The sequence below is a fragment of the Acomys minous genome, assembly GCF_964271855.1.
Source record: "Acomys minous genome assembly, chromosome: 4".
NCBI lineage: Eukaryota > Metazoa > Chordata > Mammalia > Rodentia > Muridae > Acomys > Acomys minous.
Genome location: NC_140486.1, coordinates 76062919 through 76207097, shown reverse-complemented (window position 1 = coordinate 76207097; position 144179 = coordinate 76062919). Strand labels below are relative to the sequence as shown.

The 144179-nt window shown below is 44.3% G+C and overlaps 2 protein-coding genes and 1 pseudogene across 5 annotated transcripts; 2 read left to right on the top strand and 1 right to left on the bottom strand.

The window, feature by feature from the left end:
- Positions 1–30984: 30984 nt before the first annotated feature.
- NEMP2 (nuclear envelope integral membrane protein 2) lies at positions 30985–49343 on the top strand. Its single transcript, XM_084778877.1, has 9 exons — positions 30985–31113; positions 36541–36656; positions 39759–39990; positions 40116–40188; positions 41223–41316; positions 42044–42158; positions 44017–44242; positions 47559–47735; positions 48229–49343. Exons 1-9 carry the CDS (start codon positions 31020–31022, stop codon positions 48365–48367), a joined length of 1266 nt encoding a protein of 421 aa, XP_084635003.1. The 5' UTR covers positions 30985–31019; the 3' UTR covers positions 48368–49343.
- A 3564-nt stretch (positions 49344–52907) lies between these two features.
- MFSD6 (major facilitator superfamily domain containing 6) lies at positions 52908–130609 on the bottom strand. Of its 3 annotated transcripts, XM_084780092.1 has the most exons (8): positions 130104–130609; positions 104136–105728; positions 67913–68010; positions 59750–59911; positions 58904–59002; positions 57436–57716; positions 55249–55273; positions 54962–55105 (listed from the first exon to the last, which is right to left on the bottom strand). In XM_084780092.1, exons 2-8 carry the CDS (start codon positions 105674–105676, stop codon positions 55095–55097), a joined length of 2217 nt encoding a protein of 738 aa, XP_084636218.1. In that variant the 5' UTR covers positions 105677–105728; positions 130104–130609; the 3' UTR covers positions 54962–55094. The 3 variants fall into 3 exon arrangements, with proteins under 3 accessions (XP_084636216.1, XP_084636217.1, XP_084636218.1); XM_084780090.1 differs by lacking the exon at positions 55249–55273 and having other exon boundaries at positions 52908–55105; positions 130104–130605; XM_084780091.1 differs by lacking the exons at positions 55249–55273; positions 130104–130609 and adding an exon at positions 129793–129946 and having other exon boundaries at positions 52908–55105.
- A 2424-nt stretch (positions 130610–133033) lies between these two features.
- LOC311596152 (large ribosomal subunit protein eL33-like) lies at positions 133034–133408 on the top strand (annotated as a pseudogene). The gene has a single exon. The product of its transcript is annotated as a large ribosomal subunit protein eL33-like (transcript).
- Positions 133409–144179: the final 10771 nt, after the last annotated feature.

Here is a 144179-nt window from a genome sequence, read left to right as displayed (position 1 = left end):
AATAGACATGAGTGAATCAGAGGACAGTTTGTGGGAACGCATTCTCTCACCTCTTTTCATGTGGGTCCTGGGTATTAAGCCTGGGTTCCCTGGAAGAGCAGCCAGTGCTCTTAAACCACTGAACCATCTCGTTGGCTCCAGAAATTTGATCACTTTGAGACCAAACACCATATTTCTGTTTTCTATAGCTTCCCTTAGCAGTTAGTGTTGTGTTTGACATATGAGCCTTCTCTTTAGACGTGTGCTTTAAAAACGTGCTGCTGTCCATTCGCATTTATGAATAAGGGCTAACAGTTCATGAGGGGCTCTGTGTGGGCAGATGAATATATTTATAGGGTACTGCTTGTTACTTTGGGGTGGAGAAAACATCTGTCTCTTCCTGGGATCTGTTTAGTTTTTTGTTTTTTGTTTTTTTATTCACTTTACATCCTGGACGTAGCCCCCGCCCCCTCTCCTCCCTGTCCCACCCTCCTTCCCTCATCCCCCTTCCCCTATTCCTTGGAAAAGGAGAGTCCCTCACCCACGCACCCCAGCTCATCAAGTCACATCAGGACTGAGTTCCTCTTCTTCCCCTGTAGCCGGGCAAAGCAGTCTCGTCACAGGGAAGTGATCAAAAAACAGGCAACAGCGTCCTTGTCAGAGACAGCCCACATTCCCCCTTACTAGTGGACCCACAGGAAGCCTGAGTTGCCCATCAGTTACATCTATGTAGACGACCTAGGTCCACTTCTTGTATGGCCCTTGTTTGGTGCTTCAGACTCCATAAGCCCCTCTGGGCCCTGTTTGGCTCTGTCAATCTTCTTGTGGAGCTCTTGCTGCCTCTAAGTCCTTTTCTCCTTCCCTCTACTTTTCCACTAGACTCCCTATTATTGCTTCACCCAATAGTTTCCTGTGAGTCTCAGCATCTGTTTCAAACCAGTGCTGGGTGGAGCCTCTTAGAGGACAACTCTGCTAGGCTCCTGTCTGCAAGCCTAGCAGAGTATTATTAATAGTGTCGGGGTTGGCTCTTTTGCATGGGGTGGGTCTGGTAACCCAGATCCTTCAGAAAGACACACATGGCATGTACTTGCTTATAAGCGGATCTTAGCCATGTAGTACAGAATAAACAAACTACAACGCGCAGACCCGAAGAAGATACATAACAAGGAGGACGCAAGGGAGAATGTTTAAATAGACAGAGGTAGTGGTTGTAGAGAGGGAGCAAGGTAGCAGAGGGAGCACAGAGAGAATTAAGGGTGGAGATCAGCCGTGGGGAGGGCAGGTGGGGGGAGGGGGAGGACAGAAGGACAGAAGGCCTGCAGAGAAAAAAGAGCTGTGGATGGGGCATCTTTGTGACAAGCTGGAGACTTAAGTCAGCATAGGGAGGGACTCTAGCTGAGACTCCTAGTAGCAGAGGCCATGGAGACTAAACAGGACACCCTCTAACTAGACAAGACTAGGAAGTCGAGGGAGGAGAACACCACAAAAAACTTTGATCCAAAACCTACCCTGCCTACAAGATGTGCAGGGATAAAGACAGAGAAGATAGAGCAGAGATTGAGGGAATGTCCAACCAATGACTGGACCAACCCAAGATCTAGTTAGTTTTTATAGGAAAGAAAAAATCCTCAATATTTTTTTAACCTGGAGAAGTAACTCTAGAACATTTGTTACAGTGTAATATATTTCTAAATATTAGAGCACGCGCGCGCGCACACACACATACACTCACACACACAAAAGACACTACTCACTTTTCCTGTGTACTGTGTATCTGGTGCTCTCTGAGCCATCTGTGGAGCTGTATTTGTTCACCGTGAGGACCCTGCTCTCCCAAGGTACCAGGTTCAATGTCACACATTTCCCAGGGTCATCTCAGCACCCACCCCCTTACCCACTCCTCTGCGGCTTCACCCATCAAGGAAGTATTACTTTTCAAGGGCTTAACCAATATAATTTTATTTTCTCAGGGTTCTGTGGCTGGGTGTAAGATTAAGTTGTCAGCAGTTTGCATTCCTCCACCCTTCCCTGGCTGGCAGTCGCCGGCCTTCCCCCTGTGTCCTCTCATGACCTTTACTGTGTACTGCTTTACAGTGGTGTAAATGTCTCTCTCTGCAGGGCCACCACCTCTAGGGACTGGGGTCATATCCTAAGAATATTTTAACTTTATCTCCTACTTAAAGACTTGGACATTGTTCTGAGGTACTAGGACTTCAGCACAGGGACTTAGGGAACACAGCTTAGTCCACAACAAAGGATAAAGCTCTGCTTTTCTTGGCCTCAACTGGGACAAAACCCAAAGAGTTGTCACTGGGCTTTGCGTCACAGCTCTGCAACTCTATTACCCCACTTCTCTCTCTCTCTCTCTCTCTCTCTCTCTCTCTCTCTCTCTCTCTCTCTCTCTCTCTCTCTCTCTCTCCTCTCTCTCTCTCTCTCCTCAGATGTTGTTCCTAAGGGTACCCCCTGAACAAACATTCAGCTCCCCACACTATCTCAACCTCTGCTTCCTGGGGGGAATTCAGCCCATAAGCATGCTGATTACAATTCACTAAACTGATTTCATAATCCATTAATCATAACCGATTTCATAATCCACAGCTAGAAAACACTGGCCTAAGGGTCTGCTGTCTGAGGAACAGAACTTTCATTGTGTGTCAAGAGAGAATGCAAAGATCATACATAGGGCCATCCCCAGCACAGCGTCCTGCCTGGCTCCCTGCTACACCCCCATACTTTACCCTTCTGTCAGCAGGTGCATCGGTTTGCCTATGGTTTCCTATGAATAGCCTCTGCATCCTGGGGCAGGGGGAGCACTGCGCCTCCTGGTTTTCTGTGTTTGGGGCATAAAGAGAGTTGTTTGATGAATACTTGTGCTTTCAACTTATCTCAGACTTTAAGTCCATACCTCACTCCTCTCTGTTTCAAGGGAGATAACTAAATCCCGACCTCTGTTTCTTTACAGTGAAGTGCCTTATGCACACCTAGGCTTCAGTACTCATTCATAGTAGGTTAACCCCCTCCGTTCCCTTCCAACCAATACGCTAGTCCCTTTTGTGGTTGCTGTTGCGTAATAAAACACCTGAGCAACACACAAAGAGAAGATGTTCATTTATCTTCAAACAAGGACCCAATCACCTTCCCCTGGTCCCCACCAGCAGGCTCTGCGGCTCCCTCTCGTCGCGATGCTGGTGGCTGAGCTAGCTGCACTTGAACTCTCAGGAGACACACAGGGATCACAGAGCGTCCGCTGAGCTATCTCACTTGCTCATACTGTTCTGCCGGCCTAGAGAGAAGACAGGCGGGTTCCTGTTCCTACTGCCACATTTTGCTGGAAGTTAGCGTCTTGAAACGTGGTGGCAGTCACATCCTCGCCACAGTGGCTCTGAAGGGTGACAGGAGACACTTGTCTTTTGCTTCTTCATCTTCTTACATGGGGGCATTTTGTGTGAGGAGCTTGGCTTTTTATAACGATTACAAAGTTAAACATACAGCGATGTGCTTGAAAAGTCACAGGGAGCCAAGAAGACTTTGCCATTTAAAGATGATAAAAGAGAGAAAGTGCTAAAATGCATGAGAGCAGATCAAATTGGTGGAAATTCAAAGCAAAGAGTACTAGACAGGCAGAAAGTGATTAAAACTGGCCCTATGTCTGAGGGCTGCCAGGACGGCCAGGACAGAAAATCACTTCTCAGTTCCCCATCCAGGGTATCACACGTCAAGCCTGCCTGATGCTTAGAGATAAAAGAGGAGAAACGGCCTCTGCTCCTCCCTGAAGAATTCACATCAATTATGAATGATAGAGCAAAAACAGCAAGCACAGATCAGTCCGACATTCCTTAAAATCCACTGTTTTGCTTGTATCTCCTTTAAAGGAAGAGGTGAGTTAAAGAGTAGAATTGTTCCAGCTCACATCGTGTGGCGGATAGTATCAACCCCAGAAGATAAAGAGTTGTCGTGGGAGCTGAGGAGATGTCTCAGAGGCTTTCAATGCTCTGGCCACGCAAGTGTGAAGACCCAAGTTCAGACCTCTAGCCCTTCACAAAGCTGACGCAGCCTCTCACAGCCTTAAGTCACAAAGCACCTTTTGGGAGATGGAAGGCTGTCATCACAGGGAACTCTCAGAAGCTCCAGGCCACTACCTGTCCCAAGCAGCTGTGAATAGGAGACCCTACCTAAAACAAGGCGGAAGAGAAGGACACCACGTACCCGAAGTTGTCCTCTGACCTCCCCGCACATGCACTCTGGCATGGGTGTTCCCATCACCAGTCACACAGATATCATACATATGCAGAAAACAGAAAAAAAAATCATTGTCAGGAATGGGGGCGGCCCTTGAGAACACAAAGGCCCCGGAGACCGGCCTCCCTGCCTTCCCCCAGCCCACGCTCAGCAGATCTCGAGGTGTTGGCACGGCTTGCTGAGTGGGCTGGGCCTCCTTTCTGGTGTTGGCTCTGGATTGCACTGGTCTAATTCACTGCCAATTAATCTTGTCAGGCAGCCTGCTGATGCCAGCCTTAGCTCAAACACCCTCATGGCGAATACCCACCCTGTGAGCCTTTGTCTCGTAGGTGCAGTCGGCTGCAAAATGTGAGTAAAATATTTTAGTTTGGACAAACCCTAGGGCATCTGTTCTTCCTGAAAAAAGGTCCAACACTCCTTGTATACATTTTGGTGGAGTTTTCAAAAATAGAAAAAAAATCCAGTTTTGAACATGAGGGAGTTTTTGAAAAACCCAATTTAAGAATAAATAACTTCATCAGCCTCTCGTTGTGTTGTGTAAAGCTTGTGAATTAAAAGAAACACAATAGTCATTAGGAGAAAACTCTCCCCTACCTTAGTAGCGTGCTTTGTCTGCTGAGCAGTGGGAGTGTGAATATTTGTACCTGTGTGAAGGAGAGGAGCGCGTGGTCTTGTGGTAAGTGGGTGCGGGTCACCAAGTCAGCTGGCGTGGGAGGAGGCTGGGCGCTGAGTCAGCGCAAGGAGGAGGGCAGGTATGCGTGGGCGGGCGGGCGGAGAAAGCCGCTCAGCAGCTTTGCATGCGAATGTCTTAAGGAAATAGCCCAGGCATTTTTTTAAAAAAGCCTTAGAAAACTGGGAGTCAAACCTGAAGCTGAGTCTCGCTGACCAGGCCGCCTAAAGTTTTAAAATGATTACTTAAGTTATTTCTGACCCGTGGGTGTTTCAGTTTTTTGTGTTTTTTTATTTGTTTGTTTTTCAGCCTGATAATTGGCGGTGGATAAGCAGGACGCAGGCAGAGCAGGGAATGAATGGAAGATGATCTTAGACTTTCCGTTCAAAATGATCCTTAATGGCCCAGGAAGAGAGTGTCACTGCTCTAACTGTAAATGGGATTAAAAGCCTGAACACACCAGGCAGACAAGGAGCTAGAGGTCAGGTTGGTGAACTCCTCAGTGCTGTCTATTGATTTAGACATGGAGACCTTAGAAGGACTCGGCCATGGAGTGGGAGTTTCTACAATTTGACGGATCAAGTAAATAATCAGAAGCAAGCATGGATGGGACACAGCTGTAATTTCAGCATCCATCGGGAAAGCCGAGACCAGAGGAACAGGAGGTTAAAGCCAGTCTCAGCTCACAGAGAGTTTAGCCGGGGGCGGAGAAGAACCCTTCTTACCACAACCAACAACAGCCAAGTCCTGACACGGATAAACAAACGCGAGGGTGTTGGTCTTTACCCACAGCACCCTGCTGAGGTAGGAAGGGAGTGGGAACCCTGGGGGCAGAGGTGAAGTAACCAAGTCAATGGAGAAGTAAGGTGCTCAGGCTGTGGTGAGGCTGGACACAGAACAGGAAGCCTCACTCTGGCACCGCTGTTCTTGTCTGTGGACAAGTGGGAGGGTGCGGGGGGGGGGGGGGGCGTTGACGACACACTAAAGTCCCCGTGGAACCACTGTGAGTTTCCTGGTTGGCAGTGAGCCTCACTAGGGCGGAGCCTAGCTGAGGAAGCCCTCTGCCATTTCTGCTAACCTGATCACTGTCCCTTTGAGCTACTTCAGATGAGCTTGCTGGCTGCCAAGTGTCCAAGGGGAGAAAAGAAATTTCGGATTGTCTTTTTTTTTTTTTTGTCAGCCAATCCTAAATCTCAGATTTGTCTTCTTTAACTTTAAAAATCTAACTTTTTTTGAGACAGAGTTTCTCTGTGTAGCCTTGGCTGTCCTGGACTCACTTTGTAGACCAGGCTGGCCTCGAACTCCCAGCGATCCGCTAGCCTCTGTCTCCTGAGTGCTGGGAATTAAAGGCGTGCGCCACCACGCCTGGCAAAAATCTAACTTTATGTTTTCTATGTATTGAGGGCATTAAATGAATGACAAAGTGGAACAGTAGGGCAACACACAGTAAAATTAAAGAAATGGTCTTTTTATTTAAAACAAAACTAAGTGGGCTGGGGAGATGGCTCAGTTTGTAAAGGACCCTAAGTTTAGACTTCTGGAATCTATGTAAAACCCAGGGCAACGCTTGTAACCCCAGTGTTGAAGAGGCAGAGTCTGGAGACCCTAGAAGCTCCCTGACCAGTCAGCCTGTTTGAGCAGTAAACAGCCTGTTCCCTGAGAAAATATTTTCCCCACAAAAGCAAAGTGGGGCAGGATTCAGGAACTAGATCTGAGGTTGACTTTGGGCCTCCACCAGCATGGGAACACGTGTTCATATAAATGTGCACACGTCGTCAACCTCAGTAAGTACATACACGACACACACATCGCAGTAAACACAACAAGAGATTTTTGTTAGAACTAAAATAAAACCTAGAAAAAGGAATCCTTGTTAGCCTCCAAGATGCTTCAGGAGGGAGTCACTGAAATTCAAAACCTGCCTGCCCATAGGTGATTAAGGAGCTGAGAAGACCGCACTATTAACCGCAATGCGTGTTTTGGTGGTTTGAGTAGGAATGGCCCCATAGGCTCGTAGATTTGAATGCTTGGTCACTAAGGAGTGGTGCTGCTTGACAGGGACTAAGAGAGGCGGCCTTGTTGGAGGAATTATGTCACTAGGGGATAGGCTTTGGGGTTCCAAATGCTCAATCCAGGCCCAGTGTCTCCCTCTTTCTGGTATCTGCACGTCCAGATGTAGCCCTTTCAGCTTCGTCTCCAGCCCCATGTCTGCCTGCACGTTGCCATGCGTTGTGCCGTGATGACAGTGGACTGACCCTCTGAACTGTAAGCCAGGCCCAGTGAAATGTTTTCCTTTATGAGAGTTGCTGTGATCATGGTGTCCCTTCACAGCTATAGAACACTGACTAAGACACTTGCATTTTGTCATTGACTTTGTAGATGATATCACTATATTTGACTTTAAAGATATAGACCTGTTTGGCATCAAGCTGACTGTGATCTCATCTCCGTATTCGCATGTTGAAATCCTAATCTCCAGCATCCCTGGATATGGCCATAAACAGAGGTGAGAGGCCTTTTCAGAGGGGAAAGAAGTGAGGCGAATAGGAGGCCGCACCCAGTGTGACAAGTCTCTGGAGGATGAGGTTAGGGCACAGACTTGCACAGAAGAGGATGTCCTGTGTCCTGTAACAAAGAGAGCTGAGCAAGCCATGGAGAGGAAGCTAGCAAGCAGCACCCCACGGCCTGTTTCAGTTCCTGCCTTCAGGTCTGCACTGAGTTCCTGCCTTGGCTTCTCTGTAACCTACAAGATGAAATAAACACTTTTCTCTACAAATTGTTTACTGTTGTTGTTGCTGCTGCTGCTGCTGTTGTTGTTGTTATGGTGTTTTATCATAACAATAAAAACTATAACTAAGACAATATGTTATCCAGATGTTAGGTTTTAAGAAGAAGGCAGCATCAGTGGTCAGAGAAAATATCATATTTTCTTCCATTTTGAATTAGTATACCATAAGAATATATTTTTAAAGAAATAAAATCACTATCAAGTAAAAACAAGACTTGTGGGGGGTTTGAATGACACCACAGTAGGTTTGTATGTTTGATACCTTAAGAGGTGTGGTCTTGGAGGCCACGTGTCACTAGGGACAAGTGTTGGAGTTTCAAAAGACTCATGCCATGCCTCACCTGCTCTCTGCCTCCTGCCTGAGGTGTGAGCTCTCAGCTGTTGCTCCAGCTGTCCATGGCCATGGCTCATTCCAGGGTCACGGACTATAGCCCTCTGAAACTGCAAGCTCCGCCTGATGCCCTTCTTTCATAAGTTGGCTTGGCCATGGTGCTTTATCACAGTGTAGCAACGATAAGGATGCATTAAAAAGGCAATCGACACGATGAAAACAGGCTGATGATGGTAAGAAGTTCGGAGCGCTTCTGGGAGAACTTTGAGAAGCAGAGCAGCTTAATAAAGGAACCGAGAATATGGCTGCAGACAACCTTGCTGCTGCGCGGCCTCTGCCTGCTGTTCCCAGCTCCCCATGGTATTCTGGCCCACGAGCAGAAACTCTCTTAAGTAGTCAGCAGTTACGTGATCTGCCTCCTCATTTTGCCCTGTGCGTGTGTATCCGTAACAACAGGTGGCTTTCTGCTTTGTGTCCCAAGTCACCACCCTCCTTTGCAGGACCACAGACACGTGCTGGATCCCAGAGCAAAGTTCCGAGTCTGGTAGAACACTGCAGCTTTCCCCGCGTGCCAGCTCCCTCCGTGGAAAAGGCCGAGCTTGTCTTCTTGGCCCTGCCGTCGGGTGGGTGTTAAGGTCCCCTTTTCACCCACCTGGGACACATCTGAAGTTTTATGTCGCCTTTCTGCACAGTTGCTCTCTAAACTCCACTACTTCCTTTTGTACCTAAGCCCCAGTTTGTCGGAACCTTCCGCTCCCGGAAGCCTCTCTTACCAGGCCCTTCCTTCTTCCGCACTGGACACTGTTCCTTCCTTGGGGAGTTTGCCCCGTGGCTTCTGTGGCACTCTCTACTCTCCCGCATGGCTTCTCAGTTTCTGTTTCCTGCCTCCTCTCAGAGGCAGACCTTTGTTCAGCTTTCTTTCCTGGGCCCCTAACTTCTCTCTTTACACTCTACCCCTATGCTCTCGGCTTCACTCAGCGCTCAGGCGCTTACCAGTCGCGCATCTTCTCTCCTGTACCTTCTGAAGCCTCCCTGCCCGCCCCGCCCCCCCGCCCCCCCCGCCCCCCCGCCCCCCCCGCCCCCCCCGCCCCCCCCCCGCCCCCCCCCCCGCCCCGCTCTCCTGTCCAGTTACTTACTGGTTTCTTAATCCTCCGCAAAGTCACTTCCGAATAGAATCCGTTTCCCAACTTACCCTTTGTCTCCTCCTCCTATCAGTGAGTAGGATAGCCACTAACTCAAGTCAGAAACCCCTTTCATGGGAAATTTGTGGGCAATTTTAAGTGGCTTTTAGTGGCACCCACTGCCACTGCCTTGCTTTGAATGCTAGCTGGAGTGGCCGGTCTGCACTTTAAATGTTTTACTGCCCCCTTTCTGCCGTCTTCCCTCCGTGTTGCCTCCAAGCACACTGATGCACATCCCAGCAGGGGGTGTGCAAGCAGTTTAATGGACGCCACTGACTTTTCCAGATAAAGTAAATTACAATGGAAAATATAATGTATGTCGGATAGTTTTATGTCAATTTGACAAAAACTAGAGTTGGAGGGAAAGTTAGTTGGAAAGAGGGAACCTCATTTGAGAATTTGCCACAGATTGTCTGTGGGCAAGCGCGAAGGACATTGTGTTGATTGATGATTGATGGAAAAGGGCCAGGCTCATTGTGGCGGGGCTACTCCTGAGCAGGTGTTTCTGGGTGTGATAAGTAACCAGGTTGAGCAAGCCATTTTCCATTTCCTAATAACAACAAATTTAACTGTTTTGTAGCCTGAAATCATTTCTTTGTTTTAAAATTGCAGAAATTTATTTTTTAAAAGATTTCAAATTTTCTATACTTTTCTGTTTGTTTGTTTGGTTTGTTTGTTTGTTTGTCTTTTTTAAAGACAGGGTTTCTCTCTGTAGCCTTGGCCATTCTGGACTCACTTTGTAGACCAGGATGGCCTCAAACTTGCAGCAATCTGCTTGCCTCTGCCTCCCTGAATGCTGGGATTAAAGATATGCACATCTTATAGGAGTAGGTGTGCCACTGAGGGTCAGCTTTGAGGTTTCAAAAGCCCATCCCATGCCAGTTGGCTCTCTGCTTTGTGGTTGTTGTCTCAATAAATAGTAAGGTCTTGGTTGCTGTCCAGTGCCATGCCTACCTGCCTGCTGCCATATTCCCCACTGTGGTGGTCATGGCCCTCTGAAACTGCAAGCACACTTGCAATAAACTCTTTCTTCTATAAGTTGCTTGCTCATGTTTCTTGACAGCAATAGAAAAGGCATGGTGCATGTGTGGAGGCCAGAGGTTGACAGCACAGCATTCATTTTATGTGTGCATATATTAAATGGGCATGTGTACAGATGTGTTCAGTAATGCACACACCTGCACAAGTGGGAAAATAAGGAGGCCAGAGGTTGACAGCACAGCATTCATTTTATGTGTGCATATATTAAATGGGCATGTGTACAGATGTGTTCAGTAATGCACACACCTGCACAAGTGGGAAAATATGGAGGCCAGAGGTTGACATTGGTATGTCTTGCCTCTACAAATTCTCCACCCTATGCTTTGAGACAGACTCTCTTACTGAGCCTGAGGCTTGCCATTTTAGCTAGACGGAGTAGCCAACAAACTCTCAGGATTTGTCTGTCTCCACAATCACCTTAACTCTGATGTTACAGGTATGCACCACACACCTGGCCTTACATGGGTGCTGGTGATCCAAGATTAACTCTTCATGCTTGTATGTCAAACACTTTAAAAGCCAAGTCAGTTTCCTGTCCCAGTTTGTGTGAATTTTAAAGCCAAACAAGTAGAATGCAGTGGAAGTTTCTGTGGAGATAAAGGTCAGGGTCTGCATGTCTGTATCTCAGGGGCTTTCAGGGGTACACTGCAAGAAACACAAACAAACTCACTGGGAAAGCCCTAGCACTGTTTTCCGCACACACAAACGAAAGGATCCACTTCCTTCAACGTGCTGTTCCAGTGGTGCACCCCGAGAGCTGCACAGGCCCCACAAAGGTCTCTGATGAAGTGATCAAAAGAAACACCCCAGAGGATATAGGGTCAACAACACGTGTTCAAATGCTACCATCACGTACAAAGTTTAAGGTGCTAGGAAAGCTCATGAGTCTGAGAGAGCAAGCCCCTCTGTAGGACTCTAGGGAATGTGTGACTGATGGGGAAGCATAGGCAATTGTCTGCTTCTCTAGTACCTCACATTGATGCCACCAGGGCTGAGGGGGCAGGAGAGAGAGGGGGTAACAGCAAAATCTCTTCCTGAACAATCATAATACCTTTAGGTCTCCACGCTCAATTTCTTTTTCCAGATTACAATACTCTAACCATACGCTCCTAAGAGGATTAGTTTAAGAAGTAAATAATCTACTGTGTGGGCAAACACAGTGTAAGCAAGCCCTTTCTTATACTGCAGGAAGATTATTTTTATAAGATTTGTCTTACAAACTGTTTTACACCAATATCTAAGCAGAACATTGGCTGAACACTTAGTCTTTGTTGTTTGAGATGGTTCTGGGACACCGAATTTCCTCCCTTTAATCTCCTAGAACAACAGTGGAGGAGACACACAGTTGATCCTGCTGTGTTTCCTGTTTTCTGGTGGCGCTGTCAGTAAGTCAAGGGTCTCACATGCTAAGCGCTCTGCTGCTGAGCTATATCTACCACCGTCACCACCTTTAACATTTTTTTTAAATCTTGATATCTGATCTTACTAAGTTCCCCAGGCAGGACTCGAACTCATTCTGTATCTCAGGCAGGCCCTGAACTGGCTTCCTTACACTCTAGTCTCCTGGTAGCTGGGATCACAGGCCCCTTGCCAGGTCTGATTCTGTTACATGTGTTAAGAGGCTTTCATAACATTGAGAATATATTCTCCAAATCCTGCTGTCCTGACACAAGCTCTGTTAACTTTGTAGCAAGCACCAGGGGGTTAGCTTTTGTGAACTGTCACCCATACTGGGTTAGGTTTTGAGTGGTATGGCTGCCTTTGGGTTGTCCCTGCTCCTTTAAGTAATCTCTCTCCCATACTCTCGCCAGGACCCAAACTCAGTGGGTCACCAAACTGGACTTCAGTGGTATTGTTACTTTCGTCTGTTGTTGGCTCTCTATCTGGGGCGAATAGTTCATGTCCCTTCAGGAACAGTGTTTAACACAATGGCCACCATTTATGATGGCTTGCTTACAAGCCACCCCTACAAGCCTTAACATACATGTGAGTGAGTAAAAGCCACTGTGCAGTCATAACTTGAGTTATGTCTTGAGGCCTATCAGACCCTGAACACACAAGCAAGATAGAGTGACAGCCTTTGGTATAAAAGAAGCCCCAAACAGCAATCTTTTTTAAACCAAAGCAAGTGGGACTTACTTACACAGTCTGGACACTATGGACCACCTTGGAAACCCATGCACTGGAGTTCCCCTCTAGAAGAATGTGCCATGAAGAGTGTAGGCAGTGACACTGCAAGTGGACCACAGAAAGATAAGAGAGCACCACTAAATGAAACTCAGATTGACATAAGAGAGGTAGCTGGAAATACAGCCCAGGGGCTGAACAGAACCAACCCAGACTGACATAAGAGAGGTAGCTGGAAATACAGCTCAGGGGCAGAACAGAACCAGCAGGCAGAACAGAAGCAGGTAACAGAAGAGAGAGCCGGTGATGTCAGCAGAGTTAACCAGAGCACTTTTCCAAGTAGAAAATCCAAAGAAGCGTTTTCACAGAGAAACAAGAAACAAAGTAAGAACTGAGCTGGGCATGGTGGTGCACAGCTTTCACCCTAGCACTTGGGCAGGCAGAGGCAGGCAAATCTCTGTGAGTTTGAGGCCAGCCTGGTCTACAAAGTGAGTCCAGAATAGCCAAGGCTGCAGAGAGACACCCTGTCTCAAAAAGCCAGCCAACCAACCAAACAACTAAATACACAGTTAGAATTGAGAGCAAGTCTCTCATGAAGGGCTTTGCTGTGGGGATGGATGGTGGCAGTCTGTTGTTTTTCTGTGTTGCCGATGGAAACAGGGTCTCCGTGCAGGAGGAGCCCATTAAAGGAGACGAGGCAAGTGCAGACCTGGCTGCAGGCCAGCTCCAGGCAACTTCTTTACTTCAGAATTCAGTGTTCTGACTTCCGGGAGCACTCCAGAGCACGATGGGCAAGGATTCTTGTTTAGAAGCTCAGTGTGCCAGGCTAGCTAGCTGCCAGGTTGCACCAGCATTTTCTGCTATGCATGGGAAAAGGCCATGTTCACTGTATGAACACAGAGATCATAACAGCATGTACAAGGCCAGCACAAACTTAAGCCAGAGAAAAATCCCAGCATGAAGGAGGGCAAGTGGGCACCGAGTCCTGTTCCTAGCCAAAAAGCCATTTGCAATTGATACTTACTGGGAAGGACGGGCCTCAAGCTCAGGAGTAGATGGCAGTGCAAATCAGACTCCATGGCTTTGGTGGCCTTTTTTTTTTCCTTTTTGTTTTTCTTTTCTTTTTTTTTTTAAGGGAGAAAGAGACAAAACATAACTTTGGGTGGGCTGGGGAGAGTATCTGGGAAGAGTTGGGAGATGGGAGAGATATATATGAAATTATCAAAGAACAAAATTATTTAAGAAAAAAGGAAAAAAGCTATGTGTTCACATAATACCGATATAATACAACTATATTAACTAGAATGTGAGTGAAGACTAAGAAACCGAGTCTTCACTCAGCAAAAAAAAACCCGAAAAACTATTTTCACATAATATAGATAAAATACAACTATATCGAGTGGAATCTGAGTGAAGACTGAGAGAAACTAAGGTGTCCTGTGCAGTTACACTGGTGTGATAATTTGTGTATTGTTATTTTGACCCTTTTGTATGAACAATGTGGCATGAAGTCAAAGAATCGTTATGTGATAATCCATCACTATGATCTGAGTGTTTGTGCTTCTAATCTTGTATGTTGACATAGTAAACTCTGCCAACAAAATGTCAGCAAGCAGCACCTTTGGGAAGGTGACTATAGGTTGAGGGCAGAAGGCATCAAGACTAGGACTGGTGCCCTCCAGAGAAGCCTAAGGGGCCTTGTTCATCCCTTGTCCCACAGGAGAACAGAGACAGACCATCAGTGAAAAACAAATTGGACCCTTGTCATATGCTGACACGCCCTTCTTGGACTTATCTCCAGATAAGTTGAGCACCGCCATTCCCCTCTCTCTGCTTCCTGACCGTGAGTTGAGCACTGCCATTCCCCTCTCTCTGCTTTCTGACTGTGAGTTGAGCACCACCATTCCCCTCTCTCTGCTTTCTGATTGTGGATGCCACATTGTTGGGAATGAGCAAAAGAAACTTACTCAAGTATTACTATTTCACTTTCAGATTCCATTTAATCATAGAGAGAAAGTTTAAGGTCCCAGGCCCTAGAGGAACTGGGGACTTTCCAACAGCTGAACAGCTGTTGTTGTAAGGAGACAGTTGTCTGAGTCCAGACATCTCAGGGACAACTCCATCTTGCTGGCAAAGTCAAACAAGTTCATGTTCCCCAGCCCAGGAACCAATTCCTATCCTGATTGGTGAAAACTCCCTTGCTCAACCCCTTACGTCAAAATATGATTGGACAATGCTATAGCCCACCCGGCTCCCCCTAGCTCTGTGGTTGTATCCTTTAAATATGCTGTGCAATGTCTCCTAAGTGTCTTAGTTCACCTCCTGAGTTTGTTATGCAGCCCTGATCTATCGGTAGCAGCTTCATTGCACTAAATTTTTGTCATCTGCATTGACCTGGTGTTTGAGTTATGTTGGATTTAAATGGACCAGAGAGCAACATGGTGCCACACCTCCCTGCCATATTAGACTGCATCCTGCAAACTGTGAGGCAAAATAATCTTTTCCCCCTTTTAAGTTGCCTTTGTTGGATGTTCTATCAGAGCGTCCGTAATACTTAACGTGTAGGTTTCAAAGAGGTAAGCCCTTAGTGTGATGTGAATCCCATCTCCAGTTAGCAGGAAGACAACTGAACATGTAGCCTGCCTCAGGAAGATGGGCTCAACTATTTGGAAACTATACAATCTGGTAGCTGCAGATCTTCAAAGTATAGAAGGAAAACGGGACTGTAGAATGTGGGATGCTTGTGAGTCGTACGAACGTTTAATGTACAAAACACAGTGCTTATGGACAAACTGGGGTCAACCAACCCTGAAGAAATGCACAGAGGTGATGTCCAGTCTCACCAGGCTCCTGCCGTGCATGCTAGTGGAGTAAGGACAGGCTTGCCACACACCTCAGGGCATTCCTGGGGCTTCTGGAGGAGCTGGAAAACCTTGGCTCTGGATTCTATTGTTCATTGCAAGAATGTCTGCCACACAGTAGCTCTTTGAAGTATACACTTGTTCTGGATGGCTTTCGAAACCTATTTATTTCACAGTAGATAGGGAGATTAAAAGGAATAAAAATTGATTTAGCATAAATGATAGCTGTCGCAACCGCGGGAGAAAGATTAACAGGATCCTCTCCTATGTATTACTCAAGATAGAGAGCAGTGAGGGCTGGGGGCTCAGTGCCAGCGTGCTTGCCTAACATCCTGTGCGAAGCCCTAAAGTCAATCCCCATTTCTGAAAATTATATTTAAAAATGCACCTATGTTATTTCCGATAATTACTGTGTCTAGCGAAAGGTAGAAAGAGAGAAAACTTTTAAAAAAGCAATGAGGAACCACAGGAAGCAATGACATGGGAAGCAGATAGTACAACCTCTAAATCAGAAAGCAATTCTAGTAAAAATGATCTCTTTGCTTTCACGTGGCCTTAACTTTCACACAGAGGAATAAACTTTTCAAAGATTCCATGGCTCTCGAAGTCTAGTTCTTTTGAAGCTCAGATTGTAGCTCAGCTGCAGAGCACTGACCTCCCTTTTGCAAAGCCCGTGGATCCATCAACGGAGCCACTCACAAACGCACAAGATGTAACCAACTACCCAACAGACAGTCAATCCAACAGACAGACAAACATGAGTACTTGGGAAGGCTCACACAGAAGGGCCTTGAGTTTCTGGCTAGCCTGGGTAAAAGCCAGACCCTGCCTCAAAACAAAACAAAAAACAATTCTCTGACTTCTTATAAGCTTGCTGTAATTATTGCTGAGAAAAAATTAAGAGTCTTAAATATTAAGATAGCTTGTTAGGAAAAATCATCTATGAGTGGGGAAAAAAGGAGTGCCTCCAGAATCCTACTGTCAAAGCTGTGTGAGCATGTGTTTCCAGGACACGCCTGCCCTGTGGTTAGGACGGACAGATTCTAACATGCAGAATGCATTGTTTCCTTGCTCCTTCCTCTGTCTTTCTCTGGTGTCTCAAGGGCTTATTGTCAATACCATCTCAAGTGGCAAGTGACCTGGTTAGCTGAATTCACTCACATTAGACAATCCACATCAGTCACTCACCCTTGTACCACGCTTCTCCCGCCCCCCCCCCGTCCTTTCTTTCTTTCCTTTCTTCTTTCTTTCTTTTTTATCCCCACAATTTATACTTTTCCCTTAATTTCTTTTTTAATAAGAAGTGAAACAAAATAAAGCCAGGCATGGTGGCGCACGCCTTTATCCCAGCACTTAGGAGGCAGGGGCAGGTGGATCGCTATGAGTTCAAGGCCAGCCTGGTCTACAAAGTGAGCCTAGGGCAGCCAACCCTAGGATACACAGAGAAACCCTGTCTCAAAAAGAAAACAATAAACAAAGGAATTATAAAAGTTTTAAAATATAAAATACCTGCTACCTGCAAAGTAGAAGTAGAGACTCACGAGGAAACTGTTCCACCAACATAGTAAAGCAGATCAACTGAGGGAAACAATTGATGCAGAGGCAACTCTAATTTTGACTCAATTTGTAAATTAGAAAATAGAAAATGCAGGCTTTAAATCCAGCACTCAAGGAGGCAGAGGCGGATGGATCTCTGAATTCAAGGCCAGCCTGGTCTACAAAGCGAGTACAGGACAGCCAAGACCACACAGAGAAACCCTGTCTTAAGAAACAAACAGACAAACAAAAAAAGAAAATCAAGTAGAAAATGCATTTGGTAGTGGCTAATATCATAAGTACAACATAACTGGGAGGTCACCAGACAATTGCAAATTGCTGTTTTTCCACACATTTATGCATGCTTATAAAAATTCAGCATAGTGACTTCTCCCTGTCTCTTGTTTTTCCAGCTTTTGTCTTCTAGAAAATTATTTTCTGTCATGTGCCTAGTAACTATCTCCATATTTTATTATTTGGCAAGAATAAGGGCTGGTAACTTGCCAATCGGGGTAGCAGCAAAAGGAGCCTCCCTAGATCAAAATGAAAGTTTATCACTTGAGAGATAGGCCAGGAGATAGCTTAGTGCTCCCACATCTGGCCACAGCTGTATGACAACCTGTACCGTCCCCTATGAAAGCCTTTGCAACTATGAAGAGAAAAATCTTAAGGAAAAAGTCCAGCAAAGGCCGAGTGGCGGGAGACAAAGCTGGAAACAGCCTGTCCTCAAGACTGTACTTAAAGTTACAAAGTCAAGTTGCCTGGGGACTGAACTCAAGTGGCAGAGAAATTGCCATTGTTGCAAATTCTGTGACTAGTAGCTAGAAATATTCCTGCTGATATATACCCTCAACATTCAGGCTGATAGGTCAGAACCTGGAAGTCACCCCAGGGGACTGCAAGCAATTGCAATGTATTAAATATCACAGGCTTTACTTAATGTTAACAAAAATGTGTTCAATTTCAGATAGGTAAGCATTATGGGGAAATGTGATTAATAACTTTAGAAACATGTTAGGAAAACTATAGTTTCTACTTTCTATGACTTCTTTTGAAAAATGATTAATCTAGAAATTATTATGTTGTTATTAAAACACCTAGAATAAGTGGACTCTCTGTTTTCAGTTTTACATGCAGAAGAGTAGAAATATCTTGGTTATAAATTATTTCCAAGTAGCTACTAATGTTTTCTTTGACATTCCACCTCCTCTGATGTAAACAGAGCAACAGGAGAGAGTAAATTTGCAACAGCTCCAGGAACCAGCTCCAGGCAACATTAAAAAAAAGCGGCAGCAATATTGGAAATGGAGGCTGTTGAGGTCAGAGCTTAAGAAGAGAAAGGAAAAAAAAAAGGAAAAAAAAAAAGGAAAAGAGAAATACTTTGGGTCAAAGCAACACAATCTGAGTTTGGTACATCGGTCGCTTCTCCCAGACTCCACCTACCCCTCTTTAAAAATAGTTATTTCCAAACGCACATGAAAGAAAACAGAACTGTCTGGACAGATTGTGACTGCCAGGGATTTTCTAAAGCGAAGATTCAGTTACTGAAAGCTAGGACAGAAAATTCTGGTGTTTCAAATAATTTGAAATGTTCTTGAATCACACACAAATATTTTTAATTGCGATGAACGTCTAATAAAGGCAGTTAAGAAGGGAGCTTAAAGAATAACTTGTCTCTAGCTATTTCTGAAGTAAAACACTTTTGAAATATGATTCATCTTCTGTATATAAATCATTTGAGTAGAAGTTACCCAGTGGGAATGCACTAGGCTGTAGAGAATGACTGATTTTTAAAAATGTCTCCTAAGGTGATGTTGGTGTCTAGGAAAACTGGCAAAGTCTCCTTAGGAATTAGGCAAAGCGGAAGAGGATTGTGTGGTGCCCAGGAAAAATACATGTAGGTCCCCCAGTCCCAAGAAAATATATTTTGTGTAGTGCAATTTTTAACTCAGTGCCATTATCCACTTCTTAGCCCAGTAAATGGCTGATGAAAATCTTTCTGTGTCCTAGTTCCTTAACTGGACTCACAAAATTGTAAATACTCAATCTTTCTATTTATTGCAGATTAACAGTTTATATTTTCCCCATAGATACCAGTTTCTAGCCATCAACTACTAAATACCAATCACTTCTGAAGACGGGTTGCCTCAGAGTCCTAAATGTAGACTGCTAGGCAAAGCAGCCGAGCAGGAGTGAGCACGCCCCTAACCCCAACTGAGAGACAATGCTTTGAGCAACCCTCTCCTGGGCCTACACACTTGCCCATGGCCCCATCTCTCTTGGATGTACAAACATGTAACACACACACACACACACACACACACACACACACACACACACACAGCTCAGTAATAAAGCATTTGCTTTGAATGCACAGGGTAAGTCTGCATTTGTCTATATACAGGAATTTTGAATAGTAACTTTTTTTTACAAAGGGCTTTAGAAAGTTAGTGTAGAAGATGTATTATTTATATCTTTTTAAAAAAGATTTTATTTATTATTATGCATACAGTGTTTTGCCTGCATGTACACCTGCACTCCAGAAGAGGGCACCAAATCACATTATAGATGGTTGTGAGCCACCATCTTTTAGCTTTTAAAAAACGATGTATTTGTTCTTATTTTATGTACATTGGTTTTGTGTGAAGGTGTCAGATCCTCTGGAACTGGAATTACAGACAGTTGTGAGCTGCCATGAGGGTGCTGGGAGTTGAACACGGGTCACTCTGGAAGAGCAGCCAGCGCTCTTAACCACCAGGCTGCCTCTTCAGATCCCAACTACCTTCTAGTTTTTATATAACTTGGTTGTTACTGAAACTACCAAAAACTCGATTTCAAAATATTTTCTAAGTGAACTATGCTAAGAAAAGCATCCAATGTTCTATAGAAGCCACATGCAGGCTTCTAAACACTTTTTGACGTGAGTTGAAATTTTCATCTGATTCATACTGACTGCTTATAACCCTAAGACATTAATTAGTCATAAATTAGTTAGTTACAAAGAGCGAGAACTCTAGCAATAAAAAAATGTAGAGGCTAAAAATTGAATTATCCTCTTTCTTTTTTTTTTAATACCCATGAGAATAGCCTGATAGAATTACAGAGCTCAGGTCACTAACACTATCTCAGGTCTTTATTATGTGTTGCCATTGTCAGTACTTATGTGCCATATTAAAGCAACATGCATACCATAACAGGTAATGATTTACTTGTGGTTGCTAATTTTTTCAAAATGCTCCTAATGTGGTTTGGAGATGAAATATTCCCTGATGAGTTATGTGTTGAAAGTTGACTCCTGCTGCCCCAGTGCCCAGAGGTAGCACTTTGGTGAAGTGGTTAGGTCATGAGGTTTTTAACTTCATTCATTGGATGAATTCATAACTGGCTGTACTACAGGACAATGGATACTGTGGAGGGCAGAGCCTAGCTGGAGTTAAGTGGAACGGGAGACAAGAGTCCATCCTGTCTCCCGTCCTTTCCTGTAGGTGTCTTTGGACTTCAGGGATCCATGGTCACTGTCCTCTGCTATCTTCCCACCTCTGTGGTGTTCTGCCTCATCTGTAGAGCGAAGCCGTTAAGCTAGGTAACCGCAGATCTTTGAAGCCATGGCCCAAAATAAACCCAATCTCCTTTTCAATTGTTCCTCTCAGGTACTAGTCACAGTGACAAAATGTTTAATGTAGATGCCTATTGCCATGCATGATGCTTGCATGGCATAAAGATTAGTTTATGACTTTGAATTACTTGGTGATTTATGGGGAGCTGCTGGAGTTTATTCATACACACACACACACACACACACATGCACACACACACACATATGCATACTCACACACATGCGCACATGCATATACACATACATATGTATGCACACGCGTGCACACACACATGCACGCATGCACACAGGCACACATGCACGCACACACACACATGCACGTGCATGCACACAGGCACACATGCACGCACACATGCACGTGCATGCTCACACACATGCACACATGCATATACACATACATACTTATGCACATGCGCGCACACACATGCATGTGCATGCACACACACACACACACACCCTAGCATTATTATTATTATCAGTAGCATTCTGAGAAAGAGGAAAACTTCCTCGATGAGATTGAGAGCCTCCCACATGCCCAGTCTTTCATCCTGGCTTACAGAAGGGCAGCAGGTTTAAGAGGAAGACAACCTCTCCTTTAAGATAAATGTCTTTTGTGTAGAAATTCACAGGCTGGTGGTAACATCTAGTTGCAATACAATGTGTTCTGGACAGGTTTTACGATGACTATACCTCCAGATTTCTCGCCTTCTCTGAGGGCAAACCTTTTCTGCTTCCTAATGCAAGCCCAAAGGGCAAGCCTAGTCAACACCCATCAACACCAAGCAGACGATGCTGCAGGTGTCAGGTTTTCATTTTACTTTTTGCTTGTTTTGTTTAAACAATATAGCTCAACTCCTAGAAAGATGTTTTAACTCTAAGCAATAGACAGAAATTATTAGTTTGTTCATCCTATTTAGTTCTTTTGAGAAGAAAACAATTACACATGATGGTGCCAGGGGACCTCAGTGTCTCCCCAAATCTAATGACACTAGAGATCCAATTTTCTTGTATTTCCCCTTCCCTCTTTTTTTAGTTCACTGCCATGATCAGTGCCACGAAAGATTTTTATGGAAACAACATTAACATTAATAAGAGAAGACTAGCCAACACAGGCAGAGCTAATTAAGTTAGCTTTGCATTAGTTTCTTAATATTATATAACAAATAACTCTACAGCTTGGCATGTAGGAAAAGTAAGTGGTTATTGCCTCTCAGGAAGAACTTGCCTGTTTTGAGCTTAGGATCTCTCAGAAGCGCAGTCAAGGTTTCAGCCAGGGACGTGCTTACCTCAGGCCTCTGGTGGGAGCTCCCACTTACCCATCTGAGTCTCTCCCTTGGAAGCCTCATGGTGGGGTAGCCGGTTCCTCCAGCACTTGTGTTTTATAATTAAATACTAGAAGGAAGATCTCATCCATATTTCTGGCCTACGCTAAATGGGAGGGAATGGCTCAAAGCCATGAGCACCAGGAATTGGAGGAGATCAGCCAGTGTGTGTGTGTGTGTGTGTTATTGTCATTGGCCAAAGTGATGTGGGATATTCACCAGAGAGCTTAGACATGGGTTTAAGCCAACACAAAGCCTTTATAGCTGACCAATGACTGGATATTCATGATCCCAGCGCTGTAGCACTGAGCCCTTCTCAGGGTGAGCTCTTAAGCACAGAAACCACGTTGTGGGTTGACACACTCCAGCTAAGAAGGACATTTGGCCAGAATCAGAACTACACAATGCAAAAGGCAAGGTTAATGCACTGATAGACTTTCCCAGAACTATGGACTTAGATGGATTAGGCTTGGCAGGTGTTACTCTCTATATGCAGAGTTTTACAGGCTGAGTGACGCTTGAATCATGGAGTCAATTGTGCTAAGGCCTGGGGCCTGTTATAAAAGCACTGCTATGATGCACAAGCACTAAATGCATGACTGTATTCACTATGAAACTCACTATTGTGAACATCTGGGAAGAATGATATAAATACGGTACCCACTGAGCCATCTTCCCCAGCCTTATGTAAATTTCTTTATACAACTTTAACTCTCCTTTTACTTATAATTTTTAATTAATTCTTTTGATTAGCATACAGAAATGAGTTTCATGTGTGTGTGTATGTGTGTGTGTGTGTGTGTGTGTGTGTGTGTGTGTATTTGTTTGTTCGTTTTTGTTTCCCCTCGAGCTCCTTCACTTCCCCTGTCCGTCCTCTCTCACTGTCTTTCCTCATCACCTCTCTCTTGTGCTTTCATCGCACAGACATTCTGTCTCCTGATCTTTCCACCCTTCGTTCTTTAGATCTCCTTTCGTTTCTCATAGCCCAACTTTCTACTTCATGTAGAAAATTATAAATCTAGATTCTGCTCATAAGGAAAAAAAAAGTATTGTCTTCCTGAGACTGACTTATTTCACTTAACATAATAATCCCGTTTCATCCATTTTCTCGTGAATACATAATTTCATTCTTCTTTCTTGCTGAAGTTTCCATTGTTCATATGTGCCATAGTCCTTCAGCCATTTATCTGCTGATCGACATTTAGACTGGTCTTGCTTTTTGAGTATTGCAAATAGTGCAGCAATAAAGAGGGATGTGGCTTGCTTAGACTCAGTAAGGAAGACACACTGGAGTGGTATAGTTGGATGATATGGTAATTCCATTTCTTCTGAGGAAGCTCCATGCTGAATCCCATGGTAGCTGCATCTGTTTACACTCCCATCAGCAGTGAATAAAGGTTCTTCTTCATCTGCATCTTCAAACATTTGTTTTCTCCTTCCTCCTCCTCTTCTTCTTCTTCTTCTTCTTCTTCTTCTTCTTCTTCTTCTTCTTCTTCTTCTTCTTCTTCTTTATTTTGGTTTTTCAAGACAGGGTTTCTCTGTGTAATCACCCTGGTTGTCCTGGACTCCCTTGTAGACCAGGCTGGCCTTGAACTCACATCCATCCGACTGCCTCTGCCTCCCAAGTACTGGGATTAAAGGCGTTTGCCACCACCACCCAACATTTGTTTTCTTTAAGACAGCCATTCTTTTTTTTTATTTTTTTCAGAATATATGAGGTATATTAAAAGAGTATGGGGGAGAAAGAAAGAGGGAGGGGTACCCCAGAGAGAGAGGGGGACACAGAGACAGAGTAGGAGAGAAGGGGAAGAGAGAGAGAGAGAGAGAGAGAGAGAGAGAGAGAAGAGGATAAGGGAGAGAGAGAGAGAGAAAGGGAGTAAGGGGGTAAGAGAGGGAGAGAGGAAGACAGCCATTCTTGATAGAATGAGATGAAATATCAAAGCGGCTTTTATTTGTAATTCTCTAATGGCTAATAGTTAGAGTTCTCTAGAGGAATCAGACAGAAAGACAGAACATGTGTGTGTGTGTGTGTGTGTGTGTGTGTGTGTAAACACGCACATATACATATATACATATCTATGTATATGAGAGAGAGAGAGAGAGAGAGAGAGAGAGAGAGAGAGGAGATTTATTAGAATGGCTTACAGACTGTGGTCTAGCTAGTTCATCAGTGTCTGTATACCAATAGGCGGTCCAAGAAGGTAGTTATTGTTCATTCCGTGAGGCTGAATGTCTCAGCTGGTCTTCAGTAGACACTGGAATCCTGAAGAAGTCAGGGTTTAATGCCAGTGAAGGAATGGACTTGCCTGTGAGAGCAAGCAGGCAACGAGAGCAAAACTTCCTTCTTTCATGTCTTTTATATAGGCTTCCATCAGAAGGTTCGGCCCAGATAAAAGGTGAATTTTCCCATTACAAAATATCTGGATTAATGGTTTATAGTCTCACCCCAAACAATCTGGATGAGAAGTGGGTCTTCCCTCAAATAATTAATTAAGAAAAATCTTTCACAGGGGTACCTAGGCACGTGGGCTTCAGTTAATTTCAAATGTACTCAAGTTGACAATGAAGAGTAGCCATCACAAGTCCACCCCTTGTCAACTGACACACAATCATATTTCCTTATTCATGCTGAACTTCCAAATAAACACAACAATCAGGTCACAATTGCATCCAACATAACTATCCCACATACAATTGCACATGATTTATTGTTGCTGTTAGTTTAATGATACGGCCTAATAAGTGTTTGTTCTTAGGCTTATAATTATTATGGCAGTATTACTTAACCAGCTTTCATATTCAATAAATACACAGACACCTGATATATTTTAGAATAGCCTTATCACTTGGGGTAAGGCAGATATTAACTCCTAAACCACCTTCCGTTATCTCCCAGACCTCCATCCCATGCCATCTGCTGCTAATAATTTCTATTTGGACTGCCTCCCATCCATAATGCCCAAACATTTGCTAATGTTGGTCATCTGTCTCAGTGCTCTGCATGTGGAACTTCACTGTGCCTCCTCTGTTGTCCACGTGGCTCTCTCCTATCTCATGGTGAGCATCCTCCTCCTCCTCCTCCTCTTCATCCTCCTCCATCCATCTGCCTCTCCTTCCCAAGAGCCTTCTCTCCCAAAGCCCTTGGACTTAGGCCACACCTACTGCATTCTGCCCAGGTTTAGGCCTTTTAATCAGCCAATCAGGAATAATTTCCTCGGCAAGGTTAGACAGCAGTATTTGGGGTACATGAGAGTTTGCTCATAAGAAGTAAGAATTTGGGGGGCAAGCAATTAATAAATATAAAGCACTAGATTATACTCCAACAATTCTACTTTTTGTCTAAATAAAAAGGCCATTTATATATAATTACATATACTAAGTATAATTATGAAATATTTATTAAAAACCAATAGGTAAGATATACATACATAACGTCTAATTAAAAGGCATTTGGCAACCTTGAAGAAAATGTTATCTATGGTGAGTCTAAAGTTTTGTACCCAACTTAATTTCTATCAATCATATCTTGTATATAACAGTCTAAAAACATTTATCTAGACCTTAATACAGCTTCTTAAGTTCCTAAGAAAATAAGCTTAATTGTAAAACTATAGTTATTTGGTCTTTAACCCCATCAAAGACTTCAGAAGGAATAAAATTAATTATTTTAGTAAACACAAAGTTCAGGTTAGCAGCTTCCTAAATAATTTTTTAAAAAATGACAGAGACAGTTTGTTGCCTGGACAACCACCCAAAACTCTCTATAATGTTGGAGCATCATCTTCTGCCTTCTGGCCCAGTATATCTGACAGACGTATTTGTTAAGCAGGAACTATTAAGGACTGGCTTACACAGCCTTGCCAGAGTACGGCAGTCTACTCAGCCTACATCTAAGTTTGCCCATTTTAGGCAGCATTCTGTCTGTGGTAGAAATAAGGACATTTTCTTTGTCTGGTGGTTTTGCCACATTTGATGCTCTCTCCACAAGGAAGTTCTTCTACCCACACCATCTTCTTTGAGGTAAGCTGGGTGCTGCCTGTCTTGTTGTCAAAGAATACTAAAATAATAAAAAAAAAACACCTTGAAATACCATATTCTGTAGGTCTCTATTTTTGAAGACCATATCTATCTATTTTTATATAATCTATCTATCTATAGTATCATATCTACCCATTAAACCTAAGGTAGAAGTAAAAAACAATTATAATGTGGGAAATCTGAATGGGAGGAAACTTGGAGGTTTAGGGTAGAGTAATTATTGCACAGCATTGTGCTCTAGTCTAATTAAATATCTCTTAGTCTCTGTGTAATGATTATTTGGGTATATAGCTGGTTAAGGAGTAACTGCTGATTTACTAAAATAATAAATCAATATTAAATATTAATAATCTTTCAGCACATTATATACTTAACCAGGTCATAATTGCACCTAACATGATATAAACACCCCTTGTGCAACAGCCAACACATTATAAATTTAGGGTAGATGGCAATGTGAGGATACCAGGGATGGGATAACAACTGAGATGTAATATGAATAAATTAATGTTTAGAAGTACTTCTTATTATGTTTTACACAGAAGAATTCTTCCTGTGAATTAACTTTTAGGAAGCAAACTTTTATTCTTGGTGAATATAGTAATTCAGTTGAAGAGTTTTTATTTTTGAGAAGGAGAGTGACCTATGAGGACTAGCTGTCTACTCAGTTTTTATGGAGGCCTCTCTTTTATGCTTGCCGGTGAAGAAGAAGATGTCCTTGATATAGCCTCGATGGGCTAGTGGAAACTTACCTCAATGCATGACACAAACCATACATCCATGTTGCTATATGGAGTGAGAAGATGCCACGTCCAATAAGAAGGTAGTCAAGGTGATATCAAGATCCTGGTAGAGGGGAAGGCTTAGGTATTAAAGAATCCCGTGGAAGAGCTGATGGAGGCACAGGGCTGATGCAGAGTGACAGGACAGCGTCTGTTCTCAGGGGTGAGGACCATGGAAGTTGAGGCATGGCACAGGACTGATAGAGACTGAACTGAGTCACTACCAGGGGACACTTGAACAATCTCTGGTGGTGCCATTCCTTTGAAACACACACTGGGTGATCAGTGGGGCCACTGCCATGGCAACATTAGATTTTCTTCTGTTTACGTGGTCAAATATTTGGACCATTTTGAGTTTGTTTCTGTGTTCAGGGTAAAATGAATCTCTAATTTTGTTTTCTGCATGTGGATAGATGGCTTTCCAAATACGATTTGTTGGAAATGATGTCATTTCATCTTATTCCAGCTATACTCAGATTTCATATTTCTTCGTAGCTTCACCATGGCAGATAATACATTAAAATTTCTATTTTTCCTTTTAAAAATATGAATACCACATTCTCATAATTTATGCTGCATCCCATGTTAAAGAAATAGAGAAAAGAAAAAAAATATCTGCACAAACACATTTTAACAAAACAGGACAGAACCACTCATTTCTGCATGGGCCTTGTGGCCTTGGCTGGTGTTGATTAGCTACTTCCTCTACCACCTGTTTCCTCCAGGGAAGTGATGCTGCTTTTCATTCAGTATTTTCCCTGGCAGAGGCGACTCTGAAGGCTTCCATTGCGTTTTCCCAACCAGAATAACCCTCACTCTACAGGTCAGCAAACCAACGTGAGAATTCTGCCAACTTCTAAGTTTATCTATCCCAAATATGCATTCTGGGACTGGGAAAATAACCACAGAATGAGTTTGGGAACCCAATGAACCTACTGTGAGTCAGACTTCAGCCAAAACTCCATTAATCACCTGACCTCCGTAAGCCCTGATTTAACTTGGGGGCCACAGTGTTTCTTGGAGTCTCCTAGAATCAGCACCGATTAAGAACCAGCATCCGATAGACCCTGGAAAGTCTGATTGGTTCTTTTTCCTCAGTGTACAGTTTCCCTTGGAAAACACCTTAGGTCCCTCTAGGAAAGGACTGGAACGGGCTAACAGTAAAACTCTCCAACTCTCCACCTTTTTTCAGTAGGATGTCTCTTGGCACTTGTTCCAGCCAACCGTTCAAGCAAACACTGACAGGTTTTTTTTTTTAACTGTGCAAGATTCTATCCACTCGGAGGGTCTGTATCAACAAGCTCCCCCTGACTCAGTTTTATGGTCCTTCCACCGTTATTCCACAGTCCTAAAAGCCACTCACACACATACTCCCCCAGACATCTGCTTGAATGAATTAGCATGCCTCCTCATGGACTACCCTTTCTACCTCCGCTCTAGGAGCCTGCTTTGCCTTAAGTCTGGTTGTAGGTCTAGAGGTAACTGTTGATGGGTCCCCAGGGACATCAGTACTGTCTTGGCAGGCATTTTCTTCAGGGAAATTCGATGCTGGCTTAGCAGACAATGAGAAATTATTTTTCTCAGTCAAAGATGGAAAAGGCAGGGGTGGAGGTGGGAGTACATCATCTGTTGTGGGTGGGGAGACTTCTCCCTCAGCTGAGATAAACTCCTGAGACTCTTAGGCTTCGGAATCCTCCCACACATCTCTTATTCTTTACCAATTAATGGCCTACTTTAATGATGAAACCCTCTGAGGCTGAGGCTTGAGTTGTTGCTGCAATTTAGTCAATTTACAGTAAGGGCTTTGTACTTGAGCTCTGTGGCTTTGAGAGAAGACTCTCTTCCAGGCCACACGTAGAAACCTTCAGGCTGCTTATACACATCTGAAGCTGGCCTTTTTTCTCCGTGAGTTGACTGTTGGTGTATGTCATACTCTGATAGAACCAGGTAGAAGCTGGTTCATTATGGAGCGCATTGTTTCCCTTGTCAATTTGCCCAGAGATGGTAGGAGCAACCGACCACCATCATCTCTCTTCTGTTGCCACAAATTGCCCAACATTTTATATACAGGCAAATCATTTGCCTCTCATCACTGAAGAATCAGGATAATTCAATGTGTTTGTTTCCTCATGTTTTTAAAAACAGTTCACACTGTGGGCCTTCAGTGCTCTCTATGCTGCTAGGAGAGGCTTCTAGCTAGAGAGGCTGAGGTAACTTTAGGCGGTAGCACATTTGAAAGCTTATTCCAGACACTTTAAAAAAATCACCCTTATACTTACTTCTGTTGCCCTAGAACTATTTCTGGTATCAAAATCTGTCTTAGTCAGGGTTCTCTAGAGGAACAGAACTGATAAAAAATATGTGTATAGGGTTTATTAGAATGGCTTAGTAAGGTACAGCTAATTCAACAATGGCTGTTTGCTAATGGAAGATCTAAGGACCCAGCAGCTTCTCAGGCCATGAGGCTGGGTGTCTCTGCTGGTCTGGAAGTAGGCCCTAAAACCATGGAGGAATGGGCTCAGCACGAGGAAGCACACAAAATGAGCAGGCTCTCCTCTTCCCTGTCCATGTCATAGGCGGCCATCAGAAAGTGTGGCTCAGACTAAAAGTGGATCTTCTCACCGAGAAAGATCTATACCCAACTGCAACGTGTTATCAAAATAAGGACACATATTACTGTTCTTCTGTTTTAAAAGAAGTTCTTCCACAGAAGAAATATAACACAGAGATATTTAAGCACATAGAAATAAATGGCCCCTAAATAAGAAAAATGACCATAAATCAAACTGAAATTGTTTTAATCACTATGAAAAATTAATGTCCTTTTAAGAAGAAGTTATCATGTGTGTAGAGTTTTTATCGTTGTTATAATTAAAATATATGATAATAAAATAATAAAGGATGAGAGGAGGGAAATGAAAGTATGCTGCAAAAGTGCTACATTAAATGATGTATGATGTGAATTTTATTGTAATATGTTAAAGGTAATGCCTGATAGGGTTGATATCCAAAATCTATAAAGTACTATAACATTACTCTCCTCCTCCTCCTCCTCCTCCTCCTCCTCCTCCTCCTCCTCCTCCTCTTCCTCCTCCTCCTCTTTGGCCTTGAACTCCCACCCCCGTATCAGGCCTCAGAAAAGTTCCTTTGACACTGAGCAAAGATCCAGAACACATGCGCAGCACTGTTCACAGCACCTCTCTGCTGCTCTCTATCTACTGGAGACACCTGCAGGAAAGTGCCTTAGTCAGCTGGAGATGTGCTTTCCTTAGTACTCTCCCAAATTAACCAATTCCAGAATGAATGGAATTACAGCAAAAAGCTGTCTTGCAAGAGGCATACCAAAGGAATTTGAGAAAACATTTGTTCAAGAACAGATGTGCCAGAATTCAAGTATTGATGGATTATTTTAAAAGTCACCTCCCCAGTCAGTTCATGAAAAGAAAATTCTGAACTTTTAAAGGCACATATGATATACACACATATAGGGTATATGGCTAAAAACCTTTATATAACTCAAAGACAACCTATCCTATTTAGACCTTTAAGAAAAATGATGCTGAGCTATTTAAAGATTTACATTACATTGAGCTTAGGGCTGTCAGTGGAAGAGTGGACTTAGAGAAAAGAACACAATTTCTTCCTACAGGTGTGTGTGTGTGTGTGTGTGTGTGTGTGTGTGTGTGTGTGTGTGTGTGTGTCGGGACAGTGGTGGGAGTTGGGAAGAGATTGAAAAAAGGTCTCCAGTAGCCAGGCTATCTTTGTGTTCCCTATGTCACCGAGGTTTACTTACCTGATTTACTCTCTCAAGTGGTGGGATTACGGTCCTCTCCCACCGCACCCTTCTGCCCTGTTGGAAGTGTGTGAAAGTCTGTGTACCGAATGCCTGCAGAAGCCAGAAGAGGGCACCGGATGCCCTGCAACGGCAGCTACTTATGGTTGTGGGCTGCAGCCATGTGGGTGCTGGCAACTGAACGAGGGTCCTCTGGGAGAGCAGTAAGTGCCCTTATGCAATGAACCATCTCTCCAGCCTCCAAATCTCTTTTGAAAGCGATACTATATTAATAGTGAACTTTTATAACCCTTGTGTTTTTTGAAAGGTGCTTAGACATGGCAGTTATTTAAGCATCGGAATTTCCAGTGTGTGTTGTTGTTTTCAGAAAAGGAAGAGAGAGGAAAGAGGAATGAAAAGAAACTGGCTTTTACTTAAGTGGGGCTTGCTGATCTGATTTCTGAGAGGCCCTTCCAGGGTGGCCAGCACCAGTGCTCTGGGAAATGAGCCTGCCCGGGCCAGGCGTGGTTCCGATGCTGCCCACCCACCCTGCGTGCTTCGGTCCCTCCACGCGGGCGAGGGAGCCGGAAGCGGGAAGGCGGGCGAGCGCCCCCTGGAGGCCACGGGGAGAGCAGAGCGGCGGGCCGCGGAGGGGCAGGGCCGCGGCAGGCTCCGCCCCCTGCGTCCCGCTTTCCCGCCCAAGGCGGGCTGCGCCATTTCCGCTGCTCTGGCCGCGATGCCGCCCCGGCTGTGGTGGTTGGTGCTCTGGATGGCGCCTCTGGTCACGCTGCCCGCGGGCGCGGGGCAGGAGGAGGAGGCAGCGATGTCAGGTAACCCCGGCTCCGGGCAAGGGGGCCTCCCTCACGGGCGGCAGGGTCACGCGTGGGCGCGGCCAGGCCCCGCCCCCGACTGTGGGCATCCGGGTGCCTCCCGTTTTGATTTGTTCAGGATCACACCCCGGCACAGCTGGCCCCATGTCACCAGTTTACGTCTGAAACCTTACTTTATCCGTCTCCAGAAATCTCATGAAACTGAAGACTAGAGAAGGATAAAAGCTTTAGTACGAACCGGGAATTCTGTTTCTGATTGGCTGCTGTTGCTATGCAAAACACTGTTGATGCCCGAACCTGGTTGCCTAGGAAGCAGCTCGGAGCTGCTCAGTCTGGGTGCTTAAGATCCTGGCTTAGAAAGTCCTAGCTGCAAAACTCAGTCTTCATTTTATTGCTGGGCAATAAAAGCTCAGCAATTGCTTGTTTGCATTCTCCATTACATTGGTCACCCATTGACTCAAGGGAGTCCATCAAGATGTAGTCTTTTAATTGGATAATCTCCCCACACCAACAAAGTCAGTAGGGTGTCTGAGACTCAGAGAGAGAATGGATGTTGAGTAAGCAGTTATTAGCTTCTGATTACACGTGTTTGTTGAGTGATTACTTTGTACTGTGCAAAAATGAATTGCTTTCATCCCCTTGTCGTCTTATACATATATGCCCATCTTACAGGCTAGGGAGCAAAGAGTAGTAAATACAAGACGCTTGGGAAAATACAAAACACAGTTTGAGGAGGAAGGCTCCTGGCCTGGCAGCAGCCAATTAGAAGAAGTTACAGAGCAGGACACTCAGAGGCCTGAGCCGGAGTGGAATTGTTGGACTCAGCCTGTAGTTGACTCCCCCAGGACCAGTCAGGCACTCTTTACAGACCAGAGTTTTCTCATCAGTAAAACGAGATTGTTTCCATATTTTCCTCTCCTTTTACTTGCTTCAAGGAGCCCAGTTTTTACAGGTTTTGTTGTTGTTGAGGTATACGGTCACCGTACAGCCCTAGCTGACCTGGAGCTTTTTATGTAGACCAGGCTGACCATGAATGTACAGCAGTCCCGCCTCCACCTCCCAGGTCGAGGATGTTGCTTAACTGTCCTCCCATGCGTTAAAGACTCATGGAAGTGGCCACCAGGACTTCCCTGCCTGAGAAGTGTAAGAAATGGACGAGTTGATACAACTTTAGTCCAGAGCTGAGAGAAATGGCCACTCCTGTCTTGCCATTCCGGATAGTCTTTAAATGCACGCAGGAGGTGACAACTGTCCTGCTATGTTCAGTGACACTGTGGGGACCCCCTGATTAGCTGCTGCTACTGGAAAAGCTTAAGCATTAAGGAAGCTAATAAACAAGAAAGCATTAAAGGACTCATTCATTTTTGACTGCTTAACAAAGCAGGTAATGAGCCGGGCGTGGTGGCGCATGCCTTTAATCCCAGCACTTGGGAGGCAGAGGCAGGTGGATTGCTGTGAGTTCGAGGCCAGCCTGGTCTACAAAGCGAGTCCTGGACCGCCAAGGCTACACGGAGAAACCCTGTCTCGAAAAACAAAACAGAACAAACAAAGCAAATGATGTGAGGCCTTTTTTTTTTTTTTTAAATGTGTACAGTCATGCTCCCTTGCCACAGGGGACATATTCTGAGACCTGTGTCGATGAGTGAAAGTACAGAGTGTGGAGCCCCATGTATGTCATTTTCCCTCTCTGGAGCCCTGTATCAATTAGGACAGCTAAGGAGTCACAATGACTAACAATGCAGCAACACTAACAGTATACTCAGCAGTAACTTGAAGCTTATGAATTGTTTATTTCTAGAAATTTCTATTTAATAATTTTGGCTCACATGTTGACCTAAGGTAACTGACGGTAGAAAGTAAACTCACGGAAGGGGAGCCGGTGGCACTGTGGTTCCTGCACTACGTTAGCTGAATGCTATTTAAAGTTCACTGAGGGCTCTGCCTCACTGGTTTGCATAAACCTGACTCGAGGCCTTTGGCAATGTACGTGACTAATTCCATCTGTATGTCTCTTAATCTGTTGAAGACTGAGGGGTAATCCAGAACAAGTTCTAACCAGGAAGTGCCTTATGTACACACTGATGTCAAAACCCAGATTCTGACCACCTCTTGGCCTCCTGTATCTGGGGAGGAGCAAGAAGAATGGTCCTTAGCCAGAGGCTGTAAAGTGTGGCCAGTTACTCTCTAGTTAAGGGCACCCTGGTGACAGAGTGGAAAGGGGCGAAGCTGTGACTTCACACTTGGCTCCCTTCCACGTGGGGCAGGCTGAACATGGGGTGACACTGCTCCCGGGCGTTAAGGGGAGTGCCCAGTGCCCCTCCTCTTGTGTTAACGGTTCTTCGGAGAAATTGGTTCTGCTTTCTCTGGCTGGACTACACTTGCCCAGGTAATCCCCTAATCTTCTCAGAATGCGACACACATTCCTAGGACAAGCACTTGAATGCTGCAGGATACAGAAAGACAGTAAGATAAGAAGCACATGTGGAAGATGAGGACTGTGTAGTCGGCAGGAAGTAGGTGAGTGTAGTTGGGTGTACGTGTTCAGGCATGGCTCAAAGACGGCCTTCCAGAGAAGGTGACAGCAGGGCAAACAGGGTGGCTCTTGACGGTGTAAGCCCTGCCAGCATGGGGGCGAAGATAGTTGCGTTCAAGGAGACCTGAGGCGGAAGTAAGCTGGTACTTTGAGAAGGGTTGGTGCGTTGATATGGCTGGAGCCATCAAGCAAGAGAGGGAGAGGAAGTCAGAAAGGCACTCGAGCCTTTCTAAAGGAGAGTGGATTTTTGTCATGGTGGTATTGGAAGTCATTAGAGCAATGTAATGGCCCCTGAGTGATGCTTTTAGAAGATCTGTGTGCTTGACTAAAGAACGGTTGTAGAGGGCATCACGGGGGTGGTTTTGGAAGTAGATAGAACTTCCTTGAGGCCGTTAGAGTGATCTTAAGTGCACACTGAACATGACTTGCGTAACAGAAGCGTTTGACCCACAGCCGTGCTATAGCCCTGTACTTGCATACACTATCTCGCTTTTAAGAGCTACAAGTATCCCAGTGATGTAGAAGACAGGCTTGGGAGCCCGTGGGAAGCCTTTGTTTGATGGTAGCCTTTGTTTACAAATTCAGTCCTCACAAGAAGATGCTTCCTGTGGACCACAGACACAAAGATTTAAGGTTTCTGTGGGAGTTAGTTCAGCCCTTAAATAATGGGGCTCACCAGGGGAGGAGTTGGCATAACGCTTGGCATCTCTAAGGAAAGTGCCTTTAGCATGAAGCATACCTGGTGACGAAATGCCAAACTGCCAGTGAACATTTGTACCGAGTTCTGGCACACTGGGGCTGTAAACCTGTGACCCCATGTCCTCCTTTCCTCCTGGGGCATGCTCTTTCCCAGTGGTAAATGGATCCCTTATCACGGGGTCACTGTCCAGAGTTTTCAGGTGTAGCTGCCCAATTTAGCTCTGGTTCAGCGACCTTCCGCGAGGTAAAGAGTATGTGATGTGGGAAGGCCAGGTCCGAGACTTTCCATCCCTTGTCCTGTGGCTGAACAGGTAGGACTTCCCAGGTGTGTCACTGTATTCAAGCATCTGCTCAAGCACTTCCGGCTTTTACGTCACATTCGGTGCCCTCCTTCTTTTCTCTGGCTAACTGCCAGTATTAGATGTCCCAAGACTGCTGCTCTGGGCATGTTGCCCTTGGCCTTGAGCTTCGTGCATCTCAGTTGTACCCAAGAGTGGCTCCACCTTGGCTGTCTTATGTGTTCATAGCATCTGTCCTGCTACCTTCTTTGGGTTCAAGCCTACCACGGAGGAATGCATTTTTAATTTTTGCTGCCCTGTGTTTAACAAAGATTCTCCCAAGTGCTTTGAAACCCGGCTCTTGATCTAGACTCTTGTATTTTCAGCTCAGGCTCTGTTGATAAATTTAAAAGCATATGTGTTTGATCACTATGATAAGAGGGGGGGAAAAATGAAAGGATTCATGTGTCACAATAGAGCATCCTAGGCCATTATATAACCGAGCTGTCACTTCGGTTCAGCTGTTTCAGGAGATGGAACTGTGCCTGTCCTTTCTTCAGCCTGTCACAACAGATATTTCAGGCCAGGGCAGATACCAGTTGAACTTAGTCAGCGTTACTCTCCACACGGGTGTAATGATCAACTAGTAGCTACTGGTTACTTAGTCCATTGTAACAGCGTGTTCTGACTTTATTTCAGGGTTGTCTGCAGACGCCCTCCCTGCACTGTGAATGGGCAGAGGGCTTGTTTCTCTACACACCCATGCTCCTTATTCCTATTTTTCAGGGGTGTTTCCTCTTTGACGCACTGTCTGGATCCCAAAGAACTTACTTAGTACAAATTCAAACACAGCAGCAGCCTCAGAAGAAAAATGGCCCACAGTCTTAACTCTTCTGTAGCATTTATCACATTACTACATGAATGCTGCTTGTGCGCACGATAGTACTCACATGTCCATATCCAGCTCCAGCCAAATGTCTTCTTGTCTCTAGAACTAACTGTCCATCATCTTTAGAACCATCAGTGAAACCCGTGTGTGCTTATCTGTCCAGAACTGAGCTCATCTCCTATTCTTCTCACAAATTGACATTTACATTAGCACTTCTGAGCTGGGTAGGTGCCTCGCCATCTCTTTGTTCACCAGAAACCTTCCCAGCTCCATCTCTTTCATCTGCCGAAGCTCCGGAGTGTGCTGGTTTGCCTTCCTAAGAGCTCTGGAATCTGTTCTTCTTCCCGCCTTGGTTCATAGCCTAAGTAATCAAGTCCTTCCTCTCTTCGCCTTGGGACTTGGAGGTGATAAAAGCTTCATCCTGTTGTGGGTGCCTCGGTCTGGGACCTGGTGCCTAGCCTGCCCACAGTTTACGAGGCAGCTGAGTGGAGCCCTTTTTAATGTCATCTGTTTCCTACTGAGCCCTTGCTGCTTACCTGAAGTCCTTCTGTGCTCTGCTTTCAGGGTGAAGCCTGTGTTTGCCTCCAGCTGCAGCCTTACATCTGTTTGCTCCATCCTTGCTTCCTCACCGGTGCTACCGACGTCCCTGAGCTGAGCCGCCATGGCTTTGCTCATCTTCATAATGCTCCCAGTTGTCACCTCTCAGTTCTGATACTGTCTTATTCTTGTACTTTATTCTGGAGTCTCTTTCTAGGAAGCTTCCCTTAACTCTTGCTGTGTACTTTAGGACCAGCTGTTCTCCGTGCATGTATTACGTCATCAGGTGACATAAGAGTACTGGCTCTGGATGTGATATTTTCAGACAGACACCTGCTACATTGGGAAGGACTATAATCACTGTGTATAAGAATTTTTGGTTATGATACTCAAAGCTATGAAAATCTTCTTATGAACACATTAAAAAAAGATTCTGGATAATTAAATACTTAGGAAACCCATTTATTTTATTTTATTTTTTTATCTTTCAGTTCCAAGATGTAAATCTATGAAGGAAACAGACTTAATTAAAACATCCGTGTCAGACTGTTACTGCTACAATCAAAACTTACAGATAGAGTGGATGCATGTGTGGTCAACTGTGCAGGTCAGGACCTGTTCTTTTAATCATGTCTTAAGAGTGTGAAATTAAAGTGCACCACTTTGAGATTTAAAAATACATTTTATATGGCATATAGCTGATCTATCAGGATGATAGACACAGTGGCCTGAGGAGGAGTTATGTGGGAGAGGACATTAACTCCTCTTTATATCTACCCATGTCCTGCCCTGACCGTGCCTAATAAATATACTATCTAAGTCAGTGGTTCTCAACCTGTGGATTCCAACCCCTTTAGGAGTCACCAAAACCCATCAGAAAACACAGACATTTACATTATTATTTATAATAATAGCAAAATTAAGTTATGAGGTAGCAACAAAAACAATTTTATGATTGGGGATCACTGCAACATGAGGTATCAGCATTAGGAAGTATCTTAGTTGTGGTTGCTATTACTGTGATGAAAAACCATGACCAAAAAGCAAGCTGGGGAGAAAAGGGTTTATGCAGCTTACAGGTCCATGCTGTTCTTCGTTATTGAAAGAAGTCAGGACAGGAACGCAAACATGGAGGAACCTGGAGGCAGGGCCTGATGCAGAGGCCATGGAGGGGTGCTGCTTACTGGTTTGCTCCCCCATGGCTTGCTCAGCCTGCTTTCTTATAGCACCCAGGACTACCAGCCAGGGATGGCACCACCCACCATGGGCTGGGCCCTTCCCCCACTGATCACTGATTAAGAAAATGCCTTAGAACTGGATCTCAAAGAGACATTTTTTCAAGTCAGGCGCCTTCCTCTCTGATGACTCTAGTTTGTGTCACGTTGATACACAAAACCAGCCAGGACAGGAAGATTGGGGACCACTGGTCTAAAGTGAACACAGAGCCAGTAATAAAAAGTGATGTGAATAGTTCTCCCTGAGAATGTGACGTCTCAGAAAAACTTTGGTAAAGTGAGTTGCCCAAAAGGTTGACTGCAGAAGGAATACTATAGGCTGACCTCATCCCAGGACATGATGTCGACTTGTACCCTAAACTAGAGAGTATGCTGTTTGAGGCTTATGTGGTTTCTTGTGCCACCGTGCCCAGCATCTTGGACATTTTTGCCATGGAGCTTTTGGGACATGAAAGCTGCAGTAATTCACACCCCACATTCCTATTTATTTATTCTACTCTTTAACAAATGACTCCATAGCTCCCAGCAGCTCTTCCCTCTCTTCATTTCTGGCTGATGATCTTCCCACTTCATTGAAAATTGGAGGTGGGTGGGGCAGAAATCCTCCAAGGAAGAGGAGGCAGAAAGATCATAAGAGCCATTGGGGATGAAACACACCAAGAAAACGAGGCCTTCTAACACAGGAGGGCCAATGGGCAAATGAACTCACAGAGACTGTAGCTGCCTGCCCATGGCCTGTACAGTCCGAGCCACGTGGGGCCCCAACACAGAAGGGAGGGGGATGCAAGCCAAGAATCTTCTTCTCCAATTGACAACTGTTCGTAAAGGAAAATTTAGCTTTCTCCAGCAAAGGCTTACTGGGTATACAAACCACACTTAAGGTCAGGCAGTAGATGAGCAACACCAAATGAACTCCATGATAGTTCTGCAGTTATTTTTTTTTTTTACAGGTCTTTTTGGTTTTGTGTTTTTATGGGATATTTGTATGTGAATGTGTATTTCTGTGTCTATACCTGTTTCTTGTGCTTTTTCTTTGGGTACTTTTTTTCTGTTTGTTTTTATTATTTCCTTACTCATTTTAGATGCCTGTCTTCTTATGAGAGAATAAAGTGCATGAGGATTTGGGGGGGGGGGGAGGATCTGGGAGAACTTGGGATAGGGGCAACCATGGTCAGATTGTATTGAGTGAGAAAAAATCATTTTCAATATAAAGAAATGTAAAAAGTAGAATAGACACTGGAAGTGGTTGAAGAGAAGGAGAGGTCCTCTGAAAGACTCCACCCAGTCAAAGCAGATGCTGAGACTCACAGCCAAACTTTGGGGTAGAACACGGGGAGTCTTATGGAAGAGTTGGGGACTAGGAGGACCTGGAAGGGACAGGAGCGCCACAAGGAGCCAACAAAGCTGGGCTGGGGGTGGGGCTGCTGCAGAGACTGATGCACCAACCGAGGACCGTGACCCTCTGCTCAGATGTAGTCAGTAGGCAGCACAGTCTCCTCGTGGGTCCCGTAATATGGGGGGTAGGGGCTGCCTCTGTCATGGACCCTGATGCGCACTTGTTGATCACTTCCCCTTGGTGAGGCGGCCTTGCCAGGCCACAGAGGAAGAGGATGCAGGCAGTCCTGATGAGGGTTGATAGGCTGGGTCAGATGATAGTGGAGGAGGGCTCCCCCTTTCTGAGGACTGGAGGGGGGAGGGGGAAGACAGAGGGAAGGAAGGTAGGACTGGGAGGACATGAGGGAGGGGACTACAATTGGGATGTAAAGTGAACAAATTAAAAATAAAATTAATTTAAAAAGGGGAAAAAGAAATGTAAAAAGTAGAGATTGAAGTCATGTAGAAAAGGACAAAGAAAAACATCAGAAATGATTGTGGACTAGCTCTTCTCTCAGCGCCTGCAGGCACATGCTCTGCTCCCTGCGTGGAGGACGTTTGTGTGTCTGAGTCCTTGACCGCCCTGAATCACACCCACCCTTGCCTGCTCAAGTCTGCCCCACTAGCATGACCCTGTCCACGACATGATCCCTACAAACAAATACCAGGAACACTTTCCCATTTGTAAAGTGTCAGAATTGTAGGGACTCCATTTTCCCTCTAGCTCTTCTGCTTCTCACAACAGTAAAATTCCTTCTAAAAGTTGATGTCTGCAGCCTGCAGTTCTCCCAGCCTCTGTGAACACCTCCTTGAGTCGGGCGTTTACACAGAAGGCTACCAAGACTAAGTTCTCCAGCACGTCCATGTTGCTAGCGGCTTGACCTGTAAGCTGTGATCATTGTGTCACTCAAGTGTTGGGACTACAGCCATGTGCACTGCCACACTTGGCAAAACATCCACTCCGCAGAGTATCTGTGAACTAAATGCGTACGTGTTCCTGTGTGTTGGGGTGTCCTGGCTTCTTACTCCTCTGCTTGTTTCTTGAAGATCCAAGGGGAAGGTTCTGACTCTGCCTGGATTGGTCTGTTCTTGTTTCTTAGGTAACAGTTTCCAGTTCAGGCCTGCTCAGCATAGTATATACCACAGGAAGTCATAAGTGCCAGCACCCAGAAACCGTCCTATCGTTTATCAGATGTGTGATTCATAACTTTTGGGCACCAGAGGAGTCTAATGAAACGACCATAGTCTTCAGTCCATATGGGGAAACTGTATGCTTCTCTGTAAAGCCTGTTGGGAGGATATTTACCTACGTAGTAAGCGTGAATAGAAAAGGTAAGTCTGTTTTCACTATAATTGACTGGCTTTCCAATGACTTGCCTTGCCTGATCTTTCTGCAACTTTATATACTGACACAAAAGAAAACATCTGTTGTGTATATATGTGTGTTTTTTTTCCAGCTGTGGATTTCAAACTCTTCCTTGTGTTTGTGATGGGCATTTTCCTTTTCATTTATGCCAAGACCTTGAGCCAGTAAGTGCCAGATCTTTATATTTGTAGTGTTCTGTTTTAAAAGTGTAGAGGTTGGTTGTGACTCTGAGCTAAATATTTACACACCACCATGCGTCTGTGGTTCTCGTAGGACTTACAGATAAGCGATAGGTCTGAAGTCAGCGTTTGAATCAACTTGAGAGACAGCAGTGACCAATAACAGAGCTGCACATGGCGCAGGGTGCCTTTGCTTACGTTAGTTCACATCTGTGCATATGTGAACTGGGCACTGGTGTTCTTCGTTGATTGTAGAACCCACACCCATCCTCCCTCAACCTGTTCTCATGAGTGCTGAGGTTTGTGTTCATGTTCTCTGACACCACGTGCTTGCCGCTGTTGCCTTAGCCTTGCCTCCTAGGCCGGCGGGCCTGGTGCAGGGTACTGGGCATGACAGACACTGGCTGTCACCCTGATGCTGTGTTTCCTGTGTCCACCCTCTTCCCAATGCTCACTTGGTGCCCACGTTCCAGCATCGTTCTTCTCACCACTGTTCACTTCGTGGGAACTTCTCCTGTGGTGTGGTCAGGTGTGCGTAGTGTGCCTGCCAGCTTTCCTGACTGGAAGCTGCACGTGTCGAGACAGAGGAGAGCCTAGAACCCTGGTCCTGCGTGCTGATGCGCTGGGCTGCTGCCCTGAATCCTCCAGCAGCCGGCTTGCTTGGAATAGTCGGTTTTCTTCTTCATATCTCAGTTTTCCCCTCTGTGAGGCTTACCCGTGGGCCCCTGGGAATTCATGGAAAGCTCTCAGGAGAGTGCTTGCCGTGTGACAGGAACACAGGACTTGTTGGAAGACATTCTGAATACAGAAGTTACTGTGGACATGCCACAGCAGTCTACTTACTGAAATTTTCGAGTGCCCATTTCAATTTTATGTATATGGGCTGTGAGCAAGGTTTTTCTCTTGAGCTTTTCTTCCCTATTGGCTGCTGTTGCCACATTGAACATTCTGAATTTATTTTCTGTTTTTATTGCTGAAGTGCAGCTTGGTGCTTATGTGGCCTTTTTCTGTCTTGACAGAAGCTCTGTTTTCTATTACTCTTCGGGCACCGTGTTAGGCGTTGTAATGACACCGGTCTTTGTCCTTCTGATGACTAAGAGACACGTTCCGAAGGTAGGTATTCTGTGTGCAAATAAGTGCGGGATGGGATCTAAGAGTTTACAGACATGAAAAATTAATCAAAATTAATCCATATGATACTTGCTAAGCCCATCTATGCTCTCCTGCTATATAAATCGACCTTCAAATATATCTATTCATTAGCAATATATAGGATTATATTAAGTTTGGTGACATTTTTGTGACCTTTTTATGAAGTGTATCTTGGCAGAATGACCCCGAGACTTGGGAGGTTCATATAACAGTTGCGCTGCATCCAGCTTTTTTTTTTTTTGTCCTTGTTGGCTCTACTCTACACCTTCAATGAATTGATGTCCTAAAGGATAAATAATATCAATTCATGATGATAACTTTATGGTTGCTCTGAGTAAAGCTCTAAATACTGACATTATTTTGAGATAAATTTTTAGTAGTAGCGCTCTCCAAGTCTGATGTACATGCTAGACACCCACGGGGCTTGTTAAAATGTCAGTTCTGGTCTGGCAGTGGGACCTGACCCTACGTGCCTGCCATTAAACTTCTATGCCAAAATGTCTCTCCCCCTCTGAAAGACCATGGCTTGAACAGTGAGACGCAGGGAGTATCAGATAAGTACGTGACGGAGACTTGACCTAGACATTTCTAGCACAAAGAATTTGTTTGTTTGTTTGCTTCTATTTTTATGAGATCAGATGAACCAATATATGTCTATATTGTGTCATTTATTTTCTTCCGCACACAGTATAGCACGTTTGGGGCGCTAATGGTTGGTTGTTGGTTTGCTTCAGTTTATGTTTTGTGCCAGCTGATGGAAGACCTGAAGTGGCTGTGGTGTGAAAACAGAATGTATGTATTAGGTAGGTAAATACACAGAGACCCTGCTGTCACCGGTTAGACTGAAAAGTGCGAGCAGAGGGCTTCTGGCTGATGTCTCTCTCCACACACATTTCATTTGATGTAATAAGGCGAGGTGCTTTAAAAATAACATTTCCTTTCCATGGTGGGTGCTGTACTTCATTTAGACCCATTTTAAACCTTTTTCCTCTATAACCTTCCTTAGTTTCCTGTACAGATCATCAAGAGAGTAAATGCTTGAGAACTGCAGCTGGGCTTTAACCGCATGTCAGCCGTGGTAGAAAAGCCTGCCTAAAGGGTGGCTCGCCCAGCCCGCAGTTTTCTTCATGTACTCTGTATGTGAAGAAATTATGTGGAAATTGCAACTAATGAAAACTTGACTTTTCAGAAAGAGAGGATTAAAAACTCCATTAATTCTCTTGTTCTACATTATAAAAATTCTTTCATTGTGTTGGGTAATAGTGAGATATGGAGACCTATTAACATGAGATTTCACATATAAGGGCAATGTTACTAAAAAAAAAAGCAATTCATTCTTGAAGACTTTATTTTTAGCCCATTTTCCTATTATATTAAAGTATAATTTACTCATAACATGGAATATTCCTATAACTTTACTCTTTGTCTCCAAAACCAAGAGCATTTTTCTGTATAACTATTTATTACAGTTGCAGGCGCTAGGGGTTGGGCGGCCCTGGGGCCTCGCGCGTGCTCAGCATCTGCTGTTCTGCTGAGCTACACCCAACCTCACCAGTAGATGTTAAAGACTAACAATTGCATAGCGTCACCTATCGCCCAGGTCATACTGAGATTTCGAGTTACCCGTGTTGGCTGTCTGTATAGCCTGCATGTTGTGCTGAAGCAGCCAGCTGGCCAGGAGGCCAGGCAACTCTGGTGCCTCACAAAGGTGTGCTGGAGAAGCCCGATACAGTGTCCTGTGAGAGTCCCCTCTCTGCATCCCTGTCGTGCCGTTTTGTGGCATCAGTTAGCTTGTGTATTTCTCCTCTCTATCTACTGTAAATAAGAAATTGAACCTCAAAGTTTGCTTAGAAACAAATTTAGCTCTTATGATGGGAATCATTAGAAGCGATGTACACTTACCATCTGCTAGCACTGGGAACAAAGTATCAGGTGGTCACATCATTGGTAATGATGGACTGGGTGGCCAACTGATTGGTCCTCTATAAAACTACATTCTCCTTGAGTGACTGGAAGGTAAAAATGAAAAACAGTGTTTATAGCAAAGTGTGGCTTACCAAAGCAATCATGAAACCATTTGTCCACCATGGACCCTGGGCATAAAAATAGATTATCATACATACTTTTGAGTGTGTATCTTACATTATAACAAAAGTCAGCCTGTCAGGCTGGAGAGATAGCTCAGTGGTTTAGAGTAATTGCTGCTTTTCCAGAGGCCTCAAGTTTGGTTTTCAGCCCTTAGACTGGTTAGCTTATCACTGCCTGTCATCCATTTCCAAGGTATCTGATATCTTCTTCTGTCCCTTGTACGTGGACATGGACGCACATGGATGACGACAACTGCTGCTGCTGCTACTACTACTACTACTACTACTAATAATAATAATAATGTAATAATACTAATAAAATAATAATAGTAAATAATAGTAATATGACTTTAAAGGCCAGCCACAGCCCTTGTACAGTAAGCGCTCAAGCACTAGGACTAATGAGCTGCAGATGCTTTTTCAAACTTCACTGGGAAAAGGAAACGTTTTTTTGTTAGTTTTCTTACTTTTTTAGTTTAAAGTAGATGTTCTTTTTCAGTCACGGCTCTGCCAGGTTTTCCACGTCAGTTTTCAAGTTGAAGCTTAAATTGTGGCCCTTCTTCTGTGTCTCCAGGCTACGTCTTGGTTGTCGGACTCTTCAGCTTTGCCGCCTGTTACAGTCACGGGCCTCTCACTGATGACGGGAGCAGAGGCCTTCTGATGTGGACGCTGCGGTTGCTCTCCCTGGCTCTGGTCTACAGTGGTGTGGCCGTGCCTCAGTTTGCCTGTGCTGCTGCGACCCTCCTCCTCCTTTCCAGGGGTCTGCACTATCCACTCAGAGCACTCGGCTGTCTGAGGCGGTGGGTATCTTTTCTGTGGCTACCACAGCTAACATTTTGAGTTCTGGTTTTATTGCTTGTTTGAGAGATGGTTACATCTTACAAGTAATTATGTTTGTTGTTGTTTGTGTGTTTGTTTTGGGTGTTTCAAGACAGGATTTTTTGTGTAGCCTTGGCTGTCCTGGAACTCAGTCTGTAAACCAGACTGGCCTGTAATTCAAGAGATCCGCCTGCCTCTGCCTCCTGAGTGCTGGGATTAAAGGTGTGCACCGTCACCGCCCGGCCCGTACTTAAGTTTAATCTGGAGGCCTCACTCTGAAAGAACAGGAGGAAAGACATCGCTAAGCATTTGCTCCGGTTTTCGTTGCGTTGTAACACCAATTACTCCGTAGTTAGAGCTCCCTAAAATCAGTGCCAAATTGCTTGGGCTCTGGGTTGCACAAACCCTTACTTTTATCAGACATTTCTTTTCACTAGAGCCAGTATTGCTATAGTGATATTATTAATAGTGCTCATGAGATAAGAACTGGGGGAAGACGAAGTATAAATGATTGGAAGCAGTTATTCAATTCATTCTTATTATGGGCTGGCTTTGTTTTAGGTTTTGAATTAAAGCTTAAGCCTCTACTAAAGAAAGAAAAGGTCACTTCTGCTGACCCAATATTGTATTTCCTTAGCATGGGCAATTGTGTCAGACACACAGATGGATAGGGTCCTGCCCTTGAGGTGCATTGTGGAACATGGGCATGCATTTATATATCTGCTGCCTTTAAAAAAAAAAAAAAGATGTGGGGTATATGTGTGTGTGTGTGTGTGTGTGTGTGTGTGTGTGTGTGTATGCACATGCACACCTGCCTTATATTTATGGGTATCCAGAATGTCCAGAAGAGGGCGTTAGATCCTGTGGAGCTGGAATTACGGGCATTTGGGCGCCCATACTGCAGCCTCTGCAGGAGCAGTTGGCATTCTCAGCCGCTAAGCCGTCTTTCCTGCCCCCACACTTCTGTATCCTTTAACTATGAGAACAAAGCTTGCCCAGGGGCTAACGTGGTGTTAGTCCAGGAATAACATTCCTGGGTTGAATGTTAACTAATGGCCCAGAGTAGCCCTTGAACCAACGTGCATTCCTGTCAGAGAAAAGGCCCCATGTAGTGTGTCGCCAGGCAATGGTGCTCTCAGTGCAGTGACTGAGCTGTGCTCTGGTGGGACTGCATGGGGTGGGTTAGTGCCACAGGCTGCACTGAGGAGTATAGCCTGGTTCTGCATGTGGGAGCTGGTGGGGGTCTAACCAGTTTGCATTTCCATTAGTTCTCTCTGATGCCTCCCTAGACAGAATGTGTAAATCCAAAAGTTTGGGCTCAGGCACGAGTGAGGCAGTGGGCAGCCAATAGGACTATGGGAAAGTCTGTACTGCGTCCAGCAGTTAAAACCTGTAGGAGCTGCGTGCCAGCTCCTGCTTTCAGATCTGATATTCCAGAAGAACTGCAAATGTAGACTGGAATTCAAATGTAATCCCTGCAGTGTAAATGTTGGCAGTTAATCTAATGAAAAATAAAAAATAGACCTGACAGACAAAAATCAAGCTAGAGGCTGGTAATCGTTGGCTGATGGGGTAGACGTCTCTGCTTTCTAGCAACAGGGTTGTTAACAGGGAAATGGCTCCTGTAGCAAGGGACATTCTTAGGCACCCTTGGGGTCTAGGCAGGCACATGAGGAAAGTGAAGAGAGTGAGATTAAGGCTGGTAAGGGAGTTAATAGACGTTTGGTAAATGGCTGTGAGGAAGGACACTCCATGGTGACTGGTAGTTTATGGATCTGTTGGCTGCATGTATGGCCACATCACTGGAGTAAAGGGGTCAGTGACAGTGAAGGTAGTGACAGGCTGAAAGGTAGCAGTGGGAGGCATTGAGGCCAAGCAGCTTCTCTCTTTGCCATCATCTGGAATTACCAGAGGCCCCTCCACCAGGAGGAGGCTGCCTGCTGCACGCCCTCCAGGCCACCGTCTTTACCAGGCTCCTTCCCTTAGCTACCCATCTGCCTTGCCAGTAGCAAGTGTGTCTCCTCATTTGCCCTATGGCTCCATCATGTATCTGTGGGGCAGTGTGTAATCATCCATATCTATTGCTATGCTGTCTCCTTTAAATTTTGCTAAGTAATAATTATATGAAACCATAGGACTAAAGTAGGAATCTATAAGCTAAATAATAAATCAGACACTGTTTTGACTTATGTATCACACTTTCTAGTTTTCAAAGTGCCGTCTACATATATGTTAAAATATATCATAACTATTTTTTTATACTGCTGAGCAATTTGTATAAATATCCCACTTCTTCTATAAGTGACATATAAGGCAATGGCACTGCTGTCCTTTTCATGTGACACAGTGATGCAGAACCGGAAAGGCATTGACCAAGGTCAGGCAGTGAGTGAGTCCTCAACCCCGTTGAGCTCCAGTTGTTTGGGTCAGAACCTGGGTTTTCCTTGTAGGGAACCTGGCTAGGTGTCCAGAAAAGGAGACAGAAGCAATGGCACTGGTTCTTCAACCCAGTTCATCAACCATTAGACCAGCCCTAAAAAGTAAAAGATCTCAGCCCTCAGGTGTGTGTGTGTGTGTGTGTGTGTGTGTGTGTGTGTGTGTGTGTGTGTTTAAACCCTGGAAGAGCTCTACTAAAGTTATATTTGAAATTACTTGCAAACATTTTTTAAGATTCACTGATGAATGTAGCACAAGTGTTACTTAAAACCTTATCAGGAATATGTCTTTATTGGCATCTTTAATTCCTAAAGTACAGATTGCTATATTACTATCATACGTATCCCTATTCTGACTGGGAGAGAAAATCTAGTTTCTGGCTTCTTAGTGTATATGTAGCCAAAGAAGAGATAATGCAAGTTCTCTGCCATAACAGACCTTTGTGCAGGGTTTCTTTTGTGTGCCAGGTTAATCAGGAGTCCAGCCACTAGGTGGGAGTGATACCGCACAAAGCCAACAAGTGATGGATGTCCCTGTTGGTCTCCATAAAAGGGCACAATGAAAGCTTGCTTCTGTTGGTGTCAAAGATAATTGACTGGCAAAGCAAGATGCCAGGTGTTTTGTCTAATTGATTGATTAGAAAACATTGAAAAATATAATCAACATCTCAGTCAGAAATTGACTCTAAAAGGCCTTAGGACACCGCCAGGCTGGCAGAGAAGTCGGGAAGCACAGTAGGCCCACAATCCCATTCTTTCGTCCTTAGTCAGAGAAGAACTGCAGAAAGTCAAGACGTCTAGTTTTGTGTATCACAAGGACTGAGCTGGCCAGGAATCAGGCAGCCGATGTCGTGTGTTTTAGGAAGATGAGGCCGTGGTTCACCACAGAGCCGCTGGTGCTGAGGTACCTCAGTGATGACGAGTACAGGGAACAAACTGAGGCCGAAACAGCCCGCGCCCTCGAGGAGCTGCGCCGCGCCTGCTGCAGGCCCGACTTCCCTTCCTGGCTGGCTGTCTCCAGACTCCAGGCTCCTCAAAAGTAAGTCCTGCCCTGGCCACAGCTCGTGTTCTGAGTGATCTGAAAGTCACACAGTATTTGGGGGCCATGCATTTCTGATGAGAAGCAGCCATTGCTTTTGGTCAGATCTTACAGCAGAATTTTGGCCATTCTGCTTCCTGGGTGCTCTGGCTCGGCCAGGGCGCTGCTGAGGTCTGAGGTGTCACGCAGATCTGAGCGAGGGAGGCATCGGCAGAGAAGGCTGAACAATACACTGCACTCAAGGACCGGGGAAGAGATGAGTGAATGACGGGGTACACACCTGCCTGGTGCATAAACCTGCCCACACTCCCACCTTCCCCTGCAGAGCTGTCTGCAGAGGAATCACCCGCCCTTCCCTGTACACGGTGTCAATGCCACCATCCTCAGCTGACACGAGTCAAATTCAGGTAAAGGGAATAAGTAGAGAGGCACACATCATCTTTCAGATAAGCCTCTGTGACAGAATTAACTGTTGAAAACACACTTTTCTCAGGTTTGCAGCCTTTGTTCTCGGAGCCAGCCACTTGTCACCAGAGGAAGTCAGCGCACATGAGAAGCAGTATGGCCTTGGGGGTGCCTTCTTAGAAGAGCAGCTCTTTAGCCTGCAGACTGACGGTCTACCTGCAAGTTGACTTCGTTCTGAACAGCAAAGTGGGCAAAAGGCAAAGACCCTATCACAGCTGGGCGGAACCCGCCTGGTGGGGAGAGAGCATGCGCTGCAGAGAAAACTAAGCCACGCAAAGGAGGAGAACCACGTTCGCTGAGGAGAGCATCCTCTTGGCAGCTCACTCACTGTGCTGTAGGTGTCAGGAAGACTCTAAGAATCAGTGCCATTTGCCTTGACCAAAGACCTTCATTGGAGCTTTGGAAACCGTTGCTTAGGACTGGTGAGCAGGGTGTGATGCCTTCCCATCACCAGGCACGACCTGCTCTCCCGGTGCCCTGAAGCTCGGTCGGAAGGCTGCATTAATCTTCCTCCGTCTCATCACCGTCAGTGCTTCCTAAAGCGCTCTCCATGTGAGACTAGAAGGTGCTGTTGAAGGAATTCTGAGCCGGCACGTGCAGGCTTCTCAGCCTTTAGTGGTGCGAACGTAGTGTGGGTCTCCTAAAAGGCAGACCTCATATACAAGGGATTCCGGCTTACTGACCGGAAACCATTTCTCATGAGATTAATAATCTTTAGGACTCATGTTTGGAAACGCTATTGCTGGTGGAATTTAGGTTTGAGCATCAGGACAGAAGTCTCCTCAGCAGCCTTGGCAGCACTCCAGCCCTGGTGCATGCTGGGACTCAGGAATAAGACACTTACTCACATGCTGGCCCAGGGCTCTGTCCCTGCAACCTTGCTCTCATGGTGTTGGTGCCAAGTCTTTTTTTTTTTTAATATTAGTCAATTAGCTACTTAATAACTGTGACTAAAAAGAAACTTTTTTAGAGTGATATTTAATGTTTTGACAAGATTTTATATGCAAACAGATTAAAAATTATAATTTTGTACTTTTTATATATTGAAATTGAAAGCATTTGTGACCTTTTGAGATTTATTTTTAAATACTGATTATATACATTTGCAATGATTTCTCACAAAATAGATTTATGATTTTTTTTAACGGAGCATGAATGTTCGTTTATTGATCCATGTTAAACCCCAGCATGAACTGAGCCACTGACTGTGCTTTGACTCCAAGGAAAGGAGTGGAAACTCTGGGTTGAAGGCCTGAGCATGGTGAACACTAAAGACAGCCCTCCCTGATCCTCTGCGAATCAAATGCAGAGTTGGCTTTTTTATAATGTGATGATTAAAAAAATATCATGAGAAATCCTCTTTTTTTAAAAAGGGCACAGTGAGGCGGGGACACACAGAGTTTGCCTTTGTCATTTCCTGAGACTTTTTGGAACTTTCTAGATTTACTCTTAAATAATACTCCCTTTGAAGCGTTTTCTGTGTCAGTGTTTCTGGCTCTGCGTTTTGACAGACATATCTAATATCAGGAGTCTTTTCCCTTTCCTTAGAAACTTCACTCAGTTCCATCTGTGCCTCTACATGGACGTGGAGTTTTTTAAAAAGTCAAAGAATGGAATCTGGAGAGATGGCTCAGCCATTAGGAGCCTTGCAGAGCACCTGAGTTCAGCCCCCAGCATCCATGCGGCCTGGCAGCTCACAGCCACACGTAACCCCAGTGCCAGGGGGTCTGATATCCTCTTCTAAGTACGCAGGCACCTGGCATGCATGTGTTGCAGTATGTGCACACAGGCAGAACACTCACGTGTAAGGGGGTGTGCTTCCATGCCTTTGGTGACGATGTTGCAGGTATAGATAGGAGTTCTGCGTCAGTCCGTTAGAGCTTAGTGAGGTTGTTGTTTTCTGTAACTCAATGGTGGTATGTTGTTGCAAGCTAGGTGTGTTAGGCCTTGTGCATAGCCATGTTATCTCACTAAGCAGTTGGTCCAGTGTAGAATGTATTTGTGTGGGGGTGACACACCTGCTGAGCCAGTAGCGACCACACTGCGAAGCAGCAGCTCCTGACAGCTCCAAGCCGGGATACCACAATGAAAACAGGCAGTATTTCAGGATGCTGTTTTTCCTGCTTATTTCTGGAAGGCATCTTAGACCTATCAGATTGTTTTGTGACAGCTGTGGGAAGCTAAACAAAGTGTTTCTGGTAAATGTTTGGGGGGGGGCTTGTATCCTCTTTTTCCGTGTTTGTTATAAATCCCAGTCACAGCCCTGCTCCCCACTGAGCTTTGCACAGTCTTCCCTCTTGACCTTGCTCCGCCCCTCAGTCCCTTTTCCTTCCTCCACTTTCTGGAGGTCTTTAAACATAATGACCATTCAGCTAGGGACTGCCCCTCGGTGGCAGCTAGTGTTGTGTTTCACACCTTCCTGGTGTGAGCACACACACGCACACTGGAACCCTGTGCCCTGCCCTTGCTTAAAGCAGCTGCCTCCCGAAGGCTTCCTGTTAGGAGCAAGTTGGACTGCTTGACGCCAGATGTGTGGGTGAGAAGCAGTGGGCGGCCATGCTTAAATGGCTCGAAAATCGTTATCATTTAAATGTTATTTTTAAAGGGTTTTAAAACACATTTTACAAGCACAAAAAATGCTTTTGTGAATTAGTTATATAGTTTGCCAAGAATACTTAGTGCTGAGTTATAGGGGATTGGCCGTGTTACAGGAAAATATTTAAATGTATGACTTTTTCGACTCTCTGGAAATTTAAGAGATTAAATATTTTGGCGTAGCTGGTGGGTTGCATCAGTATTTCTGAACATGTACGTAGCTTAAGACCCACAGCTGATGTTGATAAATAACCCAAGTAGGACTCACATTATCTTTTATTTGATGATTCTCCAGAATTAGATGTGTAATTTTCTGGATTAGCTTTTCTGTCTAACTGACAGTGGGATCCTATGCATAGATAAACATGGGATGTAGGGTTTGGTGGAGCCTGCAGTAAGGCAGGCATCTTCCGATGTGATGTGAACAAGCTGTCATCCCGGACTCCCCACTGGGTGGCACTGCATGGACAGACGAGGTACCATTTCAGGCCCTCACTCATAGCTGACTCTCTCTAGAAGACCTGCCTCCCATTAACCAGTCTATAGTCTGTTCAGTGTTTCACACTTTGTACGTGGCAAAGACGCCGAGACTCACATGACCAGCAGATTCTGTCTCAAAAGACAGATGGGTCTGTACCATTTAGTCTCTCATTGAAACCTCAGATTTATACAGGAGGCCCCGAGGCCCATATAAATTATCACTGACACTTCAGTCCAGACAGATGTCTGGCCACAGTGCCCACAGTTTTACCCCTAGCACCATGAGGTCTCTGAGTTGCTGTATTAAAACTGATCTGGAGCCGCAGTGGGTGAAGTGTGTGAGCAGCCGCAAGCAGGTAGGAGTCTGGCTTACATTTTGCCAGGTAGCAGCGAGGAACTCCTTTTTGTAAGCCACGGCTGTCGTGCGTAAACTATGTAATTTCTGACCCTTTTATCCTGTTCTTGTACAAGCATCCCTTTCCCAGCTGCCCGCTGGTTTAGACGTTTTACATCAGGCATTCTTTTTAAGGCTTTGAAGAAACAGTCCATGAGTAGTTTAGAGTTTCCGATGTAGCCCATGTCTTGTCTCAGGCACCGAAGGCTGATGGACGTCTGGATGGGACGTCACTATTTTCCTTTCCTGTAATAGTCTCTCGTAGTCATACCCTCAGCCTCTGAGAGTAACTTCCCCTCGGGTCCAAGTGCTCTTGCAGAGGGTGGGGAGTGAAGGGCCTGCGACTTCCCACAGGGGATGTCTTCCCACAAACTGTGCTGTCTAGTATGGCAGTTTACCCCGCCGGAAGTGGTTTAATATCAGAGACCCAATTTTTCAGAGACACACTAGCCACATTCCAAGTGTAAGAGTCACAGGCAGCTCATGACACTCACACTGGGACAGCAAAAGTAAAGAAGCCCCGGTCTTTTCAGGAAGGTGTACTAGGGTAAGGCTAGTGCTTGGGAATGTCTGGAAATCACGATAAATAAACACACGTGGGTTTCCGGCACACCCCGCTCAGGGCAGGGCTGTCTGTGGCTTCTACTTGCATGGGGAGGTGGTAAGCAGAGCGAGGGCTCTGGTGTTAGCAAAATTTTCACTCTGAATCCCGGCTCTGCGACCATAAACTTAGGCCCTGTTACCTGAGAATCCTCGGTTGTAGGGAGGATGGTGCTGTATACCAGGTAGGGCTTTAAAGAAACAAAGACAAACGAAAATCTCAGCACACAGAGCGGATGAGCTTCTCCCTCTGCCATGCTCCACTTAACTAATGTGCTGGGGGCATGTTGCTTAGGCAGTGGTCCCGGGGGCAAGCTGCAAATCCCAGAACTTAAGCCACCTGCCTGTTTCCCACAGCCACAGCACGAGGGTTTTGAAGTAACGCTGTGCTGCGGATGGCTTTTTGGGTCTACTGCCGTTTGTGATGTGCTGTTACTCTGCTCTGCTCAAGGCTTTAAGACTAGTCTAGTAATTAGCAGTCAACCAGTGCGGGTTCACGGGGAACTCTGGGTAACTTACTGCTGCTCCAGGCATAGGGGAGCAGGCAGGTCACTACGGAAGTGATTGTCAGCCTGGGTTTTGACACCCCTGAGAACCTCCAGGGGTCTCCAGAGGGGCTATAAAATTCTCAAATCAAGTTTCATTGGAATCCACTTTAATAGTTGTTAAGTGACATATGGCACTTTAAGGACAGGAAGAAAAAGTCACAAAGTCCACAAACTCATGAGTGTCAGCTCAAAAGGCTGGAAATTACTGCATTGTTGGATCGATGCTCACAGTAAACACTTCGTAACAAAGGCATGTTGAATTTGGTGTCATTCTTCACAGAGCAGAGGAGTTTTTTTCACTTGTTTGGTCACGTTTTTTTAAGAAATATTTAAAAATGGTATTTGCTTTTTAATTTCAACACGTCCACTGTGCATCTCCCAAAACAGCAGGCTTTTCAAAGAAATTAACCAGAACTGTAAACACAAGATACAAAGTTCTGACTCCCTAAGGTCAGTTTCACAAATCCACATACTGTACATTCATAGGTGGGGCTCAGCCTGTCCCCCACTTCATTTCTGTAATTACACAAGCAGAATAAATACATCAGATTTTAAAGGTCACTTAAAAATGAGTCATGGTGACTGACAGTACAGTACCGCGCAAGTGCAAAAATCACCATTTGCTGGATTGTTTCCCCCCGTTTTCAGCTGTGTTTTGTGGTGAATCTGGACATCCACGCACGCGCAGAATGTCTCCTCCCAGAGTCAGGGGCGGGCGGCCTGACGCGTGGGAGCCTCCACATTACAGACAATCTGTCTGCAAGGGCCGGAGGGTAATGAGAGCCTCCCACTTCTAACTCTTCCCTCGCGCTCGTTCTCAATGCCCGTCCACAGTACGACTGCCCTTCCTTCGGCCCCGGCAGCATCCCCCCTCCACAGGCTCCACAGGCTTCGCACCGCAGGACCAGGCACTGTGTGTGTGTGACACCCAGACCTGGCCTGTCCGGTGGTAACAGCTATACCCAAAGCTAAAGGTTCCAGTGTGTGACTGAGTGGGGGAGAGGAACGTGCCAAGATTCCCTTTTAAGTCATCAGAAAGTCCTTCTTACGCCCAGAATGCTCGGTCCTGGCTTCCGGTGTACTACCTCGCAAACAACACAGACCTATGTATGTTTTAAACATTGTGTCCTTCCCCAGGCACTTAAATCTTATCCTGCTCTTGGTAAATAGAACTTTTTAACTTAATGCTTGGGAACCCAGCAAGTTGCTTTTCATTCCATTAGCTCGTTAGGCCCCAGTCACTGTAAGATACAGCAACAGAGGCTGTTACAGTAGGATGTGCTTAGTAAAGCCTGTCTGTCAAGTCTTAGGATACTGAGTTGGTGGGATTTGGTGAAATGTTTGCTCACGTCTGCTCATCCTCACAGCCCATTGCAACAAAGGCATCTTAAAGCTCAGCTCAGCGTGCAGTAGTCAGTAACGGCTTGGCTACTCAAGGAGCTACTTTCACTATATACTGTGTGCATATAAAAATATATTTGCTAGAGATGTGCAAAGTTCAGTGAAACTTTGAACTTCTTTGAACAACAAAAAAAAAATGTGTGTTCTACTAACTTCCATCTGGTTCCCTTTGAAATAAGCCTTATAATTTTTAAAATGCTTTTCTTCAAGTCAAATAGAACTATAGATAGACTCTTCTTACTTTTCACTAAGAACCCAATATTTAGAATAAATAACCAGGAAAGGGAGATGAAATCCCTGTTGAGCTTGAGACCCTTTCTGTTGCCCAACTTGGTATGAATTCTGCTTCCCACCCTTATACCCTGGCAGAGAAGTTAGGTCAGACCTAACCAACCAAGAGCAGGGCGTCCTCACTCAGCATTGCTCATCTGTGTCTCTACAGGACTGTGGAGGTTTCCTTCTTCCTGCCAGCACGTACTGTAGTGTGAGTGTGTGTGTGTGCGCGCGCACACGTGTGTGTGTGTGTGTGTGTGTGTGTGTGTGTGTTCCACAGTAATGAATGAGTAGATATTTAGAAGCGTATGCAGTGTGGTGCTCCCTTGGGGAGGCATGTTCAGGGGTGGGGGGCCTCGCCCTCTATCCTGGCTGAGGTGCCATGCAGGGTGTGAGATGATCAGGAGCCCTCAGTGTTCTCCTGCAGCGGCCTGGGCCTGCTGCTCCCCACTCTCCTCTACGTGTGGGGCAGAACTGGGGCAAGCGGGGCTGGGCTGCGTTGGAGATGCTGCTGTGTCTAGGAATGGCTGGTTTCTAGGCGGGTCAGAGTGAGTCTCACATGGGACGCGTTGGGCTCCACCAGCTGGAGAAACTTCCCGATTCTCATTGGTCCCCTGGAAGGAAAAAAAAAGTTCCATGATGTTTGAGAAAGAATATATCTAACCCACTGTAAATGTTTTCAAGAACACAGCAAACGTGGCGATCTCGAAGAGCCCACAAGGCGCCAGTGCATAAAAGAATAGGATGGACATCTTACCTTTCATCTCCTTTCCTATGTGCAACTGCCAGAGCCGCATGAAAAACACAAACACCATAAGCAGACATACCTTATGGCTAAAGGAACATTTTTTTTCAATACTTTATGGCTATAGGAACATTTTTATTAATGTTCTTGTCACTATTAATCAAACAACGTACATTTGCACGTATTTACTGAGTGCCCCAGCTTTGTGGCCTGTCAGCAGGACAGGGGATACCTGAATGCTAGCCATTAGGAAAACCCAGGTAAACAAGGGCCCTCAGCCACAGCACAGCCAGGCAAGGAAGGCCTGTGCCACGGAGTCCTCATGTACGTGTAGTATTTAAAAATGAGCACTAGTAGTTCAGTCAGACAGAGCAGGGGGTGTAAACAAGCTTTGTGGAGCCAATGGGGAGTGAACTGAGGACACACTCAAGCACACTGCTGTAAACTGCCACACTGACTGTCCATGCCAGGGAACATGGTGCTTAGAGATAGTTTTTTTCTTCTGAATTAATGGTCCCCACATCTGTTACCTAGAGTTGAGTTAAATTTTTTTCTTCCATCCTGCGATTGTGAAATGTAATGACTTCATAACAATCCTATAAGGTACCAATTAGTTCTTACTACTTTTTAACTCGTCCCAGAGGGGGTGAAAAGTGGACTTTAATGCCGCATTGGCTACTTAGCATCTGTGGAAATGAGGAGGGATTCACAAAGCATTGCCTCCCTGGGTAGCAGGGAGCCCTTCCCCTGCTTCTCCTTCCCGCTTTAAGTTATAGAAGCTTCCAGGTGCTCCTCTGTCTCTCACGTCAAGTCCTGACTTGATAGATGAGTCAGGAGGGTTGTGCCGAGAACGGCACGCCTATGGCATCAGTGTCAGTTTGGTAAAACTGTGCAAAGACTTTATGGTGAGTTTCTAAAGCCAAGGCTAATTAAAGTAGTTTCACAAATTTGCTTTTTCTTCTATGAAGATTTGTGCTTTTATGAATTATGTGTATGCATGTGTGTTGGTGTGTGGGCACCTTCACATGATACAGGTGCATGTGTGTTGGTATGTGGGCACCTGTACATGATGAAAGTACACGTGTGTTGGTGTGTGGGCACCTGTACATGATGAAAGTACACGTGTGTTGGTGTATGGGCACCTGTACATGATGAAAGTACACGTGTGTTGGTGTGTGGGCACCTTCACATGATGTAGGTACATGTGTGTTGATGTGTGGGCACCTTCACATAATGCAGGTGCACATGTGTTGGTGTGTGGGTACCTTCACATGATGCAGGTGCACGTGTGTTGGTGTGTGGGCACCTTCACATAATGCAGGTACATGTGTGTTGATGTGTGGGCACCTTCACATGATGCAGGTGTCCCGAAGGCCCTTAGACCTTTGCAGCTCGAGTTACATGCAGCTGTGATCATGGATGCTGCAAACTAAAAGCAGCAGATGCAACTGCTGGGCCATCTCTGTGATCACCAGCAGTTTGTTAAACTGTTTAAAAAATAAATTACTGGTTATTTTCCCTCATATTTTTCTTCTGAGCCCCTTTTTAAAATCATGTGTTCGTTTGTGTTCTTGTGTGTATAAGTGTGCCATGGAGAGGGAATGCTAGTCCGAGGACAGCCTGTGGGAGCTGCTTCTCTCCTCACACTCAGACCATCAGGCTTGGTGACAGGTGCATTTACCAACTGAGCCATCTTGCCTGCCCTCCTCTGGGCCCTTTAAAGTGACTGTAAATATAGAGCTAACATTATTTTTCAGGAAAATGGAAAGATTAATGACTGCTCTGACGAAATTCTTTGCAGAAGCCACACTTCTTTCTCAAAGTCAGGATGCAACTTTAGTTATATAATTGCTGATTTTATCAATACCATTTGACCTTTCTCAGGAAGCAGTACTCTTTAGGAACACCTTAAAGACCATGCCTTTACCTCCCAAGTGAGGCCTCTCAGAGCCACATTTTACTGAGTAGAGCATCAGACAGAGCCATACACGGCGTACACGGTGAAGCTTTTCTGAGCTCCATAAAGCACATTCTTTTCTATGCTACCTGGTGGTGTATGCTACTCCTGCGACAGAGCAACCCCAGACCACTGCAATCCTTTGCCTGCATGTCCGTCTCTCCTATCAGGCTTTCCATATGTTTTGATGAACAAGGAGGGAGTAACAGTGAAGGTGCCCTGCCAGCCCAGCAGAGGGTTACCTGTAAAGGCTGTATCTCAGAAGCGCGGCTCTCTCTCGTCAGTTGCATCATCTCTTTAACTTGGTAAAGAGCGTAGACAAAGGTCACCCAGGGAGAAGAGCTGACCCCCCAGGCTGGTTTGTTCACATCCTCCTGTTCTTCCTGGTGTTTGGTTTTCTTGGGTGGAAGTCTAGGCTCAAGGCGAGGCATGACATCTTCTGTCTGTTGCTGTACCAGGTCAATGGTTGCTATGGGAACAGGACTAGAGGGAACAGGAATCCTTTCTGCCAACATTGTCTTGTCTAGAGAGAAAAATAATGGCAAAATTATTTCCGAGTTTTCTACATATTTAAAACAAAGGTGAAAAAGAAGATGACCCTGGCATGGTGCTCTCGGCCTGACAGGGCGGTGCACACCTAGAACCCCTTGCTCGAGACCAGAGACTGAGAAGACCTACCATTCATTGGCTTCCTCCTGAGAAGCTCAGTGGGGTTGAACCATTCCTCTCAGGTTCTATAACAAGCAGTGTTTTCTCTTACTAGAAGCACCTTGGGCCCCTGAGGTCACAGCTGCTAAAAGGATGGAGACTTGAAGATGGCCATCTCTGTGCTGGGCCTCAGAATGATGTGCATCCTATGGGCTGGCCCTTTTCACCAAAAGCCTCATGTTTCTTCTTCACATCATCAATGCATTACACTTGATACAAACTCCAGCCTTTACTTTTTTTTTTTTTTTTTAAATCAGGACTGGAGAGATGGCTCAGATGTTACAGGCTAAGTGTCAAAACTAACTAAAATGTCAAAACAATTGTATTATACTTTTGTTTACTTATCTTGTGTGTGGTGTTTGTGGCAGTGCCACAGAACACATATGAAAGCTCGTGAGGACAACCTGAAGGAGTTGGTTCTGTCCTTGCTCTATGTGGGCCCCTGTGATTGAAATCGGGTTTTCAGGCTTGGCAGCAGGTGCCTCTGCCTGCTGAGCCATCTCACTGGCCGTTTCTTTCCTTTTGTATGACAATTTTAAATAAAAGCATTTTCAGGAGAAGCATCAGTAGGCACATTTTTAACGAAGGTAAAGGCAGAGAGTTTAATAAGAGCACCCCTGGTCCTGGTAGTCAATTACCACACAGCCTTATAGGTATTTGCCTTAAATCTGAAATCTCTTAAGACTTGTAGGGAGGGGTAAAACTAATGCTTCTGCAGCACTTGGCACCCCAATCAGCTCACCATCCAGTCCTCTTATCATCACCACAGGAGGTGTCATCTCTATGGTGCGTTAGCTGGGACAGCCCTGAGAATATGTCGCCTGCAGGCCAGTTGCTCACAGGACAGCAGGGCTCTCAGAGAACCAGCAAGAAAGAAACAGGGTAACAGACACCAGGGCAGCCTGGGTTCCACACCAAAGCCCAGTCTCAAACCCTTACACCCTGCTCCCGCCACCCACCCTCCCTGCCTGCCCACAAGGCGAAAGGGAAGGAAATACCCACCGTCTTCCTCGTCCGGCACCGCCAGCCACTGGATCAGGGCAAAGAGCAGAAGGATCACCAGGCAGGCCATGCCAATTCCTCGGAAGGTTGCCGCAGCCCCTTGAAAACAAGCAGAGCAGGCCAGATGGTCATTCTCAGAAATAAAGCAACCCTCCACGTAAGCAGACTAACATCCGTGGCAAAGGAAGCACAGCATCGCTGGGCCCGAGTCAGTGCCCTTCAGTTAGCTCCCTATAATAACAGGAGACCCCAGTGCTGGTTCTCTGACTAACCTCCACCCCGACATAATTCTCAGTTAACAAGTTGCTAGCAAACAGCACTGTTTGTCTACACTTGGAGAGCAGGGCTCTAACAGTGCTATGAGTTCACACAACCCTGTGCACCTTACACAGAGTGACCAGGCAAAAATGCCAGAATAATCTGATTTCTCTTGGCCCTCATATTCCCAACAAGAGATCTAGTGAAGCCGACCAACTGTGACGGGAAGCTGTAGTGACTTTGCCAGTGAATAGTTAAGACTTTTTGAGTAACAGTGATGGAATCTGTGTTTCTTTCTTATCATTAGTGAGGTGCGGGGTACCCCACTCAGCTACAGGCATGTGTGTATTATTCATTGTTTGGCTCCTCTGAGGTTTCTGTAGCGTTTCATTAAGCTGCTTGACGGAAGACTGGGTTATGAGCTGGCTCTAAGCATCTTCACAATGTAAGCACGTGCTTTACAATTGTGATCGCCATGCAACATAAAAAGAGGATAGGAACACTGAAGTTGAAATCTGGTATGGTTGGAAAAAAAAAAAAAACACTACCTTATTTTCCCCAAAGGAAGAAAAGAAAAATTATTCTTACCAAAATAATTGACTAACACGCCTCCAATCATGGCGCCACATCCTCTCCCCAATCCCAGATGAAGGCCTTGCAGGATGCCCTGTGCAGAGGTCCTCAGCTCTGGGGGAACAGCTGCACTGAGGTAAGAGATGCATGCTGCCCAGATGGCCGCATGTGTGACTCCTGTGGAGGAAGCGTGAGTGGGGTGAGTGTGTGCTCAGCACCCCTTCCCTTATTTAACCAGGGACCTATTCTACTATGTAGACACACTATGCATATATGTAAACATATATATGCATTTTATAATAAGACACACATAGCAAATTTATCAATTAAGACATTTCAATATAATATTTTTGTGCTTTAGGAATTTTATACAAGCATATAATGCATTTGATTGTCATTTTTAACTATTTTCAAACACAGTTCAGTAGCATTAGGCGGTTGTTGTACATCCATCACAATTATCCATTAATTTTTTATCATCCTAAACAAACACTTTGCAGCCTCAGGCCACTCTTTAACAAGGGCCATCCCTGTGGATGGAACTATTCAGGGTCTCATGTAGGAGAGTCATAACAGTATTTCCTTTTTGTGTCTGGTTTGTTTCACTTAGTCTAATGTCTTTAAGGTTTGTCCACATTATAGCATGTGCTCAGCATCTCCTTCCTTCCCTGCACACCTTGGATGCATGAATAGAGAAATCAAACTGGGATGGAGCCGGAAACCTCCTCCCTGCCTCCTCATGTCTCAGGAGGTGCTATGTAAGTTGGTAGGAAAGAAAATGACAATGGTTGTATCCAGTTGTGACCTCTACAGTCTACAAGTCCAACTGTTCAAATAAGACGTGCCCAGTAGTGCACAGTGGTACTGCTGTTATGAGGGTAACTGGCTGTATTTGGTTTGGACTTGAGACCTGCTCTGCAAGGAGAACCTGGTGTTACAAACCTGGTCAAAAAGACCAACAAAAGCCAAAATGTGACTGGAAAGATCCCAGATCTTTGTGGGAAACTAAACACTATTATTTAGCTGAACTGCTACAGCGTCAAGCTTCTCTAAATACTCATGTTTAAATACCTAGATAAGTGGGTATCATCCATTGCTGTCCTTAACCGGAGAAACCTCTTTCCAATGAATGGTAGTGAATGCAGACTATGGCTGTACAAGTGCTGAGAATTAAATGATAGATAATAAGCCCGAAACGAGCCATTTATAGCACCCTTGCTAAGGCTTAGGGAACCCTGCAGAGGAGGGCACAGAAAGAATGTAGAGCCAGACGACAGGGAGCAGGGCTGCAGAGTGCTATCTTCCGGACAAGGCCATGGTGATGTGAGCTCACAGTTGCTATGAATACAATGGTTCTGCACAAGAATGAGCCCCTCAGCAGTCAGGAGTGGAAGGAGAGGGGCTCAGAGCCCTGCCCCTGGCTCCTGGGTGCTCGCCAGTGGGAAGATCACAGAGCCCTGCCCCTGGCTCCCGACTGCAGCTATGCACCCACTGAGAACACAGGCTCAGATGTGCAGTTCCAATCCAGGGGCCACACAGATGACCCTGGGTAAATTCAAACCCAACCAAACCTGGGCGAAAACCAAACCAAAAGTCATGAACCTGGGAAAATAGAGATGAGGTTTGCGGGGGTGGGGGTGGGGTGGGGTGGGGGTGGGGGTGGGGGGTGGGGGTGGGGTAGGGGGGCAGTTGGCAGAGATAGGAGGGAGATGAAAGCCAGAGGGTGGACAGTGTAATCAGAATACATTATATACATGTATGGAACTGTCAAAACCAGAAATTATTAGTATAAAAATGAATTTCTGTCCTTTTAAAGGCTGGATAATAGTCCATTGCGCACGCACGCGCGCATACACACACACACACACACACACAAATCATTTTGTTTCTTAGTTGATGGCATGAGTTGTTTCCACCTTTTGATTATTATGACTAATGTTGATTAAATATTGATATTTAAGTATCTTCAAGTAAATGCTTACTTACTGGTGTTTACGCAGCTAGAAATAGAACGCAGCTAGTTCAGGTGGTTATTTATTATATTTTTAAGAATAGCAGTTTCCCACAGTAGCTGCACCAATTGACTTTCCCCCTGTAAATCCACAAGTTAACTAGCTTCTCCATCTCATAGCCAGAACTTTTAGAAACTGTTTCTTCTAATAGTAGCAATCCTAACCAGTGTGCAATAGTGTCCCCCTGTGCATTGGCTTGCAGCCCTGACCAGCAGTGGACAAACACTGAGTCCTCTGCTGCGCCCTATTGGAAAACACGCCATTAGAAGAACAAACAGCACAGGGTTTCCTGCGGTCTTATGCAGTATGCATCCCTCGGCTAAGCATGATCTGGCTGCACATAAGCAACCTGAAAAGTAAAGCCCAGAAGGACTATACTGTTTCCAAGAAACTTAGCTAGAAACAAATACGTATTTACAGGAAAACAAATACGTCCAATACCGGGAAAGGTGAGTCTTAACTCACAGTATGTGGCTCACAACCCAAGAGTCACCTGAACTAACCGTGCTAAAGGAGGCCCATAAAGGAGTAAACTATCTTTACTGTGTATATTAGATTAGATGCCTCATCATTAACTAGAAAGATTAAAATAATTTTCCTCTTTCTTATATATTGTTCAGTCATCATTTCAAGGAAGTAGGTTTTGTGGGGTTTCGTTTTGCCTTGTTTTTCTGGTGGGTCTGGGATTAAATCCTGCCTAATTATATACTAGAAAAGCATTACCCCTGAACCCAACTAGGTTTTTTTTAAACTAGAAATATGGACCAAATAGTTATTGATAGCATGCACACTTAATTAATTTTCACAAATGTCAAATAAATTATTTGCTTTGTCTGGTTAAGCAAATACAACACTGTAGATATTGTCAGTCTTTTCAGAATTAAATACTGCCTACACAGACTCTTAGTTATGAATGCTGACATAGTATATAGTAGAAATATTTTCATTTATGTTATTACAGATGATGTTGACCTTTTCAGATACCTATATTTTTTATAAGTAATGCTAGAATAAAATTCCAAAATATACTGAGAAACAAATTAATTAGACTCCAAAGTAGAGTTCAAATTAATTCATCTTTAAGAAGTTATTCCCAGTGACCCAAAACCATGAAAGAATTTTAGAAAAAGCTAAATGTGGCACACTGTCAGAGGAGGGTCCTCAGATCAAAAGGCATTTCATGTGACTACAAATAGACAAGAGAGGAAACTACTTAGAAGGAAACATTTTAAAACAACTTTTACTAACTGTAAAATATCTACTTGCCTTTCATATGCCAGTTCCTGGCTTATTTGTCTATGGTAGTTATTCGCATAGCAGACTACGTGCACTCCAAGGGTTAAGCCAGGCAGCACTTCTCCAATATGGATGACAACAGATGGTCTAGGATTTCTTCCTTCAGATAAGGCCTGGCTGCTGATCATCTTATACGGCTTCTCTGTGTACTTCCAGAACACACTGAGAAGGAAACGGCTCTTACTCACCAGACTAACAAGCTGCAGGAGACACTGAAACCCTAAAGCTCAGCTGGCCCCCGTGACTAGCGACAGGAAAGCCACCTTCCATCAGTCTGGAGGAGCTGGACAACTCTGGTTCTTCAGTGATGGAAAGATTTTCTCAAGTAGCTCAAAGGGGCTCTAGGAAGTTAAGAACTCTAGTACCTGTGATTGGCACCCAACACCTACTGGGTGGCTGATAAACACCTGTAAACCCAGTTCCAGGGGAACTAACCCTAACTCTAACCCTAACCCTGATGCCCTCTTCTAGCCTCTGTGGGCACCTGCATACCCAGGATACGCATAAACTCACATAGACACATAGACATAAGTAAATAAAAACAAGTCTTCAAAAGGCACTCCAGCCATGGCAGCCCTGTCGGACCTCACTCTCCTCAAATACTGTTTCCTTTGTTTATGTGTTTTTGCCTAGATGTATATCAGTGCACCGTGTATATGCCTGGTACCCGTGAAAGCCCGAAGAAGGCATTGGATCCCCTAGGACTGGAGTCATAGATGGTTGTGAGCCCCCGTGTGAGTTCTGGAAATCAAATATGGGTGCTCTGGAAGAACAGACAGTGCTCTTAACTGCTAAGCCTCCATCAAATAAAACAAGCAAAATAAAAAACAAAAAACCTAAAAACAATTATTTGTTTACTTTGTATGTTGGACAAGGTGCATGAGTGTGGCAGTGTGGAATTCCTGACAATCTGCAAAAACGAGTTCTCTCCGCTCACCGTGTGGGCGCCTGGGATTGAACTCAGGTCATCAACACACATTAAGACCAGGAATAAGTCCGACCACACTCACTGCTGAGTTTTTCTGTTATTTACTACAACTAGCAGCCACATGGGCAAGGAGCACAACCACTGTGATGTTGGCTTTTATCAAATGTGTATACACAGGATCACAATCCTGAGTGTCTAAACGCTTCCTGTAAAAGTAAAGGTGACAAACGAACATAGAATCTCGGTAGCATGACCACCACCCAATAGTGCGGCCAGCACACAGACCCACTCCCCTTTAAAACAAACTACAGACTCGCCATGAACGGGAAAACCTGATTCTTTAGGTAGTGCTGCCTGCAGCCTGTTGAAAATGGTAGCTGACCTTCCGCAAGGACAGGCTTCAAGAGAGCCCTGACTACCACACGGAGAAAGAGCTGAGTTCTTTTTTTTTTTTTTTTTTTTTTTTTTCCGTTTATTTTTTTATTTTAATTTTAATTTTTTATTTATTTATTTATTTTTTTAGATTTTTCCAAGACAGAATTTCTCTGTGTAGCCTTAGTTGTCCTCGACCAGGCTGGCCTCAAACTCACAAGGATCCTCCTGCCTCTGCCTCCCGAGTGCTGGGATTAAAGGCGTGTGCCACCACTGCCAGGCAGAGCTGGGTTCTTATTGTTCCAGTCAGCTCCACTGGCCATCCCTTGACCCCAGAGAGATGCGGGAATAGCTCCTTTGCTATGGACCGAGCAAGGAGGAAATCTGCTGCATGGCTCTTATCAGAATAGCTGAGGAGAAGAATGCTGAGGGTACCATCCGCAGCTCCAAGAATGAGGGAGAGCGGTAGTGCTCACAGTCACTATGAGCAGCCCCCAAGGTGAAGCGATAAGGAGGTGGAATATGGGACACACCACCACACCTCTGCATCCTCTCCAGCCGTGTCAGCTTTCATGGAACACAGGGAAGGAGGGCGGTGGAGAAAGAATGAAGAGACAGGCATCCTTTATATATATATATATATATTTTTTTTTTTTTTTTTTAAAGAGGCTGTTAGTGGCATGGGGGTGGGGTGGCTCAGAAGGCAAAAGTGCTTGCCACAAAAGCCTAGGATGCTGAGTTTGATTCCTGAAACCCACAGTAGAAAGATAGAATCAACTCCTTAAAGTTAAACACTAACTTTTCAACATGTGCTGCTAGTACGCACGCGCGCGCACACACACAAATAAGATAAAAAATGTTTATAGAAGACCCACTCCTGGCTATTAAGAATAAAAAAGTGAAAGTAATGGCTGTTCAATGCCCAGACAGTCGGGAATGTCTTATCCCCCGGCCTCAGCCTTCCTGCTTCCTGACACTCTGGGAACAATTAAATAACAACCCCAGTCATGGGTACCTTTCTTTTCCCTGCAGTGCTGGCACTCAAGCCCAGGGGCTTGGCACATACTAAGCAAATACCATTAAGCTACACCCTTACCCTTAACAGGTGTCTATGATGACAAGTGGGCTATGCCCTATAATCAGTATTTCCTTATAATTGTTTCCTGTCTTGACTATATCCTAAGATTGTCTCCTTTAAGGTCAGAGCATTTGGACAAGGCTGTGCAGGCAGTGGAATCAAGAATGGCTGAACGTGTGTAGCTTGATCTCATATGCGTGAGCCACTGCCTTCTGGGGCTTCCGTGCAGGCACAAAACCTGGGACTGAAGCCATGTCCCTCAGCTTAGAAACAGTGGACTCTGGGGAAGCAGGCAGCATGCATTCACAGATCTTTCTTACTGGTGGCAGGGCAGCAGCGATCTTCCATGGACACAGAGGACAATAAAATGGAGCGCAGAAGTGTAAGGCATAGCTAGCTGGGTTAGGTTCAGAGCATGCCCAGCTCCCCTATGGCACACACCCTGACGCGCATACCATATGAAAGGATGTCCCAGGCCAGCAGCCTGTGATGGCCACTCTTCTCAGCCCTGAAGGTGCCATGTGGCTTTTGCTGTCTACTCCTTGGTCCACAGTGCTGCTCAGCAGCAGCTGTCTGCTCTCTAGAGGCTGCAGTGGTGGCCCTACAGACCCCAGCTCATGCTGGAGCCTAAAGAAGTTTTCAATAAAGTGTTCGGGCCTCTCCTCCCGGCTTCACAAAGCTGCTTAGTGTCTCCACAGGGCTTTTCGCTGCAAGCACGCACTTCTGTGCATCTCATGCACGGTGGGAGTCACGTGATGCATATCTGACCTAGCTCCTGCACTCCTTTTTAAATGGCCGTCTCAGGTTCAGTTCACCCTATACATCTTTGATAAATAACAGGAAAGGATTTCCAAACCCGCAACAAAGAGCATTTGTTTTCCTCGCTAATAAAACTCCTCTCTTTTCCTTCAACAATCTCATGATGCCTTTTGTTGCTGTCTGTTTTGGATTTTAGAGACAAGATCTCACACTGTATTCCAGGCTGGCTTCAAACTCACAGCATTCCTCTTGCCTCAACCTTTCAAGTATTGGGATTACAAGTATGACCAAATTCACCAATATTCTTTTTTTCTTGGGTATATTATGCAAACTGTCCTTTTCTATCTAATTTATATCCAATTAAAAAATAGTATATTAGTGTATGTGCAATATACATTTTTATATTTTTATAACAACATAAATTTTTAGTAGGCACACAAATCTCTTTATCAAGTATTAATGCCCTTATATATTGACAGATAATGCAATTAAACAAGACAAGGAGAGGCCAGGCCCTTGAGGTGGGAAATCCCAAAGATCAGGTTTCCTTCTCACTGTGAGATGTTAGTGCTTTATGATTCTTACGTGACACAATGCCGAGACCCGTGCTGCACTGCAAAACCCTCCCAGGGTTCTGATAATTACACACGATGGCTTACTTTTTGACAAACAATAGCTTCCTATTATATACCCAACTATGTATATATGTTTGTAAACACATTTTCTCTTACTGATGGCACATTATATCAGATCTGAGAAAAGAACCTTTCAAGTGTATACATTTCTGAATTACATAATTACATGACTGTAAATAACACGTGTCCTTTAAGTTAGCACGTTCCTGCTTCATGGTGATGAGGGATGTGGTAAGTGAACATGTGTTTTATACAGTCTACTTAGATGAGGAACTGTGAATCTACCCAGGACACTACATTATTACCCTGGCTGAAGTGTGCTCACTCACGGCCTTTGGGTTAGGAAATAATTGCAGTAACATCTAATAGAGCTAATGAAATTATGCAGTTACAGACTGTTTTGAACAGTGAGTTAGGAGCCCAGGCTGTCACAGCCCACTCAGCTCCAGTGATCCTGTCCTGATGAACACAATCATAAAGGCAATCACTAAACAGATGAGCAGAGGTTTCAGAACCCAGAAGAAATCATGTACACTACATGGCCAGGAGCCATGAACACAGAGCCTGCGTTCGATACTCTTAACGCGCCGGTCAGAGCCTCCCGGGAAATCTTGGTGGGCACAGTGCACTGTAGCAACAGGAGGCAGTCAGGCCAGCGGGTCTGCGTAAAGATTCGGATGATTCATGGAAAAACAGTAACATGACTCTCAAGTTTTCATTATAAACCACCAGATGCAATAAAAATAACCAAAGAGAGAAAAATATTAGAGCCACATTATCTCATATGTACAGTTAATCTAAAAATAGAGGAAGAACTGGAGCCTTTGAAAGGCACATCCTTCCGTATTTTAAAACCACCTTTGGAGGCGTGTGCCTAGAAGCAGAGCAGAGCAGTTTATTCTAGACTTCCACTTTCTTTGTTTAAACACAAAGGAATGGAGAACAGCCACCTTTGTTTGGCTCAAAACAAGACAGCACTCAGAGCAGTTGAAGAGCAGTGGACCCTCCCTTCCGGGACAGAGCCAGATGGCAAGGTCATGGCCACTCGGTCACTGTGGGAGCCCCAGAGAGATGGCTGTCAGGCCAGCCTCAGCTCACCTTGAAGAACTTCCATAGGGAGGACAGTCCAGGCATTTTCCAGGTAGGAAATATAAATATAACGAGCGGTATTGCAAGCCAGGCCAATGTACAAAACCCTAGAAAAGAGAAAACAACATGAGGGAAAGTGTGAAACACAAGTCGCAAATATTACATGTGTTTCTGCTCTCTAAACCATTCATGATTAAACAGGAATGTTCTAGACGTAGGAACAGGAAAGCTCGTGGACAGAAGGAGTCTGCCTGCTGTTTTCCCCAAATGCTTAGGACCGCCCTTCCTGAAACTTCATTAGTGGTGGAATGTAGAACTGATGCTTTTCCAGATAGTCTGGCTACACAGCCCACCATAAAATGACATCTCTGGCTTCCTTCCAAATGGCTGTAGCTATATGCCTGGGACTGTGGCCACTTCACCATGATTGGTGGGACAAAGTATAAAAATGGTAATCTACGCCTCCATTATATAAGCAGGTCACCAAGCAGTTTCATGAAATTCACATCTTTGTAAGCCAACCAAGAACGGTGAACAATAAACTGGAAATCACATGTTTTCTCAGCCTTCCAACTGATTAATGTTTATTAATATTTTTTAAAATTACCCGTGATGTCATATTCTTACAGAAAGAAGATAAATATGCATCAACCTTTAATATTACTACCACAAGAACCTAAGTACAAACCAAATGAGAGCAGAGCAGAGCTGTGCAGCAAGCATGGATACAAGGGTGGCTGCTTTTCTGCACACACTGATGACAAAGAATATCCGCTCCCTCCATTTTCTATCTTATGCTAATTTCCGTAACCATCTTAAGGCTTTCACTTTCTTTCCTTTGTTTTCGTGTGTGTGTGTGTGTGTGTGTGTGTGTGTGTGTGTGTGTGTGTGTGTCCATCCACCCATAGAAGCCAGAAGAGAGTGTCATAACCCCTGGATCTGAGCTGTCTGATATGATGGCTGGGAACCAAACTCAGGTCCTCTAGAAGCACAGTAGGGTTTTAACCACTGAGCATGCCTCAAGTCCTACTTTTCTTTCTTTCTTTCTTTCTTTCTTGCTTTCTTTCTTTCTTTCTTTCTTTTGTTTTTTTGAGACAGGGTTTCTCTGTGTAGCCTTGGCTGTCCTGGAACTCGGAACTCTCTTTGTAGACCAGGCTGGCCTCGAACTCACAGCGATCCGCCTGCCTCTGCCTCCCGGGTGCTGGGATTAAAGGCGTGCGCCACCACACCTGGCTCATGCCCCACTTTTCATGTTTTCTAAATCTAAGTGGATGAAGACCAGAGTGTGGAGGAAAACCCAGGACAATCAGAGCAAACCATCTTCATCATCCCTAATCATATTTTTACATTTATTCTAAACACTGTCCTCTTTACTCCAACTTTGTTCTTGAGTCCCTAGCTGGAAGTGACCCTAAATATGGAACAAAAGGATGGAGAAAAGACAGAGTGAGGAGGGGGGAGGACGGGGCACACCATGGAAGGAACTTAGTAGGTCCTCAGGGAAGAGCGAACCCTGAACCATCGAGCTCTACAGATAGTGTATTCTTCATACTTACGTGGCTTAGTGAATAAAAGCATACATTTCAATATTTTTTGATAAACATTATTTTACTAAACTTGCCATTAATCCATCAGCCTCTCTCTGGTACAAATATGGCACAGAAAATTGAGGTGCAAACCCCGCTACAGAAACACAAATCGCATTACGCAAGGCCTTCCGGCTTTGGTTTTATGCTAGGAAGCAGCCCTGTTCATGGCCTCCGCTTAGCCTAGTTTAGGGATTGGCATCGGGGGCTGTAGAGCAGATAGTGTAGGCTTTCTGAGCTAGCATCTATTGTAGTTCAACTCCACTGTGACAGTGTGACAGTGTGACAGCAGCCACAGCAGTGTGCAGGTGACCATATGTGGCTACACCAACATTCTAGATAGAAGCTCTAGAATTTAAATTTCATATAATTTTTCCTTGTACCATTTTCAACCTCTTTCAAAATGTAGAAATTTTCTTTAGTTCATGGGCTATATAAAAAGCACAATATTGGCCAGATCTGGCCCTTATGCCACACCCTGGCCACTGGCTTAGCTCATTAATTGCTAGCTTTAGCTGTATATCAAATTTACCCTTATAACTTTAAAACACAGATATCAAGACGCATCTCAGTAAAGAGTGCTCTGGCTAAAACCCAGATTGGGCGCATTAGAAACCTCCATGGCTGCTCTGGTATTGAGTTGGGTGGAGAGCCACAGGCATGCTTATCCCAAGCTGGCTCCACTAATGTCTCTCAGAAACCTATCCTAAAACAAAACCAATAATCCACCTTTCTAACATTCATAGTGCCTATCTCTAGTCCTGTGGTTGAGCCATGAAACTTTCATTTGATCCAGGACACAGTCCAAAACTGTTGTCGTAATGTAACCCAATGTCAGGCAGCAGGATGAAAGGGCACATTATGCGGTGGCCTCCGGGTCCTCCACGCGTGGAACTCAGTCACTGGAGCTACTACTGTGTACCATCTGGGACCCTTGGGTCTTCACTGCAACCAACAAGCTGAGCTGCTATGAATTTAATTTGTCCTTTATTCCATCCCTATGGTTCTAAAATCACAAAAGATAGTCCACTAGATCAAAAAAGGAGGCCGACATAAAAAGAAGAAAACTAAGGACAGCCAGAACAAGCTACTGTGTCTCTCTAGAACAGGATTTTCGCGTGTCAAGTACTGATACAGGTTGGTAGAGATCTCACAACACAACTCGTTACCCAAAACAGCACTTGGGATGGCATCGCTATTATTTAATAATAATTTTAAAAGTGTCCAAGAATTTTTTTTTTTTAATTCTCTGACAAAAACTTTACGCCAGGATTCCCAAGGAAGCCTGTTAGGTTTTGGGTTTCAAATGCCTTTCCCCTGCCCCTCCAGTATGGGTGTGGCGGCTCTGGTCCCAGATGGGAAGCTGTGGAAACTTACAGAGGTCAGTCAGTGTAGGTCACAGCTGGTGGCACTGTTTCGGGAGGTTGTGGGCTTGGCCAGTGGGGGTGGGCTACTGGTTGGCCTTTGAAGGCTACAGATGGCACTGCTGCCAGTCCCATTCTCTCATTCTCAGCCACTCCAGTCACCACTTTCCCTGCCATGATGGACGGTAGCTCCTAAAACTGTGAGAGTAAAAATAAGCCCCTCCCCCCCTGAAGTTGCTACTATGAGGTATTTAGTCAAAGCAGTGAGAAAAACAGCTGGTACAGGGGACAGGTGCTTGAAAAAGATATTGGGGGCCCCACCCCATTTCCTTGCCCTCTGCTTCTTGGCCATCACAAGCTTAGAGGCTTTCCTTCACAGTGCTTTCTCTACCACAATGTCCTCCCTCACCACAAGCCCAAAGGAACAAGGCCAAGTGACCGTGGGATGAAATCACAGCCCAACCATCTCTTGCCTCCTGTTAAGTTTTGTCTCACACAGAATCGTTTATCAAAATTAAAGAATGTAGACAACGCTGTTCGAAATAACTACTCTGATTTCTCTCGAACAGAATCCACATGTGAAAATCCACCCCTGTGACAATGGTTGGTGTGTTACACATTCACCTGTGTTTATACGTGTGCTGCTGAAGAGACAGTCTATGCCTCCCTGTGTTGATCTGGATGTATGGCAGTTAACCATGTCAATAAAGGTGGTGATTCCATGAGAAAAAAAAATCCATTAAAGCTTATTATATCCTTGGTTTGGAAAAAAAAAAGTTTTGTCTCTAGTATGTTGTAGCATCAGTGGAAAGCGGGCTAATGCTGAGCCTGCGCATTGCATCCCTCAGCAGCCGTTGCGGGGAGCAGTGGTTTTACACAATTAGCAAAGGTTGAACTATGAGTTAAGAAGAGTGGTATTTGGATCTATGAAAAGGCAAAGACATAGCCATACTTTCTGATCTGGCAATGAAAAGTATTCAAACAACCTAAGAGTCCTTGAGTGTCTGAAATGGGACATTTAAACTAAGCTGCCCTGTGGGTAATATTTTGTTAGGGTCACTCTCAAGCCAGTGTGTTTACTTTGATAAAATGACAGCTTGTTGATAAAAAGGAGCTTACCGGGTGTGTTACTAGGCCTTCTTCCAGACAAGGCAGCTCTTTACAGTTCACACAGAGTTACGTTCAGGGTCTTAGACTATCCCAGGTAGCAGGGACCTACAACACTTCTCAGGGAGCTATGGATGGAAACCTATGAGCCATTGATGTGAGGGTAGCAACAACTTTCATCACATTCCTATTTCGCAGCAGGAATAAATAATAAAAAGTTGTCAGTAACAAAAGCAGACAAGAACTAGAAAGTTTTGGAGCAGGTGTTTCGTGTAAGTGACGTTACCCACTAAGATGTGTAAGCACCATGGAAAGCCAAATAACTTGTCAGACTAGCTAGCCTAAACCGGAGCAGAATGTGAAAGTCAGAGAAAAGTGCTTATGAGATTCTAACTTTTTATACAACCACAGTTCATGGCAGTAGCCGTTTCGGAGTGACTGGGAGTCATGATAAGGTGGTATTACTTTTCAGCAGGGAGTAGTGAAGAAAGACAGAATTGTTAAGCCGTTCGGAGCTCCTGGTGCTGTGTATATGAGCAAGACACCAACTACAGTATGACTGACCGCCCCTCCCCCACCAAGACCCAGACAAACTCACGACGAACATGCAGTTTTAATAGTGCATAGTCACTGAGACACTGTTGTGCACTCTGTACACTGCTGGGTTCAAGGAGAAGAAAAACGAGCAGAAAGTGTTCCTTACCTTAAAAACAAAACAAAACAAAAACAAGAAACCCCTGCCAATCCACCGGGAAGAAAGCAACATAAATAAACAAGTTAAGTAAAATATGTTAAGGACATGTGCACAAGGACCCATGGGAGCACTAGCTGCCTGTATGGGGTCAGACTCACCTGGGTTAACGGGAACTGGCAAAAGTGTAAACAGCATATACGTAGCAGGGGCAGAGTGAACAAAACCTAATCAGAGAGCTGAAAGATGAGCAGAGGCTGTGTTGAAAAAAAGGCTATGTAGGGAATAAGTAAACTTTGCTAGTCCAGATCTATTCCAGAAATTACTGCAGAGAAAGCACAGGTGAGAACAGAAAGTCTAACTAGGCTGGTCCTGCGGTGCTTAGCTGCTCCTCTGCATGCCAATTTGCATCTCCAGGTCCCTGGGTCTTGTGATCTGGGTTTCTGTTTCAGCTTAAAATAGCAGGGGCTGGAGAGATGGCTCAGTGGGTAAGAGCACTGGCTGCTCTCCCGGAGGACTCAAGTTCAACTCCCAGCACCCTTGTCAGGCAACACAACTGCTGGAAACTCCAGCTATGGCCCAATTGACACCCTCTTCTGGCTGCCACAAGCAACCATAGATCTGTGGCAGAGATACCCACAGGTACAACTAAACATTTCAGCGTCCTGGCTGAGATGCTGTTGGATTTGACCCTGTGCTTTTAGTCTATTGAGAATCTGGATATTAATAAGCCATATAATTGCTCACAACACTGAAAAAGTCACACAAAATAGCACTGCCACAATCATTTTCCTTTCTGGAACAACAACAATGATAGTCTCTGGAGACAAACTTAAGAAGACGGCTTGCTTGCTTCAAGCATCATATCAGAAAGCACATGGGATGTCGCGGGGACATTCAAATCAAACCAATATTCTATTAGGAAACATTCCCCACATAGCTGACCTGGCGCAAAGGAACAGCTGGCCTACCACCACACCCTCCCTATGCCCTCAGGGGGTGCTCTTTCAGATCTCACCCAGTTGTCCCTCACACTAGAGCCGTTTCCTGTTGCACATGGTCACAATGTCATGTGACTCTCCGTACAACACTTAGCTTAGTAGTGACCATACATTATAGGCTGACCTTGTTGTCCATTGGAAGGTGAGGTCTCTGATATTATAATCACTCAGCTTTATCCTTAATGCCTGATATAATGGGTACTCGATTAATATTTATGAACTGATGTAAATTATGAATACTTTAATTCAAACACCAATTAATAAATACTTAAAAGCACATTTTGCCCTACATACTAGGAATGCAATGGAAAATAAGATATAAATATTCATTATGCATGTATTATATTTATAAGCGTGTGTGTATTTTCAGATAGCTGGTTATGGCATAAGGAATAAAGTGAAGAATTTATGAAGCAACAAATTAACTTCTTAGAAATAAGAAGGTTAAAAAAGATGTCCATATTTGGCAACTTTTTTTGACAATGTTCATAACTAAACTTGAAGATAAACACAATTTCTGTAAAATGCAAACAGTTGAATGCATAGGGTCAAGAAGTAGCTGTGGGGACATCTTGAAGTGCTATTTAGTGGAACTCAGAATGTGTGAGAAGCAGAAATGAGGCTCTGCTCTCTGTCTTCTTCTGTCTGTCTTGGTCCTCCTCTCTTTCTGGGGTACCCCTACCCGCTTCCTTCTCCCCCCCAACCCCCAAGCTCATTTAACAAACTGCTCTATAACATAACATCTGGCATCTGGTATCTTATTATCTTAGCTCGTCTTTATTATTAAACATAAAATTGGTGCCATGAAACTCTGAAACGAAACCCAGAGGACCATTCCATTCGCTAAATTCCTTTCTCTAAATACTGTCCTGCTCTCCCACTTCCTGCCGCTTGCCCAGAGTCACCTGTGAGGAAGCTTCCCGGGCCAGCTTTTCAAAACTGCCACTGAAACCAGGATCCTAAGCGGAGGTAAATTTCCACGGCTCCTATCTCTCCGGGGACCCAACTCAGAGCACGGGTTCTTTACTCCGCTGTGTGGCTGGGCACCTCCCCCACCCGCAAAGGTTCTGTTCACAGTAAGCAGTGCAGAGTAGCAGACAGCCAGATTATTGGTAAGCAAATGCTGACCAACCGCAGAGTGTGACTGATTTTAGGTCCCTCTGATTAGAATGACTACAAGGGACCACATTCCGCCAGCCGGCATGTAGGTACCCCCTCGCAGCTATCCTCACTCGCCACACGGGCTGCACAGAGCCCCACAGCTGCCAGCTGTCTTCGCCTTGCTTGCCTGGTGACAGAGTTACTGTACAGCCGAAGTCACTACAGCCTCATACCATTTTTAATCTGCCCACCACTGACTGGTTCCTCAGAACACATGGCTAGCCTCCATCTTTATGAGCAACCATGTGACCACCACCTGCTGCCCTGACCCCTCCCCCTCTCCCGCTGCAGGTTGCCTGGGATTCACTAGAGATGTATGTGCGCACTTCCTAGGCCCCTTCAGCACGCAGGAAGGCCAGGGATGGAGTCAACCCCCTGCACCCAGTGACTGGCTTCCGTCCAACTCGTTTGTTTGTTTGTTTGTTGAGACAGGGTTTCTCTGTGTTGCCTTAGCTGTCCTGGACTCACTTTGTAGACCAGGCTGGCCTCGAACTCACAGCGATCTGCCTGCCTCTACCTCCAGAGTTTTGGGATTAGAGGCGTGTACCACCATGCTCAGCCAGTCCAACTCTTAAAAAATACAAGTGGATTGAACTAGAAAATGATCATAATGAGTGAGCTAACCCAGAAGCAGAGAGACTCAAATGGTATATACTCACTTATAACTGGACACTAGCCCAACGGGCAGGTCTCATGAAAGTCTTCACTTACCAGGAAAGTGGGATGGAGGTGAGGACATCCTATTGTGACTCTAGGTGAGAGAAATATAGGAGATGGGGAAATAAAAGGATCCAGGGGGTCTTAGAAACCTACAAGAAGAACACTATCCTGGGCAGATCTGGGCCCAGGGGTTCTGCTCGAACTATGGCACCAAGGACAACATGTGCAGTCAGCATCGAACCCCTACTCAGATCTAGCCAAGGGACAGGACATTCTTCACTGTTAAGTAGAGACTGGGGACTGACTTTCACACAAACTCTGGTGCCCCATATTTGGCTATGTCCCCTTGATGGGGAGGCCTGATGGCACTAAGAGGAAGGATAGCAGACTACCAAGAAGAGACTTGATACCCTAGCATCATATTCAGGGGGAGGAGGTCCCCCTCAGTCACAGTCATAGGGAAGGGGAATGGGGTGAAAACGGGAGGGAGGGAGGAATGAGAGGATACACGGGAGGGGATAGCAATTGAGATGTAATATGATGATTTTATTTTTCAATTAAAAAAAAGCATTTACTATCTGGGGCACAGATGGCCCTGAAAGCACATAATGAATAAAATAAGCCACTTACACCTCTATAAAAAATAAGTAAATAAAAATTGTCTCTGATTTCTTTTTCTGCTCTACAAAAAAAAAGTACAATTGTTTATTTGGTATGATGTTTAGGTCATATTTAAGACTTAACCTTTATCTCCTTTTAGATTAAAAAACAAACAAACAAGTCATTTTATTGTACCCTGGATCAAAGTATTTATTTCAGGGCTATGTTTTTATCATGATCCAAAATGTTTTTGTTTCTAATTTATGTCTTTACTAATTCCTAGACAAGTAAATAAATGCTATTCCTCCTGTCACCAGGTAACCTGGATTCAACTATAGGCTTCCTGAATAATGGGTTTAATATATTTTTTAAGTTATTCTATAATGTTCTGCTGTATTAATATTCATTTATTTACAATGTTAAAATTTAAATCACTGCCTTAAAACATGTTTAGCCTAAAATTCTAAATGTGATGTTATTGATCATACAAAAAACTGTTCTGCTCTCTTTTTATAAACTGTGCTTATGTTTTTAATGCTCCAACCTAACAGAGATAAAACCTAAAGTCTTAGTCTTTAAGTATTAAGATAAACTATAAATAAAGTTGTCTACTTAAATATTCTTAGCATAGACAAAACTGTGGTCTCACTGCCATCATAATTAAAAGGCTGCGGATGATTCCTGAACCCCCATATAGGAACTGGTAAAATCTTTAAAACCTGAGAGGAGCCTTCCCAACAGACTTGGTTACAACAAAGCTATACTCCAGGCCTTAGCCATTACCCCTGAGGAAGAAAACAGAGGTCTGCAACGCCCCCTCCTGCAGGAGTCTACCCCGAGCCACCTCTACCAGGGACCTGTTTCAGATGCCATAAAAGGAGCCGCTGGTCTCACAGCTGTTACAGCCAGAATGGGACACCAGTTGCACAGCCTAGCCTGTTGGCAAAATTGGCCTATGAAGTCAATGCCCACACGCAGGATTGTTCTGTGTGCTAAGGCACTGGAGGTTCAACCAGCACAAGAGCTTTAGACACTTCAAGTTCCTTGACCTGGTGGAGTACAGACGGCTCTTAGATTCAGCAGCCTCGTCAAACCCAGGGTAACGCTACAGATCTGTTTTAACCTCATACTCGGGTTACATAGTCACATTGTCAACTTCCATCATGGCGGCTTCACATACCTTCCCAGCCTTCTTCATATGCGGGAGACCATTAGATCTATATACAGTCTACCTTGTTACCAGAACTCCTACCATTCTTTTAGCTAAAGGACAGTGACAGCTTACAGTAACTGCACCTATATCTCAAAGCTTCTAAAAAGATGTTTTATGAATGTATGTTAGAAGGTCTAAGGTGGTAAGTACAAGTTATGAAGGTCAACATGTCTAAAAGGATGTTTTTCCCCTGTTGCTATGCTGTTGTATTAACTGTTCAGAGTGTTGACACTGATCAATAGAGCTCCGATTTATTAATCTAACAATGGAAAACATTGCATTATATGATCCTATCAGAGTTCTAAGCTCAAGATTTTAAATTTCCTTTTGTTTGTCTTTTTCTTAAAATGTCTCTCATTGTACTAAAAGTGTCCAGTCTTCTAAATGGATAGAGAAAAAGCCCCTCTTTCATGATGTGTACTGATGCTAAAGTGAACTTTTGCCTTCTGCTCTACAAGAGATTTCTGTCCTCTCCATGTTCCTGTTCCACAGAGGCCAAAAAGGCTCCTTCCTTTCCTAAGCTCACCTCAGAGTATTTGTGCTTTTAACACAAAGTTCTTTTCCCAAGCCTCTACTGTGCTATGTGTCTACTGCCTTGTCCTACAATGTGTACATGTTTAACAATGTGTATCTCACTGCAGATTTCAAACAGTGATGATGCTAAATTTATCTCCCTTTATGAATTTAAAAGGATTCTTGTAAGCTACAGGAAATCCATCTCTTAGGTCAAATGGAATCCAGATAAGTAATCCAGAGCCCAAGTGTCGCACCTATCGCCCATCTCTGAGGGTGGGATTCCTTCTCGCTTTCACTGGTTTTGGGACTCCTCTCTCCTTAACTACCTGATTGCCATGTTTTTGCACCCAACACCAGCTAAATCCCCCTTCCTAGTCACACAAATGCTTCCCTTTGTCTGAGAGACCATCGATACCTCTCTGGTTCACTGGGAGTGGAGGTACCCAACCCCAGCCCTCTTAGATGACCTACAATTAGGACCTTTCCTATCGGGTGAGTTTTCAGATGTAGCTTCTCTCCCACAGCTGTCTTCGCCATTGCAGCCACTGTCCAAACCCCAGTGTCCTAGGTGGTTACGTCTCTGGGCCAGCTCTTCCACCTTCAAGCTGTGCTCTTGGTTGCTGGTCAGTGTTGATGAGCTACTGAGCAGTCTGCTCTGAGCCACTATCCTTTCTGAGGATGCCCTAACAGTTTACTGGCTTCACCTCCTCATTGGAAACGTCCAGACACCTGTTCCTCCTAGCATGCCTTTGGGATGTCTTTTAGAGAATCTCAAATTCCTACGCCCACACTAAGGGCTTCTAAGCTTATATGCCTCTGCAACCAAACTTGGACAGATCCAAAATTAAAGCCTTTTAATTATTGCCAGCAACAGGGTAAAACGGAAGGAAGTTCCCATGTCCAAAATTTTCCCATGTCCCAAAATTTTCAAGCATTGTCAGCATTGTCTCTTTCCTTATTTTCAAGTCTTTTCTCTTTGTTCTCCCAAGAGTTTCAAATGTACACCTAAAGGGAATTTTCTCCTTAATCTACTAACTTTGTCTTCTGCCCACATATATGTCCCAGTATCCTGACAGACTTCCTACATCTGGGACATCATCAAAGCAGATACCCACAAGTGCTCCCATCTAACCTCACAGATCGTGCCAACTGGACCTGCACTGTTCCTCCTAGTTGCCTGTATTGCTCTTCTCAGCTGTAGATGTCCTCAGACCCTGGACAGCATATGCAACAGCCTGTTCTTCCGGAACCTGGCCAACATTTCAGCCTTTTAAACCCTCTATCTCCACTCTACTGTCAGCAGGAAGTAATTAAGAAGCTTACTTCATCCCTAATCCATTTACAAAAGGCTGAAATGGTGTGTTCCAGGCCCTGGACAAACAGCTCCAGGTTTTCCCAGCATTCCTCAGTCCCTATCTGCTGCAGGACATGGCTGACACGGCCTGCCCTCTACCCTGAACTTTCAGGGCAGAGCTTTTCCTTCCTCTTCACCATATAATCTGGACATTTTGTTGCTATTGCTTTTTCTCTCTCTTTTCTCCCTTACCTACATTTATATATTTCAATTTATCTTATATAAAACAATCCAATGCTCCTCATTTTTAAAAAGATTTATTTATTTATTTATTTATTATTGCATATACAATACTCTGCCTACATGTACACCTGCAGGCCAGAAGAGGACATCAGAACACATTATAGATGGTTGTGAGCCACCATGTGGTTGCTGGGAATTGAACTCAGGACCTCTGAGTGAACAGTCAGTGCTCTTAACTTCTGAGAGAAAGGGAGCTAATGTTAGGATTCTGCTTTAGTCTGCCTACCTGTGATGTCATTGCCTACATGCCACAGGAGTGTGGCTCAGCCCAGCGCTATATAAAAGGACAGTCTTCCTGGCCCTCTCTGTGACAAAGCTTAATCTTTCCCATAAAGACCTTGTGACAGACTGTTTGGAGCCTTCCTGGGCTTGGAATTCAGGAAGCCTACCTGGGAACCCCACCGTGGCTATTGTTTTCCTAATTGACCCTCTAAGGGAGAAGGAGACCGCCCTTTACATGTGACTGGGAAGGTGGGGGAAAGAAAAAAACAACAGGTTGAGATGAGGAGAGAGCGCGGAGAGAGCAACCAGACCGGACCAGCTCGCAGGACAGAGAGACACCTAAGGACCCTTCCCGTGGAACGGACACCGGAAGGTTCACTCTTCTGTCCCTTTAACCTTTTTTTTCCTTCTTGTGTATACTAGTTAGGTTGTATAATAAAGTTTAATTGTTAATAAACAGAACCAACACCTCTCCCCTCTTATTCTGCCTCTTCCTCTCTCTGTATCTCTGCCTCTCTGTGTCTCTGCCTCTCTGTGTCTCTACCTCTCTCTGTCTCTGTCTCTGCCTCTCTCTGTCTCTGCCTCTCTCTCTCTCTCTCTCTCTCTCTCTCTCTCTCTCTCTCTCTCTCTCGTACCCCTCCCCCCTTTCCTTCTCTCCCCACGCTCACTTAATAAACCTCATATAATCTAATATCTGGCATTTGGTATCTTAATATCTTATTCTCATACATAAACGGGTCAGCCAGCTCCCAAAGTACTGGTAGAAGGAAGAACTCAGGTTCTGATGACATCATTTGAGACTTGCTTATAACTACACCTAGGCCGTTGGCTGGGCTTTTCAGTCATACAGTACACTTCCCACTTTGTTTAAGTCTTTCTTAGTAAGGTTTTCTGCCACTTCAACTGAGAGTTCCATGTGATACAAAATCTCAGTTGCCTTATGAGGTAGCAAGATCTCCATCACTAGACAACCAAACCAAGGCTAGGTAATAATCTATCAAGTACTAGAGGCCATGGTGGGATGAAGCCAGTCCTGTGGGACTACCCCAGTACATAGAGAGAGTAGGTGAATGGTGCAAGCAATAAACAGTTACTGTCTTAGAATCTTGGTGTTCGGAATTTAAGAATGCCAGTAGTGTTGGTTTCTTCAAATGCCCTCCACCATGTCTTCTCAGTGGCTGCCTTGTGCTATGTCACTGTGAAGTATGTCTTCTTTCTGGATTAGAGCCCATACAAATATATTCATATTAATTTAACTGAGGTCTTGGAGGTTAGCACCAAGGAATTTTCAGAGGGCACAACACAGCCCAGAAACATGGCTCCTCCCATGCCAGACATTTACCACTCAAACATGCAGAAAAACTTCACGGAGAATGTCTGTCTTCCTCAAGAGTGTGTCACTGCTGCCTAGCCATGGATGATGGGTGTGGGCTGGTGTCCCTGCGACTCTGCAGTTAGGCAGAAGCTGGGTCTATGACAATGGCTGTGAGCTCTTTGTACAGCCTCATCCAGATATATTTACCCATTTACTTTATCTAGGGGATTGGTATTTGCTTTTCCACCAGTTGATATGAAATGAAAGGCTTGTACAAACAGTACTAATTAGTGCACTTTGCCAGTGCAGAGCACAGTGGGGCACGTGGGTTATATTCATGGTACAGGCATACTTGAAGTGGCCTTTTCTACAAGGCCAGTTTTGAACAGATCAAAGAAGCCTGTGAAGAATAAGTGTAGGGCTAGAAAAAAGGCTCAGTCAGTGAGGTGCCTGGCACCATGCTTGACAACCTATGTTCAATCCCCAGGACCTACTCTACATGGTGGGAGGAGAGAACTGACTTTATGCTGTGGCACTCATGCACCCCTTTCTCCTACACATACAAACACCCCCACCCCCCCCTATCCCCCCAGAGAGAGAGAGAGACCGGGGGGGGGGGGGGGAGTTTAAGCCAGCATTAAGTAAAATGCAAAGCTTTTTAGCAAGAACATCCATGCCCTGACAATTCTTCCCGAAACTCATACATGGCAATGTACATATGAGTGAAGGTCTCAAATTCCACTGGAGTCAGCTAGCTCTGAGAAAGTCCATAGGTTGCAGCACCACTGCTGTAAGCCACACACCCACATCCACACCACTGACTGGACTGACAGACACGTTGGTCTGAATGGCTCTGTGACACTTAAGCTGCTCACAGTCTGAGTATCATTGGCAATAAGGATAAGGACAGCCAGGGAGCAGGGGTCTGATGTGTGTTTCCCAAATCAAAGGGTGACGGTAGACCCAGAGTCTGAACTAAGAGAAGCTCAGCGTCTACTCCAGCAGCCCATTTCACAGACAGCAAACAGGTGGAAGGGGGAGGGGAATCCAGCCACAGTCACTATTGGACTCACCTGCTTCGCGCTGTTTTCCTACTGCAGGGTAGGTCCCTGGACATTTGACTGGCATGTTAATGTGTTTTCACAGGACATGGCTGGGCTTTTAGATTAAGGAGGCTGTTTGTGTTTGTGTTGGCTTTGGGAAATGGTTGGCATTTTAAACTTTCACGAATCACTGAGACCAGGTAGGAGGAAAGTAGAAAAGCAAATGCCACTCCGCAGCAGTCCAGAATTTTGGATACCAAAAGAAAGCTTAGCACAGCAGCAAACAGTCCAATGGGGGGAAAGGAGTCCAGAGGCAGTCTCCTGGGAGGAAGCTGTGGTCACCTCAGGCATCCAACTGAGGCAGAATGGGTGAGGGGTGAGGAAGGGTGCCCTGCTACCTCAGGGCCGAAAGGGGGCTGCCTCCAGCCAGCTAGCATCGAGAAACAGTGCTCAGAAGTGTACTGTTCAGTTGTGTAAGGAACAGAAACCAGAGAGACGCTCAACACACTGGTCAGAAAAAAGGAAGATAGAGAAAATCTACAGAGAGCCAGGTTGAGCATGCAACAGGCAACCTGATCCTTCCTCCCATCATCAACCCTTTAAGGCTCCACCTCTCTCTCTCTCTCTCTCTCTCTCTCTCTCTCTCTCTCTCTCTCTCTCTCTCTCTCTCTCTAATACACACACACACACACACACACACACACACACACCTCCTTCTATCTTAAAATCTCATTTTACAAATATGTTATGATATTCTACCTATATTTGAAACAGATTTCTAATGAGATCTCACACAACTCAAGAATAATACAATTAACAGTTTTAACTTAGTAAGAAAAGTCCTAGTAGTTACCAGGGATTTGGCTAATCGCATTAAAATCATGATGTCATCTATTATGTTTTCCCTGACAATAATGTCTGCCCTGCATAAATGACCAGATGACCCAGTCTCACTCTTCTCCCTGGGATGGGGGTGGAGGGTGGATTTTGGATAAATCTGGTTTGATTTTTGTTTGTTTTTTTGTCCTGCCCAGTAGGTTGCCAAACCAATGTCCCTGTTATGGAGAATGCATACACAGGCAGCAGAATGCAGGCTTGTCGCTGCTGCACTCCTTCAAGGCTCCCTTGCCATGCTGAGCCCTGAGTCCCTTCACTGTGACAGTGAGAGGACTGGGAAACCTCATCACATCCAGCTCATGCCCTCCTACCTGACTCTATGGTGCGGCATAGACCACTCAGTTTAAGATGCCATAACAAGGCGGCTGGGTGGCTTCAAGAGCAGACATTTATTTCTCAGTTCTGGGGCCTGGAGAGCCAGGTTGTGTTTGGTGACAATTAATTCTCTTACTGTCTAGTAGAAGGCTGCCTGCTTGTTTATAGTCTCCTTACATTCCAGGGAATGAGGCAGAGAAAGGAGGGAGGGAGGATGAGCCTGGGAAGGAAAGAGAAGGGGAAACATGGACAGAAAAGATAGGAGGATGAAAAGGGGATAGAGGAGAAAAGAGGCAGGGAGGGAGGGAGGCAGGGAGGGAGAGAGAGAGGCAGGGAGGGAGAGAGAGAGGCAGGGAGGGAGAGTGAGAGGCAGGGAGGAAAAGAGGCAGGGAGGGAGAGAGAGAGGCAGGGAGGGAGGGAGAGAGGCAGGGAGGGAGAGAGAGAGGCAGGGAGGGAGAGAGAGGCAGGGAGGAAAAGAGGCAGGGAGGGAGAGGGAGAGGCAGGGAGGAAAAGAGGCAGGGAGGGAGGGAGAGAGGCAGGGAGGGAGGGAGAGAGGCAGGGAGGAAGAGAGAGAGGCAGGGAGGGAGGGAGAGAGGCAGGGAGGGAGGGAGAGAGGCAGGGAGGGAGGGAGAGAGGCAGGGAGGGAGAGAGAGAGGCAGGGAGGGAGAGAGAGAGGCAGGGAGGGAGGGAGAGAGGCAGGGAGGGAGAGAGAGGCAGGGAGGAAGAGAGAGAGGCAGGGAGGGAGGGAGAGAGGCAGGGAGGGAGGGAGAGAGGCAGGGAGGGAGGGAGAGAGGCAGGGAGGGAGAGAGATAGGCAGGGAGGGAGGGAGAGAGGCAGGGAGGGAGAGAGAGAGGCAGGGAGGGAGGGAGAGAGGCAGGGAGGGAGGGAGAGAGGCAGGGAGGGAGGGAGGCAGGGAGGGAGAGAGAGAGGCAGGGAGGGAGGGAGAGAGGCAGGGAGGGAGGGAGAGAGGCAGGGAGGGAGGGAGAGAGGCAGGGAGGGAGAGACAGAGGCAGGGAGGGAGGGACAGAGGCAGGGAGGGAGGGACAGAGGCAGGGAGGGAGGGAGAGAGGCAGGGAGGGAGGGAGAGAGGCAGGGAGGGAGGGAGAGAGGCAGGGAGGGAGGGAGAGAGGCAGGGAGGGAGGGAGAGAGGCAGGGAGGGAGGGAGAGAGGCAGGGAGGGAGGGAGAGAGGCAGGGAGGGAGGGAGAGAGGCAGGGAGGGAGGGACAGAGGCAGGGAGGGAGGGACAGAGGCAGGGAGGGAGGGAGAGAGGCAGGGAGGGAGGGACAGAGGCAGGGAGGGAGGGAGAGAGGCAGGGAGGGAGAGAGAGAGGCAGGGAGGGAGAGACAGAGGCAGGGAGGGAGGGAGAGAGGCAGGGAGGGAGGGAGAGAGGCAGGGAGGGAGAGAGAGAGGCAGGGAGGGAGAGAGAGAGGCAGGGAGGGAGGGAGAGAGGCAGGGAGGGAGAGAGAGAGGCAGGGAGGGAGGGACAGAGGCAGGGAGGGAGGGAGAGAGGCAGGGAGGGAGGGACAGAGGCAGGGAGGGAGGGACAGAGGCAGGGAGGGAGGGAGAGAGGCAGGGAGGGAGGGAGAGAGGCAGGGAGGGAGAGAGAGAGGCAGGGAGGGAGGGAGAGAGGCAGGGAGGGAGGGAGGGAGGGAGAGAGGCAGGGAGGGAGGGAGGCAGGGAGGGAGAGAGAGAGGCAGGGAGGGAGGGACAGAGGCAGGGAGGGAGGGAGAGAGGCAGGGAGGGAGGGAGAGAGGCAGGGAGGGAGAGAGAGAGGCAGGGAGGGAGGGACAGAGGCAGGGAGGGAGGGAGAGAGGCAGGGAGGGAGAGAGAGAGGCAGGGAGGGAGGGACAGAGGCAGGGAGGGAGGGAGAGAGGCAGGGAGGGAGGGAGAGAGGCAGGGAGGGAGAGAGAGAGGCAGGGAGGGAGGGAGGGAGGGAGAGAGGCAGGGAGGGAGGGAGGGAGAGAGGCAGGGAGGGAGGGACAGAGGCAGGGAGGGAGGGAGAGAGGCAGGGAGGGAGGGAGACAGGGAGGGATTGAGACAGGGAGGGAGGGGAAGGAAGGAAGGAAGGAAGGGAAGCAACAAACATGAAAAGAAATGAACACACAAGCTCCCTGATACCAGGCCTGATAAGCACTTGTGGCCTCGTCCAAGTCTAATAACCTGGACAGGCTTCCTCTCCACACACCATCCCACTGATGAGCAAGTGTCAAAGGTCAGCTCAGGAAGGACATACCCCAGCAGCACAACTCTACAGGAGGGTGCCTGAGACTTGAAAGTTGTACCAGACGCTGTCAGTCCAAGAGGAAAAGATGACTCAAAGGTAAGAATGGGTTCCATAAACAAACAAGCTTCTTGCCATTTTAACTTAGAAGCTGAGAGTTGAGAGTGGGCCTTTGAAGTCTGATGCACCCAGGATCACCAGAATGCCCTAACAAGAAGCCATAAAACCACAGACTTACTGAAAGTGTTATGAGATTTCTTCATGACTTTTTTTTTAAACAATTTAATTGTGAAGTTCCTCAGCATGGATGAGAAGGTGACATCTGTTGTCTATGGTTGGACCCACACATATTGCAATTTTATTAATGACAAGATGTGCCTCCATGGGCATTTAACCATTACAAGTGTCATCTTAAAATGGACAGAGCAACATCTAACTGGAGGTACTATTATGATTAAGTAAGAGCCTGCTGGCAAAGCATTTAGCACATGTTTCTGCAAAGTACTTTACATGCAACAAGCATTAAATGGTAACACAGCCACCACTATTCTTTTTTCTTTTTTTTTTTCACTATTCTTATAGTCTTATTCCATAATTATATTTTATTGCAATGAGATAGTTTCACTATATTTTTATATTTCCCTTATGCTTTAGATTATAGGGCAACTCAGAAATCTTGATGCTGTTAAAAATAAAATTAAAAAGTTTCAACTGAATTGAGAGCACATAAAGGATCAACTTGTAGTTCAAAGAAAAAGAAGAATTCACCAGGAGGAATGAAGTAAAATAGGCCTTTCTGCATGTGTAGAAACAAATACCTAAAACTATCAGCCAAGTAATTGTTTTCTAGAAAACCTGAAAAGGGGCTCAGTAGGTAAAGTGCCTGCCACACAAACAAGAGTTCAGATCCCCAGCATCCACATAAAGGCCTAGAAAGTTCTTGTGTATCCCCAGGTCACAGGGCTGGGGAGAGACCACAGAATCCTTGATGGTCATTGGCCAGCCAGTGAGCCAATCAGTGAGGGTCCCTGACTCAAAAGATAAGGTGGAGAGTGAACGTAGGAAGCACCAGATGTCAACCTGTGATCTCCAAATGCACACAGATACACATGCACAGACACATACACATACAAACCAACATGTCCACATATGCACTGCCCACATAAACATTTTTTTTTTCAAAGAAAGAAGAGTCAGTTTGTGTGCACTCCCCTTAGAAGAGTATTGTCTTTCTTATGGAGGTCCTCAGGCATGCAGGACTCCTGACCACTGTGCAGGCTTTCTGTTTGTTACCACTCAGGCCTTCCACACTCCTGGATTTTCTCTCCCACCAACCTCCCCACCAACCTACCCACACTAGAACCACTCCCTTGGTGGAGCTGACTCGGGACACTTCACACTGCTTTATTTTGGCTTATGTCACACATCATCAGATTAAAATAATGTTTACTCTTCATTGCCCACCCCAATAGAGCATTTAGTCCCATACACCCTGTTTATCTGTCTTGTTATACACTGCACATACGGCCGCATCTACAGAAGTGCCCGCTGAGACTGTGTGGTTAAAACCTGTTTGCTCAAGGAGTGAACTTCTAACAGTAATGATAGCGTTTCTTGTACCTAGCTGAGCACTTAGAAAATGCTATGCATCTGCTCACTGGCTCTTAAAAATGCAATGAAGAAAGGTGCAGTTGTTGCCCCAGTTTCACCAACAAAGAACTTGAAACGTCACAAAACCGAGGCGGGTAAAAGCAAACGTGAGGCTGGCACACTACCCAACCATCTAGGGCTGAGAAGGGCAGCTGGAGGCCAGCCTTAGCTGGTCTGTTTTACTCTTTCTCTCTCTTTCTCTCAGCCTCCCAAATGGAACAAAATGCCTGGCTGGGGTGCTAACCCAGGGCCGGGGACCAGCACTCTACCACCGAACACTCCCAGCCCCCACAGGCAACCACACACAGTGGCGTGGTCCAAAGACACGAAACCCAGGGGGATATGATCTGAAGTTCATCTTCCACTGATAACACCAGAGCTTCGTTCTGTAGATGTTTTTTTTTGTTTGTTTGTTTGTTTGTTTGTTTGTTTTTTTGGTTTTGTTTTTTTTGGTTTTTCGAGACAGGGTCTCTCTGTGTTAGCCTTGGCTGTCCTGGACTCACTTTGTAGACCAGGCTGGCCTCGAACTCACAGCGATCCGCCCGCCTCTGCCTCCCGAGTGCTGGGATTAAAGGCGTGCGCCACCACGCCCGGCTCCTGTAGATGGTTTTTAAAGGAGAGCAAAGACCTACCAAGGTGCCTTTTATAGACTCCTTCAAGCATGTGTTCAGTAGAAAGACACCAGAGAATAGCTCTTAGTGTTTCAGAAATAAGAATGGAACTATTTTCCCCTCTTTAGGTTAGAAACGCTTTGGAGAAAGACGCATATTTGCAACTCTCTAAATATTTCCCTGGATAAGTAGAAATATCGTTAGCTTTTGGTTTGTCTCATAAGAAGTACACTAACACTGAATGAATCAAGTAATGCAATTGCTGTTCAGACTGGCTTTTTCATGTCCTCATTGTGAGCTTGAGTACACCCCCTCCTGCTCTACCTCACCCCTGTTCCACCTCACCCCTGCTCTACCTCACCTGTACTCTACCTCACTCCTGCTCTACCTCACCCCTGCTCTACCTCACCCCTGCTCTACCTCACCTGTACTCTACCTCACTCCTGCTCTACCTCATCCCTGCTCTACTTCATTCCTGCTCCATCTCACCCCTGCTCTACCTCACCCCTGCTCTACTTTTCCAATGCTCTACCTCACCCCTGCTCTACTTTACCCATGCTCTATCTCACCCCTGTACTAGAGACCAAACCAGATCCTTGCACATGCTAAGCAGCCCCACTACAGCCACAAGCCCTCTTCATAAATTAGAACTATAATTACTACTCAGATCAGAGTTGTTGGACACAGTAAAACATGAACTCTTAGTTAGATATTATAAATATGACCAGGCCTCATTGTTAAATAAAAGAAAATGGAGCCAGAGACTATGGTAATGATATAAAACATTCATTTTTATCATTTATGCTTATGCTATGTAGGGAAGACAGATAGCAATGAACATAGTAAGCATAAAAACTTCTTAGTGTTTCCCTGATATTTTTGTATGGATATGTCTCTTTAAAACACAGCTATTATCTCTCTGTCTCTGTCTCTGTCTCTGTCTCTGTCTCTGTCTCTGTCTCTGTCTCTGTCTCTGTCTGTCTGTCTCTCTCTCTCTCTCTCTCTCTCTCACACACACACACACACACACACACACACACACACACGTCTCCAAAAATAGGATGGACATCCCAATCTGCTATAAGGAGACAAGGGATTCAAGCTATTTTTCTAATAGGAAATATAAACAAAAGAAAATGCCGAGAACACTAAGTAGCAAAAATGGAAACGTAGGATCTGTTCTCCTCCTTCCTTAGAGTACTGCCGTACAGCATGGCTTTTTCTGCTCCTTTTTCTTTACATCTTGTAAAAAAAAAAAAAAAAGCCAAGATTCATAAGAATTTAGATGCACTCTTTCTATTCAGTGTTTTTCTAAACATATTGGTGTATCTATGAAGATGTTTAACTTTTAATATTTATTTATTGTTAAAACCTGCATAAATGTATCAAAACATATCATTCCTCCAGTTACCTTTGATTCTATATTTTGGGAGCCTTCTAGGCTGAAACATTCAGTCTATTTAACTCTTACATGCAGTTCCTTCTTACGACTACACTCTGTACTGAATGTCACCGTTCTGTTTTCCACTGTAGGAAAAGGACAGTAAACATACATACAAGGCTACATGTTTCTTTTGCATATGTGTAGATGTTCTTTTATCTGAAAATACAATTCGTAGGTTACTAGGAACTTCAAACGTAAGCTTATCATAGCCGGCTAGATGGGCGTCCACTGCGCTTTGTCTTCACTCTTGTCCAGTGCACACCCTGGCTGCCACCTTGGGATACAGTAGCAGGAGACAGCCACAGAGTGACAGAAGTGTAACAAGGTAGGCTTGCTTTCTTTAAGGCTCCAAGAGCCACAGTCAACCCGGCTGCTGACAGTGGAAGAGAAAGCGAGCGAGGCTAATAACTGAAAACCCTGGATTGGTTTTCATTCTTGGAACAGTGGCTTTTTGTTTTGAGCTATAAACATCTCATTTCCAAGTGTGCTCTTATTAATAAGTCAGCCTGGCGGCCAGAATATAAAATACAAATAAATTTGTTTACAAAGATGTTTTCTCAAAGGACAGAAGAGCTAAATACTTGCCTTTTGGTTCCTAATCACAAATTCTTCTATTTTTGAGAGTCTACTTCTTACAGTTTGGTAAGAATATTCTAAACTTGAAAAAACTTTATGAAGCTTTTTTTATACATGTGAGTATTTATTTCTTTGAAGGCATAATTGGAAAGGAATTGAAAAATAGAAATCAACCCACACAGAAGTAATAATATCTGTTGTTACAATTATGTTGCATTGAAGCAATTGCAGAGTGAATGCTCATCTTATATTCACAGGAAATGGCACGAAGGGGTCTGTCTGGCTTGATGGCTCAATTAATAAAAGGCTTGTTTTGGAAACATGATGAGTTCAGTCCCCTGGAACCCATATAAAAACAAAACACTAGGAGTGGCAGCACCACTTCCACTTGTAATCCCAGCCCTAGGGAGGCAGAGGCAGGCAGATTCTGTGTGTCACTCGTAGCAAGCCTAACTTACTTCGTGAGTTCGAGGCCCATGAGAGTCTATCTCAAAAAAACTGGACAGCAATGGAGGGCCAGCAGTAGAGGGTGTCCTCTGACCTACACACACACACGCACACGCACAGCACACGCACACACACACGCGCGCGAGTACACATGGGGTTGGTTGGCTGGATGAAGGTTCTCTTTAGTTTCTTTGCAAACAGGACTGTGTTCAACCTGGGTCTCTTGGCAATGGGGTAAAGGTGGGTTATATCCTTCATGGCTCACAGAGGCCAGCAAGGTACTAGGAGTCACTGTATTCCCACCCCCTAAAATTCCTGGCTTCCTAAACTCCTGACTTTCTAAACTCTGTTTCCTTTAGTAGTAGAATCAGGACAGTTTTCTTGGTGCTCTGTTACTTAACTGCGAAGCTCAGCCTTCGAAACAAGCCATCAGTGCTGAAGAGGCAGGGACGCACTTAGCTGAAGAGTCAGTGCTGATCCCCTGCATGGCCCGTACCTAGTGCCAGGCTGTGCGGCCCCAGTGTCATTGCTGCTCCAGCTGCTCCAGATTCCCTGTCTTCGGCCACTGTTCACTCCACGACTCACTGGCTTCTTGATAAGTAGAACATATCCCCAGTCCCTGCTCAATTTTTAGAATATCACTGTCATTGCCAGATTTTCTTTTAAAGTCAGAACCCAGTGAGCCACCGCCTAAGCAGATTTTATAGCTGATGTGGATTTTGTTGGTTAGAAGGTTAACTACCTTCCTGTTAACTTTTCAGGAATTAGAGGGAAAGAGCTACATCCGGCTCTTTCCAGGCTGCACAGAAGGCTCTGCAGCAAGTGAAGTGGTCTTCAGATCCCCAGCCATAGTTAGGGGGAAAACTGCTATAATGATTGTAGCTCAAAAAAAAAAAAAAAAAAAAAAAGTCAGGCAAAGCTAAACTCAGCCTGTTCTCAGGGGCTAGCAGCTCTTTTGAAGAATGCTGTTTCATGTGTATATGGCAGGGGAGGGCTGAATTTACAAAAACATCTTCAAAAATGCCCATATGGATGCCCTTTGAGCAAGTGAAAATAGCATACATTTTTCCCCTGAGAAAACTGTTCTTAATACATGCTCCAGACCTCCTGTGAAATATTATCTCCCTTCTCAAAGAGAAGCCTGTTTTGAAATAGCAGTTCTGCAATCTGGAGTTGAAAGAGGAAGAGGTAAAACCAACTGCCTGTGGCCCACACATGGCGGAAGTCATAAACTCTTTCCCTAAAAATGGCTCCAAAATAATGAGTCTAATAAAAACGGAACCATTGTTTCCTAATAAACTCTGCAAATGGTTTTTTTTAACTGCAGACACTGGGATAGGACTATGATTTCATGCAGTAATGACAGAAAATGAATTACTTTCTCTTTTGTGCAACTAGGATCATGCTAGTTATGGAACCAACCTTGGGAGAATGGAAGAATCATTAGTCATCCTAGTCTTTGTGTGATGTGTGTGTGTGTGTGTGTGTGTGTGTGTGTGATTGTGCCTGCATTTCCATATGAATGAATATTAGCATGTGTGTGTCTGTATATGTGTGTATGTATGTGTGTATGTATGTATGTATATATTATATATGTGTGTATGTGGGTATGTATATATGTGTGTGTATGTGTGTGTGTATGTATGTGTGTATTTGTATGTGTGTGTATGTATGTATTATATATGTGTGTATGTGTGTATGTATATATGTATGTGTATGTGTATATGTGTGTATATGTATATATGTGTGTGTATGTTTGTATGTGTGTGTATGTATGTGTGTATGTATGTATGTGTATGTATGTATGTGTGGGTATGTGTGTATGTATGCATGTATGTGTTTATGTTTGTATGTGTGTATGTATGTATATGTGTATGCATGTGTATGTGTGTATGTATGAGTGTATATGTATGTGTGTATATGTATGTGTGTGTGTTTATGTATGTATGTATGTATGTACGTACGTATGTCTTGTTCCCCACTGCACACACCAGGCAGGGTGGCCCAGGAGCTCCCAGGGATCCATACTCTACCTGTTACCTCCCTGTGGAAGTACCAGGAATACAGACGTGTGGGGTCATTTCCAGCTTTGTGTGGTGCTGGGGGTCTGAACTCCAGCCCTTATCCTTGCACGACAAGCAGTTTAACCACTGAAATGTGTCTCCATGGCTGTAAGGAGCACAGCTAACAAAGGCGGGCAGAGCCTCCCACCCCAGTGCCCTCTAAACTGAGCACAACTTATTACTGCTTTAGAAGACGGCTTGTGCCACCAAGCCTGTTGGAGTTCACAAGGTGTAAGGAAAGAACTGTCTCCTGTAAGCAGGCTACGCGGTGCCCTCCACACATGTGCCGTGGTAGTCATGCACAATCTCCACAGGGGGCCTAGAACTAACAGTATTCGAGTGTACGTTCTAGCATGCACACTGTGTAATTAATGTGTTTTCCTTACTATGCTGAGGAATGGAAAATAACTTACTTGGGGTAGCAGGTGGCCCAGCAGGTACTGGCTGTGCAATCTCAGTGACCTGAGTTCAATTCCTGGGACCCAAGTACACATAGAAGGAGACAACTGACTCCTGAGATTTTTCTCTGACCACCGCCCACACATGCAGTAGTATATGAGGCCACACACAAACATCACATGAACACAAACATACAAAATAATACTTTTTAAAAAATTAAAATACCTCATACTCAAGTATTATAGCTAGTGATAGCAGCTCATCTTTGTTCCCCACCCAAGTCCACACGAAGTGCTGTACATGGATGCTCATGGCATGCCTCCTAACTCCTCTGTGATTCCTGCCATCCAGACTTACAGCTGAGTAAAACTCCAGCTCGGCCCACATCACACACCCAACACTGTCTAGGACCTGACGCAGGATGGAAGCCAGGGCGGATCCAAGGCCATATCTGCAGGGCAGAGCCTTTAAATGAGGGGCCTGGACTGTTTTATCTAAATCTACATCATCGTAGCATGTGAGAGTTAATTCACACTGTAAAATAGGAAAACAACTTTGCCACTTATATCCCCTATGATTTTATATAAAACACTCAGAGTTTAATAATTGAAGAAATGAAATTTGAATCTTTATGAAACTGCTTCAGAAAGAAGCGGCTGCTTGCCACACCCAAATCCTTCAAAACTATAATGATTAAAAGTCCATACCGATGCAAACATTTAAGAGAAATGTATGGCTGATTAACCAAGTTTAAGAGTAGACTTTACACTTGCTCTCTTCTGTGCTTCGCCATGTTTTTTCATGGCGTAAATGAAAAAAAAAATGACAAGCAATGACAAAACTGAGCTGTGGGAAATGGAGGCTTCTAGGGCGATTATGGTGTCCTTTACACAGAGGGCAAAGGACATTGACGGCAATCCTCCTTTCTTGGATCTTGGGGGTAAAGGCCTAATCCTCTGCAACAGAAGGCTCATTCATTTCTCCTTCTCGCCACTGATGCTGACATCACAGCAAGACTGAGGCTCTGACTAAACTGTATTCCTGCCTTCTGCTTGATGAACAATAGCCAACTATACAGACTGCTGTGGCAGAGGAAATCAGCATCACTTGCCTTCCTAAGTCAGTATACTTTATTATTAACTCACTAGAAACATCAGGCCACCAAAGGCAAAAGTACTTGATTGCTTGGAACTAATTAACTTAATTAGACTAGACTGACATCTAAGACCATCTCATAATTTATAAGAACTTAAAATTCTGGGCTGGGGAAATAATTTAGCTGGTAATGTGCTTGCTGAGTTTGATCCCCAAAATCCATGTAAGGTGTGGTGGCCTGTACTTGCAACCCCAGTGCTCAAGAGGAGGAGCTAGGCAGTTCCCTGGCTAGTGCACTGGCAAAGTCTAGGTCAGTGAAAGAACCTGTCTTCCCCACAAGATGAATGACATCTGAGGAAGGAAACCTGAAGTAGTTGTCCTCTGTCATCCACATGCATGGTGGCACATACCAGAAAACACACACACACACACACACACACACACACACACACACACACACATACACACACACACACACACGCACAAACACAGGCACACACTGTAATATAAAATCTTGGTCAGGTACTGCTCTACCAGTTCAATATGATTCCATTTCATATGACAACCTATACTCTCCATAAATTGGTAGGGAAAAACATCTTGATTTGACCAATATGTTTTTTTAAGACTTAGAGTGTGTGTGTGTGTGTGTGTGTGTGTGTGTGTGTGTGTGTGTGTGTGTGTGTGTGTGTGCGCTAATATCCTCATCTCTAGCCCTGACCAATATGTTTGAGGAAGATGTAAGCTGTCCGTCCAGTAAACTTTGTGCACCCTGACTTGGCCAAATCCTTGATCCACACACTGCTGATGTTAGTTATACTGTTATCTATACTTTTATTAGATCCAATAGGTCATGCATCTATGGGTACATTAACAAAGATGAATAAATAAACAATTAAAAGTTAGCTGAACTCGCCACTTTGGAAATCTATCTGGTGCTATCTCAGAAAAACGGGAATAGGGATTCCTCAAGACCCAGCTATTCCACTCCTTGGAACATACCCAGAAGATGCTCCAGCACACAACAACAAAATTTGCTCAACCATGTTCATAGCAGCCTTATTCATAATAGCCAGAACATGGAAACAGCCTAAGTGTCCCTCAGGAGAAGAATGGACAAAGAAATTGTGGTACATTTACACTATGGAATACTATTCAGCTATTAAAAACAAGGAATTCCTGAAATTTGTGGACAAATGGATTGAACTAGAAATGATCATAAAGAGTGAGTTAACCCAGAAGCAGAAAGACTCAAATGGTATATACTCACTTATATCTGCATACTAGTCCAAGGGGCATGTCCCATGAAAATCTTCACTTACCAGGAAACTGAGCCAGAGGGGAGGACATCCTATTGGGACTCTAGATGAGAGAAGCATGGGAGAATAGCAAAGTAGAAGGATCCAGAGGGTCCTAGAAACCTACAAGTAGAACATTATGATAGGCAGATTTGGGCCCAGTGGTCCTGCTCAAATATGGCACCAGCCAAGGACAATACAGGCTGTAAACTTCAAACCCCTACCCAGATCTAGCCAATTGACAGGGCATTCTCCACAGTTGAGTAGAGAGTGGGATATGACTTTCGCATGTGCTCTGGTGCCTCATATTTGACCACGTCTCCTGGATGGGGAGACCTGGTGGCACTCAGAGGAAGGATAGCAGGCTACCAAGAAGAGACTTGATGCCCTATGAGCATACAAAGGAGGAGGAGGTCCCCCTCAGGCACAGTCATAGGGGAGGGGAGTAAGGGGAAAATGGGAGGGAGGGAGGAATGGGAGGATACAAGGGATGGGATAACCATTGAGATGTAATAAGAACAAAATAATAAAATTAAATTTAAAATTTTTTTTAAAAAGTTAGCCAAACTCCATGCATGTCTCAGTGACTGCAATGAGAAAATGCCATGTTCCAACTAGCCTTCATAAAACATTCTCAATGGACAGGCACTAACTCCATGCCCAATGGCAGGAGACACAACAGACACAAAAGCTCTAACATGCCAAATCCTGTCTGTGTCAAGTGGCAGCTCCGGGCTGAGATGGATCACCTGACTCAGCTTGTGCCAGCATATGCCATGAGGCAGCGTTTCATGAACCAGGCCACCAGCTCTCAGGATGGTACTGGAGGGTGCTTGAAGGCCATCTCCTTCTGAAGCCAGATGTGGAAACAAGCTACATAAAGTCCACATCCCAAAACCACTACATGCTCTCAGCCACTCCATGGTCACAGACTAACATCTCAGCGCCGTCAGACACTTGGAATGCTGTCTTGGAGAGAACTGTAACTGATTTTTCATAGCCCACTACTTTTTTTTTTAAGCCCAGGACATTTCCTTAGTGATCTTATCTGTGCCTATGATTTAAAGTGTCCCAAATCTTCAAGTCTCTTAGAGTAGTCAACTGTGGGTAGATTAGTCCAATTTCAAACTAAACCCAACATTAAATTCATGTCATTTTGTATCACTTTTTCCTCACCTCTATCTCCCTTCTCTGGATTTCCTGTTCCACAGCTGCCACACCCAACTTGGCCACACCCGGGTCTGCTTCCTGAAGCAGTCCATCAGCTTCACCTTCCCAGAAGTGGGCCTCTCCATTTCTGTGGCTACTTCGGCAGTTCGGACATTTGCTTCCTCCCAAACGGACTCTTTAAGAATGCTCTCAGTAGGTTTCCCAGCTTCGGAGTTAGCTGCAGGCCACACAAGTCATGGCCATCCCACATGAACAGTGAGGACCTGCTTGAGTTGAGCCTCGCTGTGATTGCCATCTGCCTCCTGAGAAAGCCCATATCTGCTCATGCCAGCATCAGTTTGCCCTTCAACAGTCTCTGTCTTTCCCAGCCCATTCAGTACTGGTTCTGCATCCATTTCATCTGAGATTCTCAAGGCCCACGGAATTATTCAACTAAATTGCACAATTACACTGATTACTTTAAACACTACAGAGTAGTACTTGATCCTCTAGAGCACATACAACATAATTCCAAACTTAATTATGCCTTTTAAAACATTTTATTGTGATCCAATATTTTAATAAATGTATCATGTTTATTAACTTTGTTGAGGAGGGGAGGTGACATGCATAGGCAACTATGTGTGTGGAGGGCAGAGGACATTTGCAGGAATTGGTCCTTTCCTAAAGTCTGAATTCTAGTGATTGAACTTGGGTCATCAGGCTTTGGTGGCAGACACTTACCTGCTGGGCCATCTTGTCAGCCCAGGAGAAATGCTTTTTAAAAAGAACCGATCCTCATTTAAATTAAAGGGGAACCAGAGTTGTTTAAGGTCCACCATGGGACCTCATGAAACTGAAAGATTTCTGTAAGATAAAGGACACTGTCGGCAGAACAAAATGGTAGCCTACAGAATAGGAAAATATCTTCACCAACTTTGCATCCAACAGAAGGCTAATATCCAAAATATATAAAGAACTCCAGAAATTAGACACTAATAAACCGGATAACCCAATTTTAAAAATGAGGTACAGAACTAAACAGAGACTTCTCAACAGAGGACTCTCATATGGCCAAGAAACACTTAAAGACACATTCAACATCCTTAGTCATCAGGGAAATGCAAATCAAAACTACCCTGAGATTTCATCTTGTAGCCATCAGAATGGCTACGATCAAAAACTCAGGTGACAGCACATGCTGTTGGGGATGTGAGAAAAGGGGAACATGCCTCCAGTGCTGGTGAAAGTATAAACTTGTACAACCACTTTGGAAGCCAATCTGGTGGTTTCTCAGAAAATTGGGAATAGATCTACCTCAAGACCCAGGTACATCACTACTGGGCATATCACCATACATCAAGGACATTTGCTGAACTATATTCAAAGCAGCTTTATTCATAATAGCCAGAAAATGGAAACAACCTAGATGCCCTTCAACAGAAGAATAGATAAAGAAAATGTGGCATATTTACACAACAGAATATTACTCAGCTATTAAAAACAAGGACATCTTGAATAGTGCAGGAAAATGGACGGAACTAGAAAAAAGCATCCTGAGTGAGATAACCCAAACCCAAAAGACATGCATGGTATGTACTCACTTATAAGTGGATATTTGCCACAAATTACAGGATAGCCATGCTACAATCCACAGACCCAAAGAAGCTAAGTTACGAGGGCCCAAGGGAGGATGCTTGAATCTCACTCAGAAAGGGATATGAAATAGGCACTGGAGGTGGAGGGAGGGAGGGAACTGGGTAGGAGGGTAGCAGGGGAGGGGGATTAGGAGTAGGGAGAACTGGGGAGGGAGGGCCAGGTAAGAGGATGGAAATCGGAGGTAGGGGGGCATCTCTGCATTTTCCAGAGACCTAGCATAGGGGAGGTGCCAGGAAGTTTATGGGGGTCACTCTAGCAGAGACCCCTAGCAGTAGGAGATATGGATCTGAAGTGGCCACCTCCTATAGCTAGGCAGGACTTTCCATGGAAGGATAAGGACACAAACCTACCCACAAAACCTTTGACCCAAAATTTGTCCTGCCTACCAGATGTGCAGGGACAAAGAAGGAACAAAGGGAATGGCTAACTAAAGACTGGCACTACTTGAGACCCATCCCATGGGAGATCAACCAAGCCCTGACACTATTAATGTTACTCCGCTGTGCTTATAGACAGGAGCCTAGCATAACTGTCCTCTGAGGCTTCAGCCAGCTGCTGATGGAAACAGATGCAGAGGCCTACAGCCAAACATTAGACAGAGCTTGGAAGTCCTATAGACGAATTTGGGGGGACAACTGAGGATGCTAGAAGGATCAAGGACTCCATAAGAAGGCCTACAGTGTCAACTAACCTGAGCCCATGGGGACTCCCAGAAACTGAACCCCCAAAGAGCATGCATGGACTGGTCCTAGGCCTCCTGCACAGCTTGGTCTTCATGTGGCTCCTCCAACAACTAGAGTGGGGCCCTTTCTGACTCTGATGCCTCCTCCCCTAACTGGGCTGCCTTGTCTGGCCTCAGTGGAGAGGATGCAGCCTAGTTCTGTATCTTAGTGTGCTGGGGGGAGGGGAGTACCCATGGTGGTGCTCCCTCTTCTCTGAGGCGAAGGAGAGGGGAGAATGGGGGGAGGAGCTTGCAAGGGGGGACTGGGAGGGCAGGAGGAAGTTGCAATCAGGATGTAAAGTAAATAAATTAACTGATTAAAAAGAAAGGAAGGAAGGAAGGAAGGAAGGAAGGAAGGAAGGAAGAAAGAAAGAAAGAAAGAAAGAAATGAGTTTTCCAGGCATGCTGCAACACACTTTTAGTCCTAGCACTCACCAGGCAAAGGCAGCAGATCTTTGATTCTGAAGCCAGCCTGGTCTACATAGAGAGTTCCAGCCCATCCAAGGGTACACAGTGAGACTTTGTCAGGGTGGAAAAAAACAAGGAAGTTGTTGACTTCCATTCTATGCCGTCACAGTGGCCACTGTCACCAGAGTTGTCCTTAGGCAGGAGGGTGCTTGCTGTATGAGTCAGCATCTAATTAGGAAAACAGGCACCAATCTTTCCTAATCTGAGCACTTAAAGGAAGAAAATGGAGAAACTTGAAAATGTGGTTGTGACAAGAGGCTTCTGCATGGCCAGGTGAAGTAAAGGGAGGAAGTGGTCCACACAGTAGATGGGTCAGGTCAGACACACGTGTTCCGGAAGTGGTGCCTGACACAGCACAGAGAGCTCTGACTACCGTGGTGGGATGACCCACACACTACAAGATGAGTTTCCCTGAGTACCAATTTGCACAAGTATGTGTGAGAAGTGCTGCAGGCAAGGAAGGGGCCAGTTGGAAGGACTAAGGAACAGAGTCTACAGGTTTTACCACCCTACTCTATATATGTGGAAGGCAGAAAAATGCCCCGGATCTTTGCTGGCTTCCTGTCATCCATGCATCTCACTAGCCCAACATTTCATAACCTTGGCAGCACAGTGAAACCTTCTAGGGACTTTGGAAAGTACACACTGGAGTCTGATGTCTCTGATCTGGGTACAGCCTGGGTACGGGGAGCTATAAAAGCCCTCTTGGTGAGTCCGCTGATGGAGAACCACTATATTAACTGAACTCTACGGGAGACAGGGTACCAGATCCCAGGAAGCACAGCCTCGGTCAGTGGCAGCAGGTCCAGGAGCAGGAGAGGGCATGAAGAGACGGGTAGAAACAAGTAAAAGGATGAGAAGCAAACAAATCTAGACTCACACACAGAGAGGTCATGTCTCCCTTTCCAGGCTCACTGTTCCTTCAGCGAGCACAGGGCTCCATGTGGCCTTCCAGTGTCCTCAGCCAGGGGTCGCCCTGCCCCTTCCTACCTGCCCTGGGCCTTCCTGTGGTGTTCCCCTCAGGAAACCTGGAGCTCCTCTTGCTGTCTACCTCATCGTTGCCAAACTGACTGGCTAGCCTATGGGTTCCACTGCTTGTATTAGGTGTAATACATCGGAAACAATGGATGATATTTTCTTCCCTCTAGATAACAAAGCATGGTAGGACCAACCTCAGATATAAGAATTGTGGGAAGCCAGGCATGGTGGCGCACGCCTTTAATCCCAACACTCAAGAGGCGGAGGCAGGTGGATCTCTGTGAGTTCAAGGCCAGCCTGGTCTACAAAGTGAGTCCAGGACAGCCAAGGCTACACAGAGAAACCGTGTTTCAAGAAACAAAAAACAAAAAACCAAAAACAAACAAACAAAAAAGAATTGTGGGAAAAGTTATTGAGTAGATTTTCGTATATCCTTTTAAATGGAAACAAATTTAAATAGACTAACATAGGTGATGGCCAACAATGAGTAACAATGGCTTGTAAATTTATAATGATTCACTGTGATTTATTTTTGGTCACAACCTACTCATCGCTGTTTAAATATTCATCAAGATAAACATTCTCTTAAGCTATATTTAGAGTCCAGGAACTGTTCTTACATAAACAGGATTAGAAACATACTTGCAGTAAATTCCAAACTCTTATGATTTCAAATTAAAAAAGACTTTTTTTTAGTGCACATATTAAGAACCATCCTATTTTCCTGACAAAGGTACCTTATAAAGAAGGGCAAAACTCAAGGTCACAGTCAGAAATTATTTGTTCTGTGCCTCTGTGTTAGACTGTTGAGTTTTTCCTTGAAACATTGTGCACAATTGTGGAGCTATGACTCCACAAACCTATTTTCCCTCTGAAGTTTTCTTCATAATGAAACTATATAAACAATTTTTGAAAACCGGAGATTGTTGAAACTGCTGGTGAAGTATCTGCCTTGCAAGCATGAGGACGTGTGTTCAAGGCCCAGAACCCATGTAAAAACCAGCACATGCTGGAATTGTAGCAGTGGGGAGACAGACAGACAGATCCCTGGGGCTCTCTGCTCTGCTGGCCTAATTGGCCCAGGCCAGAGACACATCCTGTTTTAAGAAAAACAAGGTCAGCCAGGCATGGTGGTACATGCCTTTAATCCTAGCACTCGGGAAGGAAAAGCAGGTAGATTTATGAGATGAGGCCAGACTGGTCTACATAGAGAGTTCCAGGCTAGCCAGAGCTACACAGTGAGCTTCCCCCCTCCCCGCCCTCACAAGTAAAAAAGTAAAGAGAAAAAGAAAGGAAAAGGAAAACATGGTAGATAGTACCTATATAGTCTCCACATGTATGTATACATAAAAATTTTATGAAAACATAGTTGCAACTATGTTAGGGTATTTTTTTTTTTACAGTAGTGTTAACTCCAAAAAACTCCCAATAGGAGGCAAACAACAACAAAATACATAGGAATACCCAAGGGTATATATTTATGAATCTATATAAAATCTAAAATTCTGGGGCTGGAGAGATGGCTCAGAGGTTAAGAGCACTGTCTGCTCTTCCAGAGGTCCTGAGTTCAGTTCCTATCAACCACGTGGTGGCTTATAACCTTCTGTAATGGGTTCTGATGCCCTCTTCAGCTATGCAGGCAGAGCAATCCTACATTAAATAATTAATCTTTTTTTTTTGAAAATCTAAAATTCTTAAAAATATAATTTCCTAGGCTTTTTCACGTATGATGTTTTTCCAGTGAAAAGTTGAAGTGGTCATGCCTACACATACCAACTCCCATATCTCAACCACGACCTAACTGGGCCCTCAAAGTTCTGACCAAGAGAACCAGCCCGCTATCTCTGAACACATGTGGGCACAATCTTTATTTTAACTATTGGTAACATTTTTGTGTATCTGTGTGTGATGTGTGAGTGTATATGTGAACGCTTATATTTGCAAATGCAGATGCACATATGCTATGCATATGTCTGAAGGTCAGATGTTAGAGACAGCTTCTTTGTTGTTTCTATGCTAAGTAGCCAAGTCAGCTGGCCAGTGAGCTTCCAAGGATCCCTCCCTCTATCGCCCTGTCCTCACCTCCCTGCGAGCACTGGATGACAGGCACACTGCAGCATCCAGACTCTATGCAGATTCTAGAAGTTCAAACTCAGGTCCCTGTGCTTGCATGAACAGCATTTCAACCCACTGAGCTATCCCTCATGATTCTAATTAATATTTTAGTGGACAAAATTTAAAAGCAAGATGGGAGAATGACCTCATAATGGTGGACTCCTCAAAATTCTTGAGAGCAACCATGAAACCACAGGAGCCACCTTCTTCATTATATCATGAAGCAAAAAAAGGGAGATGTGCTTTGTATATAAAACCAGAAAATTAAGGTTATGGGAAGTGTGGCTTTGTAAAAAGTTACTAAAACTCTTTAGAAAGGAAGAATACAAGTATAAGCTCATTGAATTACCAAAAGCAGTTGTGAACTTACTATGGTTTTGTTGTAGAAGGTGTGTATCTAAGGCCTGGGGATATAGCTAAGTGGTGTTTATCCAGCATGCATGGGACCCTGGACTCAATCCCCACTACTACAAAATAAACAGGAAAAAAATCTAAAAATAAAATATATATTTCATATAATCAGAAAGGAAATATTTTTTCTAGATGTAAGAAGGGCCTGGTTCAACAATTTATTTGAAAACATGTGTATATTTTATACTGGTTGCAACTATGTCATTGGCTGATTAAATTACTGTCTGCAAGTTCCACTCACTGTTGACACCTAACTGGACATGTCCTTAGAAATAAAATGCTGATTTAAGAGATACTTTGAACAGCAAGGGCCACTCCTACATCCTGGCTGCACAGAACAAATTCATCAAGGGCAGTGCACTAGGTGTTGTGGCTTCCATAAAGTGGAGTGGTGGTCTTGAGCACCCCTAATGTCTAAGGTCCCCTTTCTGAAGGGCTCAGCTATTTGTGCCACAGGGGCTCCAGGTCTGGGCACCATCGACACAGTGCCCAGCCTTTAGTGACAGTAGGCAGTCAAAGATGTGAGGCAGAAAAGGAACAGGGCACAACCTCACAAAGAAAAACAAACAAGGAAAATTATTCACAATGACTTGGGAAAAAGCACAACTCTCACTGAAATTCTAAATTGGAACACATTTTCTTCAGTTCAGAATGAATAGAGGCCATTGTTTTCCAAGCCTTCCCCCTGCCTACGCCTTTGTAATTTCATAGTGCACACATGGTTGAAGACTCTCAGAGACACACGACACAGGTGCTTTAGTGAGATCAACCTAGTAGTTTGTGGGCAGATGTTACACCTGTTGACAGCGGATTAAGTGTAGCTCACTCTACATTTTAGAGCAGGGAAGACAATAAAGTGAGGTACTATTCAATCTGCTTACGCAGGTGTTAATAGTAAGAAAAACTACACTAAGAAATGGAAGGAAGCTATCTATTTTATTTTAACTAAAAGGATAACAAAAAATTTAAGGTAAAAGGAAGACTTTAAATAACCCATGCCATCAAGGCACAGAAAACTTCAAAAATTAAGGTAACTAGGAGAAAATGTTATATAAAAATCTCTTTCATGTAATAGCATGGATTAGAGAACTATGTTATATCACAATTTTATTAAATATAAGATTTTTTCCTCCTTTTCTTTTTTATTTTCCTGGTTCCAGGGATCAAAACTCACACTTACAAGGGCTCAAGTCCAGCTCTGGGTTCTTTATATGCCACATACCCTAGCTCTATATCAGTAGATATCTGGACTCTAGAAAGGCTGGAGAAAGACAATTACTTTATCCGCTAAAACCATCCTTCATAAGTGCCACAGACAGGTGGCCCTTGATCTCCACAGCATAGTAAAGTTCACTATGGTGCTACTTGGAAATATTAGTTGCAAGAGTCCCTTAGTACACAGCTCATAGTGTAGCTGTCTTTTCGAGGATTGTAGCCTCCTTTTTGTTTCTCTTAGATAATCTAGCTAAGGCCTGTCTCACTTCCTTCCTTTTCTGTTTGGAGGAGGAGGAGCAGGAGGAGCAGTAGAGAGCCCCACCCTACTTCTCCCAACCAGAAGCATAACCTGGAAATATTATAAGGAGCTATACAATGGAAAGGTCAATGGCTGAGGAGCAGCCAATAGTACCCATTGTCTTACCTGATGTGGCCAATTAACTCAATAAGCTTGTGGCTGAAGAAGTAAGCCGTCAACTCGGACACGTGACTCAGGACTGAACAGACCCCAAAGAGGGTTGTGGTTCCATTCAGATCTTCCAGATGCCAGTAGAGAAAGGTGAACACAAAGCCGTACCCGAAGCCCATGAACCATGCCACGAACAGCACCGAGCCGTACTGTACACTGCACAGCAGTTTGATCAAGTCCCAAAAGTTGAAGGCCTGCGCGTGAGTCGCCGCAGTCGGAGTCTCCTCCGAGGACTCTGTGGAATTGTCCCTTTCCACCTGTGGGATCTCCACCTCTTTCCCTTTACTGTCACTGTTTTTGAAGTGGTTGTAGCGGAACCGGAACTGAGTGGCCACGATCAGGGCCATGGTCATGAGGACTCCAAAGACGATGAAGACAATTTGGTAGTTCCGGTACTCGGGGGCCTTGCAGCCCTTCCCATCAACGAGCACGTCTATATGGGTGTAGTCGATCCCAATGCCCACAGACAGCATGGCCAGGCCCCAGCCCAAGGAGCCCCACATGCGCTGCAGCCCATAGCGGTCTCGGTGTTTTCCCAGGTACTGGAGGGTTACTGTGTCTACAATCGTGACGGAAGAGGCACTGAAAAACTCTCCTATTATAACCACCACCAAGATAACCAAGAATATCGCCTCGACTTCCTGTTGGTCATAAACAAGGGTGACTCGGTCAGATGGTAAAGATTTGGTGGTGGTGACAACAACAGTGGTTGTCTCCCTGGTAACATTTCCCTTGGGGGTAGGAGTCACTGTGCTTATGTTCAAAATGTCTATGACATGGTGGGTGGTTTTCTCTGGCTGAGGCTGTAGCATGGGTTCACTGGTCAAAGTCAACGCTGTTGACAAGAGATCTGCGTCTGAGATATTGGGCCCCGTTTCAGACAGCAACAGTGGGCTCCTTTTCTCACGTGATTTTGGTGGCGTGGTAAAGAAAGTGATGGTGGAGGAGTTCATAGGCAGGACGGTTACGGGGTGACTTACATTGGTGGGGTGAGCTGTTGGGGGGATCTTTGGTATACATCTCAAGGTAGCAGGTTTAACAAATCCAATGCCCAGGTTGAACAAAACCCAACACAAAAGCGAAAAGAGGAGGACAATTTTGCCCTTTTTGAAACGATCTGCAACTACACCCCAAAAGGGGGCACTGCAGAATTCAATGAAGTATCGAATACCCACCAGCAGGCCACTCTGGCTGGGTGACATGCCCAGCTGCTTATAATACACAGGCAGGAGTGGGTAAAGGGAGCCATAAGCAGAGTAAAAGAAAAAGTAAAACACCTTGGAAACAAGGAGGTCATTGTTTATTTTCACACAGTGCTTCTCTATCCAGTCTATCTCCTCCTCGGGAATGGCGGCTGTCTCCGTGGAGGAGGGGGTTTCGTTGGGAGCCGGTTCTGCCTCCCTGCAGATGCCGTTAAAGGGATCGGCAAGCACATACTTTCTCTTCTGCTCCTCTTCATCGTCAGTCAGGATAGCAACTTTATCATCTGCAGCCATGGCTTGCCACTACCATCAAGGGGCTGCAGCCTTCAAAATCCTGAGTGGTGGTCTGTAAAGTGAAACGAAAGACACTTAGTAATGACAACCAGAGCCTCACCCTGCAGAGAGGTGTGGCATTTCAAGCTGTAGCTAAAATAAAAGCTGGGGAGAGGGTTCTTATCACAGCCACATGGTCCTGACCAAGGAGACCAGCCTTAAAAATTAAATATGAGGATGGAGAGATAGCAGTCATTAAAATCACTTTCTGTTCTTACAGAGGACCCAAGTTCAGTTCCCAGCACCCCATCCTGTGGCTTGCAACCCTTCCAACTGTCTGTAGCTCCAACTCCAAGGCTCTAATGCCCACTACACACACACACACACACACACACACAGAGAGAGAGAGAGAGAGAGAGAGAGAGAGAGAGAGAGAGAGAGAGAGAGAGAGAGAGAGAGAGAGAGACTGGAAGGACACATACATACTCACATAAAGATAAAAATAAATCTCTTTTGGAAATTAAGTGCTCTGATGTCCACTGGTTGGAGCTGGTCGCTGATGAGGCATCAGGTGTACAAGCAGCCTTGCCACCACTGACATCACACACAGTGGTCTAGCACTGTGGTTCTCAACCTTCCTAATGCTGCAACCTTTTAATATAGTTCCTCGTGATGTGGTCACCTCCAACCATAACATTACTTTGTTGCTACTTCATAACTGTAATTTTGCTACTATTATGAATCATGATATGCACAGTATCTGATATGTGATCCCTGTGAAATGGTCATTTGACCCCCAAACAGGTCATGACTCACAGTTTGCGAACCACTGTTCTAAAGAGTCACTTTGGGATTGAGTTTAAGAGATTAGAACCAAAGCCAGGTAACATCTATTGAGGGCTGCCATATAGCATTTGACTACTGTGTATGAGACATTGGGGTTGGTCTCTAGCAAGACATACATACAGAAATCGATGTGGATTTAATCTCCTAGCAGTTTAAAAAAGAAAAAAAAATGTATTGAGCCCTTACTACTCCAGATAACACTTAAAGACTTTTACATGTATTAAATTATATTCAGCACAACATACTACTATTCTGTCCATTTTACAGATAGGAAAAATGAGGCTTAACAAGTAGATGCTAGACCCTGGATTGAACCCTGCTTTATACCTTCAGTACACTGGTGTAGAGCAACACTGGGCTTATACAACCTGTAGCCTATGGGCTACACACACTCTTGGATAGCTATGAATGTAGCACAACACATTTGTAAATAACAAGAGGTCATGTTATGGTGTCAAAAGGTTAGACACTTCTACCAACAAAATGTCAAATACCATGTATAATAAATTGAAGGAGGCGGTGTTTTTCATATGAAAGATTAGCATCAATAGCATAAATTTATAGAAACATAGAAACCATGCCACATTCCATAATTTTCTCTTACTTTTATTACAGAAATGATTAAGGAGCCAAAAGGTTGTGCTTGCATCAAACTTTGTCCTCTCTAGTTGCAGTGAAAATATTCTGATGCTAAAAGGCTTGCTTATTAAAATATTTTACCTTCTCTTACAGAGAGAAACATCAGCTCCATTTGCAACTCCAGGCAATGATCTTACCCTGCTTTTCCCGATATGAACTGGCATTGAGAAAAGTTCCAGAATCAAGCATGCAAACATTTTCACATCTCGACAAAGGCCCCAGACAAACAATAGAAACATTTTTTTGAGACAGCATCTCAGTGTGTAGAACTTGCTATGTAGACCAGGCTGGAACTCTGGGTTAAATGCATGCACCATCGTGTGCGGCTACAAACACAATGTAATAGGAGCTGTGTTGCAAGCAGATTTATCTTTTAGCCCCCAAACTGACGTAGCATATAGCCACCACTTTCTAACTTCAGTATTCTGAGTGGTAAAAACAATTTATAAATTGAGATAAAATTCATTTGAGTCATTCTTACGTAAACAACCCACAGCACGTCTTATAGTCACAATATTAGACAGCTTCCTCCTTTCCCTCATTTCCAATGTTTTAAATATGAAAATGTATTACCACTGTATTTCCCTCACTGAAATGTATGATTTTTCTTTCTTGCCTTTCTCCAGAGCCAAATGAGACACACTGGCTAGTTTAAAAATCGTAAGCTGGATTCCAGGAATATCACCAACTATCTGACATTTCTGCGTAAACCAAGCAACCAGAACCTCATTGTTTTCTCGAGGAAGTATAAGCAACTATCACTGAGCACCGAAGCTCTGATTTCCTTGGTGTTCCTGACCAGCTGGTTCCTGAAACACTTTCTGATAGCAGAGTTTAACTTGAAACCTGGATCTTTCCAGCACAGTTCCCTTTGCTTGGCCTCCAGAGCTGTGCCCAATGAGGCTTTCTAGTGTCATCAGGCCACATGCAGTCCCCTCAGTGACTACGGAGCTCCCCAACATTTACAAGACCCATACACTTGCCCATCCTGTGGCTTCACAAGCTTGAGCAAAAGAGCTCATTTTTACATCTCATTTTTCCCTTTCTCCCCCTTTTGTGGTTCTGGGGGTAGAATCTGGAGCCTTGTACATGTTGCAGGATATTCAATCTCATTGTGAACCCCAAGATTGTGAACTGTAGAAACCTGTTTCTTGTTTGGTGTGGTTTAGCCTTAACACATACCCTTAACCCAAGAACTTCCTGTCTACTGTAAACAGATGATTATAGTATGGCTCAGCTCTAGCACACACCTTTAATCCAAGAGCTTTCTGTACACAGGAGTTAATAAATTTAACTCTAGGTGAAGAGGTGGAGCAAGAAACAGCTGACATGGATTAAGTAGATAGGAGGGTCTTTGAGAGAGAAGAATATTTAAGACAGTGTGGAGAAGAAGGAGCTCATTACGCCTTTAGGTTTTGACTTTTTCCTCCTGGGCTTTCAGGCAAGCTAGCAGGCCTTTTCCTCCTGGGCTGTCAGCTGTGCTACCGAGCTTGTGGCCTTGGGCTTTTGGGTTTTGTTTTTTTTCTTTGGGATGTGAGCTGAGTAGGAAGGTCAGCTGGGTGTTTTTTCTGCCTATGAGCTAGCCACCCCAGCATTTGGCTCCTGAGTCTTTATTGGTAAAATCAAGTGTTTGGGATTTTCATTCATTATAACAACATTTTGGTACCCGACGTGGGGCATGACCTCCACAGTTATAGAGATCAACGGAGAAGTCATCAGATTTGGTAAGTCTGCTGAGAAGTACTAAAGGAGAGAGTTAAAGATGAGCAATACCATAATAGAAAGCTTTAGAACCCTATATAGTGCTACTCTAGATGGCTTGGAAAAGGAAGCAGAGCATGAAAAGCTAAATAACTTAACTGAAATAGGCTATATACTGATTATATTTAATAGCATTTTGGCATTTTATACTTTATTGTTTTTTCATTGTTGTTGGTTTGTTTTGTTTTGTTTTGTTTTGTTGTTTTTGGTTTTGGTTTTGGTTTTCAAGACAGGGTTTCTCTGTGTAGCCTTGGCTGTCCTGGAGTCCTTTGTAGACCAGGCTGGCCTCAAACTCACAGCGATCTGCCTGCCTCTGCCTCTGCCTCTGCCTCCCGAGTGCTGGGATTAAAGGCATGCATCACCACTGCCCGGCAATATACTTTATTGTTAATAGCCATAACGGCCTTTCGTACTCACTCAAATAAAAAGTGGGTTGATAAGATAGAAGTCTTAAAAGTAAATTTAGAGAAACTTATAAAAGATAATAAGGAAACTTCTCAGACATAGACAGAGGAATTTAGACAAGCCTTAAAGGGGTCTATAAATGAGAATAAGAAAAATACTCAGACACAGAGGAATTTAGACAATCCTTAGAAGATCTACAGATGATAATAAGGAAAATTCTCAGACAGAGAGGAAGTTACACAAGCGCCTAACGCATCACCGCATAAGGAAAGTAAACAGGGGTGGCTGAAAATTGTTAGAAAACCAACCTTAGTTTATCCAGTTACTATCAGAAGACATAGATACACCCAAGGTTATAATGAAATTAATTGGAGTCCTATAGACATATTAGATTTGAGGAGATTTAAGGAAGCAGTTGCCTCCTTCCGTATGCATTCATCCTATGTGAAGCAGATTCTAAATTCATGGGCAACTCAGAGCAGGAATATCTCCCAAGACTGAAAAGACTCGGCAACAGCAATATTGGACCCTGGTCCTCAGTTACAATGGCAACCATGGTGGAAAGAGGAAGGCCACAGAACAATGAAATCAGGCCAGAGGTATTGATAGTTCCCAGGATCAGTTGCTAGGTGAAAGTCAATATGATGATTTACAAAGACAGTTTGAATTTGATGAACACACATTGGCACTATGCTGTCTAGCAGCTTTAAGTACTTGAGGTTGAAAATCAGAAAAGATGACTGAGCCTTCACTGATTTTTTTTCAAAGATTGAATTCAGCTGTAAATAGAATGGGATCAGATTCAGAAGCCAGAAAAATACTGATTTAATCTTTGTCTTTTGAAAATGTAACTCAGACTGCAAAAGAGTGATTAGACCCTTAAAGGCAAGATCAGCATCAGCAGAGGAATTCATTAGGATACAGCTGATATTGGATCTCATGTTTATGATGCTACTCTGATAGGAGAAATAATTTCTAAAAGTCTGAGAGAAAAAATCAAAATGGCAGATATTTTAATTGTGGCAAACAAGGCTACTTGAAAAGGGACTGTAGGCAAGGTGTTCCCAGAAACAATGTTTATTTCTAGAGATAATTCGAAAAGAAGACCCTGGCCTTTTGGAGTATGCAGAAGGTAAAAAGAAGGCTGGCTCTGCATTGATGAATGCAGATCAGCAGGGGACAGGCAAGGTAACCGTCGCCACTGGGAAACACCCAACTCTTCCCTGTCAGCATAGGAGAAACTCATCCACAGAGCAGAGCACTGCTCTGCATGTAATCAAGGACAAAACAGCTTCAGTAGATAAAACAAAAAATTCAAGAAAGACCACAAAACAAATATTTTGGCAAACTGCTATAAATGATCAGAGACCTAAGCTGAAAATACAGATAAATGCCATTGGAATTGAAGGTTTCATAGACACAGGAGTAGATGCAATAATAATTTTACCAAAATCTTGGCATCCAGATTGGCCTCTGTACGAAGTAAATATCCAGCTTCTAGGGATTGGAACTTTACCTCTGGTAAAAACAAAGCACACAATGGGTTAAATGAATAGGGCCAGACGGACAAATAGGAAAATTAAAACCCTATATGGCTAATACAGCCATGAATTTATGGGGACATGATTTGTTACAGCCATGGAAAACACAGATTAACTTCCTCCAATCTCAGAAACAAAGTATAAAATAAAGAATGCTTCTGAGAAAAATATTAAAAGGTATTATTGAGAGCAGTTACAGACTGCCCAGGTTGTCCATAAGCAGGGCACAGCAGGTGTTGGTCTTTCAAAGGGACCAACTGCCCTACCTGTAAAACGGTTAATAAGGCATGAAAAATGAAAATAAAAATAATGATATTTTCAAATGATAATTTACCAAATTTTCTTACTGGAATGAAGTGAAAAATGGGTTTTCTTAAACCACGTGTCTTAATTCCATGTTATAATATTAGACTGTAGATTGCCACATGGCCCATGCTATGTTGGACATTGGCTTTTGAGTCTTCTTCTTAAATAAAAGGGATATTATTGTTGTTTGGTATTTGAAACACAGTTAAGAGATTTAAAATGTTTTATGTAACTTCAAAAGTTTATTATAGTTCAAGTTTGTTTTCTCAATTTCTAAGAGTTGGAGTAATTCGGAGCTAAGATAAAACATTTGAGCAGGGCAGTGCTCAATTAACAAGGTGGTGACAGTTCACACCTTTAATTCCAATACTCAGGAGACAGAATCATGCTCTCTAAGTTCAAGGCCAACCTGATACATAGCAAGTTCCAATTAGAGAACAAGTTAGGTCCAGGTGGGTGGTTCACACCTTTGGGAGGAAGATGCAGGCACATAAGAATTATAGTGATTAAGCTTTTTTTTTTTTTTTTTTTTAAAAAGCTGCTTGCAAAAGGCAGGCTGAAACTCAAAGTGAATGTGACCTAAAAATAAATACACTTAAAGTTATATTTAGTTTCAAATTTTCAATAGAAGTTTTAAAATTTTTCAATTGAAAAATAATACCTTTTTCTATTGCCAGAAACCATTTTGCCCAAAGATGGATTTAACCCACCAAAAAAGGAAAACCCCAGAGTTAGCCAGGGGCAAGGTTTTGTTTTTATCTTCCCAGGAGAATAGAAATATCTAACAAAGGAATCCAGAGACCACTGGGCAAATGAAAATCTGAAGAAAAGAAACAGATTATCAAGAGAAAATGTCACAAGGAATGGAGTAAATTGGCCAATTTGTATCACCCACCCTCCATCTTGTCTCTTCTGCCCTCTGCAGACACAAGCGGCAAATGGTCTTCATGTGGTGCCAATTCAGTTAAAAATTAAAGCTGAATTTGGGGTTGGAGCGTGGCTCTCTCCTTCTCTAAACCCATGCATGCTTGTTAAAGGAAAATAGAAAATCTCTCTGATAGCAGGCGCATGCGCAGCAAGCACACTGCCACTGGGCTACATTCTCAGCGCTAAACCTTCCTTACCTTAGTAGCAAGAGAGAAAGCTTTGTTTTCCCCAAACAAAAGCTCCTACTGCTTGGTTAGCATAGACTTTTCCTGATGTGCTGCTGTTATTTTTCTTTGGTTATTAAAATTTCCTGTTCAACTCAGCAGCTTTGATTGCACATGTAACTCCCTCCCCTTTCCTGAACTGTTTTAATTTCTCAGCTCAAATTGGAAAGAAATGTTTAATGTGTTTAAAATGGATAAAGTCATATGACACTGGGTTCCTTTCCTAAATCTCATGCAAATTACAGGAAACAAACACCCATACAGAACTTGTACACTCAGCAGTCACCGGCTAAGCAAGGAAGAGTTAAAGAGCACATGATGGCAATGAAATAAAGTCAACTGGCATATGTAACATCTCAAAAAAAATTCTTGTACCTTTCCCTTTTTCCTCCTCCTCCTTCCTCTCCTCCTCCTTCTACTTCCAAATCCACTTTTATTTATTTACTTTTTATTATTTTAAATCCAGGAAAGGCACAGCATCACATGGATTCTGTGTCCAACCGCCTTCGCAGGAAGGTTGCTTCAGAATCTGGCATGAACCATGTCACTGTTTCCATGGGCCTGAGTTACTTTCCCCAGATCACTCTGGTTTTGTTTGGTTTGCTTCCAGGAGTCACTGTGGTTTTTGTTTGTTTGTTTGTTTTGTTTTGTTTTTTGTTTTTGTTTTGTTTTTGGGGGTTTGGGTTTTTTTGTTGTTGGTTTTTTTTTTTTTCTTTATACACATAAGCACATCTCTTGCCTAAGTAGAATTCAGTTTTATCTCGGGCATACACACCTCCAATTTTAAGAAGAGCTGTGGCCTTGCACCACAGCCTTCTAGACACATTTGCGTTTTAGAAGTCCTGTTCCCAGCAGACCTCCACAGGCACTAAGACGTAGGAAAGAGGCCATTCCTTTTCTTGGGCTGTTGTCTGCCATGACAAGAGTACAAGGCAAGTGATACAGGAAATATGTGATCTCATATAAGAGGCAGGCAAAGGGACTACAGGGATGAAGGTGATGAGATGCTGCCGGACCACTGGTCAATAAGGATGGATGGGAAGGTTCCATGGACAACTCTGCCAACCAAAGGACATCAGGACATTAGCCAAACACCAGTACCTCTCAATTGGTCCTGAGATGAAGTGTAGATAATTGGGAAGAGGCCAGGGATGGGCTGGTGATAAGTACAGAAGAAACAAAGGTTGTACAGGACAGGGGAAATAATCATAGTTCCCTTTCTTTCTCATCCCCATGGTGACCAGTCACACTAACATAGACAGCAGAAGAATAGCTCTGCTGGAGAGCAAGAAGGCACAGACAGCAAGGCGCAGGGGAGGAGTCAACTCCACACTTGCCACAGCTGGAGACATGCCTACATTCAAAGGTCCAAAAGTATCACCTAAAACACAGAAAAAGAAAAAAGGTGGGGCAGAGGACAGGGAGCCTTGTGGAAGAGTTGGGGAAAAGGTAGAAGGACCCAGAGGGGACAGGAGCTTCACAAGAAGGCCAACCAAGGACCATGCATGGATTGGAGCTAGACCCCCTACACATATACACCCAATGGGAAATTTGGTTTTCTTGTGGGTCGCCTAGTAATTGGAACAGGGGAGCTGTCTCTGACATGGACTCTGTTGCAAGCTTTCTGATCACTGCCCCCTGGAGGAACTGCCTTGCCAACAAGCCACCATGGAAAAGATATGCTCAGTCCTGATGTGACTTAAACTGTTAGTGGGGGGGGGGGGTGGTGTTCCCCTTTCCTGAGGAGTAGAGGAGGAGGAAAGAGGGATGGAAGGAGGGAGGGACCAGGAGGAGAGGAGGAGAGGGACTATTATTGGGATATAAAATGAACAACTAAATGAATAAAGTTATAAGTTAAAAATAAAAGTAAAAATAAACAAAAATGGAAATAGTCTAAGTGCAGGGAGAAAGTGCGTGTAAGAACAAATAAAAAAATTTCAAGCACTTTTGTTTTTATTGTCCACTTTAAAAGCATAAAACAACAAATCTTGTTAATATTCACTTTAAAAATATACATACACAGCTTTTATTTAAAAGATTAAAAAAAAACAATGGATTTTCCATTCAGAAAATCCAAATACAGTATATCAAATGTTTTCACTATGAAGAAATGATAAATGTTTGAAAAGATAAAAAGTGCTACAAAGTATCGAAGACATAGGAAAACATTTCAGGGTATCGGCACAGGTAGGGTTACTAGCTATAACTTCAAAAGTACAGTAGAGCTTCTGCACAGCAGAGTGAAATGGTCTGTGCTGGTTTTAAAGAAAATGGCCCCGTGGGCTCCTGTATTTGAATAGTTGGTCCCTAGTTGGTGGACCTATTTGGGAAGGACTAGGAGGTGTAACATTGTTGGAAGAGTGTGTCACTCTGGGTAGGCTTGAGATTTTTGTTCCCATTGTGTTCTCTGACTCTGGCTTGTGGCTCAAAATGTGAGCCATGGCTGTCCTCATGCCTTCGTCCACTCACATGGGAGCCATGGCTGTCCTCATGCCTTCGTCCACTCACATGGGAGCCATGGCTGTCCTCATGCCTTCGTCCACTCACATGGGAGCCATGGCTGTCCTCATGCCTTCGTCCACTCACATGGGAGCCATGGCTGTCCTCATGCCTTCGTCCACTCACATGGGAGCCATGGCTGTCCTCATGCCTTCGTCCACTCGCATGGGAGCTATGGCTGTCTTATGCCTTCGTCCACTCACATGGGCGCCATCGCTGTCCTCATGCCTTCATCCACTCACATGGGAGCCATGGCTATCTTATGCCTTCGTCCACTCACATGGGAGCCATGGCTGTCCTCATGCCTTCGTCCACTCACATGGGAGCCATGGCTGTCCTCATGCCTTCGTCCACTCACATGGGCGCCATCGCTGTCCTCATGCCTTCGTCCACTCACATGGGAGCCATGGCTGTCTTATGCCTTCATCCACTCACATGGGAGCCATGGCTGTCTTTATGCTTTCGTCCACTCTCATGGGCTACAACCCTCTGGAACCATAAACCTCATAATTCTTTTATTAAAAAATTTAAACTATATACACCTGCCAGAATATTTTCCCATTTGTGTTGCAATGTTTATAACAGATCAGTAGAAAACAACATTAATTTTTAAAAAGTGGATTTGTATGACTTTAGGTTTTTCAGGAGATGATAACTACCCCTGTCACTGACCAAACAGATTTCTTCAAACTCATACAAAATATTTGCCTGCTTGGCTTCTAACAGACATCAGTGGCCTTTAGCTAACTGCCCTCCACAAACACTGATGTGAGTACCAAAGACTGACCAGGGGAGTGCACTAGTCCTCCTGAGGGAGACAGTGAGGAACCAGATGTCAGGACACAGGCTTCAGCCACAGGAGTGACTCCTTGGCCGTTCCTTCCCTTCCATTCCAATGACTTTTTATTATAACTCTGTAAGGGTTTCCTGTTCCCAAGCAGTAACAAACGGACATGGTATCAACAAACACAAGCCACTAAGGAAAGCGCCTCCTACAGCACATTCCCGTTCTTCTATATGAAAGGCGCAGCCAGAAAGGTTTACATGAATTTCAATGTAAAATTATAAGCAACGAACTATTTCAGTTTAAATTTAACACATTAGGTTTTTTTTTGTTTTGTTTGGTTTGGTTTTGAGACAAGGTCTCACAGGCCTCTCTGGGAGTCCTGGAAGTCACTACGTAGACCAGGCTAGCCTCAAACACACAGAGATCCACCTTTGAAGTGCTGGGGTTAAAAACAACAGTTTCGTGTCCTATTTGAATTTTGAGGAAACAGAAGCAATCATGGAGAAGTTGCTGTGACAACAATGAGACGAGGTAGACATGAAATCACCTCTGTGACGTCAGGCTCAGGGGCAAAGAGACAAGCCAGAAACAACGTTTGTGTTCAATAGAATTAAGTTTTACTAGCTGTCATTGCACTGGATTACGTCTGACTATTACAAGCGCATACCAATATACAGGCTGTTAGATATATCCAAGGTTTTGTGTGTTTAGGCTGAGGCACAACTCTGTTTTTCAGAGGCTGAGAGGGGCAGCTGTTGGCATCTCCCTGTCCAACATGAAGCCCTGTCCAACTTGAAGACACCACTTTGATGTCTCAGGACCAAGGTCCTGAGAGAAAAACCCTTGCAATGGGATGACAGCCCTAGCAAGCAACAAAACAGGTTTCTCTTTTCCCAAATGTACCTGCTAAGAAAAGGTCACGTAAGGATACAGCGAGAGGTAACTGACTTGCAGCCAGGAAGCAGCCCTTACTGGGCACTTGGACCTGGGAGTTCCCAGTCTCTGGACTGAGGAGAAGTTAACTTCGCTGCCAGTGCACTATGGAGCTTTGTTAAGGTAGCTTGTGGGTGCTCAGACAGTGGTCGACCAACACAGATCCCTCCAGCCATCTTCTGAGTCAGAGCGCTTTTGTTGTTACTGTTTCACTAGACACTGTGCACAGGGCTGCGTGAGCTTCTCAGGGACAGGCCTGCGCTTAGTGCTAACTAGATAAGAATGGTCTTTTGTTTGCTTTGTAGAAAGCCAAAAGTTTTGTCACCCACTAGATTCTAATGTCGGTAACCAGCCCCACAGCCCCGCAAGGCCTCCTACTGTGTGTATACCGTGTTGTTCCTACAGCAGGCGTTTCTGAATTATTGATGTGAGGCAGGGAAGTCATTTTTGCTGAAATAGATAGCTTTTTTTCATTTGATAGTTGCATTTGAATGCCCTAAACATATATTGTTATAAATGTGTTGTCAATAGGTAGATGCCAAGAGTATGGAAAGCCGTGGGAACGCAGGGGGAACCAGCTTCAAATCTGAGGCATTATTTGGCATTGGTGCCAGGCTCAAACATGATGACAAAGTGTGTTTGGATGTGACAGGGGCATAGCTATCAATGGGGAGAGTAAACAGTATCTGATTAACACAGGAGGGAATTGTTCCTGTGCCACTCACAGCTGCTGTAACTCAATGAATTGTTCCTGTGCTACTCATGGCCACTGTAACTCAATGTTGCGCAGACACCTGGATGAAGCTGTGAACCGGGGACATCTATTTCCTGGGAGCCAGCTCTACCTTGTAAACTGTCACGGATGATTCAAAGTGTCCTAAAGCAGAACTCAGCCACTGACTTCTGCAATTTAATGCCAGCAGAGACTAGGGGAAACCACCACGGCAGGCCAGCCTCACCGTCCTGGTATTTACACACTGCTTTCTCCAGCACTCAGTTCAACCCCTAGCGTTTTCCAGAAGAGCTGTGCTCAGAAGCATACATACAACGTCAATCTAACAGATGTGTTAGGATCAGGGCTTTACTATCATGTACCCATTCAACCAATGTCGTGAAAAACAAACACAAACTGTACAGCAGCCCACAGTACAAAGGCCCTGCGGCACACCTCAAGGACAGGGAAACGGACTGCCTTTGGAACCTTCCTCTTCCTTCTGAGGCCTTGTGACTTTGAGAGGCCAGGCCCATCCTCCCCCTCCTCCCCCATTAATCCAGTTTCCAGCTGGGCCCTCCGGGCTCTCAGCAGGATGAGCACAGCAGAGCTAACCTACAACCTTGCTTAGTGATTGAGCCTCCTCCCAGCACTGGCTGGCTACCCCTTCACCCTTGGAAAGCCCTTCCCTGACCCCTGACAAAACGTGTCTGTGAGATGACCAGCTCCATAACCCGCGGCTGCTCCATCACGGTGGCATATTTACACGCCAGCCAGGGCACAGTGCTGTGTCATCATGATTCTAACCTATCATGGTTAGAATTCAGAAGGATTAACTTGCTATATCTTCACCAACAGTCCCCAGAATACACATGACCACTGTCCTACTGTACAGATGGGGAAATCGACACATAGCAGACAGCTAGCCTCGGCTCGTATCAGGACTAAACTGAAGAAATGGGATTCAGTTCAGATAGTCAGTGCTCTTAGCAGGCGCTATTTCGAGATGTACTGTGCAGCTATTAGATACGATGACAAATGCATGCTCTTTCCCCACAAAGTCATGCCTTAGCATAGGTAAAATAAGCCTTAAACTCAAAGAAACATTAAATAATATGAAAGAGATAAGCGGCAATAGAGAACGGTAATGAAATAGAAGCCACATCACGCTGCGTAATAAATTAACAGTAACAAATTATAGATAGTAGAGGTTCTGAGAAGAGTTCAGGTTTCAGACAGAAACTGGTGAGGAAATGAAGGAGCTGTGAGGCACCCTTACTGCAGAGTGTGTGCTTCTCTCTCTTACCCACCCTAAAGATGCCACCAGAAAACTCTTAGGTTTGACAAACAGCAGCAGGAGACAAAAATCAATGTAAAAGACTCAGCCGATTTCCTACATATCAATAACAAACATATGGAGAAAGATGTGGGGGTGGGGGTGGCGAGATGGGGGTGGGGGTGGCGAGATGGCTCAGCGAGATGCTCGCTCTACAAGCCTGCTCACTGAAGTTTGATCCCACGTAAAGAAAGAAGAGAAGAACCTACTCCAAAGAGCTGTTCTCTGGCCTCCATTTGTAGCAGTGGTAAGAGTGCCACACAGTCAGCATCTCTCCCCCCCTTCTCTCTCCCCCCTGCTCCCGTCACACTCATGCCCGCCCCCATCACATCCCCCTACCCCCGTCATGCATGTGTAAATACAAGTGCACACATGAGTACATGGATTCTTCTTTCTAAAGATTTTTTTGAGATTTTATTTATTTTTATTTTTATGAGTGTTTGCCTGAATGTATGCACATACCTGCAGGGCATGGAGACCAGAAAAGGGCATCAGATCCCCTGAGACTGGGGACAGATGGTTACACATAGCTATGTCGGTGCTGGGAGATAAGTCCTGGTCCTCTGGAAGAGTACCCAGTGCCCTTAGCTGCAGAGCCATCCCTCCAGCCCCACAAACACACGTTTTAGGAATTAAAAGAAGAAAAAAAGAACCCATTTTAAAACTTTTTTTTTAATATTAGAATAAACCTAACTAGAAACATGAAAGATTTCTACAATGAAAAGTTTAAAACACTAAAAAAAGAAACTGAAGGTACTAGATGACATAAAGACTATCCTGGTTGTGGGTTGGAGGAGTCAGCACTGCAGAGGTAGCTGCCCAGTCTCCATACAGCACAGTCATCCTGAAGACACTCCGTGCAACCCCTGCAAACACAAAAGAGCCCAGAAAGCAAAGCAACACTGGACAAAAAGAACATCAGCTTACCGAATCTCAAGTTATATCTCAATGTTAAAGAAAGAGCTACAGTATTAAAAACAGCATGGTAGTCACACACACACACACACACACACACACACACAGAGAGAGAGAGAGAGAGAGAGAGAGAGAGAGAGAGGGATATCAATGGACTCAGATATAAGCCACACAACTACAGCCACCTGAGTTTTGATAAATACACTCATATGGTGCTGAGAAAACTGAACATCTACACTTAGAAGAATAAAGCTGGGTCTGTACCTCATCCTAAACAAAAGCCAACTACAAGTGGGACATAGACCCTAACGCAGGACCTTAAACTCTGAATTGTTAGAGGGAAAAGTGGGGAAAATACCTCAAGATATAGGTAGAAAGAAAACTTCCTGAATAGGGTCATAGTTAACAAGTCCACCAGTTAACAAATGAAGCCTTGTGAAATAAAAAGCTTCTGCACAACAAAACAAATGGAGAGAACACAAAACAGCCTATAGAGTGGGGAAAAAGTCCTTTCTAACCAAACATCTGGTAGGTCGAAAACTTAGATATTCAAACTACTCAAAATCTAATGAATAAACAGGCTGATGAAAAGAATAAATACTTAAAAGATGAGGTACAAATAACCAATAAATAATGAAAAATATTTAGTGATCAGAAAACAATGTAAACTAAAACCACAGGAGTCTATCTTACCCTAGCTAGCACCGCAGTCAAGAAAACTAGTAACAAGAGTTGAGGGACGATAGTAACACTTTTATTCCCAGCACCAGAAGGCAGATGAGGTGGTCTTCTGCGAGTTCAAGGCCAGCCTGCTCTACATAGTGAGTTCCAGGACAGCCATGACTTCATTGAGAGACCCTAACTCAGGAAACAAACAAACAAACAGCAAGTGCTGGGAAAGATATGGACAAAAAGGAACTCTTATAGACTGCTAGTGAGTGGAAATACAAACTAGGCCAGCTACAATGGGAATCCGCAGACTTCCTCATAAAACTGTAGGCAATCTACCACATGACCTAATGATACCACCCCCAAAGGACTCCACATCATGTGTCACAGAGACACTTGCACGTCAATGTTTATTACATTCACAATAGCTAAGCTGTGGAACCACCTAAGGTTTCCATCTCAGAGGAACAGATGAAAAAGTGTGGCACAAATTCACAAGGAAAACATTTTCAGCCATAAAGAAGGGAGAAGTTATGTCACTTGTAGGCAAATGGGCTTAGCAGACATAAACATATTAAAAATTATCAGTCTCTTAGAGACAAATACTATGCTTTCTCTCTGTAGTTCCTACCTTTTATATAGACACATAAAATTTTATGTGTGTGTATGACATAAAACCATTAGAAAACTGTCAGTGGTATGTGGGAGAGGGAAGAGGTGAGAAGGGAAGGTACAGAAGGGAGCAGGGTTAAAGTACATTATATATAATATTTACATAAAATATCCTATGTGATCCAATACTATATACAATGGCTATACACACAGGAGCGCGCATGAAGACACACACACACACACACACACACACACACACGAACCATAGGAGCAGATCGCAGAAAGAAAAAGAGAAAATTAGGGACCTAAACTGAACCTTGGAAGTCAGGGTTTATCTCAGGCAAAGATGAGACTTAGATTGGACCTTGAGTGACAGTCAGAATTTTTTTTTTTTAAGGTAAAGATGAGAGAGAAAAGTCTTCCAGGATAGGAAGTGAAAGGAGAATCACATATCCTTACAGCCTTTCCTGTAGGGCTGTGGAGCATGTGAAGCTGCCAGACAGAATAGATTGCAGAATACTTGAATGCCAGGCTGAAGGACAACACAAAACACAATACTAAAGACTAAAAATACATATATTCGTTTTTATTTTTAATCTAGCAGGTATAAACTTACCACTAACCATTAGATGGACGGGCCCTTTGTGGCCCATGGTTCACACAGTGAAAATCATACAGTCCATGCTTTGTAGTCCAACAGTGAGAAACAACAGACGCATGCAGGACCCCAGTACACGGCTTCAAACGCTAAAACAGGTGTGAGTATGGGGGTGAAGAGAGTTCAGGAGAGAGGCAGGGATTCTGCCCTGGCGGCCTGAGACTGGGGTCACAGCAGTCAGAACTCTGGGAAAGTTTTAAGTTCTCAAAGTCTCAGTCTCCTCAGCTACAAAGGAGCAGGGAGCAGGGGCCTTGCCTCAGGGTAGCTGTGGCAGTGAAATGGTGCACACTGGACCTTAGCACAGCAGTGGGCGTATGCAAGAACGTGTGTGCATTATTTGTGCTGAGAGCAATGGGGAGCCTGTGCTTGAGTAGAGCAGAACTCCAGGAAGAAGAGCAGAACACCCACGTTTGTGTTTTTACGAACATCCTACGGTCTGGACTTTTATTTTAGTGTAGGGTCTGAGCACTGAGTATGATATGGACGGCACGGTATGCCAGAGAACAAAGGGCACTTTGTAAACTGGATCTGATGCCACCACTGTTCACACCTGGGAACTGTTTCACCGTGTGGCACTGTCTTACTCCTTCATTTCCATTTTCACACACTGTCGTCACATCTGATCTATTACATGATTTACAGGTAATCCTATTTGCAATGTTTTCACAGACCTCCCTGGCATACCCACAAGATCACAGGCCCAGTGAGGGAGGGATCACATACTTCACAAACTGTTCTTTACTTCTGCCACTTGGCTATTCCCAGTAGCAATATATGCTTTAAATAGTTAAGGTATGATATGATCAGATATTAATTTTATAAAAGAGCACTGTGAAGTCCTAGCTGACACCTTGGCTTTGATGACACATCACCTCTTTAACCCTCCCTTTCCTCTTGGTAAAAGGAGGATAAAAATATCAATCCAAGAACAGGGCGTGGTGGCACACGCCCTTAATCCCAGCATAGGCATAGGCATAGGCAGGTGGATCACTGTGAGCTTGAGGCCAGCCTGGTCTACAAAGCGAGTTCAGGACAGCCAAGGCTATACAGAGAAACCCTGTCTTGAAAAACCAAACCAAAAACAAACAAACAAACAAAAATACCAACCCAGACCAACTCCTCCCAGAGGGGTTTTAGGACTGAACTGAAACAATGCATGAAAAAAACCAGCAATTTTTTTTTCATTCAAAAGCAACATATGAACACTTAGGGATGTAGAGTGGCAGCTGTGGTTTTATTCCATGATATTCTACTTGTTTTTGCAATTGTTCTAAAAGTATTCTTCTCTAGAAGTGTTTGGTAACCCCCTGGCCTAGGCTGGTATCTTACCCACAATGCTCAGCATGCTGCATCAGCTTCCTAACCCACCACGCAGAGCAGGATGGGAACATGGGGCTCTGGCCCTTAGAAAACACCCTTGAATCACAAACCAAAAATAGCCACTCATTTTAAAGACGTGCCTGGCATATTTGTACCGTCATAAATCTGAAAGAAAGGATTTGAAATCTTTAACATGTCTCTTCAGTCTGTTACGAGAGTAACAGGAACAAATTTATTTCATTTCTCTAAAATAGAAAAATAGCTCTAGCTTAACAAAAAGCTGGTAGGTGGGTCAGCTGTGTTGCTTTGTGCACAGAATCCAATGTCAATTAAAAAGAAATTAAAGTTCAGGCCCCTTAGACTGTATCAATCATCAGGCTCATGACTGTGTTTTAGGCATTTGACTTAGCCTACAGGTAGGTATCTGAGAATAATTTAGAATATAAGTTTGAGCTGGTTCCAGAATCTCATCACTTTCTTTCAAATAAACATCTCATCTTCAAATAAGCCCGGTGGGAAAGGACAAATAGTGATCACACTAGAGCGTGAAAAGGCTTTTAAAGAGAGCACAGTTATATCTTTTCCATTTCTCCAATAAAAAAAAAATTCAATAGATGCTCAAAAGAATTAAATGAGCCACTGAGCCCGTGCGTTTCTTTGTTAAGAAGAAACACAATGTAGGGGCTTAAAGGGTTCCATTTCACTGACGTCTTTCTCAACCCCAATCACTAGCCAGATGGAAATGACATTGTTTGTGTAGGACAACCTAAGCTAACAGGCACGGGTAGTGGCACTATTGCTGAAGCTCAGGGAAGCAACATCACAAATAGGGCACCCAGATCACTCGGCTGACAGTACTATGGTCCAAAGATTGAGTATGCGATTTTTAAGGGGAAATCCATTCTACCTTATAAGTCAGGATGCCCTCAACACCTCTCACAGATGCAGAGTTCCATGCATCCCCTCACAAGTGACCTGGGACTCCACTAGTTGCCTCCTCCAGGCAACAGTATTATGACCAGGGGTCTCTGACATCCTTAAACAAATGTGTTATACACTGGTGGTCACAGGGGAGGGGGTGTGGTGGGGATTTGGTGTTTTCTGTCCCCCTCTTCCAATTTCCTCATAGGCACCAGGATTGATAAGATGGAAAGGAAGACAGGAAGAGTGGAGTCTAGCCATCACTGTTGTCACTGCTAAGTGAAGGATTGACAGCTGTCTCCAGTGTCACATCTCTGTCCTAATGACTCTATACATTTGGCTTTCAGTAAACTGGCAGTAAAAATGATTTTTAAAATCTTCTCATGGAAATAAAACAAAGGACTTTTAAGAGTTCCCACTGAATGCAGGTATTTGTTTAAGGTTTTATAGTCGACTTTTCCTCAATAAAAACTTGCTTGTTATGTATGCCTTTGAGGTAATTTATATAAAGTGAAATTCAAGTTCTTAAAAAGACAAAGTACCATCCAATTTGAGTGGCTAAGAGGTTGCTTTTGAAAACCAGCTAAACGAACTCTTCTTTCAGGCAGACTTACACAAGGTGTTCCCGTCTAATATTTTTAGAAACGGAGTGAGTATGGTCAATATAATTATGATAGAGATATGGGTCCAAGAACATAAAGAAACCTAGGAACAATGAAAAGTAAAAACATAGCTTCCGGTAGAGTAGTATCACCATTCAGAGCACTGTCTTAGGTATTAATTAGTGGTGTATTTAGAATGTATCCTTAACACATGATTATTCAATTAAAGGCTGATTTTACCAGGTGGTAACACCAGACACAAGGAAGTGAAGAGGGTTATGGAAAGCAAGTCTCCCCACATAAAAGGCATCATACTCAAAGCACGGGCACTTCCTGTGGATACACTGTTCATTACGTTTATAATTTTTTTAAAAAAGTTCATAATTTAACCAGGATATAGATATCAAGATTTAAAATACATTTCTCTATAGCTATAAACTTATTACCAATCTGTTTTAGCTGATTCATCTATATACATATTACAGCCAAAAAAAACCCCAAAAGTTTGTGTGCCCTTAGCACATTCTACACGACATTTAAAATTATTCAGCTGTTTCTTGTGCCGTTAAGTTTCTGATAATTGAGTGCTATCATGTGCTATCAGTTCTAAAGATATAAATACTTTCAGTAAAAGTTTATTACTTAAATGTGTTTAAGAAGAAAAGTTCGAATATATATACTAGCAGTACCTTGTAAAATGCTGAGAAGATGACAAACACTCTCATTCAATGAACTACAGACATTCTGGAAAGCAAAGATTTAAATGTAGACAATGTGATAGTTTTCCCAGTAAGCAGTGGAGAGCAGGAATAATATGGGCAGTTAAATAAATTATGGTATAGAATTATAAAAGAAAAAGTAGCATCACATACCCATACCACAGGAGAGATAATGTAAACAAACAAAACGGGGGAAAAAAAACTCTACAGACCATGTCAGATTTTAATCTGTAAATCTGTGATCAACACATGAAATAATACATTTTAGAATAAGACTTGAAGAGATAATGACAAATTGTTTTATGGGTTTATCTGTGGGTAAAAAAGTGAGGACTTAAAAGGTCCTTTTCCCCCTTTATATGTGGCTAGATTTTTCTTTAACAAGCATTTATCACTTTAACACAAGACATCTAAGTGACATCTGAGTCAGTCCTGACCCGGGAGGTCATGGATGATAACAAGGAACTGCCTGCCACACTGATCTGATGTCTATCACTCAGAGATGGCTTGTGTCGCCCACGGAAACCATTCCAAGGGCCTGTCACTTGTTCTTGCACTGGGAGATTTTACATCTTTAATAGGGAGCATCATTACAAGGAAAATAATACAAGGCATGTCTTTTTTTTTTCTTTTTTCAAGTATTAAAATAAAGTCTTTTGGTTAAACTTACCAGCAACACTGTGAAAAGGACCAGGGTGGGCCTCTACAGCAGCCCGAGGAACTGGAGCCTTCAGGATCAAGCATGCACACCAACAACAGTGAACATTTTAAGAGTCATAGCGAGAGAACAGGGCTGCCACTACGAGTACTCCGGCTTTCCGTGTTTATTGTGGTGACTTTGTGTTTTGCTGTGTGTGAGCAACCTCCTTCGCCTTGAGCCCTATCGAGGGCACTCAGTGGAGCACAGCTCAGGGCTCCCAGCAGAAGAGGGAAGGCTTCCCACACTGGAGGGAGCTGCCAGCCCAGACCCGCCACTTGCTTTCCCTTGGCATGGGTAAGCCACAAATCAGGCTCATCCAGGCAGCAACAGTTCCTCTTTCTAGCTCTCCTTTGTCTCTCCCTCCGGCCACAGCTGACTCATCGGATGCCCATCCTCCTTCTCATTCTCCAGTCTCACTCTTCATGTCAGATCAAAATACTTCTGTGCATTTATTCAGCCATTCAAAGTTGGATTCTCCTGTGTTCTAAATTCAGACACTCCCTAAATTATTCCCTCTTCTCAAACAAACCAAGGACAAGTGGCAAGAAAGGTGTCACTGCCACCTAATTTATTCCTTTTCACATCTCTTGACTATGCCTCTTCTAGCAGACTGAATTTCTTCCATCTTTGCTCCAGTATTTCGCCCTACCCTTCCTCATCCTAAAATACAGCCATAAGCAACACTGCACTCTCATACTGCCAAAGTTGGACAAGCCCTCACCTCTATCATCAGCATACCTGTGGCTCTACTGGATACGCCTACATTTTACTGAACCAAAGCATAAAGCTATGTAGATGACACACATCAGGCTTTGCAAGCTTCGTCTCTGTTGAGCTAAGACAGGGATACACACACACACACACACACACACACACACACACACACACACACACACACCACGGTTTAGAGATACAAAGTAACAAGCAGGAGTGGAACATCTATAGTGCTTAGGTTCCACATTTTAAATATTTATTTTAGTTTTCTCTTTTGGCCTTTGCACCAACAAACCAAATGAATTGAGACTATGCTGTTTTATAAAAATAATAAATATCTTTCGAATGTAGAGAACAAATCAGCTACAAAGAAAGGGTAATGAATCAATGAGTCTAAATACTGGATAACATGCTATTCAGGAGCCAAGAAAACAGGCAAGATGAGCAAAAGCTGTGTGTACGCACCGAAGGCCAGAATAGTGAATAAAACTGGCCTTAACCAGGGTAGTTCGTTATACTTCATCACCCCCAAATCAGGCAGGTCTTTTCCTGCCTGAAACATAATGAAAACTTTAAACAAAATGTTACATGATGCCTAAAACTGTCAGGATACCTCCTCTACAAACTAACTTTATAGTGACCTCTTCTGCCAGGTTGCATTACAGTAACACCGCATTCTAATAAACCAAGATTATTCAGATTTTCTTCACATACAAACCACAAGAAGAGTGGTGTGCTTCCTTGTATCTGAAGTCTGAATGTCTTTTGCTTTGGATTTCGAATTCTGAGCAGGAAATCTACTGACTTTTAAAAAGTCCACACATTTACATAGAAGGAGGGAGAAATGTGGAACTGTGCTTAATATTACTAAACAGACGTGTATATCAGACTAAACTTAATGATAACGTGCTGCTTTTGAAATGACTTTATGTAAAACTGAAGCCACCTAATAATGTCATATTTTCCTGAGATGACACAGCAGGTAAGCTGACTCCAACTGTCAACTTACCCTACCAAGAAAATAAAAGTGTCTCTCTGCTTTTGGTCACAAGCGAGACCAGGCAGAAAGGAATTCTGGCATCCCAGCCTTGACCTAGTGGATAGCCTGTAACATGCAACAAAGAATTCTCCTTGCAGGAAAACCAGCAAGCTGTAGATTATTCCACAGCTACTGCTGGAAAAGGGAGTAGGATTCTGAGACTCCTAACTCTGCCCCTCCGCCCTCAGGGACAGCTCTACCCCTACCCCATCTTACTTTCAAATAAAACAAACAACAACAACAACACTGTATGTTATGATTAGTGTTTCTCTTAAGTGAATTGCTCCTTCCTTCTTTTCTCTTTTTAGTTTATATAATAAAAGGGCATATGCCTTTCCATATTTTAAACCAAAATCTAACTTTCTAAGGTCAAAAGAAAAATTACCCATGTCTCTCTACCCTTCCCACTTTCTTAAGGTAACTACATTCAATAGTTAGAGGACAAAGAATTACATATGTGTCCATACTGATGTTTAGGTAAATGTATATAAATCTGACCTGCAGCCTGCCCTCTCACTTAATACACTTTGACTTTTCATAACCCATCGTACCAGTGCACCTAGCAGGCACAGGTGTTGTGTTTCTCCATTCTCCTGCGGTGAGAACTCTAAAGATTTACTGAAGATCAGAAGTAAATTGTAAGAATCTATCTTTGGCAATTAGTTTTACACTCTGTGTAAGTTCAAAAATGGTAAGACCAAATGGGTGAAAATATTATACATTCACTAATTTATATACATTATTATTCTGTAAATTATTCTGCATAGGTAAATGTTGCCATGTGTAACGCATATGTGTTGCAACAAAGTTAATTTTCAAAAGCAAGAAGCAAAGGACAGCATAAGTGTAGGGGAAGACTTAATAGGTGCACAGCTGGAAATTTCCTGTGCTTTTTGGGGGGCCGGGTCAATTCTAACTCCACCTCTTATTGAGTATGTGGTTGGTCTAAGTTGCATAATTTCTCTGAGCTTCCTTTTCATGGTGCATAAAATTAGGGATCAGACATTGGTACAGAGATTTGGAAATTAACTCTACAGAATGGTGCCTTTAAAAGGGGGGAGTCTCCTCCTCCCCCAAAAAAATGAATCCCCAAAGATCCATATTAATGTCGATACTGCAGAAGTTTATATATATGCACACATATATGTGTGTATGTACATATGATGGATAGAATTGGTGATCCAACACCCAGACCCCCAAACATGTGCTCTTTGGTGCTGTTTTGTCTCTGTTTTAATCTGCCTTGCTTTATATTTACCTTTATAGAGAGACAGCCTGGGAAATAAGTTACTATAATATATTTAATAGTTTTAATTCATTATTGAAATGAGACCCTGTTTACTTTTCAAGGGTGTCTTGCACTGAGCTCATTAACAATGTTTAAACATTTTCTTAAGCAATATGAATTTTCACTCACAACCCGTGAAAAGAGCCATTCACCCTTTATTCATCAGCACTCGGCTGAAAATTCCTCCACATATGTTAATAACAAGCAGCTCTGCGTGTCAGAGCCAAGCCTCCCAATGCAAAGGACTCTATCTGCCCCCTTTCTTCATAAGACCATCAATAATGCATACAGCTTTGGCTGGCTAGCGCCAGGTCTTGGGGAAGTGACGCTCTGTGCAGGACATGGACCTGCCAAATGTTCACCTCCTTTATAGTCTTGTCGGTAACACATAAACTGTATGCCACCTGCTTTCAACTACCCCTTATATCACACAATATCGTGAACTTCCAGAAAGGTTAAAGGAAATTTGACTGCTATACTATCCGTACATCTTTTTTCGACATATGAGAGAGCTGCAGGCCAGGATGATGTAGCAACAACCCAAGGACACAAAACTAGTTAGACACCAATTGGGAGTTGAAACTTCAGCTCCGCGAGGTTATTTCTACGACGGGTTCAGCAGTTATTATATGTTCCAGTGGGTGCAGGAGTGCTTATTAAATGTTTTAGGACGAAAGGAAATGTTTGTGGTTTTGCAGGCGTATGGGAGAAGCAAAACGCACAGCGTGCCACCCGTAAGGGTAATAATGCACCGGCAAGACCACGTAGGGAGGGGCAAACTGAGGGGGAGGGGCTATATCTGAATTCTCCACCATCCTAGGAAATGTACCTGGTAATCTCCGTAAAGGAAGGGACCCATCCCTGAGTTGAAGCTAAGCAGCACGCGCGGCGCGGGGCATTTCTCCTAGGAAGGCAGCAGCCTGGAGAAGAGGTGTGCCCCTCCCAGTGTTTGTTTCCGTGGGAGGCAGACAATGTCAAGTCCCTCCTGCCACACAGGGGGCCACGTCCCTGTCACCGGCCATAAGGAATATTCTCGCCTCCCCCTCTCTCCCAGGGATGTTTACCTCCAGGGCGACAGTAGGGCCGGACTCTGAAGGGCCTGGACCCGTGAGGCCCACCCGCGCCCCCACCTTCTGCAGCAGCTGTGGGCGACGGGCGAGGGCTCCCGAGCAGCGCCTTTGTTTTCCCGACTCCAATTACGTTTGCGGAAGTGCTGCCAGCTCGGGGGACGCCGTGCCGCTGCCCTGCACCCCAAGGATGACAGGCGGCGCCCGCCGGGCGGGGCAGGCACGGTGGCTCCCGGCTGGGGCAGCGCCCACCCTGCAGCAGGTGGATGGCGGAGGCTCCCGGACCCAAGCGGCGCCAGCTCACTCACCTGGCGGCGCTCAGCTGCGCAGGGCGCGGGGAGCCCAGTCCCCGGAGTGCGGGGCGGCGGCTCGGGGCGCCGGGGCGGCGGCGGCGGGCGAGCTAGAGCGAAGCATGTCGGTCTGGTCGCTCGCTCCTCTCCCGGGGCTGCGGCAGGCGCGGCGGCTGGATGCGGGCCGGGTAGGGCGAGCGACAGCAGTAGCCTGACGCCGCCGCCGTGCGACCTTCTGTCTGCTCCTCCTCCCTGCTCTGGTCCTGGGCCCGGCCCCGCCGCCGCTGTCGTCGCTCACGACCGGCTGGACCCGTTTCAGGCCTGAGCCGGAGGACCGGCCGCCAGGTGCAGCGCTCCGCCTCCTGCGGCGGCGGATACGTCGGCCGCCTCCACCCGGCCTCCCGCCCTCTGGGGCCACCCCGGGGGCGGGGGGGACGCAGGAATCTGGCAGGCTAGGGACACAGGTCCTGAAGAGTAGCTAGGTGGGGGATGTCCCATCCCTCCGCTTCGCTATTCCACCACACCCCACAAACTCAGGCTGCTCTGCTCCCCAATCCCCGCAAGCTCGAGGCCCAAAGTAAATGGCATCAGTTCGCAAGCATTTAATAGGTGCCCCACTCAAAGCTTTGGATGTGGTGCGATGAGTGTGATGCGTGGGCGCTGGTTCGAGGTACAGGGTTGGTGAACTGTCCTCAGATGACCCTGCAGAGAAGGGCTGGGAGGCAGACATGGGACCTAGGAACAATTAATACACCCTTAGCCAGCAACTGAACACGTGGCACCTTGCTGAAGAGGCAACCTGGGCCTCAGGTGTCATGCTAAGAACTAAATTTTATTATTTGAGCGAGTGGAGTGCGTTGTGTACAGGTTTGATTTGGCAAGTGTATTTGCGTGCCTGTGATGGGGGGTGGGGAACTCCAGAGCCTGTTCTCACAAAGCCAGTAACGATGACAGCTAACATTTAGGAATGCCTGTTTCCAGTATGTAAAGCATTGTGCACACATCATCTAATCCTATAGATGTAAGCAATGTTAATCTGATATTGCAACAGTAAGATGAGGCTAAAAGTTAACATTTAAAATGTAACAAGTAGAAAATCCAGGCTCTGCTGTCCTGATCATGAGACATTACTAAAGAGAAATCAGTAGGTCCTGAAGCTTCAAAATACGGAGCCCCTCATTAGGAAAAAATATAAATCCAAAGTTGCCTCAGTGTCTAGGGACAGTTCCTATAGTCAATACCACAGCCTTATGATAAATCCACTTGAAATGTTAAGACATAGAAAGTAAACAACAAAGATGGTGTCTGCTAGGGTTATGGAGGAAAATTGTAAAGGTGATTATTGGCCTTGGATCTGCTCTGGTGTGGCCTGGAGATAGCTGGGTCCCTCAGCACCGTGTGGAAATGAATGTCTCCTTAAGCACCCAGCTGGGCTGGCCTGAGAGAGTTACCATTCTCAGGATCTGTCCAGCCACTAAGGAAGAGAGGGCGTGGGGAGCAAAGCAAGCAAGCAAACGGGCTGGAGATGTAACTGTATCGAAGCCTTGCCGCGTGAGAGGAGAGGGTGGGTAGTAAAACACACCTGGGAGACAGGGCTCGGCCTGACCTACAAACGCAGCTCCTCAATGAAAAATAAAGCCAAGCTGCCCTGAAATGAAAGCTGGCATTTCTGTTTCAGATGAGAAGTCTTGAGAGCCACCAAAGGAGAAAACGCTGCTTAACTGGCCTTATAAGAGCGGGGATATTTTTTTTTTTCCTTTCTGGCAACCACAGTGCTTTTAATTTATCAGTTTTCACTGCATCTCCTGGGTCATATTTAAATTTCTTGTAATTTAAAAAGAATATAAAAATCCATTAAAACCATAAATATCACGAAGCAAACATGATCTGCCAATCCACAACACACCACCACGGAGGCTTTCTTACCTACTGTAGGGTAACCAGTCTGTGTGCTGTGGGAAATTAGCCTCCAACAACATAGCCAGCTAGGCTGTCCCAGAGACCACTCCCCAGAAAGACTCACAAAGATAGATATTGAAAGCACCTGACAAGAAAGCAGAGGAAGGGGCCAGGCTAACACTCGTAAGATAGTTAAAACAGGTGCAGTGGCCTGAGCTGCGGCCTTCTTCCCAGCTGGGTAAATAGAGTGGGACAAACCAGAAGAGAGGTTGCACAAGAAACAGAGCAGATGGGAGCCAGACCTGGCTCGGGCTTGCTCTCCTGGCTCCCAGAGGAGCCCATTGTTGCAGCTCACAAGATGATGTGATGAGTAGCTATGGGTCTTAGCTACATTTCTCAGACAGAAGCACAGCCTTCGCATACGTCCCCAGTGAGTGATCATTTTAAGGCTTCCTGAATGTTACTACCTCATGCATAGTTAGTCATCAAAAAATACTGTGTGCCCACTTGGTTTTTCAAACCTTTCCTTTCTATTCAGCCCATGTGTGCATGGTTTACTTTATCTCATGAACTGGCTTCTTCTATTTTAATTCGTTTGTCCTTCTAATGTTTGTTTCTGTTATTTCTTTTGGAAGGATTGTTTGTCCTTAAGTAGTAAGATAGATATATTGTAATAAATAGCAAAAACTTTTTTTTTTTTTTTGCTTAAATCCCTCACACACAGGATTTACCATGTGCCAGACAAATGCTTCCAATTTATTCACAAAATCCCCCAAAGCAATAGTATGCGGGCAGGATTGCAACTATCCCATTTTATAAATGAGGAGACTTGGGCATGTAAGAATGAAGCAACCTGGCCACCGTCACACCCCCAGCAAATGACAGACTCTGCACTGACTACATAGAGTGGCTCTTAGCCACTCGTTCTGTCTTGCTCACTTAAATACTTATAGACATGTATGTTTATACATGGAGGCATGTGGCTTTTATTCCTGTAAGTGTCACGAGTTTTTGCTTCCAAACTTGGGGGGCTGATTTCTGGGGCCTGCTGGGAACAGGACTTCTAAAACTTGACTATGTCTGGAAGGCTGTGGTGTTTTTGCTGGCTACAAACGAGGTCTCCGGAACCAAGGAGAGCACACAGCTCTTCTTAAAATTGAAGGTTTTTATATCTGGAATAAAACTGAATTCTACTTAGGCAAGAGATGTGCTTATGTGTATAAAGAAAAAAACAACACAGTGACTCCTGGAGGCAAACCGAACAAAACCAGAGTGATCTGGGGAAAAGTAACTCAGGCCCATGGAAACAGTGGCATGGTTCGTGCCAAATTCCGAAGCAACCTTCCTGCGAAGGCCATTGGACACAGAATCCGTGTGATGCTGTACCCTTCCCGGATTTAAACTAATGAAAAGTAAATAATAAAAGTCGGGGGGGGGGGGGAAGTAGTGTCACTTCAACTGCGCTCCTCCTCCAAGACCTATGACCAACAAACCTTGGGTTTTCCTCTTCCTCTCTGCCTATACCCCTTTGCATACCTTGTTTGTGTTTTAATTTCCCTTGCATTATGTAGACCAGCCTGCCCTTGGTGTGGTCTCTTGTTATTTACCATTCTATTTTGCAATCCAAAAATATTTGAAGCCATTGGCTTTTTGGGGTTGCAGTCAGTAGATGCTGCGTAACACCAACCGGGCACCCTCACCATGACATATGTTCCTATGAGATGTCGATCCTCTAAAACTGTCAGTGACCTTCCTTGCTGTAGCAAATGGCTATAAAAGTCTACTCGTCAAATGGGTTTGCATAGCTTTCTCATACAGCATAGCTCTGGCCCAGGATGACCCCCTTTGGGATCACATTCCCAATACGTGAGGAATAGAGGCTGTAATCACAAACAAGCTGGAGATACACAGGAGAAAATGGAGGGATATAGTCCAGATGTGAGCAAAAAGAAAGCCTTTATGCGGATGTGGCATTAAGCAGAGACCTGAAGCACAAGCAGGAGATGGTCAGGTGGAGTTCTGCAAAGGAACAGCTGGGAAGTGACAAAGTTACGTGCCTAACACAGACTGTAGCCCTTGGAGAGACACGGGCAGGCGGAAAGCAGCTTGGGCAGACAAAAGCACCTCCCATTAACCACTAGAAACCTTTGAATTCAAAGCAAACCCAAGGAAAGGTGCTTAGGAGACAAGTGTTGTGCTTTTAAGGAGACCACAGTGGCTGCTGCTTGATGAATGGAGGCAGCTGGACGAGCCCACCTGGAAGCAAGTGGTTCGCAGCTTCTTGGTCTCCCGCAGTCGCAGAGGCTGGATTGCACCTAGTGTTTCCAGAGCTCATGGCAGACTTGGTGACAAATTGCATGTGGGAGTCAAGGGAAAGGTGTCACATATGACTCAGGTTTCTGGCTGAAACAACCGAGTAGATTAAGATAACCTTCAGTGTGGGAGGAGCAGGTTGGAGAGAAGAATGAATAAATTCGCAACTGACACATGCTGTTGGAAGTGCAGGTGGAACAGGGAAATAGGCAATCAACTGAGTCCAAAGCTCAAAAGGGAGGGCTAGACTTGGCAGTCATTAGCGCCGAGGTGCCATTCATGGCTGTGAAGAGAAGCCTTTAGAAAGACAGTGTATTGTTAGGATAACTCGAGGAAGGTCAGCATTCACCAGTTGGCACAGGAAGAGAAAGCAAAAGCAATCAGCCATGAAGTAGGAGGACACTGGGAGACGATCGCCATGGGAGCCAGCAGAAGAGGAACTGAGAGCTTTGCACCCTATGCCTGCCCCAGATCCCCGGTGAAACCCTCCACTCTTTTATTCTGCTATGTTTCTTCTTCGTTGTCTTGAGTCTCTAGAAAGATGGTTGTATGAAAGTACAAACAATAACTCACTGGGCCTTCTCAATGCTTGTATCTATTTTACATTCATGACAGCCAACATTTGACACTTGAACATTATCATGACTGCTCTATTCTTTATACTGACTATAAGACTGACTGTTGCTTTGACATAGATAGTTTTCATTAGACTAATATAATATCTTATGTGTGGGTTTAATAAGAGATTTTAAAATGAATCAAAAAGTTGTTAGTATAATTCTCTTCATATATTTTCTAGAATATTTTTTTCTCATTTACTTCCAATCCAGTTCCATATCCTATGGTGTTTATTGTCTGCCAGCCATGGTCTTGTGAAACTATAATCCACTGTACTGGGGTAGAGGGTGACATCATGGAGACAGAAGGAAACATAAGACCATGTTTTGCTGTTGACAGGGTTCCCATTTACTGCTCTGACGTGAGCATCAGTATGAGAGAAGGGAGCGTATGTTGTGAGTGGCGCACACGTCCCCTTCTCAAAACAGCCCTGCTATCTCGTTCCTTTCTTCATTTCTTCCTAAGAAAGCTATTAGGTTGTTTGTGGCCTAGAACATAAAGTATAAACTCTTTAACCAGGTTCAGTGTTTGTTCTTGCTCATCCATACACGCCCAAACACACATCCATCTGACTCCAGACACATTACAATCACCTTACTAATGGCTGCCCTATTCCTAGCCATCCATCCATCCAATCCAAGCCATGACAGATAAAATAGCTAGGTAGATAGATAGATAGATAGATAGATAGATAGATAGATAGATAGACAGACAGATCGATAGAGGGCACAAGATGCTGTAGCCAGATGTTTGCCAGCCATAAAGATGAGGACCTCAAGTCCCCAGAACCTATGTAAAATACTAGGCATCATGTCACTTAACTGTAACTGGGGGAGTGACAGCAGTCAGTGACAGAAATTGGTGACAGAAGGATCCCAAAAGCTCATTAACAAGCCAGTCCAGCCAAGTCAATAAGCTTCAGGTTCAGCGAGAGACACTGTCAAAAAGTTATGGTGCAGTGATTGAAGAAAGTTGGTTGAAGTCGACCTGGGCTTCTAACAGTACACATGTGCTCCCTCGTACATGCACAGTGTACACACAAAAACAAAACTAAACACCACCAGAAATATTTCAGCTATGTGTTTTTATATATTACACATTTAGTTTCCCTATTACATATGAATATATTGTCATATGCTCATGTCATATTTAATAATATATATTTTATATTGATTTCTCTAAAATTTCATTAAAATCTAGCAAACATTCAGAAAATCACATATAAGAGTACAGTTCAGGTGCTATAATAAAAACTACATATTTGTCATAATAGGAAAATATGTAACTTTATCAGTGTCCATAAACATCCCTTTGGAGTCATTCCACTTAATCATCATACTGATTTCTAACCTCATATATCTGTCTTACCGGTTTGGGAGCACCCCATAAATAGAATAAAAAATACACAGTGTTTTGTTTTTACCATGTTTTATTAAAAAATACATTGCTCTTGTTCTATACCCGTCCCATTGTGTGTGTATGTGTGTACGTGTGTGTGTGTGTGTGTGTGTGTGTGTGTGTGTGTGTGTAGTTAGTTCCCTCCACACAAAATTGTATACTGTCAGTTTTCTGGTGATGGATGCTTGTACTATTTTCATTATTTGACAATCACAAATAATACTGCTGTGAACCCTTGTTTGACTCTTTTGTATCCATGTATAAATACATATCAACTATATATGCCAGTACAATTAGTAAATTACCAGACACGCATGTTTTCACCATTATTGGTGAACACTACAGACTCTGTAAGGTGTCTTAGTTAACATAACCCTACAACAGACCCTGAGAATTTTCAGGTCATTCCATCAGTGTGCTTTCATGAAAGGTAAACAAATCCCCAGTCTGCAGCAGTTCCTCGGCCTTTATGAAGCACACTGAACAAGCAGCTAGCAGCTCTACCCTGAATTCAAGTTAAATGCTATTTTCTCATTGGTAAATTGAGGCCATACCTTAGAAAGAAAATCACAAATTAGAAGTGCCATTATCATGGACTTACACTTTGTGTATCCTACTGTTTTCAGTATTAATCTTGATCCCCAGATTAAGCTTCTGTGACCTATGTTTGTCCACTGTAGTCACAACTCTGGTTTGAGTGTTTGTGTCTTTCCTGAGTTTCACGTTGAAACAATCCTCAAAGCAACAGCATTAAAAGGAGGAATGTCTAGGTGGTGGCTAAGCAAGCTGGGGCCTCCACCCTCTTGAATAGGATTGTTTCCTACAAAAGGGCTCCTCCCTGTGAGAAGGCAGCATCTGTGCTTTTCAAAGCACTCTCTTGGAGGAAGAGGACATAGCTTACCATCCCCCATCCCTGGCAATCACCTGCTGGCATTTAATTCCAGTAGTTCACCTTTTCCAGAAAGACTCATAAATGGAATCATGCAACATGGGTGTAACTTCCTTCACTTAGCAACAGCAGTTTATTGGCATGGTTATATGAATTTTCATGTGACTGTATTGTATGAATCAGCACTTCATTCCTTTTCATTGGTCAGTAGTACTTTTTGGTGTAAATAGAGTCCAGTTTTTCACCCATTCATTTGATAAAGGGCATCTGAGCATGTTTCATTATCAATTAAACTTCTGGAAGCATTTGCAACCCAAACAAAAAGTTTTCAGTTCACTTGAGTAAATGCTTAAGAACTGGATTGCTGAAGCCACAGGTAGGTGTTAATTTATGTTACACTTTGTAGAAAACAACTGAGTGCTCTCAAAATGGCTGTGATGGTATTTTTCTTCTCCCAGGAGTCTATGCAGGTACAATTTCCACCTTCAGCAGCACTTGTTACACACTGTGTGTAAGTTTTGGCCCTTTGAATGGACAGAGTGACTGGTCGTTGCGGCTATAATTGCTTTTCCTTAAGGACTGAAAATCTTGAGCATGTTATCTGATGTATATTTCTTTGGTAAAGTGTCTGCTAAGATCTTTTGTTCATTTCCTGAGGCCGTTTGTATTTTTACTGTTGAGCATTGGGAAGTCCTTGTACATCCTAGATATGATCCCTCTACCACACATGGGACTTTCCACTACCCCTCTGAGTTCATGGCTTTCTCCCCCTATCCTTTTCTCACTGCCTGTGCTGTTCAGGGTGGCCTCAAATTCACAATTCTCCTGCCTCAGCCATTCAGGTATCTGGGAGTACAGAGCCACAAGGTATTTTCACTCTTTTAAAAGAGGCCCCCTTTTGTTGTTGTTGTTGTTATTGTTTTCCAAGTCAGGGTTTCTCTGTGTAACCTCTCTGGCTGTCCTGGACCTCACTCTGTGTATCCGCCTGCTGGGATTAAAAGCGTGCACCACCACCACGCTGCTGAAATAGGCCCTTTTGACAAAGAGACGTTGTTTAGTTTTTAAAGTTTTAATTTTATGTATATTGGTGCTTTGCCTACATAGGTGCTTTGTCTGTTTTACCACAGCCTGAAGGGAGTCAGATGCTGTGGGACTAGAGTTACAGACAATTGTGAGGTGCCCTAAGGACATTCAGGATTGGATACAGATGCTCTTCTGGAAGAAGAGCCAATGCTCTTAACCATGGAGCCATCTCTTAAGCCCAAGTTGTTTAATTTTTATAAACTCCATCCTAACCTTTAAAAAAATACATGGAGTATGCTTTTGATATCACATAATCTTTCCAAACCAATAGAGTTAGCGACTGTAACTTGAAGAAATTAATAAAACTGATGAACCTCTATTCATATTACATAGGAAATAGAGAAGGAACAAACTATCAATGAAAAAAAAAAAAGGAGGAGGCTATCTGTGCAGAGCCTCTCAAAAGAACATTTAAAAATATAATGAATAATTTTTGGTTGAAATGCACGCATTCTCTCAGAGATGTAGACCACCTTAACAGCACAGAGCATCACAGAAACAGATGTGTGTCATGGTGAGACTGTGGTTGCATAAACTTTTGCCCTCCAAGACACTGAGCACAGATGCTTTTACTGGCTTGTTCCCCTAAATATTCTCCTATGGAATAACACCACTTCCTGAAACGTGAAAAGGCGGGGACACTTCCCAGCTTAGATCCCGCTTCTAACCTCGCACTGTTATCCCAAATCCCCAAATCACTAAATCTGCCCTAAGCCACGGAAACCTCAAGGCAATATTCACAACATAGATACAAATATAAACTGTTTTTTTAAAGAAAAATTATTAATTCACTGATGAGTCAAGAAGCACAGGACTTCACGACCTGCTGTGTTTGTGCCGTGAGTGCAAGTCTGGCCTAATGTTAAGAATGAGGTGGGCGTGGTGGTGTGTATGCCTGTAACTTGAGCACTTGAGGGGTAGAAACAGGAGAACTGTAACAGTTTGGGCGTGGAAGGGGTGTGGCAGCACATGTCTTCAATCCCAGCAGCCAGGAGTCAGAAACAGATGGACCTCTGTGAGTTAGAGGTCAACTTGAACAATATAGAGAATTCCAGACCATACAGAGCTATATGGTAAGAAAAGACATTGAGAGAAAATCAATATAATTCGTTATATTAACAAAATAAAAAGCAAATTTGTAATGTTCTCAATGGATGCAGAATAAACATTTTACAAAAACAAATTACTTTTTAATATTGTACTAGAGAATCCATGTTCAAAAATCTAAATGAAAGAATAAAAAAAAAAACTACCTTTATTCATAAGTGACATTTGTCTATGTAGATCTTGAGCAATGTCAAAAAAGTTGTTATGCTTAATTCAAGCAGTAAATGAGAGGATTCATTTTAAGATACAAAAATAAATTTAAAACTGAATTGCAGCAGCTAGAAAGGTGATTCAGTGAGCAGAGTGGTTGCCGGTCAAGCGTTAGGGCCTGAGTTCAAATCCCCCTAGTCAACTAGTGAGAAAGCAAGGTTTGGGGCTTGGGAGATTGCTCAGCAGTTAAGAGCACTTGTTGTCTTGTAAGAGGACCAGGGCTTCATTCTCAGCATCCATGTGGTAGTAAGTTTACAATTACCCACAATTCCAGTTCCAGGGCATCTGAAGCTCTCTTCTGGCTCTATGGATACCAAGCACACTCATGGTGCACAAACACACACATACATAAAAAATAAAACATTAAAAAAAATGTCTGGTGTGCTTCCACATCTGTGGTCTTAGGGCCAAGGAAGCAGAGAAAAGGGTCTCTGGTGTTGGGTGGCCAACCACCCTATCACAAACAATGGATTCCAGGCCAGGTGACAGATCATGTCTCACAAAGAAATATAAGTTATATGGTACCTGAGGAATGACATCCAAAGTTGACCCTCTGGCCTTCACATGCATGTCACACAGACAGACAGACAGACAGACACACAGACATACACACACACACACACACATACACACATGTACACATGCACATATACACATATACACAAATCAGTTGCATTATCTAAATAACAGACGATGAATGTCAGGAGCCATTTATACCATATACCATCAGGAGCCATTTCATACCAAATAAAATATTTATTGTTTGGCCATGTGGGAGAAAAACTAAAAAGAAGATTTTTGATGTTAGAGTTTATCAGCAAAAATACCTTGGTGGGTCCAGGCCAAGGTGTGTCGCAAAGAGATCACACCATGCAATAGATCTAAAGCAAAAGGTTTATTGGTGGGAGGTGGGGGGATGGGAGGGGTAAGAGGGGTGGGGTTGGGAGGGGTGGAGTAAAAGGCTGCCTTGGAGTGGAGACAAGAGAGAGGGATAGAGATAGCCAGATGGGAAGACAGAGAGCAGGAACAAGACAGAGAGAGAGCTGTGATGTCAATGCTGAGAGGGACCTTTTAAAGGGTACCTTGTAGCATAGGAACTTACACACCTAACGGTGACAGTAGAAATGCTCTGAGGATGATGATGTGTCTGGCGTCCTCCAGCACTGAGTTGCTTAGGGCAGGGTGGAGAAGCACCTGATTTCCAACAGTTGAGTTTAATGAAAACAAAATATAGAAATGACCTATTCTGTCAGTACATTAAAGTCTAAAATGTTGTTAAAATGCCATTTCTCTGATAACTTAGACTAAACATATTACCAACCAGAGTGTAAGCAAGGTTTTTTTTTTTTAGGAACTGACAAACTGATTTTAAATTTTATGAAGTTAATTGAAAGTCTAGACTATCCAAGGCAGCTTACCGGGGAGGACTTACACCACTCAATTTTAACACCATGGATCTCAGTTGACTAGGACAGGGGTCTAGAAATATGCTCACACAACTATACAATCCATTGATTTTTTTTTCAAGAAGCTAATTTCATTATCCATTTTCTGTTGCTAAATCAAAATGTTTGAGGTTGGTTGATTTATGTAAAACAAGTTTCTCCCCCATTTAAGGGCTAGAAGTGTAAACAGTATGGTACTGGTTCTGGGAAACACACCACAGTGACAGTGGCGAGACCACAAGGAAAGACAGGAAACCAGACAGAGGGTGGCAACCAGGCTCAGGGAACTGACAACATTCGTCCTCCAGAAGGCAACACCCTTGGTGACTATTACCTTGCATTAGGCTCCACCTCTTAAAGATACCACTACCCCCACTATTTATTTGCACACTGGGGACCAATCGCCTAATATACACACCCATCTAAAACACACACAAGCCATACCAGAGCAGTTACTAATCCACTTCTGTAGAGAAAGGAGAAACTTTTCAATATAGGTGCTAGAGTAATGGACCTAAAGGTGAATTAGACCTACCCTGTACCACTTACAATGAACTCAAAGTTAGTCACAAGTAAAAACACTTGTAGAAAAACATTTTAATTTGATAAATTTTCTTCTTGGTCTGATTGTCTATTGAGACAGGGCCTTTCTACATAGCTCTAGCTGTCCTGGAGTTCACTATGTCCTCCAGGCCTGCCTAGAACGCATATAGATCTACCTGCCTCTGCTTCTGCCTCCTATGTGCTGGAGTCAAACACATACACCACCATAGCCAGTTGGTAATTTTTCTGAAATAGGCTGTAAAAATAAAAGCCATAGGAGAAAAATAATAAACCAGGCCATTTAAAAAGAAAGAAGTTTGCTTTCTTTGTTGATGATTATTAATTATTAATATTCATTCATATTTTTAATAAGGCATAGTTATTTCTTAATCTACAATGTCCCCAAATGGCCACACATGGAGACTATCACTTAATCAAAAGCTAGACACAGAGCTGAGCATAATCTGATCTACTGCCCTACTTCAATTCATCTCCCGCCCATCCGGTCCCCAATCCTTGCAGTTACTATCTTCTCTGGAATCTGTCCTTTCTCCTCTCTCCAGCATCTCTTTCCTCATGGCCTCTCTCTCTCTCTCCACCCCACAAAATCCGAGCATCTTCCTTCCACCTCCCTTCCCTGTCGGCGCTGCACCGTCCAGCGGAAATAAGACGCCAACAACCAGACTTCTTCTCGAGATCTTTACTCAGGATTAAGCTCAGTGGGAATGGCCCCGAAGAAGGGAAGGGCCAAGCTTAAATACAACTCAAGGGCCAATCAGCTCATGCCAGGTGCCACCTCCTCATAGGTCCGCATCAGAGCAGAAATGCTCGTCATCAGATCACCAGTTACCCTTGCACAGCCTTTTGCCATATGAGGACTTGTTTATCTTAGAGAGCGCTCGCCGTTGGGATGGCGGAAACCTGCGCCTTGTTAAGGCGCGGCACATCGCAGCTCTCTACACTTCCTCTGCTCAGCCCAGCCCAGTGCCAGCCATCTTACTATCCAATCAGGGATAATTTGGGAGGCAAGAATTACAAATATCATTTCGGGTATGCAAATGTCTGCTTATAAAAGACAGCGAGCAGACCTCCAGGAGGAAAATAATTAACATTAGAATACATAGCACCAGACCAACCCCCAACACTTCCTCTTTTCTGTCTAATTTTAAAAGGCCATTGTTTTAATAGACAACACTCAGTAAGAACAATCATGAAACTGTTAGGTAAGATTTACATATATAATGTTCAGTCTATATGTGTTTGGCAACCTTGAAAAACCATCCTATCTAGATGAGTCTAAATAATTTTCTATTATAGCTTATATTTATCTACCGAAAAACATCTTTCTAGACCTTAAGACATCTTCTTAACTCCTAAACAGTTTAAGCTTAATTGTAAAACTATTACTGTTTGGTCTTCAACCCCATCAGATACTTGAGAAGGAATAAAATTATACCTGAGTAAGCAAGAAGTACAGGCAAGCAGCTCCTAAAATAAATAAAGATGACAGACAGTTGACTGCCCAGACAGTCACCCAAAGTCTCTCTATAATATTGGAGCATCATCTTCAGCCTTCTGGCCCAGTGTATCTGACAGACATATTTGTGAAGCAGGAACTATGAAAAACTTGCTTACCCTGATGACAAACACAAGATTGGAGAAAAGGTTCTAAGCACAGATCCAGCACACGACTTGTAGCTAGAATATGTTGAAAATGTTTATAATTCAATAGTAAAAGTAACTCGCTGTGTTAGTATTGTCAAAACTTGACTCACATGCTAATATCCTTCTATTGAGTGGCACATAGAGAGTATGAAAACCAAAATCTTTATTCTGTCTTCAGTCAGCAGAACTGAAGATCAACTCTGTGCTAAATTTAACATTGCCAAAGTGAAAATAGATGCAAAGGTTTTGCCCCTAAATAGAAAGCCATCATTTTTGTCCTTGACAATGAATAAATGATGAACTATCAATAGCTGAGTAATCGTTCAGGTAATATATGTCAGGGCTGAGAGTTCTGGCACACCCCTTTCGAGAGAGCGGTGGCACGCAAAGAAATCGGCCATGAAGAGGGCGGCTGTGGGAGTTAGGAGCTTGCGCTCCTATGTCTAGCTATGTTTAGAGCATAGTTCAGATACCTCTTTGAGGAGAAGTAGTTGACCATATCCAAACAGTCCTCTTTAGATATTCTCCCACAATTTCACATATAATAAGTCTTTGGAAATAATTAGAAATAGAGATGAGTTTCAGGTCTTAATGTTTCTGTCAAACACGTTTGAATATGTTTCATTCGTTCACTCACTCAGTCCCTCACTCATTGAACCAATACAGAATTTATCAAGTCTTTTTTTTTTTTCAGTTCACACAGTTTGTATTAGTTCTTTTTCTGCTGCTATGGTAAAACGCCGTGACCTAGGCAACTTGTGGAAGAAAGAATTTATCCAGGGGAAGACTAGTCCACAAGGTATGGAAGTGTGGCAGCTAACAGAAGGGAAGACCAACAGAAACAGGAAGCTCCGAGCTCACATCTTAAACTGCAAGCACAAAGGGGAGCAAGAGAGAACTGCAAGTGTGCGTGCGTGCGTGCGT

Bases quoted from the DNA above. Each gene is read 5' to 3' on its own strand.
- MFSD6 (XM_084780090.1), bottom strand. From the start codon at position 105,676: ATGGCTGCAGATGATAAAGTTGCTATCCTGACTGACGATGAAGAGGAG. The intron at 57,717-58,903 runs GTGGGTATTTCC...TTTTCTCTCTAG, and splicing joins GGTGCCGGACGAGGAAGACG to ACAAGACAATGTTGGCAGAA. The intron at 55,106-57,435 runs GTAACCCTCTGC...TTTTCCTTCCAG, and splicing joins CTGAGATACAGCCTTTACAG to GGGACCAATGAGAATCGGGA.
- NEMP2 (XM_084778877.1), top strand. From the start codon at position 31,020: ATGCCGCCCCGGCTGTGGTGGTTGGTGCTCTGGATGGCGCCTCTGGTC. The intron at 36,657-39,758 runs GTCAGGACCTGT...CTTGTTTCTTAG, and splicing joins ATGTGTGGTCAACTGTGCAG to GTAACAGTTTCCAGTTCAGG. The intron at 41,317-42,043 runs GTAGGTATTCTG...TTCCGCACACAG, and splicing joins CTAAGAGACACGTTCCGAAG to TATAGCACGTTTGGGGCGCT.